Below are 142007 nucleotides of genomic sequence, written 5' to 3' on the forward strand. Positions count from 1 at the left end.
GGGGCAGGCTGGGGACTCAGAGTTAATCTGAAGAGCATCAGGGCAGCTCTCTCCAGAAGGTGACCTTGTGTGCCGGGACAGCTGCCACCCGTGCTGGGCATCTTTGGGGCACAAGGGTGGCCGACTCGCCAAGACTGGCCAGTTTTAGGGAAACCAGCCAAGGCCTTCCCTGTGGCTTACTCTGCTGTTCCCTCCTCCGGGGCGGGGGGCGGGGAGAAAGCTCCCCTCTAATCCCTTCCTTCCCTTTGCATCTCAGGCTCCGGAGAACAGGTGAGTGACAGACGACAGGCTGGGCCATGCAGGATGCTCTGTCGGACCACCGAGAGGCCTTTAGCTGGCCACCTGTGACCTGAAACTTTGCCACTGGTCAGTCTCCCATGGACAAAGGGAAAGGTCCTGAGATGAGGCACCCCTGACCTCCCCCTTTAGAGTCCCTGCCTCCTCCTCCACAAAGAATTCCGAGTTTATGTGAGTAGGAGCCCAATTGCGCAGAGATTAGTTGACCAGGAAAAGGTGATCATTCCTGTGGCTTTGACTGGGGGGTGGGGGGCGCGGGGAAGGGCCCATGAGTACGCCGGGACCCTCACAGTCCCACCTCACAGCTCACCTAATACCTAGACCCCCGCCCCCTGGCCCGGGTGAGCTGAGTGCACCGCCAACCCCCTGCTCCTGATGCATCCTGCAGAGGCAGCAAGCGTTCCTTCCAAGTCACTTCTTCCTTTGCCTGTGCTTTTGACAAGCCTGAGCCAGAAAGGCCACATGGACTTTGGCATCCTCCATGTGTTCTCTCAGCCCTGGGCCTTCTGTAACCCTGAGCGAGGAAGAGCATCATGAGTCACTAGACAAGTTCCGGGGGTGCCAGGGTCTCTCTCTCTCTCGGAACTTACAGAGAACAGAGGTCTTTTTATAACTAAAGTGTTTATTTCCATTCAATTCACTAACCGGTTGGTCCGCTCAGGTGCCTGCCTTTGCTCACAGGAGGGAGGCTGGCCAGACCCCTTGGCCGATGGGTTTTCCCATGGCCAAGACCCTTCAGATCTGGGCAGAGGTCTGGAGGGGGGAAGGGGGAGAAGAGCAACACGCTTTCTCCCAGGGGGGAAAGGAGCATGCCTGCACACGTCTCTGAGGGTGATGCTCTGGGAGCTGGGATATCACAGTGAATGATCCGGGTCCCGGCCTGATGCAGCTTGGTTTGGGCTCCCAGAGGCGAAACTGGGAACTGGCCATGTGAGGGCAACTCAGGAACCTCCAAGGGGCCTATTTGCCTGGAAAGCACTGAATATATTGGGGCAGAAGGAGAGTGGACAAGTGGGCAGAGAATTCTGGCGCTGCAGCCTCGGGCCTACTTCCTGCTCGATCTGTTGCTTTCAAGAACAGTCCTGGGGGAGGGGATGCTCCTTCTCCTTGGCCCCCCAGCTCTTCCCAAATCTCACTCAGTCTGTGAGGGGCCCAGATGACCACGTGGCAGTTGGCTTTGGTGAGGCCTGGCGGCAGGTGGGAGCTCTATTCAGGCGGAGGAGGGAAGGGTATCAGTGAAAACCATATAAAAATCCAGATATGTGCATATAAAATCTCGCCCTTGGTGTATTGCCTAAGTCATTAAGCTGAAAGCACCTTCTTCCTGGAGAAGGATCAAAGTCCTCAAAAGGTAGGAAATGTCAAAGTGTCACTTCATTGTCATTAAAAAAAAACAAAACAACAACCAACAAACAAACCCCTAAACCAAATTCACCCCTGACCAAAATATGCCCCCCCAGTCCACGAATCGCTGTAAACAAACCCAGACGCAGGCACAACCGTCCTCAGTGGCAGTGTAGCTGATGGTGGTCACTGCAGCACCAGTCCTCCATGTGGGGGCTGTCGGGAGTGGGCGCCCAGTGGGCCGGGCGGCCGGCTGTGCACGTGATGATGGACGTGGAGCTGCAGACCTGGGGGGTGGCAGCCTCAGGGCGGCTGACCTTCCCAGGTCCCTGTGTTCTCCCTGACCCAGGAAGACAAGAGTCTCTTTTCAGGCCCTAAGCCAATCGGAGAAACGCGTCTTTTCCATTGGAGTTTCTAAAATATTCTCCAAAGACAGAAGGATTCTTCTGTTTGCCCAGTGGCAGTAGGAATGGATATTCCCGGAGTGGCTCCCAGGTGGCTGCCCGTCTGTCCGCCTGGCACGTGGCTGTTGAGCGAGGCCTGGAAGAGCAGCCTGGGGGCGGGAGAGAAGAGAGTGACCCTGGTCTCTCCCTTTCACATTTGTTTTCCTGAAAGTGTTTCTTGGCTCCGGCCAGGTCGCCTTCCCAGAGGGAGTTGGAGAGAAACTGCTTTTGAGCTCCAATTGGACCGTCGCATGAATCTCCCAAGCCCTTTTTCTTTTCCCCCAAGAACAATGATCGCTTTCCTTATGAGAATCCTCTTTAAAAAATATTCCTTGTATTTCCCGCCCCCTCCCAGGATCTGTTTTCTTTTGTCCCCTTTCCCTTTTTTCCCATCATCTGAGTTGCACGTGCTCTTGGTGACATCTCATGGCTGGCGGGCTGCTTGGTTCTTCCTGTTGCCGTGGCCTCCTGGCAGGTGGCTGACCCTTCGGTAGACAGAGAGCCAGGGCGGCCGGCATGTGGGGTGGAGGGGGCAGGGCCTGGAGGAAGAGGTGAGCCGAGGCAGGTGAACGTCAAACCTCCACAGACTGGATCTGGTTCATCTGTGCCCGCATCACCTGGATACTGTTCAGGATTTTTTTCTGGTGGCCGGCCAAGGTGACCCCAACCCGGAGAATGTCCCTTGGGGAGAAAAGCACGTGTGTTAGGGAAATGTGGGGGTGGAGGGGACTTTGGGTCAGGCAGAGAGCTGCCTGGGCTTCTCCAGGGTTTCCTGCTAAAGAGAGCAGGAGGCCCAGCAGGCGTGGCTCCGTGGTTGAGCGTCGACCTATGAGCCCCGAGGTCATGGTTCGATTCCCAGTCAGAGCACATGTCCGGGATGCAGGCTTGATCCTCAGTGGGGGATGTACAGGAGGCGGCCAGTCACTGATTCTCTCTCATCATTAATGTTTTTCTCTCTCTTTCCCTCTCCCTTCCTCTCTCTGAAGTCAATATAATTATTTAAAAAAAGAAAAAAGAGAGAGCAAGGGAAGGGATGAGGGGTGTGGAGCAGGGGTGGGCATCTGGAGATGAAGTGAGTGCCTACATGAGGGGGCAGGAGCACGTGGCTGGGAGTTGGGGATCTAGGTGTGCCATCGCCTCTGCTTCTGGGAAAGGAACCTGCATTTCCTAGGCACCCCCTCTATGTCTCTGTTGCTCCTCCTACAAACCCCCAGTTCACAGAAGGAAAAACTGGGGCTGAAGGAGCTTCTCTGATTTGCCTAAGGTCACACGGCCAGTGGGTGGCAGGCGGACCTGGGTGGCGATCAGAATGCGACTCCAGAGTTGGCCATCTCACCCTTTGGCCCCCACATTCCTGCTGGGACACTGCCTATCTTCCATTCTCCCGAGCCCCCCGCTTGGGAGGGTGGGTGGAGGCAGCTGGGCACTTACTCCATCATCATCTGTGACACGACATCGAAGGAGGTGAAGCCAGCGCTGGCGAAGCTCTCCTTGTACTGTCCCATCTTGATGGCCTCTAGCCACTCGTCCACTGTGTTAAAGCTGGTGTAGTCGGGGATCGTGCGGTCCAGCAGTGGCAGGTTGATGCTAGGGGTGGGGTGGGCAACAGAGACGGTCAGGGCACATGCTAGCAGAGGGGACAGGGTACGGATGGGCTGCAGGTGTCCCTGCATGTGTGTATCCGTCAGCATGAACACAGGTGAGTGTGCATGTATGTGTGTCTCTCCCTGTGGGTAGTTGTGAGTTTGAACCCGCATACATGTGCACACATATATGTGTGAATATGAGAAAGCAAGTGTGCAGGACTCGCAGCTGGGGCTACCTGGAAAGTCTGGGGAGGCCTCTGCAGGGACTGCTGAGAGGCTGGACCATGTGTGAGGCGGGACACACTTCGGCCATTCTCCATCCTTGTCCACCCTGGTTGTGCTGTAAGAAGCTGAATTGTGGACCGACTCTCCAAAGTCCAGACAAAGCTGGTGCACTAATGGGAATGACTTCCTGGCTGGCTCATTAGGCTAAAAGCTCACAGCATTTGTATCCAGAAAGTCAGGAGCTGTTGACTCAAGGTCAAGGTGAGAAGCAACAGGTAGAGGCCAACACGAAGATCTGTTGGCCACACGAACTTGGTGTGTGAGTCTCTGACCAGCTAGCCCTGGACCCCAAGGACACTGACTGGACCCCTGCCTCTCAGAATCCCTGTGTGACTGAGAGTCCCAGAGAGGGCAGGGTCATGAGTGGGGCCTGTGTCAGCGCCCAGGCAAGGCTGTGGTGGCTACAGGTGTGATGAGCCCACTGTGGAGGCACTTGTGTGTGCTCAGGTGCCTATGGATGTATGTAAGTGTGAGTGTGAGAATGGGTATATTCATGTATGAGATTGTGTGTGTGAGAGCATAAGCATTTGTGCCTATGTTCACACATATGTGTAGGACTATGTTCTTGTGCATGCGTGCACATGTTTGTGTGTGTGTGTGTGTGTGTGTGTGTGTGTGTGTGTGGCTGTGTCAAGGAGGATGCAAACATAAGTTAGAGAGTACAGGTTTGAGCGTGAGGGTAGTTAGGGAGGAAACTTAGTGATGAGTAGATCCATTTACTAACGAAGATTCTGCTAACTTTTCTTAAACACCGTCCTATCTGACCATTCTTTAAAAGTGCTTCCTCTCCCACGCAGCATGCACTATGTCCTGCACTCCTCTGCACCCCAAAGCAGCGCAGATACCCAACAAACTATCCTTCTCCATCCCAATTCAGGCAGAGTATCTGCTTGAGGCAGGGTAGCCAGGGTGGGAGGGTATTTGGAGAGGGTAAGGGCCAGCTGGGGAGGAGCCATAGAGAGGGGCAGGGCCATACCCAGAAGAGAGGGGCGCCATGGCTTTGAGGCTGTTGGGGTTGCGGATCATCTTGTCCAGCGTGTTGACGATCTGCCCAAACTTGGGCCTGTGGTTGCGGTCCTTCTGCCAGCAGTCCAGCATGAGCTGGTGCAGGGCGCTTGGGCAGTCCATGGGCGGTGGCAGCCGGTAGTCCTGCTCTATGGCATTGATTACCTGGGGACAACAGAGGGGCTGAGTGGGTTGGGTGGGTGGGTAAGAGCATCTGCCCTCTGGCCTGGCCTACCTTTCCTCCAGTGCACTTCAGAACACACCTATTTGGTTGCCCTCCACCTCTTCCAGGCAACCTTCCAGGTCCAACCCAGGGATGGACCTCACCTGGGCTCCCACCAGGTATAGCCCCAGCCTAACCTGGCAGCTGGGTGCTTGCCTCCCCCGCCCCAATCTTAGGAAATCCAGAACCCTGAGATAGCCTCTGCCTCAGGACCCACCCTCTCTCCCATCTCGGAGCCCCTCCTGGCTTTGATGGCCTGAGGACTCCTCCTTCTGGCCACACACTTGACTTCAGTGCCATTTACAGCTCCAGGTGAGTGATACCTTCCTTGTCAGGCCTCACAGCACAGACCTGTACCCCTTCCCATGGCTCCCACCTGGCTCCTCTGTCAGGGAATGGAACTCAAACACCTGCCTCCAATCTGTCCTGCCACTGGGGCCAGACTCATCTTCCCCAGCTCGACGGGGTCACCCTCGCTGCGCAGGCAGCTCCTTCAAGTCCTCCCTGTCCGCATTGTTGCAAATAGGAATTCCTTGAGTTGGCTTTCAAGCACCCCATTATTGAACCTCATCAGCCTTTCCAAACAGCTTTCCTCTCCGCTGCTCCCAACACAACCCCTCACCACCCCACCTCTGGGCCTTGGCACAGGCTGTTCTTTCCACTGGAATCCCTCACGTCTGCAAGTCCCACTGCTGTGTGAGTCCCCTGCCCCGTGAAGACTTCCAGGCTGGTCTTGCCCACACTGCTCTTGTCTCAACATTTGCCTTCTCCAGTTTAGCACCTGATACTAAGAGTTCCCAATTACTGCATCTGGTTCCCAGAGTAATTGTGTTGTCCCAAAATTAAACACTTGAGGGGCAGACATAGTCTCATTCAGGGCTGGCCACAAGGTGAATACATCCTCGAGATTTGCTGATTTGTAGATGATGGACCTTCCTACTCCTGAGCCCCTGGAGAGTCCGGGGTCTTGTGCAGACATGTGAATCAGCCATTACAGGCTGGGAGCTGCCCTTGCCCAGGATCTCAGAGACGGTGCTCCCACTCTCTGGGAGATCAGCAAAAGGCCAGGAATGTGGGTCTTCCCCTTCCCCATCTGGCTGGACAGAGACGCTCTCTCCTGGAGACTTACATCCTGGTTGGTCATGTCCCAGTAGGGCCGCTCCCCGTATGACATCACCTCCCACATGACGATGCCATAGCTCCACACGTCGCTGGCTGAGGTGAACTTCCGGTACTGGATGGCTTCTGGGGCTGTCCAGCGGATGGGGATCTTCCCACCCTGTGGAGCACAGTGAGGAGGTGGGTGAATGGGAAGCTGACCGGTCTGGCCTCTGCTCTCAACATGCCCCGCCATATGCCCTGTGCCGTACCAGTCATAGGAAGCATCTTACTGTTCAAACTCACCATACTGCTTCAGAGCTCGGGGCATTTGCACACGCTATTCCTCTGCAGGGAGGAGCTTTCCCCACTCTCCCCTCTGGAAACCTCCTTCTCGTCCTTTAAGTCCCTCTGAAAGTCTTTCCTTAAGTCCCAATTGTTGCTCACTCTGTTGAATCCCACAACTGTGCCTGTATCTCTCCATCAAGGAGGCACTTCCCATACAGAGCAGTACTCCGATCATTTGCTGCTTGCCTGGCTCTGACTGTACTGTCTCCGAGCTCTCTGAGGGCAGGGACTGTGTCCTGTGCCTTTCTGTTAAAACCCTTCACTAACCCAAACTGCTTTCAGGAGAGAGTCGTGAGCATGGGCATTCAGGATCTCCAAGATCTGGCCCTGCCTAACTTCCCAGACTCTTGCTCACCACTTGAACCTCGCAGCCTGCATTCTGGTATCATCTTACCATGAGAACATGGCATTTGACTCACTTTTACTGGCCCTTCAGCCTCCAGCTCCGATAGCACCCCCTCTAGCAAGCCTTCCTCTGCCTCCCCAAGCTGGTGTCCTGGCTCACAGCCCTGTTACTCCATGTTGCTCTGTACATATGTGTCCCTCACCAGCCCGTGAGCTTCAGGAGGGCAGGAACCATGTTTATGTCTCTGCATCTCCAGGGCCCAGCACAGTGCTTGGCATGAGCAGGTGAAAACGTACTGCAGGGAGAGCTGGATGTGTATGCCCTCTTTCCTGGCACCCTGACCCCATTGTTCCCTGCGCATCTTACCAGGGCGCTGGTGTAGGTGGGGTCTGAGGTATCATCCTCCAGAAAGCGTGAGAGGCCGAAGTCGGACACCTTGCAGACCAGGTTGCTGTTGACAAGGATGTTGCGGGCGGCCAGGTCGCGGTGGACGTAGTTCATGTCCGCCAGGTACTTCATGCCGGCCGCGATGCCCCGCAGCATGCCCACCAGCTGGATGACTGTGAACTGCCCATCGTTTTGCTGCAGGAGACGTGGAGAAAACGCAAAGTCAATGGAAGGGTCTGAATCAGACTCTGGATCGTGTTCACAATGGGAAGGCAGGGCCCCATCCCCCGGCCTAGGCTCTGTTTCAGGTGCTCGGGGACCGTAGGCCCAGGAGAGGCCACTTTCTGGGTGGTGGAGAGAACAGACTGTGCAGCAGACACGGTTGGTTTGAATCTGGCTCTATGCCTTGCTGTCTGTGCAACCTCGGACAAATGACCTAACCTCTCCGAGTCCCAGTTTCCTCATGTGTGTGTTAAGTGGGAATGAGTGACAGCCACCTTCCAGTGCTGTCTGAGTTAAACAAGAGGGTACATGGAAGGGGCCTGGCACATACGAGGTGCTTGAAAAACATCTGCTAAATGGCAGCTATGCCAATGGCATACTTCCGACTCCTCGTCAGGGCTGTCTGTCTGTCTGGTTGACTGCACCCTCCTAGGGGGCCTGGGGTTTCCCTCTGTGCTCTGAACTCCTCCCCTGGCCTGTAGTGCTCTGGAGGAATTCAAAATTCAGTGAAAATTCTGGACTAGGGGTTTAAAGACCTGGTTCCAGTCCTGGCTTCCACCTGGACCCTCTGGATGACCCTGGGCAAACTCTACCTCTTGTGCATAATGAGAAGGCTGTCTGTGAGCATGGATGGCAACTGATTTCAGGTTGTTTGCTAACTCTGATCAACTGGTTGTGGTTTCCTGGATTGAGCCTGAGATTTGCTTTTGAGGGTGGCTGGAGAGATTTCTGGGATTGATTAGTGATGTCGGCCGTGGGTAAGGGAATGGAAAGTGGCAAACGTACAGGCCATTCCTGATCTAGAGCTTTTCCAAAACCCTTTGAGGCTCTGAAGGTATGAAGCTATGTCACTCCTTTTCCTGCCCCGCCCATGGTCCCCTACCCGGAGGAAGGAGTCCAGGGAGCCATTCTCCATGAACTCAGTGATGATCATCACGGGCGTGCTCTTGGTGACAACGCCCTCCAGGTGAATGACGTTGGGGTGGTCGAACTGGCCCATGATGGAGGCCTCGCTCAGGAAGTCCCGGCGCTGCTTCTCAGTATAGCCCGACTTGAGCGTCTTGATGGCTACAAAGATCTCTCTCTTGCCTGGCAGTTTCAGGTGGCCACTGCACACCTCCCCAAACTCCCCTGGACAGACACACCAAGAGGGGCAAGATGTCACATGCCAGGAGGAAGTGTCACCTCCCTGCTCCCTGTAACCACCCCCCCCCGGCCCCCCGGCACTCCTGGGGCCTCCTCAATGTTCTACTCATCCTCTTGGACACAGAATCCCTTTGTAGAATATGGGGGCCCACCTTTGAGAGTAAGAGTAAACTCTTCATGGCTGTCCCATGGTGTTTGGATGGCATGGTGTGAGGATGTAGGGGAACCTGGGGAGATGGAGGGTGGGACATGGGATGAGTGGTGGGAGGGACAAAGCACTGGGCTGAGTCCAGAGAACTGGGTTCCAGACTTAGCTCCATCTCTGATGTGATGTACAAATTCCTTCCCGGCCCCGGGCCGCAGTGTCCTGATCTGTTGATGAGGGAGTTTTACTGGATGACCTTTGAGGGACTTTTCCATTGGGCATTCTGAGCCTTCAGGGCTCGGAAGGTTCTCTGAGGGTTCTGCCCCCCATCCTACCCTCTGTCTCAGGAGTACACATTGGGCTGGTTACACATGGTTGAAGTCACAGGGAGGGCACCAGCCACCTACCTGCTCCGATCACCTGCTCAATTTTGACACAGGAGATGTCGATTTCCTTGGCAAACTCCCGCACTGCCTCATTGGGGTCCTCGTAGGTGAACGGGTCGATGTAGATCTTCATGCCTGGGGTCACTGAGGGGGAAGACTAGGCTTGGTCAAATGCACAGATTCAGGATGTGGACAAATGGAAAGGGGAGAGCCAGCCCAGCCATGGATGGACATATACTCCCATGTGGTTCCCCCTAAGAACTTGGCCACCCCCTGCAGGTCACTTGACCTCTCTGGGCCTCAGTGAGCAGATGGGCACTGAGCAAAGGGTGAGGCGGGCAGATTGCTCAGCAGGGATAGCAAATAGGTTCTAGCTCTTGTTCCAACTCTAACTGACTTCCTGGAGCCGCTGAATGACTGTCAGGATTGATTAGCAATGTCTGTTATGCGTGTGGGCATGAAAGGAAGAAAGGATAGTTAGGGTTGTCACTCCTGTGATAGAGAATCAGGAGGAAGGAAGCCAAGAAGGACAGGGGAGAATTGTAACAAAAAAACAGAAAGAGCAGGCCATAGACTGTGTTCTTGGGCTTCTGCTGAGGAGGTCTCCCTATTTTTCAAGGGTCAATTCAAGCCTCCGCTCCCCTCAGGAGACCCTGGCTGCCTCAGCCCTCCCAGGCAGCGCCAGAGCCTGGAGGCTGCCTCACCATGACTCCTGGGACCACCTTTGGGGTCCCCCCCTGGCCAAGTCTAAAAACTTCCTGGATCTCAAATTCCCTGTTGATCAGCATGAGGCAGGATATGGACAAAATTCCTGATCTGATGTGAATTTTTATTTTTTTATGCAGAGGAAGGAAGGAGGTGACTTGGATGTCAAAGACCTAATTCTGACCCCAGCCCTGAGTCCACAAAAGCTTTGAAAAAAAAGGAAAGATGATCCATCCCCCATTGCCCCTCCCAGATGACTGGTCTTCCGCTTCTCTGACCACCTGGCCCTCGCTCAGCCCAGGCTTCCCTCTAGCTTCCCCAGCTCCCTGCCCACATCCTCCCACTGCTCTGGGAGCTGTGACTTTCTGGTAGCAGCTTAGGAGTTGGGAGCTGGAGTCCCTGGGTCATAAGTAAGACTTGGTTGGTTGATGAGTGGGGTCATCAACCCTGCTCAGCTAGTGTGACCTTGGACATGTTGGTTGACCACTCCCAGCCTCTGTTTCAGACATTCCAGGAATCCAGGAGGTGAGACCTCTAAATAGGGATAGGAAAACTGGCCCACTACCTGTTTTGTAATAAGGTTTTATAAATTAAGTTTTATTGGAACACAGCCACACACATTCCTTTTGCCTGTAGTTGCTTTTACGCCACAGTGGTTGAGTTGAGTAGCTAAAATAGAGACTATATGGCTCGAAAGCCTAAAGTATTTACTATCTGGCCCTTTACAGAGAAGTTTGATAACCGCTGCTCTAACACATGAGCTTTACACTGAGTGGCCAGATTATTATGACCACCCCATCAATACTTCGTTGGGCCACCTTTTGCCTTCAGTACTGGGGCGATTCTTCTTGGCATTGACTCCACGAGATGTGGAAAGGTGATGCGAGGAATCTGACACCATGCCTGACGAATAGCACTGTCAAGTTCTTTGAGATTTGATGATGTGGAACCAGCTGCCTGATGGCTCTTTTAACTTCGTCCCACAAATGCTCAATCGGATTGAGATCTGGCGATTGTGGGGCTACCTAAGCAAGGTAAAGTCTCCCTCATGTTTTTTTTTTTTTTTAAAATATATTTTATTGATTTTTTACAGAGAGGAAGGGAGAGAGATAGTTAGAAACATCGATGAGAGAGAAACATCGACCAGCTGCCTCCTGCATTCCTCCTGCTGGGGATGTGCCCGCAACCAAGGTACATGTCCTTGACCGGAATCAAACCTGGTGGGACCTTTCAGTCCTCAGGCCGACGCTCTATCCACTGAGCCAAACCGGTTTGGCTCCCTCATGTTCTTGAAACCACTCCTGCACAATACGAGCACCACTGTGGCATGGTGCATTGTCTTACTGGAAGAAGCCATCTCCATCGGGATACGCCATCAACATGATAGGATGAACTTGATCAGCAACGATACTTAGGTATGTGGTGCTATTCAGACGTTTATAATGATCTGGCCCTCTAGCAACTTCAGTGGGAAATTATAGCTAATTTGCCTATAAACGTCAGGTGGTCATAATAATCTGGCCACTCAGTGTACTTTGGATTATTTGTCCAGCCCTTTAGGTCAGGGTTTCTTAATCTGAGTCTGTGAACCACTTGGCAGTTCCAGGGTGGCTTTTGGGGTGGGACAGGGGGTGGAGTCTAGTAACCTCTTAAAATGCATTTATTATTGCCTTTTTGAATTAGAAAAGTAATGCATGTTCCTTATAGTCTGAAAACTCTGGAAGTAAATATTGTTGAAAGTAAAAGTCCTCCAAAATCCATCCCTGAGTGTAGACGTTTCTGGGTTTTTCCTATCTTGTAATTTTATATACACACATATGCAAACTTCTGTTTCTCTGGCCACAGGATCCAAAACTTTCAGGCTAAAACCCTCCCCACCAAAGAGGTTAAGAACCACCATGCTAGCCTGTGGGAGCCTGGGAGGAGGGCGAGGGCGTGTGCTCTTTTCTCACGCCGCCCTTCCCTGGCGCACTGCACACAGCTCTGCACACCACAGACACTCAGTGTCAGAGCTGAGCAGAATCCAGATGACGGAGATAGAATACTAGCAGTTGCTATTTACTGAGGCCTTTGTCTGTGCCTGACACTGTGCCAAGGCCTTGATTTGCATTCTCTCTCTCCTCTGCCCGACAACTTGAGGAAGGGGTCATTATTCTCATTGCACACATGTGGAAACCGCAGCTCAGAGAGGCAAGTCATCTGCCTAAGGCCACACAGCTAGCCAATGGAACCGCCAGGATTTGAACCCAGGTCTGTCAGGCTTGAGCCAAGGGCCAGTCCTCTTAATTACCATGCTCACTGCCTCCTGGATGAAGTCCAGCCAGATCTGGTCCCTGCATCCTCCTCCTGGAGTATTCAGCCAGGACTCCTTCCCCAAGAGCAGGGACACAAGCTCCCTGGAGATGCTCCCTTTGTTGTTCGAACTCTGATTGGCCTGTGGGTCTTGGGGGCTGGCTTTTAGCCTCCCTCCTAATAGAACTGGGGAAGCCCTTTCTGCTGGGTCAGCTGGGAGGGAGGACAGGAATGGGTCAGTTCAGGGTGCTAAGGAGAAGCACAGAAGGAACTCAAAGCCTACTTGGGTGCTGCTAGCCGATCAGGTGCCATCCCCAAGTCTTGGCCAGAGTGATGATCAGGAGGAGAGAGGCAAGTGCCTTCACCTGGCACCCCACGCCCTCAGTGATGGGCCCCATGGATAGCCTCCTGGTCCTCTACATGCCAGCAAAAAGGAATGATTTACCCAGCGGTCCCAGAAACACCTCACAAGTTCTTGTCTCTGTGCTTCTATTCATGTGGCTCCCTCCACCTGGATCACCCTTCTCTTCCTCTTTTGTCCAGATCAAAATGCCACCTCCTCTGTGAAGCCTGCCTGGATCCCTCCTGTGGAGACCCATGCTTTCTCCTCCGGCTCCCACAGCCCAGTCTCCACACCCACTCCTCTGGCCCTGATGTCTATATGGCTTTTTTACCTTGTATCAGGGCTCCCAGACATGCGTGCTCAAAGCCACGCCCCCTCCTTTCTGGAACACTCTGCCGCCTGGGAGGGCTTGCGTTACCCTTGCTCCTCCAGGGCACAGAGGCTGTGTCTGTTGTTCATGCTACACCCAGGACCTGGCAAGGAGGGTGCTAACTAAATGCTTATTGATGGAAGAATTGCATCACTCGTTGATGTGCCCTCTTTTTCCCTCTCCACCTCTTTGAGGTCATGAATGCCTTTGAGAATTTGGCAAAAGCTATGAATCTCCTCCTTGGAAAAACATCCACATGTGTGTACACCCCCATATTCAGAATATCGTTTTGGAATTATAGGCCCTGAAGCTCTAGGGGTCTGTGAGCCCCAAGTCACGAGCCCTAGAATATTTTCTCCGGAGCACACATGTGAAGGTGGTACGCAGTAGATACTCAATAAACACGTATTGAACGCAGGACTCGGAGTGAAGCCATCCTGCTTCTGTGACCCTCTGTCACCTCACCATTAAGAGCACCATTGGCTCACAGTTCAGTGTGGATTCCCAGGCAGGAGGCCCTGTTCTAGGCACTTGAAAGGTATTGACCCAGTGACTCCTCCTAACAACCCTACCAGGTCAATGCTATTTATTAGGCCGAGCCTTATGAAATTGTCACTATTTGACTGCTTTGGACCTACAAAAATGGCAATTTCATTTGGTCCAACCTAATGTTGTACCTCCTTTTTCTTGGGTGAAGAAACGATGGCATAAGAAATATGAAATGACCTGCCCGAGGGGGCATGGAACAGACAGTAAGTGGCAGGAGTGGGGTTTGAATCCAGGTAGTCTGGCTGAGGCTATGCTGCCAGCGTTTTCTGCTGCTTCCCGGCTTGTCTCCTGGAACCGAAGGGGAGCTCCCCGTGGCCACAGCCTTGCACAGGAGCTGGCTCCCAGGAGGGGCATTTGCTGAACTGAAGTTGCATGAGGACCTCTGCAGGCAAACTCTTCAGAAAAGACTGGGCTGGTATTTAGATGAGGCATGACTGTCAGGGCCATCACCTCTCATTCTGAACCTACGTGGGGATTCAGGACAAGCGAGGAGGGACCAGGCGCTCAGAGACCTGGGCTTGAATTCTGGATCTGCCAGAAATGATGGTCACAAAGAAACAGGACCCACCTCACAAGGGGCTTGCAGGGATTAAATGAGAATCTTTTTAAAGGGCTTAGTAGAGTGGTTGGCAAATAGAAGGCACTGATGGATGGTTAACTATTATAATGAAGAGTTATAATGAACTGTTATAATGGCCATTGTTAAATATTATTATTACAAAGCACTTCAATGTCCATTCATTTATTTACTTCTCACAGCTTTGTGAAAGAAGTATCATTCCTGCTACTTCCCATATAAAGATGCCAGCCCGGCCGGCGTAGCTCAGTGAACCAGGAAGCCATGGTTCGATTCCTGATCAGGGCATATGTCCGGGTTGTGGGCTCGATCACCCGTGTGGGACATGCAGGAGGCAGCCAATCAATGATTCTCTCTCATCATGGTTGTTTCTATCTTGCTCTCCCTCTCCCTTCCTCTCTGAAATAAAAATAAAATAAAATAAAATAAATAAAATAAAGATGCCAAGACTCAGAGAGGTTTGATGACTTCCCCAAGGCAACCTAGCTGGCCGGTGGTGGAGTAAGAATGAGAAATCAGGTCAATCCCTCTGGCTCCACATCCAGGCACCATAGCCCTTGGTATTGGGCTACGGAACACATGAGCCCGAAAAGGGGACTTCAGCCAGTCACACGCCTCTCAGCTTCCTCTAGGGTTCTGACCACACAGGGCTGCTGGTGGACAAGGGATCCCAGGGCTGGCGGTGCTTCGAAACTAACAGTCCTGCTCGGACACAGGGAGTGAGCCTGAGCTTCCGATCGCGTTGATCTATGAATCAATCCAGGGGCCTATTTTTAAAATAGCTCCCTGCGGTCACCTGTCTCCTTGTTACTCACTCATCCTCTAAATAGTGATGGTCCGAAATGGCTCCAGGTGACAACGTGTGTGAGCTCAGCCGGGTGGAGACAGCACCGTGTGGCTAAGAGCCTGCACGCTGCGGCCAGACACCCTCGGTTCGCACCCCAGCCCCTGCCCGAGCAGCTGTTGACTCGGACTCACAGTGGGAAATTATAAGGATTAAATGGATGCGTACACGAACAGCACGAAAACAATTCTTGGCACATAGAACACAGTCAATTTGTTTAGCTACCTCTACGATCATGATTTTATAACTTGGGGACTAGGAGGGCGTGATGTAATTTGTGACTTTTACTTTGACGCACAGGTGACTTTTATTTCTGTGTAGTTAAATTTGTCTGCCCTTTTCTTTGCTTTTACACTTTTGAAAAAGTCCTTTTCTATTCACAGCACAGTTAAATGGTGACCTAAATTGTCTTCTGGGAATTTGAATGGCTTAACCATTTTTACATTTATGTCCACAGTGATTGTTAAGCCCAGGAACTTTTACTTCAAACTGAGTTTTACCCAGAGGCGTAATCTAGAATTCCCAACTCTGCCCTTCTTGCCGACCCCACATCCAGTCCTGCAACAAATTTAGTGGTTCTACCTTCAAAATGTGTCAGAATCCAACCACTTCCCACCATCTCCATCACTGCCCCCTGGTCTGGCCATCATCATACCACCTGGATTATCCTAACAGCCCCCTCACGGGTCTCCCTCCTTCTGTCCTTGCCTGGCCACACCTCACCCTTCCGTGCATTTTCTACATGGCAGCCAGGGAAGTCCTGTCAGAACTGTAACTCAGAGCCCGTCAGTCCTTTGCTCAGATCCTTCTAGAAGCTCCCCATTTCACTCAGAATAAAAACCAAGAGCCTGCGATGATTGACAAGAATCTGCATGTTGTGGCCCCTCACACTCCCCCCCCCCCCACTCTGCTCCAGTCCCACTGGCGGCCCCTTGGCTGTTCCCGAAACCTCCCAGACACAGCGCAGGCTCAGGGCCTTGGCACTGGCTGCTCCGTCGCCTGGGACGCTCTTCCCTGAGGTCTCGCTGCACAGTGCACGCCCCCAGTGCCTTAGTATCTTTGTTCAGATGAAGTCCTCTCAGGGAGGCCAACCCCAAATCCCCTAGTTACAAACAACCCTGAACCACCACCCTCAATCCATGACTCTGCTTCTCTCTTGCCTTTTTCCCACAGCATTTTCATCCTTTAATATATCATATGCTTTACTCATTTATGACATGTATATATATATATTTTTTTATTCTCTGTCCCTGATGCTAGAATATAAGTTCACGGGGGCAGGGATATGTGGTTTGTTGACTTGTATGTCCCAGCACCTATAACAGGGCCTGGCATACATGGAGGCTACAGCAAATAAGTGACAAGTGACTGGACATGCTGATGGCCCCCCTTTATCCAGTGGCCATCTGAGGAGCCCTAGGATACCCCACTGAGTACAGTTTGAGAACCTATGTTAGACCCACTGGGAATTCCTGTTGCCTGAGTGAGGTCTCAGACACACCTTCTCCCCACCGCCCCCCATGTCCCCCCGCCCCAACAGAGAGTCAGTTCTGCCAGGGCCCAAGGGAGAGGAAGCTACACTCTGCTCTTCTCTCCGCTGGACCCCTTGGGAGGGGACAGGGCTCTGGTGTGTGTGGCACATGTGCTCCCAGCCCTGGCCTAAGGTGGGGGGGGGGCAGTGGGGGAATGGAGGCACTGGTGGGAGTGAATGGTCACCAGAGGAGTCACCTGGAAGGAATGACACGAGGCCTCCCTCCTCCCTTCTCTCTGGTCTCCCAGGCCGGAGCCTAGGGTCCTCATCACCTCACTCAGCTCATGTGTTTATTCTATAAATACGTGTGTAGTGACTACTATGTGTGGGAAGCGTGCTGGGCCGGGGAGGCAGTGGTGAGGGTCAGACACGGTTCCAGGTCTCCATGCACGCCCGTGATAATGTTGGAGAGAGAAGGGAGCGGCCATCACAGTGCAGCCAGGTAAGGGGTGCTGTGCAAACACGGACCACAGCCCTAAACCCGGCTGGGGTGGGGTCAGGGAAGGCTTCTCAGAGGGGTCTGCATGAGGCCTGAGGGAGAGTCAGAGATGCTCAGGGAAAGAGGACAGGAGAGTGATCAGGCAGAGGGAACAGCATGTGCAGAGGCCGAGGTGACAGTGAGCACGGCACGTTCAGGGGACAGCTTGTCATTCAGTCTGAGTGCAGCAGAAAGAAGGCTGGGGAAGTTGCCGGGGAACTGACAGTGCAGGGCCCAAGGGTGCCAGCCCCGCTGGGGCATACATACTGTGGCCACTGGTGTAGTGCTGCAGCTTGTCCGTGTACTCCGAGTCAGCACGCTCAAACCCCCGTCTTCTGGAACAAGAGCAAAGGGCTGGAGCCACCTGGAGGCGCCAGGGGAGCTGGGAGCCACAGCAGGTGATAGGGAGAGGGTGGGCAGGCCTTTGGAAGCACATCCCTGTCAGAGGCCTCCCTGCCTGCCCCTCACCTACCCTTCCCGCTCTCCCACTTCAAGTCCAGGCTCGCTGTTTCCCCTGCCCCCTCTCCGGCCAAGCCCCTTTCAAAGAGCAAAGTCATCGCCTCTGGTCATGGCCTCTGGTCATGGCCCCTGGCCCCTGGCCCCAGAAACCCTGGGGGCTTCTGTCCATTTGACCTTATGACCCCGTGTCCTCTAAAGTGGGGAACTCTTGCTCAGCCGGCGTGGCTCAGGGGTTGAGCTTCAATCTATGAACCAGGAGGACACGGTTTGATTCCTGGTCAGGGCATGTGCCCAGCTTGTGGGCTTGATCCCCAGTGTGGGGCATGCAGGAGGCAGCCAATCAATGATTCTCTCTCATCACTGATATTTCTGTCTCTTCCTCCCTTTCCCTTCTTCTCTGAAATCATTAAAATATATAAAAAAAATAAAGTGGGGAACTCTTTAAGGAAGAAGAGTTTCTCTTCGCCTTTCCCCAGAAGTCAGGGAACCAGGCCCCCTTCCTGCACATGCCATCCCAGCCAGTGGGGGTGCTCTTCCCGCACCTCCTCCTGCCTGTGTCCTCTCCCTCTTCCCAGCCACCTCAGCCAGGAGGCCTTCCCTGAGCTCCACAACCTCCCATCTGACACTGCTTACGGCCCTGATCGTGAAGGGGCCTCAACTAGTGCAAAGGCAGGGCGATCTGTATTCCCTCCACCACCCCCTTCGCTCCCAGCACCCTGCGGTCCTCCTGCCCACTGCTCTGAGACGCGCCTCATGCTGAAGTATTGGTGTCTCAGTGTGCCACCCTGAACAGTGGGCTTGTCAAGGGCAATGGGATGGGCTGCTGATGGTGGCTGTTTAGGAGGAGGTGGGAGAGGCCACTTGGGGGTACCCAGGCCGACCTGAGCCTCTCTCGGTCCCTGGTACTGATGGAAATGCCTCCTCCGTTCACAAACACTGTTCAGGAATGGCTGAATGGATGCATGCCAGGCCTGGAGGGGCCGGGGGATACCCACCCACCTGTTACACACGATGGCGATGACAACCACGGCGATGAGGAAGACCAGGGCAGCCGCAGAGGAGCCGACGATGAGTGGCAGCTTCTCCTGGATGCTGGTCTGGTACTCGGCTGGGGAGAAAGCGCATGCAGTGTTCTCAGCCTGGCGCCGGGAGCCCCAACAGCCCAGCGCCCTGCGGGGTCTCCCGGGATCCCAGGCTCTGTTCCTGCTCCTCACGGAGTCCCTGTCACATGCTCAGGTGGAGAACCGGCTGTCACTGGCTCACAAGTTACCTTGGACACGTCCATGAACTGCTCTGACTCCCAATTTCTCAACAATAACATGGGCATAATAGCCACATCTCAATGTTGCTATGAAAATCAACAACAATAAGCTGCCACATAAGGAGAGACAGTGGTACGCACAGACTCTGAGGCCAGACTCCCCGGGTTTGAGTCCCAGTGGTGCCACTTACTATCTGTGTGAACTCTCAAAAAGCAACTTACCTCTCTGTGGCTCAGTTTCCTCCTCTGTAAAGTGGGGAGAATCATACTTCCCACTTCATAGGACTGTTGTGGAAAGCACATAGTAAACACTCAGTAAATATCAACTGTTAATGTTACTGAGTGTTTTAAGGGTTGGTCCCTGTGCTAAGAATGCGATGTATCTTGTTTGATTCTCAGAACAGCCCAGTGATGCACTGGCTATGTTGATCCATTTTACAGATGAGGCAATTGAGGCTTAGGGAGGTCACACAGAAAGTGGCCAACGCCAACACTTGAACCCAGATCTGTTTGACCCAAGGCTGTGGGCTTAACTGAGATAATGCTAAAATGCACTCAGCATTGGCCTTGCTCTTGCAAACCACTCAGTACGTTCTCAATGTCACCAACATCATCATCGTTTTAAATTCTATTATTATTCCCATTTGCTTTCATGACCAGACGGGCTTGTCAAAGTCAGGGACAAGGTCAGTCCTGGGTCTTAGCGCCAGCACACATTTGTTGAATAATAAAGAAAGGATCAGGGACAGCCCTCCAGTACCCATGTCAGTGACGCTCACCCAGCATTCACAAGGGCTGAGAAAGGTGAAAACGTTGGCTGTGAGGAAGGGGGGCTGGGGAGAGGAACTAATGCTGGAAGAGATGGGGGCGCTGTGAGGGAAAATGCTGGAGCCTCGCCACCCATAAAGCTGGCCCGGAGCTTGGCGGGTTGGTGCAAGGGCCCCCAGGCTCACAGGAATGACAACTATAACCTCACATCCTATTCGGTGAGCGCTAACTCTGTGAGGCCTGGCACCAACCCTGTGCTAGGGCCTGTACATCTGTCCCCATCCTTATCCTAGGATGCTAATGAGATAGTTGTTATCATTCCCCTTTACAGAAGAGAAAAACAGGCTCAGAGGGGTAAGGTACGTTGCTTCGGGCCATACACCGAGGGCGGAATCTCCATTGTCATTTCCATCTGTCAGGCACCAGAGTCCACACTCTTTAACGACGCTGCCCTTCAAGGATCATTAGAGCAGGAAGGGTACGTAGAGACCACGTGGTCCCAGACTGGGAGCCACAAAACACAAGGGCTGCAACCTCCCTTTCTCTGGCCCAGGGTAGATATTACTAATCCATCTCAGCGCGTCCCCCTGCTGAACTAGTGCAGGGACGAAGTAGTTTTGCCTTTTCAGACTGAATATGATTGCTTTCATTTTATAGATGCGGGAAATCTGGACCCCAGAATGGGTGTGATTTGCTCAGAGTGACTGCGCGTCGGGGCTGAGCTCCCAGGAGTCGTGGGAGAGGACGTGGCCCGGCTGGCGTGCTGGTAACGGATATCACAAGCCTTTCCCGGCCACGGGCAGTGCCTTTACATAGGGCCGCGCAGTCCGTACAGTGCACAGAGGCTCCCAGCCAGGCGGGAAGGGGGGCTGATGGACATCCAGGAGCAGGGGGGTGCCGTTTCTAATGGGCGGGCACAAAGGCGCTGTGCGGGAAGGTGGCTCTCGAGTTAGTTCTGTTTGTGGAGTCAGTGCCCGCCCCCGCCCCCGCCCCGCCCTCTGGCGCCTCTTACCTTCTGTCATGGTCTGGAAGTACATCTTGCCACTGTGGCGCCCATAGCCCGCCACGGTGCGCGCCCGCACCTGGAAGACATAGATGGCGCCGGCTTTGAGGCCCTGCACAGTGACTGTGTTGGTGGGGCTCTTTATGGCCGTGGCGTTGTACTCACTGAGCTCCTGCCGGGGAACAGAGAAGACAGTTAGCCAGGTTGTTGCGCACAGTGGGCCCACAGCCCACCAACCACTCCTGCCACTTGTGGGGCGGGGCAGGGGGGTGGGGAAGGGTTCTGGCCACCAGGTAAACATCCGTGGTCCTCAATTCTTCACTCCCTCCCAGTAACAGAATCACACACCTGCAGCCTTTGCAAGTGATTTTGCAACCCAAGAGAAGGCAGAGAGTGTATATGTCTCCTCCTCATGGATGCTGAGTTTGTCTCCATGACCTGCTTGGGCCACTGGAATATTCTAGAGGACATGATGCAAGCACGGGCTTTCCATATACTTGTTGATTTGGCTTGGCCTCTTGTGATTCTGAAATCTGCCACGAGGGGGGCTTAGTCTGGGTAACAACTAGTTCCAGAACGAGAGAAAGGGGGAAAAGATCTTGACCTAACTTCTAGAGTGAAACGGAGCCACCTCAGCTGACCGACAGATACAAACCTATGAGTAAGAAAAATAGCTACTTGTGGTAGGTCACTGGATTTGGGGCTGTTTGTTCTGCAGCACCATCTCAACAACAGCTGACTAATACACATATACTGAGTGGTCACTGTGTGCAGATCCTGGGGTCTAGACTGTGAATTCTTGTGGACAGCAGGGAGAAGGCCCACATTGCTCACTTCTGCGTCCCTCTCTCTGCCTCATGCCTTGATGGATTAAGTGGAAGGACCCCTGTTCAGCCTTATCACACTTGAGTCAGACAAGAATTAAGACCCAGAAAGGGAAAATTATGCTCAAGGTCACATGCATCAGTTGATGGCTACTTTGGGACTCAAAACCATGCAGGAGCCACCTCTAATGTTCATGTCTTTGGGTACCTTTGAGAGATGCAGAACACCAATTCTCACCTCCTAAGTACTGCCCAGGGTGACCGGAGGAGCCTGGACAGGACAAAGAGCCAGCTGCTGCAATAGGGGTGGAGATGTGTTTGAATTGGATGCAAATGTTTACCTGCCTAGTTGATGCTCATTCAGGCACCTGTCAGCTGCCCAGATAACCTTCTCCAAATACCCTCTTTGCATTAGGCACCGGGCTGGGCACTGGGCACCCACAGAGGTGAAAGCACAGACTCTGGTCCTGGAAAGCCCAGTTCAGAAAAGCAAACAGGGTGGAGAACTTAACCCTTTGAGGATCTGGAACACTTTTGAGAAGCTGATGAAAAGCTATGACCCCTTATGCAGAAAACCACGCACACGCCAATCATGCACATGTCAGGGAGGCACAGAGCCCCTGAACACTCTCCTGAAACAATTAAATGAGTGCGAGCAATGTTATTACAGATAATAACTGTAACTACAATGTTACTATTTTTAAAAATGCAAATGTAACTCTGATGTCCGATATTTTATTTGGCAGCCCTCTCTCCCTGAGCCTTTGCAAGTCCTGCTGCCCCATCGGAAATACCCTTTCCTCATCTGCCTGCAGTTCCCTTCTCCTTATTCAAGACCCAGCACCCGGACTGCCTCTGCTGGGGAGACTTCCCAGATGCCCCAGCCAGATGGCGCAGGCCCATTGTCTCCCACCCACTGTTCTGATATACATGTCTTTCTTTTAAAAATATTTAAACAATATATTTTTATTGATACACATGTCTTCTCTAAGGAGAGTGTGGTACTCTGAGGGCAGGGATCTTATCTCATTCATCTCTGGGAACGCCCAGGCTCCACACATGGTAGGTGCTCACTAACCTCCGACAGGAATGAATATATAGACTATTCACAAACTATGAACCCAGGATGCACTACCAGGCCTGGCCACTAGGTGCCGCCGTCTAACATGGGATCTGCTCGGGCTAGCCCAAGCCAAGGGATCGGTTGTGCAGACTGGGTGGGTGCCCATGAAGGCTGGAAGTTTTATGTTCCTGGTCATATGAGGGAGATGGGAGGTAACTGGTCTCGGTGCCTCGGGAGAATGGAGAACAACCTGAGTGGATCCCTTCTCTAACGTGGGGCACAGGACCCCGCAGGGGATTGGAAGTCATTTCCAATGCGAGTTCTTCCACTTGCTTGCATTGTGACCTTGGGAAAGACCATTTCCCTGAGCCCTGTTTTCCACTCCAGAAAATGGAACAATACAGTCCAACCGCTCAGGGTTGTGAAGATAAGGTCTGATCAGTTAGTCCCTGGCACAAAGTTGCTGATCTAGAGCCATCAATTCCCTTCCCTCTCCTTCTCTCCCCCTCCCCCCGCCCCCAACCTCAAGAGTACCCTTATCTAAATAAGGATTATTTGGGTTAGGGGAATACATTTAGTATGAAATCCACTAGTCCTGTGTTTGAGTCCTTATCCAGAGACTAAGGGCCAATGAGGCAGAGGGTGCATTGCTTAAGTCCTATGAGCCGCAGTTTTCTCATCTTTAAAATGGGATAATACCACTATATGCCACACACAGTGGCTGTTGAGATGCAATAGGAAATAATGGGTACAGATTTTCAGAGAGTCTCTAACACACATAAGGACTTAAGTGTCATCTATCACCGTTGTTGTTATCATCACCAACGTTCATTAGGTGGATGAATGAATGTGCAAGTGAATGAATGAGCAAACCTCCCCCTGTAGATACTGCTCCACATACACTAGGCAACACCTAGAATACAATCTGGACTTTCATTCACACATACACGCCCCCCCTCACCCCGCCCTCAATCTTTGCTCCCTCTGCCTGGAATGTCCTTTCCCTTCACTTTTGCCAAGTAGAAATTTCGTTGAATTGATACAGAAATCGATGTGGCCTACAAAGGCCCATCCGCCATAGCCGGCTTCACAAATGACTCTTCTCCTTGATCTCTCGAGGAGCCCAAGGGAGCATGAACCCATGTGCTTTGGGGCAGCTGCCAATGGAGGTCACCTCCCCTGGGATGCTGGAACCGATGGACAAGGCCAGCCCTCATCTGACTGACACTATTTGTCAGCGGCCTCTAGAAGACTTCCAGCAAAGTGGTTGTCAGCTCTGGGCTCCAGGCTCCGGGCTCCGGGCAGCATGGGAAATCCCAGTGAAGTTGGGGAGAGGCCAAATGAAGAGCCTGCTCCAAAGGAGCCCTTTCTAAAGAAGGAAAGGAAAAGTAGGAAAGGAGATAGGGGTGGGGGCCGCAGGGCTCGGTACCTAACTTCCCTACCTGGGAAGATCTAGCATTCATTAAAGAAATCCATTGCAGACACCAGGAGGAGTCTGATGTATTAGGAAAGAGCAGGCTGTGGACCTGTTAGAAATACATCTCACTACTTGCAGCCTGGCTGTCCCTCCCCGTGGAGAGGAAGAAGGTGTCTCCGACACTTTCACCAACTGCATTTTCTTTCCATCCTTAAATCTTGCCATTTTCCTCAATCTGTCCTTCCACTCTGTTCTTCCTCTGCACACGCCTGTCTGTTCTGGGTTACACCTCCCCACTCCCGGCAAACTCCACATCTGCATCTGCAAATCCCAAACCCACATCTGCCCCAGGAAAAGGCACCACCATCTACTGGGAGTTGACTGTCACCCTTCCCTAGTCCCCTGAGTTTCAAAATATTGTCTGAATCTGGCAGTTTCTCACCATCTCTGCTGCCAACTCGCCAACTCCATGCCACCGTCATTTCTCACTTGCTGTCCCATGAGATCCCTGTACAGAGTCTACCTGTATTCTCCACATAGCAAGCTACAGGAACCTTTTAAAGTAATGAGCCAGATCACGTCACTCCAAAACCTCCTGAAGGCTTCCCATTGTACCTTAAATTGAATCCAGGCTCCAAAAGCCTGGCAGGCCCACCACAGTCTGCCCTGCCTTCCTCTCCAAACACCACCCCTACACACCTTTCCTTTGTTCATGTTACTCCTGCCACACTCACCTGCTCTATTCTCTGAGTACAGCCAGCACCTTCCTGCCCCAGGGCCTTTGCACATACCATTCTTGCCTCCTGGAATGATCCTGCTCTCGTCACTCGTCCTAGCATCTTTCAAGGTTCAGCTCAAATGTCATCTGAATGAAGACTTCCTCTCACATATACTAGGATTATGGGGTCCTCCTTAGTGACCCCCGGGAACCTTTGCTGGCCCTTCTGTGGTTTGTATCTCATCTTGTCTAATGGCTGTTTGTACCCGAACCCGTCTTTTTCTCTGGACTGTAAAGGGAAGGCCCCCAGGCATGTCTAGTTACTCTTGGTGTTCCCAGCACCCAGTCCGAAGTTGGTGACAGTGAGTCTTGAATGAACCAGTGTCCCATCTCCCCACTGGCAGAGGCCAAGCTGCCTCCCTCTGTACCCCAGGCCCTGGGAAGAGGGGGTGATGGAAGCAGGGCCACGTCTTATCACGGCCACACCTCAGGCTGTTCGTCTCCCACCATTTATGCTAAAAATCCTTCATCAGAGCCTGGTTCTGTCCACCTCTTAAAGGTTATCCCAGAAGCATCCCTGGGAGAAACTGGGAGACAGCAGAGCCAGGTGAAGAGTGAGAGCACAGGTCCACACCCCTGCTCTGCCACTTAGCAGCCGGGTGCTCTTGGACACGTTACACAATTTCTCCTTGCCTCAGTTTCCCCTCCTGCCCAACAGGGTGGATAGCAACGCTGCGAGAAGGAATGGGACAACGGACATGCTGTGCTTAGCACACAGTGAGCCCTCATGAAACGTGAGCAGGTGATTGTGGCTGCTGCAAGGCCTGCTGGCCCAGCCACCTCTGGCATGGGCCTGGGGATGCCCAGGCAGCAGCAGAAAGTAGGGCAGAGCTGCCTCCTGGTTCACACCTCCACTGCCTCCTCAGCCCCTCCTGCGTGGGTAGGAAATGGGTCGTGGGCAGGACCTGTGCCGGGATTCCTCATTTCCGATCCCATCTTTGGGGACAAACACTTTCCGTTTCATTTAATCATCAAGCTTCTTAATTAGCTTTTTTCCTTTTTGAATTCTGAGTTGCTAAGCTGTCCCCACCAGAGGAAGTGGACATGATTGCTCCTGCAGGGCCCAGGCTTCCTGAGCCCAGCAGCAGCTGGTCCCACTGCCTGGGAGGCCCGGCTCCAGCAGGCCCCCCCCCCAAGGGGTGGAGCTGCGTCCCTCCCATCATCCCCTGGGGCACAGCAGAGGAGAGGCCAGGTCTCCACCCTTGAAGAACAGGCCTTGGGAAGGGATTCATCACTTCTTCATCCAGCCACCACTTATCAAGTGTCCTTGGTGCCAGCTAGGTCCAGGCTGCTGGGGAGCGTGTGGTGAAGGGGACAGATGTGGTCCCTGGCCTCTAGGAACGCACTGCCAAGAGGAGGGATGGGCAAGGAAACAATCAGAAACCAGCCGGCTGAGGCTGTAGAGGTGTTTGATGAACCCCCGAGACCCACCAGGGTTTGGGGGACCCAGCAGCTGACAGAGTGAGAAGGTTGGGCCTCCGCAGGGCTGGCTGGAACTGTCTCCACCTCATTTCCTCTCAGCCCTTAGGGAAAGCCTTTCCATCATTTCCGTTTCCAGTGGGCTCGGCCTCAACTAAAGCACGTCCCATAGTCATTCACACCTTAGTCTGAAAGGGAGTCCAGTGGAACCTTTTCCAGGGGCCCCGGCAACCTCTGAGGCTGCCTGTGCCTCCGGGAGCAGGTAAGAAAAGTCACCAGCCACACAGCGTTCCCTAAGCCTCTGATGCTCAGCCGCCTGGGCAGGCCTCACACGCACACATGCTCAGCTCCCCGGCTTTACACCGCGCGGCCCTGGCCCACCGTGTGGTGGGCAGGGCAGGGGAGGGAGGCAGGGAAAGCACACTCCACTCTGCTGAGGGCCAGGCACCTGCTGGGCACTATACCCGCATAGCCCCCAGGTGAGGGAGGTGGTCTCATTCACCATTGACCCCGGAGGAAACTGAGGCTCAGAGAGAGAACGGTGGCTGCCCACGTTCACACACTGGCTGCTGGTGGAGCTGGGATTTGAACCCACGGCTTCTCACTCCTAGTCCAGTGCTCCTTCTACTACACAGTGGCTTCCAACCCCGGGCCCCTGGCTCCTAGAGGTCCCCGAAGGGAGTGACAAGGGTCTGCGTTAAAAGCTCAAAGAGAAAGCACGCTCCCCCCAGACGAAGGGCACGCAGGCGAATGAAAACCAGTGTTTTCGCTGGAAGCCCAGCAGCACAGGAGAAAGCTCCACTCTGGGCGGACGCTCTCGAGCAGTGTCTCGGCTTCGGAGCAGGTGCATGACCCATCCTTGCTTAATAAACGCAGCTTCTGGGAAACCCAGCTCTTCAGAGCTTCAGGACAGCTGAAGTCACGAAGAAGGGATCTTGGTGGGGAAAGGCCTGTGACCACCGCATGTTACTGAGGTTGCCGGCCAGGTCCCCAGACCAGAAAAGTAAGACTCAGAGAGGTCGAGGCACCCCCCTGAGGTCTCACAGCCAGGCAGGAGCGAAGCCACCATTCGAGCCTGAGGCCAGTGCTCTTTCTGCTTCAAGGTGGTATCTTGTCTTGCAGGACAGTGGAACCCCGGGCCCAGCCTGAGTGGGGGGCCATCAGGGAGGTGGGGGTGGGGAGCGCCCCAGGAGCCTAAGTACCTTCTCGTAGTACTGCAGCTCATAGTCCAGGATGACGCCGTTGGGCTGGTCAGGCTGGGACCACGACAGGGTGATGCTGTCCACGGTGCGGCTCACCTGGTGCATGATGGACACAGCCGACGGAGCTGGAAGAGAGGTCAGAGGTCAGGGGTGGGGGTGGGCATGAGACGGTGCAGCGTCTGGCCCAACCGCGGAGGTGCTCAGAAGAGGGGAAGCGTCTCGCCGAGGCCACACCCTGGGGGGCCGGCAGGGAGCCGAGGGACTCAGGCAGGGTCACAGGTGCCCCCACTCGGCCAAGGTCATCCAGCCCCGAGGAGGGACACTGCGCCTCCCTTCACCTCCCTCCCTGCGATTCACCTTCTCGCAGTGACGAAAAGTGGCAGAATGTGTCCCTATAAAACGACTGCACTTTTCAAACCTGAGGGGCATCAGATTTGTGGAAACTCACATTGCTGGGCACCACCGCCCAGATTCTGATGCCACAGGTCTGGGCGGGGCCTGAGAAGCTGCAGCTCTAAGCAGCGCAGGCGTTGCTGACCACTGGAAGGGAGGTAACCTGTCCCAGGCCACCTAGCAGGCAGAGGTGGGGCCAGGGCCAGAGCCCAGACCAGCTGATCTAGTATCTTTTCTACCCACCACGCTGCTTCTCACAGCCTGGCTTCTGCCCACGATTGCCCCTCTCACTGCCCAGCCTAACCTGTTCCTGGGGCCTTAGGGCCCAGGTAGTCTCCAAGCAGAGGTACAAGTAGTTCCAAGAGGCGCAGGCCGAGGCTGCCGAGCAGCTGGGGGCCAGACCTCCAGGCTTGGGTGCTGGTCCTACCCTGAGGCACTGGGGAGCCACGGAGGACTGCAGTGGGGACGGGAACCTGCTCCTCCACTAAAACACAAGCTGCCATCACGCTTGTCATTTTGACAACTCTGTATGTCCAATGATGACCAGAGAAGAAAAAAGGCCCCCACAGCTAACACCTAACACTTCCTTGTTCATTCCTGGCACTTTTCCAAATGCTTTATGTCAGTTAACTCACTTAACTGCTATATCAACCCCATGAGGCTGTTATCATTAATGAGTATACCCATTTTATGGATGAGAAAATGGAGGCACTGAGGTATGAAGTAACTTGTCCCAAATCACCCAGTTAGCAGGTAGTGGAGCTGATCTTAGAATCCAGGCCCACCTGGGTCCCACAGAGCCGCTCCCCTCCAGTGGCCGTGGCTGATGCAGGCTGACCAGGGAGGTCTGGAAAGAAGTGACCCTCACAACACCCTGGTCCAGATCCCACGCTGTTGCTGCGAAGCGCACTTTACTCGGCTTCTGTTGACTCACCTCACTACCACCCACCCGGCCCGCCCCGGCTCCGGGAGCTCAGCTGTTGGTGGAGGCAGGTCTCACACGGCCGTGGGGGTCTGGGCCTGGTAGGCTTAGCTGGCAGATTTGGGTTACAGGCAGCTAACCCGGCTCTGATCCTGTAAGCCCCGTATCCCTGGGTGTGGCAAGGAGGCGGCATTGCTGGGAAGATGATCAAGGCAGGCCAAGGGGGGCCAAGCAGGGCTGGCCTTTCTGCCGGAATCCGGGGGGATTAACAGCGGAGAACAGGGAACAGCTGGATGTGCTCTCATCCCTCCTGCCGCCCGCTGCCCACCCTGGGGTGTCAGGTTTCCCTGTAAGCTGGTCTTCAGGGAATTCTGGTATTTTCAATTACCAGCCGGGCACGCTGGCAGGGCGATGGGGTCAGCGATGTCCTGTGACCCCTGCGAGGAGATGGAGCCCCAGGGAGCAAGCTCAAAAGAGGCTTGTGACCGAGAGGGGAAGCGGGGAGGCCAGCCAGGCGGGGCCTGCGTGGCTGGAGCAGGTGGTCAGGGGCCCTGCTGCCTCCGGCAAGCCCTGGGGGAGGATCCGTCCCTTCATTAGCTGAGACCTGGGGGAGTGGCTTCTGTGTGTGTGCCTCCGTGCCCCCCGCAGGGCATGAAGGGGTTGACCGAGGTGGTCTCCGAGGGCGTTCTGGGACGAGGACCCTTTGATAGGAAGGAAGTCTGAGGGCCTGTGACCTGCCTGCTCAGCGTTGCCTCCATAGCCCCGAGCTCTGAGGAATGAAGGAGAGCCCTACCCTCGGCCTTTACTCTTTACCAGTCAGAGGACCCCATGAGCTTAGAGGGCACGGGGAGTCGCTGGGCATCGGGCAGCCCGAGACGCCAGCCCGGCTCTCGGATCCCGCTGCCTCTCTGACATCTCCACTCCCGTTGACAGTGGCTTCCACTGCACCTGGAATGGAACACAGGTGCGCCACAGGCCCTGCAAGGCCCACCTGCCTGGCGCCTGCCACCTCCTGCCACTCACCGCCTCGCTCCCAGGCGCCAGCCACACCGGCTGCCTTTCTGTTTCCAGTCAGACCAAGGTCATTCCTTTTTTCAGGGTCTTGGCCTCATGTTCTTGCCTGGTCGCCTCTTCCCCCACATCTTCCATGGCCGGCTCCTCCTCTTCATTCCGGTCTCAGCTAAACCGCTGCCTCCTCAGAGAGGCCCTCCCTGACTTCCCCTCCACCTGACTGCCCCGGACACTCACCATCTCACACACTCTTTCCTGTACAGAGCTAACGTGAGCTGAGGGCAGGGACCTTGTCTCTTTTATTCAATCCTTTATGCCTAGTGCCTGGAACAGTGTGTGGCTCAGAGTAGGTGTTTGGTTGATATTTGCTGGAGGAAGGAAGGAAGGAAAAGCCGGCTCTTGCCTTTTCTAGCCCCTTGAGGAACCTGACTGAGTCCACGGACCCTGGGGCCGAAGCTAGGGCTCCAGGGGGAGACAATGTGGCTTGTCTGACAGTCACCGACAATTCTCTCTCCCTCAGACCCTGGTGCCCCCTGCGATTTGACCTGCTGTCATGACATGGGGCTTCTTGCCGACCAGCCAGCCTGCAATACCGCATCAATTGTTTATTGCTGTGCTTGCGTTCACCAGGGTCCGAAGCAGGAATACCTCACCCGAGACAGGACCCCTAGCATTTCTGGTTGATAATAGGATGGCTGTTTTGAGTGTTTGTCTCTTAAACCTGTAGCAATGCAGTTAACTCCCAAAGATCCAACGAATTCTGGGTGACCGGGTCATAATTCACACAACAGAACAAAACTCTCCCGGAGATTGGGCCTGTGTTTCTTTCCGACGGGACTGGAGCGCTTAGGTTGTGTGGGACAGAACAAAGGAAAAGCTGACAACTGGTGCCAGGGTGGCGCTTTTCTATGAAGAAAAGGTGTTCCACGGCCGAGAAGGTTTGAGATACACAGAGATCTAGACTCCGGCCTGTGAGACTCACACGGCACACTCCTTTATTCAAGCCTCCGAGAAGTCCTGCTGGGGAGACACTTAGTTAACCTGGTTTAGCCTGGAAGTCTAAGCCTCTCCTATATAATAAAAGGCTAATATGTAAATCGACCAAATGGCGGAAACAACCGGTCACTATGACGCGCACTGACCACCAGGGGGCAGATGCTCAATGCAGGAGCTGCCCCCTGGTGGTCAGTGTGCTCCCATAGGGGTAGTGCCACTCAGCCAGAAGCTAGGCTCACAGCTGGCAAGTGCAGTGGCAGGGGTGGGAGCCTCTCCCGCCTCCGTGGCAGTGCTAAGAATGTCCGACTGCTGGCTGTCAGTTGGACATCCCCTTGAGGGCTCCCGGACTGCGAGAGAGCACAGGTCGGGCTGAGGGACGCCTGCCCCCCCACCTTGAGTGCATGGATTTCATGCACCAGGCCTCTAGTATATACATATATGTACATATATATGTATATATATATGTACATATATGTATATACATATATATGTTTTTACTGATTTCAGAGAAGAAGGGAGAGGGAGAGAAGATAGAAACATCAATGATGAGAGAGAATCCTGCACACCCCACACCGGGGATTGAGCCCACATGTGCTCTTGACCAGGAATTAAACTGTGACCTCCTGGTTCGTAGATCAACACTCAACCACTGAGCCATGTTGGCTGGGCGGTGGAACATATTTTAGACAAAAAAAACCACAAAAAACAAAAAGTGGGTCCAGGAGATGCTATATATTTTTCCTTGAACCTGAGAAAAGGGTGGCGATTGTCTGTCCATCTGATCATTCATTCTTCTCTTGGCTCAGCATAGATTTAGCAGCACCTACTGGCTGCCACACAAGCAGATGGAGTAGGAGTTAAACACCTCACTTTACAGATGAGGAAAGTGAGTCAGATCAAGTGCCTCGGCTCAGGACTGGGATCAGGACCAGGTTGGGACCAGGTTGGTTTTTCCTCCCCCTGACTACCCAGCCTTGTCTACAAGTGGGCTATGAGCAGGCAGAGGCCAGGCCCCTGGCGTGGTGCTGTGGGAACATCTAATCCCCCACCTTCCAGTGGGCTGCTGACCTGCCTCGATCCCACCTGTTGCTGGCCGGTGGAACCCAGTCCTACCCAGCACCTGGATTAGCAAAATGGTAAGAGCCTGGGCCTCAGATCAGGTAGCCCAAACAACCTACTTCACCCCTCCGTGCCTCAGTTTCTCCTCTGTAGAATGGAGATAATGGCAGGGATGTTGGGAGGTTAAATGAAGACCTGAATATAAAGAACCTGGCCCAGAGTCAGGGGTCAGGGGATGCCAGCCGATGTAGCAGTCCGGGCCAGCCAGGCTCTCAAACAGCAGTGTGAGTAGCTGAATGTCCAGCAAAGGCTCCTGAATGGTGGTGCAGGGGAGAAGAGGCGGCACCCAGGGTTCGGATCCCAGCTCTCTATGGCAGGTGATCGTGTGACCACAGGCAAGTTACTTCTCTCTCTGAGCCCACGCTCCTCAGCTATAAATTGGGATGTGCCTATCCAATACCCATCCTTTCTTTCTCAAATTAACAAAACCCTGGTTCTTAGCTAGGTACCTTGTGCCCAAATGAAGGACTACTTTTCCCCAAAACTCTGGCAGCTAGAAGTGACCACATGACAATATGCTTGCCTGTGATATAAGCGAAAGGTGGGACTTCTAGGAGGTCTCCCACAAAGGGAGGAGTCCCACTCTTATCATTCTCCTCCTTCCATGCTGCCCGGGACATGGAGGTGATAGCTGGGGCTCTTGCAGCCATTTTGGCCCACAAGGACAAGAAGCTGTGTGCTGAGAAGCCTGGATCCCTGATGACTCCATGGAGCTGTTCTAACTCCTGTCTTGTGACATCCTTTACAGATAAGAAAACAAACCTTCATTCTGTCTAAGCCACTAGGATACACAGGTTGTGTTAACTGCCTTCCTATATCTACACCCTTTGCCTTGTAACTTATTAGTCTCCACTCTCTCTGACTCTGGGCTTGGCCATTGACTCGCTTTGGCCAGTGGGATATAAGCAAACATGATATAAGCAGAGGCTTGGGAGAGCCCTTTGCACGTGTCTGACGCTGTCTTGGTTCCTTGTGATTGCCCAAGAAAGAGCATGCCTAGGCTGACCTGGGGGAGGCTGAGACCGGGAGCAGAGCTGTTGTCCAGTTGTCTCAGCCAGGGCCACTCCTAACCAGCTGACAGCAGTCACCCCCAAACGTGCAACAAAGCCCTACAACACCCAAAGAGCTGCTGAGTGAGTCTGAGAAGACAGAATGCAAACATGTATGTGAATGCTCCCCGCCAAGACCCATCCAGCCCACCGGGAGACTCTTGAGCTAAAATAAGTGCTTCTTGTTTTTACGCCATGGGTTTTACGGTGGGTTGTTCCACAGCATGCCTGTGGCAGCGGCGGTCTGTTATTTTTCTTCCTGTTACGTGTAGCCAAACCCAATCTTAACTGATACCCGAGGCCGGCAATGCCTTCCCTGCAGATGCCTGGGAGGATCAAAGAGGACGATGCATTCAGAGGGCTCGGCCCAGGGAGGGAAGTGCCCTCTCCCTCTCTCTTCCTTTCCCCAGGCATGGGCCTCGCCAGGGGCTCTCTTGGCCTGGTTCTCTCTGATCCTCTCTGCCCCCAGGGAGCGAAGTCAGTGAGTACATGCTCATGCCAGTTCTAGAGACGGAGCCACTGTGTGCCCACCCCCCAGGAGGGCAGGAGGATCAGAGGAGAACACAGTGGCGGAAAGGGCCTGAGCAAGTTGAAAGTCTTTTCACGGGAAAGCCATGGGGAGTGGGGTTACCTGGCCGGGCGAACCTGGAGACGGGCTCTGCCAAGGAGCTGCTGGGCCACCACTTAGGAACCTCTCTGGGCGTTCGTTTTCTCCTCTTTAAAAGGAGGAGTTGGCACTGGCTGAACTCCAAGGCCCCTGCCAATGCCGACGGGCTTGCGTTTGACTTGTGTCCCCTTTCGGGATAGGCAGAATAATGGCCCCCAAAGATGGCCACGTCCTGGTCCTGGAACCTGTGGGCCCGTTCCCTGACATGGCACAGGGGACTCTGCAGACGTGATTAAGGCTGTGGCTCCTGGGATGGGGAAAGTGTCCTGATTACCCAGGTGGACCCAATCTAATCACCTGAGTCCTGAAAACAAGGGGACCTTTCCCAGCGGAGGGTCAGAGACCGGAGAGCCGAAGTGTCACTTGGTGCCCTGTCGCTGGTCCTGGGGCAGGGGGCCACGTGCCAGGACCGGAGAGAGGTCAGCTCCCGGTGACAGTCAGCCAGGAAATGGAGACCTCCCTCCTACAACCACACAGCACCGAATTCTGCTGCCACCCAAGTGAGCCAGGAGACGGGTCATCCCTTAGCAGTGGTTCTCAACCTGTGGGTCGCGACCCCTAAAAATACATCCTGCATATCAGATATTTACATGACGATTCATAACAGTAGCAAAATTACAGTGATGAAGTAGCAATGAAAATAATTTTATGGTTGGGGGTCACCACAACATGAGGAACTGTATTAAAGGGTCGCGGCATTAGGAAGGTTGAGAACCACTGCTTAGAGCCTCGGAAAGGAACACAGCCTCCGACACCTTGATTTTAGCCCCACGAGATCCGGACTGGACTCGGCCTACGGAACTGCAAGATGAGAAATGGGTGTCATTCTAAGCTGCTAAGTTTTCAGCATTTTGTTATAGCAGCAATGGGAAATGAACACACCTTCTGATTTCATGTGAAGCCTGTCATGTATTGTTCACCTACTATGTCCTAGGGGCTTTGTCTGCCTTATTGTTAAATGATCGACAAGTGCCCATTTTGAAGGTGTGGACACTGAGGCTCGGAGATGTGAGGGCTCCTATTAGCGTCTGGCCGCACAGCTTGGAAAGGGTCATGCTGGATGAGGGCCGGTTCTGCCAAGCCCAGAACTGGTGCCTCTTCTCCCATATGACCTAGAGCAGTGGTTCTCAACCTTCTGGCCCTTTAAATACAGTTCCTCATGTTGTGACCCAACCATAAAATTATTGTCGTTGCTACTTCATAACTGCAATGTTGCTAATGTTATGAATCATAATATAAATATCTGATATGCAGGATGGTCTTAGGCGACCCCTGTGAAAGGGTCGTTCGACCGCCAAAGGGGTCGCGACCCACAGGTTGAGAACCGCTGACCTAGAGGCACATGATGACAAGGGAGCTTCCTAACCAGTCAACCTACTGTTCAGCACGTGTGGCCCCAAAGGCTGCATTCACCCTGCCAGGTCCATCCGCACAGCCCGCCTGACCTCTGCAGAGGGCTTGGTCCCGCCAATACTGAGCCTAAGAGCGCAGCGACATAATTATTTAGGTTCTGCCGCTGGCTGCCCGGTGAGCACGGGCAAGTCCCTTAACGCTCCATGCCTTGCTTTCCTTACCTAAACGACAGGATAATGAGAGGACGTGCCTCCTAGCGCTGCTGTGAAGTCATCATTAAGGACTTGGGGTGACGTCTGGTGCATAGTAAGCGCTTGGTAGATGTGAGCTATTATGATGATGAGAGGGACTGGAGAATGACCTCTGCTTTTTGAGAGCCTGCCTGTGCCCAGAAGCCTTTGAGGCACCTTGAGAACATGAGCTCGAAGCCTCACAGCGGTCCCGCAAGGAGGGGTGGCAAAACCCACGAGGAAGACGTGGGCTGAGTAACTTGTCCACGGCTACGTGCTGGGGAGCAGCCAGGCTTGATCCAAAGCCAGACTGGTTGGCCTGATGCCAAAGCCCAGACTTTTCCCACCCCTTCCCACCGGCTCTGGAGCCGGGCAGAGGTACGGCTGCTCGGGGCTGGCGAGGGTGAGATCCTGTCCTGTGTGCCCCTGGAGGGCGGCCAAGGACTGGATGCAGCCCTGAGGACGAGCCCCACGTGACTGGCGTGCTGTACACACCCAGGTCTGCAAGGCTGCCTCTGGCTCCTCCGTCAGAGCTCAGCTTCAATGCCACCTCCTCGGCGTTGTCTGAGGCTCGTCCTCCTACCCGTCCTTTCTGGTCTTATTGTTTGTGTCAAAGGCCACAGACCCTGGACAGCCTGGCTGAAACCTGGGTCTGCCTCTTCCCAGCTGAGTGACCTGCTTAGCCTCGCCCAAGCCCCGTTTCCTCGTCCTTCGAGTGGGGACTCCCAGCCCAGCCTCCTCCCTCAGGGGGTCCCTGCGAAGACTCATGCGTGGGGGGCAGGAAGGCTTGCTGGAACGGCGGGGCATGGTCCACAGAGGGCATGCCGGCTTCGTGAAGTCAGAAGACAGCTCTGGCTCCGGCGAATGCCAGGCCCAGTCCCTTGCCCCGAAGAAATACTTTTTTCCTTTTAAGGCAGTGAGCTAGATATTCATATACAGAATTTTAGGGTCTGATGAAAACCGGCCACTGAACGCGTTTGTCTGGAAATCAAGTCCCCAGCCTTGCTTTCCAGCCTTATCAGACTTCTCCACACCCCAACCTCGCTCCATGCTTCTCAGACCCCTGCTGCAAACGCTCACTGAGCATTCACTGTGGCGCACCCCTGTCTAGGTGCCGGGAGAACCACAGTGAGGAAAAGCAGACCCCGAGGTGATGGTGTGTGTGTGTGTGTGTGTGTGTAGTGGGGGTGGTGGTGAGGGGGGAGACAGGAAGGAAATGATCGAAGACATAAAGCAACAACTCGACCGCAGGAACTTGAGGGCCATGGTGCTGGGGCATGTGACCAAGTCAGGAAGGTCAGTGAGGATGGATTAAGGTCTGAAGGAAGGTGGGAGGCGAGAAGCATTCCAGGCAGAGGAAACAGCCTGTGCAAAGACCCTGTGGCAGAGGAGTCTGATGCTTAGGAGAAACGGGAGAACTCTTCCTCCAGCCTGCCTCCTGTACTTCCCTCCCCTGGGGTACCTCCTTCTCTGCATGGCTCCATAGAAGTGTGAGAAGCCTCTCCATTCTTCAAAATCAAGCTCAAATGCCTCCTCTTCCCAGAAGCCTTCCATGCTGTGCCTTTCTTCCACTCCCCAGAAAGCAATTGTCTCTCCTGCCTATGATCTCCCTCACTTCCCTGCCCCTCCATGGGCCCTCACTCATGACATCTTGTATATAGACGCTGCCCAGGTCTCACCTCCCCAACCAGGACATAAAGCCATAAGGGCAGGAACTGACTTCTCCCATCTAGACTTAAAGTCACATGCTCCCAGGTTTAAATCCTAGTGAAGGCCATTTAGGAGTGGGACTTAGCATAAAGGACTCTGCTTCTCTGGGCTTCCATTTCCCCATTTGGCAAAGGGGGATACTGTGGTGAGGGCGTGGGGTGGCGGCACAGTCCCCGGCTAGGCTCTGGGCATCCACGAGAGTGGGGTGTGCCAAGGGGCTTAGAGCAGAGGAGGGGGAGGGGGAGAGGGAGTTATGATCCAGAAAGCCTCAGGGATGGAGGGCTCACAGGGGCTTAGACTCCCTTAGACCCGAGTTTCCCAAATTTGTCTGATAGCAAGAAACATTTGAGCCGCTCGATAGAAATGCAGATTCTCGCTTACTCCTGGGGCTCTGGGACGGAAGTCTGGGGCTGAGTCCAGAACCTGCATTCTGAAAAGCTCTCAGTTCGGTGGGGAAAATGAGGCCCAGAGGGAGGGGTGATCTTCACGAGTGTTTAGGTTGGACCAGTTGCCTTAGCCCTTCCTCTCTGTGACAGGATTATGCACCCACACGCTTTGCCAAGTAACTCGGCAGGACTCATTTACTGTGGGCGACTGCACCGCAAGCAGAGACATGTGTTTGTGTGGCGTGGCTTGGCCCGCCACGCGTGCTCCCACCATTCACCAGGAGAGAAATAAGCTTGGGTGGCTGCTGGTCCAACGAGAATGAGGAGACATATGGAACAGACTGAATCCAGCCCACGTTCTGGAGTCCTGCCCGGCCCAGCTTGTGCAGATTAGCTAAACCCTAGCTGACCCACAGACTAGTGAGTGAGAAAACAAATGTTTATTGTGGTAAATAACTGAGTTGTGGGGCGTTTTTGTTATGCAGCATTATGGCAGCAAGAGCTGACTAATACACTCAGGTCACCCAGCAGATGAATGGCAAAGCTGGGATTCAGACTTAGGTTCCCTGCTTCTAATCCAGTGCTAGTGTCTTACTGCTTCTGTCCCTCAACCCTGAGGGCTCCTTGGGCACCTTCCTCTCTGGGAGCCCCTCACTTCTACTCTGCCCCACCTCTGTTCTCTGGGAGCTTCCAGCTCCAGACAAGGGGACTCCATTCCAGTAGCCCAGATTCCATCCTTGCTGCTAATATGCCGAGGCTTCTTGAGTAGGCAGTCCCACCCTCAGGGCTCCCAAATGGATTCAGGGAAAGCCTCCCTCCCCACCCCACCTCCAACCAGGGAAAGAAATCCAGGGGCTCTGGGGAATTCTAGCTTCTCCCAGTTGAAAAGAGTTCCCTCCCCTCCACTCCCACTGGGAGCCTGGCTTCCCTACCTCGGGGCTTTGTCAAGCTGGAGACCTCGCAGGGGAGGCTTCACAACCTGTTAGGTGTCTCTGCCAACAGCTGCTGGCTTTTGAGGTTCTCTCAGATTGCCCACCTCGAGTCAGCTCCACCCGGACCCCAATCTGAGCGGGACTTAAATGCACCCATGGCCCTTCAAGAACTGCAGGCACACGCTCAAAAACATGCCCGCTCAGCCACAGCGATACCACAAACATTCACAAACAAAACCACACCACTCCTTCTCAGACACAAACACACAGACAGGCAAACCACGGTCAGACATACAAACTCATGTTCAAACACACCCCCTCCACGCCCCTCAGATCCAGACACACCCACGCTCAGGAATGCATGTGTCAGTAAGAAGTCGCATGCCAAGGTCACAGGCAATCACACACACACACAGTCACCCAAACAACAGGACATACCCACACCTTCTCCAAACACACTCCCTCACACGCACACTCAGACCCACAGTCACACTCAAGGCTCCTTGGACATATATACCCTGGACTTAGTCCAAGCACTGGAGTCTGTTAGATCTAGTTAATTCCTATCTCGTATCTTCCTGCTTTGTGACTCTACTTTTCTGAGCACCATCTGTAAAATGGGGACACAGATGCCTCCTACTCAAGGAGATCAGGGGCTGCAGTGAGGTCAAGCTTGGAAAGCACCCCTCAACCAGGTGGAGCTGGTTGCCCTCTCTCTTTCCATGTCCTGTGCATGCCCTCCCCACCCCTTGAATTCCATTTCTTTCAATGGCTCCCTTCAAATTTCTACCGGGCCTTTAAACGACAGGTCAAGTCCTGCCTCCTGTGGCAAGCCTCCCCACGCCTCCACCTCTGGATCCCCTGAACAAGAAGCTGGAGAGCCCACTCATTTTCTTTCCTGGAGCCTGGCCACCCCCGGTTCCTCCTTGGACAGGGCCCAGATCACACTCACAGCAGGGGCTTGGCAAGGACTGTTGAGTGACTAACTGGGGGACACAGTCACAGTGCCAACCACAAAGTTTTCAACCCACAGGAACCGTAAGGTCCTTGAAAGTCTCACATGGCCCTTGGCTGGGGGATGAGGCTGCAAGTGTCTCCCGGACGTGGCCACATGGAGGTCCCCGTGACCCTGAGGACAGTGGTTTTGGTGGAGAGATGGGACCGGGCACCTACGTGAAATGGACTGAAGGGGAAGTAGGGGTTGGGGGGGGGGGGGAGACTGCATCGCTTGGCAACGCTTTTTTGCTGTGAAGGAAGGCAGGGTGGAAGATGGAGCGTGGCATGGCGTCACAGGAAGGATTATTAAAGGTGGGCGTAGGGAGAAGGGTTTGGGCGGAGTGAGATTGGAAAGGGCTGCAGGTTCAAAGAAAGCACCATGGGAACTGCTAGAGGGCCACCTTCCGCTGTGCCGGAGACTGAAGTCGGGCTGGAGAGAACATGCCTCCTTCGTGGCTCGGTGACCCCACATGACCAAGCTCCTTCCAGTGGACGGTGCACAGAAGTGATGGTGCACCTCTGCCCCCCTTGCTTACAGCCCTGTCCCTGCCCGGGTCTCCTCCCTCCCGCCCCTCCTGCAGGCTGGAGCACAGACATGCTGACTCCGAATTGCCCACGGAGGCAGGTGAGACAACAAGCCGGGAGGGGCCCATGTCCCTGGATCTCCAGGGATCGGGGCTTGCCCTGCGAACCTGACTGCTCACTCCTGGACCTCCTAGGTGAGAGAGAAATGCATCGCTGTCCCCACAGCCACCCAGCACTGGGCCATTTTGTCATAGCAGCTTCACTTTCACTAATACACGTTCAACAAGTGACAGCAGTTATTATAAACACCAGGACAATGGTAACGCTCTCCCAGGTGGCAGGCTCACACACACAGCCTTTGAAGAGCGGAAACCGCAGGTGTGAGGGCGTCTTTCACGGAGGCTGGCAGGATACCCAGTTGGCACAGCGTGGCACCCGGCACTGCCCCCGGAGCCTGCCTGGGAAGCGCTTACCTGCTTGGTTGGTGGTGATGTTCACGGAGGCGAACTGAGGGGAGAAGGGGCTCTGGTCGGTGACGCCGTTCACGGCCTGGATCTCGAAGGTGTACTGGGTGTGGGCCAGCAGGTCGCTGATGTAGATGCGGGGCTCCGTCAGGCCCAGCTGGCGGGGCGCGTACTGCACGTTGTCCCCACAGCGGGTGCAGGCACCCCGGCCGGAGCCACAGCTCTTGCAGATGATGTTATAGACGAGATCCTCCCGGCCTCCGGAGTCGCGGGGCGGGGTCCACTCCAGCATGAGTGAGGTCTCGTTGACGCTGGAGATCACGGCCTGGGGTGCAGAGGGGATGGCTGGGGAGGGGGAGGGGTGCCGGTCAATGGGGGCTCTGGGGGTACGTTTCTGCCCTGGCTCCAGCCCACGCCTCCCGAAAGGCTTCCTCCAAGTACTTTCCCCTCTTCACCCACCAGAGAGATGTTTCTAGAATATAACTCTCATCCTGTTGCACACCCTTCTCCCTAGACCAGGGGTGGGCAAACTTTTTGACTCGAGGGCCACAATGGGTTCTTAAACTGGACCGGAGGGCCGGAACAAAAGCATGGATGGAGTGTTTGTGTGAACTAATATAAATTCAAAGTAAACATCATTACATAAAAGGGTACGGTCTTTTTTTTTTTTTTTTTTTAGTTTTATTCATTTCAAACGGGCCGTAGTTTGCCCACGGCTGCCCTAGACACCAGCCTCCTCGGTGTGTGTCACCAGGGACAGTCCTTTTGTGCTGGGGGTTTGGCCCACACAACATCTACTTCCCCTTTTCCCTTATAACAGAACCCGATTTTATTCAGGTGGCAAGACATCCAGCCGAGAGACTGTATTTCCCAGCCTTCTCGGGTGAAGTGCTGGCTACGGACTGTAGCGGAAGTTGTTGGTTAGGACCTTTCCTTAAAAGGAAAGTATCCCTCTATCCCCTTCCTTCTCTCTGCTGCCCAGAACGTGTGTGATGGCTGGCGCTTCGGCAGCAATGTCGGACTACGAAGAGACCTGAGGGATGGAAACCACAGGCTAGGAACGGCAGAGCAGGAGAGCCAGGGTCCGAGAACCCCATGATTTACCATGCTCTCCCGGGACCGCCTATCCCCGGGCTTCTGTGAGGTAGGAGAATACACCCTTATGGTTTCTGCCACGGGGGTCAGCTCTGTGACTCGCAGCTGAGTGCCATTCCTGTGTGATGCAGGGGCTGTAACACTGCCCTCAGAGTCACCCTTCCTTAGAGAACCTCGGCCTGCGACTCGGGCAGCCGCTGCCAGGTTAGCACGCTGGGCAGCCTTTCCTGCCACAGACACCACCTGTGTTAGTTCTTTCTCTGCCAACCCCGCCATTGTCTGTCCTTTTGTAAATCCAGACCTTGACTTTATCCTCCCTGTGACTTCACGGAAGGGGGTGAGGAGCCAGATGCCAGCTCTGTGGCATCTGCACGTTGGCAGCCTGGCCACCCTGGGGACTGCCCCCGATGGTCCTTTTCCAACCAGTGTTCCCCCTGCCCCTCCCCCTCCCCCCTGCAGGTCCTCCTCACTCAGGAAAGGCTGGCTGCAGCCGGACAGCCGCCCGGCCTTTGCTCTGGGCTTTTCTGCAGGAGGCTGTGGACTCGGCGTCCCCCTCAAGGGGCCCCCGACGTACTTGTGCAGGGCATGTCCAGCGGGTCCAGGTCTGCTCGGTAGTAGCCGTTGCGGCAGACACAGTTGGTGGCCCCTTCCGAAGTGGTCCGGCTGTTGATGGGGCAGTGGGTGCAGGCCTCGTCCCCTTGGTTGGCCTTGAAGGTTCCAGATGGGCAACCTGGGAGAGAAGACAGAGAGAGCCGCCGAGTAAACCAGTGGGCTCAGAGAGGACCCCGCGTCTCATGGAGGGGGCACGCGGCATCACGAGGGGCCAGGCGCCTGTGGAAGGGGCCGGGCAGCGTCACTGCTGAGAAACACCATCTCCTGAAGTTCGTGGGGGTCTCCACGGCCCCACGAGGCGGCCCTAGCTGTGCCCAGGAGGTTCCAGGCACCTGCTTTCTTGTCTCTAAAGCTGTCAATGCGTTCAGGTGGGCCCCCGGCAAGCCTTCCTTACCTACTCCAGGTGGGCTGTGCCACAGCTCCGGGGGAAACCCTGACTTCTTAGTCTGAAGACTCTGAAGAGGCCCATGGCACTGCCCGGGGCCCAGTCTCACTTATACCAATGGCTGGTCCTGGGTTCCCGGTGATTGAGATTACATTCCAGTAGGCAGGCCCTAGCACAGTGCAGAGCATGGAGAGCAGCGATGCGGTAGAGCAGGCAAGGCCACTGGCTTTGGACGCAGACAGACCTGGGTCTGAGTCCCAGCGTGGCCTGGTACTCGCTGTGTGGCCCTAGACAAGTGGCTTAACCACTCTGAGGCTCCGTTTCCTTACCTGTGAAATTATGACTCTAAGGCCCATTTCTGCGGGCCATTGTGGGCATGTGGCGTAAGCGTGTAAAGCACATGACATGAGGCTTTGCACCGTCGAGGTGCCCGATGAATAGTAGCGGTTATGATAGGTGTTTGATCAATTTACTAGATTAAAGCTCCGAAGTACCGGGGAGAGCCTGAGGAGGGCAGTGCTTGCACTTGGTGGGCACTGAGCCATGTGGGATCTCACAGGGTCTTAGGCCTTCTCCCCTGCTCTGGGGGATGCTCAGGATTTGGGTTCAGGCCCGACAGCTCAGGGCTCAGGTCCTACAAGGGGTCACCACTCCTGTGTGGGCCTGTGTGCCCTTCCTTCTGGCCCTGGCTTGGGAATCAGGAGGCCTGGGCTCTAGGCCCTGCCCCTTTCCTGGCCTGTTTCTTCTTCCACCCACTGGGGTTCATAATCCCCGCTCTGCTGTGGTGCCGTGGGGGAGATCGTGCCAGGTGTACGTGAGGAGGTGGACAGGGAAGAGCTTTGCAAGGGGCAGGTTCCTCCCTGGGACGAAATGCAGCTAAACTGTCCACAGCCTGCGCTCTCACCTGATCACATTCCATGCTGGAGTACCATGTGACCTCTGGTCAGCAAGCCCACCTCTCTGAGCACCGCTTTCCTCCTACATAAACGGCGAACATACATTTATTTCCCAAATCGTTTTTCCAGCCGCAGACTCCAAGCGTATCTTTCAAGTCCAAGGCTTAGGAAATCACTCATCAAGGGGTCTCCTGGCCCTGCGCTGAGCTCCCCCAGGATCGGAGCGATGTCTGGTTCGCAGCTCCTCCCCGTGCCTAGCACAGAACCGGGCGCTCAGACACTCCCATCTCAATACTTCTAGAAACTGCCTGCTTATGAGGAAAGAGCTTGGGCTTTGGCGGCCATGCACGTAGAAAGGCAGTGAAGAGCGGTGGTCAGCATGCCGGCTGCCTTCAAATGCCAGCGGTGTGACCTTGGGCAAGTCACCTAAGCTGCTCCCTCACCTGTAAAATGGGAACAATAGTATCTACCTCCTAGAGTCGTGGTGAGGAGGACATTTGGTTCATTTAGGCAACAATGCCGAGAACAATTCCTGGCATTATTAAACTAGCTGGTTCAAATACCAATCCGCTGGGTGACCTCAGACAAGTGGTTCAACCTCTCTGAGCTACAGTTTTCTCATTGGTAAGAGCATCTACTCCCTAACGTGGCTGTGAGTATTGCAATCGATAAGCAGTACTGGCCCAGGGTTGGGAGGGGTTGAGGGTTGCAGCTGCAATCTCAGGGCTTGCCGCTAGAAAATGCCCCCCCAACCCCCGCCCCGGCCCCACTTTGCAACCGCCCTAATCAACACCCCCCTGATGATGCTACCCTGACCAGGCCCTGTGGGGGTCTCAGAGAAGAACCCGCTCCAGCCCAGTCTTTAAGGAGCTGCCAGGCGAGGGGGAAGACAGACTGACACACCGACCAGGCAGCGTGACACAGCAGGGATGGCCATGGGGTCTCTGGGGGGTAGTTAGGCTCCCATCGCACAGATGGGAAACAGGGCTCTGGAACACACCGTGCCACGGCCGGCTTTTATCGAGTACCGATGAGATGCTGGCGCTCTTCTAAGGACTTAACTCGTAATAACTCATCCAAGCCTCACCAGCCCATGACGGAGGTGAAGTAACTTCCCAAGGACGTGGGCTTACAGTGGCAGAGCTGGGATTCGATGCCAGGTGGTCTGACTCCAGGGGCCGCTTCCCTAACCACCACACCACACCACCTTGATGTGACTCGCATTGCGTCAACGGTCCATGAGTGCTGAGCAGGGGCTGGCAGCGTCTGCTCCAGGCATCTGTCCAGGACTCTCTCCACTTTGCCGTGCTGGCTCTGGGGCCCCCACGTCCTCTTCCCTCCCTCCCTCCCTCCCTCCCTCCCTGCCTCCCTCCCTCCCTCCCTCCCTCCCTCCCTCCCTTCCTCCCTCCCTCCCTCCCGTCTTCCTCTTAGGCACCAACCTTCCGCTGCTGGCTCTATAAAGGGGCAGCCCTGGCTCTAGTTGAGCAGTTGACCTCTCTGAGCCTCAGTTTTTTCTGCTGTAGAATGGGGGCACAGGGCTCCTCTGAGAGTCTCTAGGACCATTCTCATAGATGCCAAAGGGTTTTGGCTCCAAGACCGAGATCCTCCTGGCTCCATGTTTAGTGTGCCTCTTCCATCTGCTGGCGATTCCCTGGGCCCGGCTGAAGTGGCTGCCCACTCTCCCCTCCGTACTGTGCCAGCCCCTCCATCTGGACCGCCTTCCCGGCTGTCCTCTCCCATCACCAGGTCCTGGTCCCTCTCAATCTCCCCAGGCTGCCTCCTCCAGGAGCCTTCTCTCATTAGGAGTGCTGCCCAGCCACCCCTTGGCCCTCCCACCGGGCATCTGTGGTTTCTGTATCTCTTGGCACTGTGCTTCCTGAAACCCTTTCTCCTGTCATTCCTTCCTGCTCCCCCCTGCAGCCAATCAATTACCACGTCTTCCCTCCCCAGCAGTGCCCGGCCCTGCCTCTTCTTCGCTGCCCTCCCACCCACTCTGTAGCTTCTCCTGGCCATCTGGCTTCCTCCTGCCCACCCTCCAGGACCAGCTTTCCAAAGTGTAAGCCTTTCTGTGCCACTTACTAGTAAAAACCCACCTTGGCTTATCATGGAATATTATTTGGCCCTAAAAATGAATGAAGGACCGATTCATGCTACAACACGGGTGAAGCTCGAAAACACTGCTTAGTGAAAGGAGCCAGTCACAGAAGGCCACACAGTATATGCTTCTACGCCTATGGAAATGTCCAGAACAGGCACACCCATGGAGAGAGAACGTAGATTAGCAGTTGCCAGGGGCTGGGGAGAGCAGAGAATGGGGAATGACGCTATGGGTAACGGGTTTCTTTCTGAGGTGATGAGAACGTTCTAAAATTGATTGTGGCGATGGCTGCACAATTCTGAATACACTAAAAGTCACCGACTTGTACAATTTAAAGAGGGGAACTGCATGGTATATGAGTTCTATCACAATAAAACGGCTATTTAAGAAAAATTCACAATAGCCCCCCAAGCACCTCAGGTCCCCGGTGCCCCCAGGGCTGGCACATGCCCATCTCAGTGCCCACTAGCCCAAGCCTGTGCCTGATGGTCTACACAGTCAACTGCATAGGGTGCCACCCCGAGGCCCCCTCCGCCCCACACCTCTGGCCTTTGGGGACCCTGCCCTCGTTACCTGGAGTGCCTGCCCTTTGCCATAAGGGAAAGTCCTACATTCTTGTAAGACTCAGCGCAGGTATCACCTCTGCAGGGAAGGCTTCCCTAAGATCCTAGGCCGGGTTGAGGTGACCATTCTAATTACTTACTTGTGAACCTGTAAGTACCTGGCTGGACGGTAACCTTCCAATTCGATGCCGGGTACCCAGTGGGCGATGGGTGGATGAAGGGAGGGGCTGGAAGAGCAGCCATCCAGCTCCACCACCTTACTTGACATTTGAGGAAACTGAGGCCCAGAGAGGAGCAGACTCACACGGCTCTTCTCTGGTCTCAGCTATACTGTGCGACTCCGAGGTGTGCTGGGGCCTCAGCTCCCACAGCCACCTCCTCTCCCACGGGAAGAGGCCTGGGGTGGCTGCCATCCACGGAGCCCGGTGCCCTAGGGGCCATGCTGCTCGTAGCTTCTCAGCTGGGAAGGCACCTGTCCCGCCAACATCTGAGTCTCGTACAGAAGTGGGAAGAAAACAACGAGACCCGAAGGCACAGACTCGGGGAGCGGTTCCCCTGCCAGGAGTGTGGGCTCAGGGGCACCTGCTGTCTGAGACTCAGTCTCCTCCAGAGAGGGAGCTGACGATCCCTGCACGGGACAGACGAAGTGAGAGTCTCTCAAAGGGTCTCCCTGCCCATGATCCTCCACGATCTGATGAGAATGAGTCGCACCCACCACACCCTGCCCGCCACCAGGTACTAGAATGAACTACACACCTCGCCCTGGCCCATAAGACCTGCAAAGGTTGGCTCTGCTGTCTTCCTGCCACTCCCTGCCACTCCCCTCACTTACTGTGCTCCAGCCCCTGGTCATCAAGAGTGTTCTCACCCAGGGCCTTGGGCCATGCTGTAACCCCTGCTCTTCCCATGCCTGATCCTTTTCATCCTTCAGTGCCCAGCTTCAGTGTCACCGTCTGGAGAGGCCTGCCCTGGCCATCCTGACTAAGTGATTCTCTCGCTACGATGTCTGTCTCTGTTTCCTTCATCACAATTTGTAATTACAGCTGACCCCTGAACCAGGGCTGACTGTAGAGTCAAAAGTTATAGGCAGATTTTCAACCACACGGCGGGGCGGGGGGGGGGGGGGGGAGGAAGGGGTTGGTGCCTCTAACTCCCTCGTATTTTCAAGGGTCCACTGTATATTAGAAAACAGCGTATAAATGTGTGCGCCATCTTCCCCCTGCATTGGAAAGACCTGGAGAGGACCAGGTTTGTCTGGTCTCATTGGGTCCCTCGCTGGTGGGACAGAGTGGTGGGAACACAGTAGGTGCTCAATATATATTTGTTGAATGAACACATATACCCCTCACAGGAGATTGTGAGGATCAGATAAGAAAGTGGGTGAGGAAATACTTAGTCGAGTCAATACCAGGTCTGGTGCCACCACTATCATCTCAGTGTCCCCCGGCCGCATGGATGCTCAGATCCCTCTCCACTGCTCATTTGTTCTCCCCAAGGGTCTTCCCAGGGGCCTGCCCACGGGGTGACCTACTCATCCTAACGGCAAGCCCCGTATCCTGGAAACAAACACCCTTAGTCGCAGGCAACCGTGCTGTGTACTTCTCCAGCCCCATCTGTCACCTCTCATCTGTTTGCAGTTCCCTCCATGCCCTGGCTGCACACACCTGTCCCTTTGCCTGAATGCCTCCCGCCCCCATCATCCAGTGCCCTGGGATTGGTGAATCGGACCTGTGCACCTCTGGGAGGCCTGCCCTCCCCTCTCCACACCAGATAACACAGACCTCCACTGAGCACGCCCGACACATGCTCTGTAGGCAGTGATGTGCTGGTAAATGGCTGACTGGGGCGGAGGGAGCCAAGATTTGTTGTATTTGCTGATTTCTGTGCTGTAAACGCTCCCACCAGGTCAATTTGAGATACCTGAGCCGGGAAGAAATGCCCACCGTTGGCTCTTGTAAGCCAAGCTGGCACAGACCACCTCCATCCCACCACTGGACCTAACCCATAGGTGACTTCTCTGTGTTCTGCCCACTGGTTGGTGAACCTTGGTTGGGGTAGGGGCTGGGTAATTAATCATTACCCCCATTACCATTAATGGGGGTAATGATTAATCTCCACATGCCCAGCACCTAATGTAGGGCTTGGCACATAGAAGGTGCTCAGTTAATTCAGTTTTCCTAATGAAGGTAGGTCTGTCTCCCCACTGGACAGTGAGCAACTTGAGGGCAGGGACTGTGGGTTTGATAGGCTCAGATACACAAGCATTTAGAACACACAGCAAGTGCTATATACATGTTAGCTGTGCTTCCTCACCCAGCTTGCAAGGACAATAATCATTCCCATTTATCACGTGTTTCCCAGGTGCGGGGCCTACTGCAAGTGATTTACATGGGTTTTCTCACTAAATTCACATGAGCACCCATGGAAGTACCATGAACACCCCCCTTTTTACAGATGAGGAAACTGAGGCTCCGAGGGGGGGAGTGACCACGCCAAAGTCACACAGCTTCCAAAGGGCAGAGCTGAAGGTTGACTGCAAGGCTTGTCATTCCAAAGACCTTGTGCCCAGGTACAACCAGACACAGAAATCACCGTGGCCGAATATAAGGACCGGAGACCATCTTGGGACGGGGCTTGAGGGAGTCATTCAGCAAGGGAGAGGCAAAGCCTGGGCCCCAAACACAGGACTTGGGGCCAAAGCAGCCAGCCAGCACCCGCCTTCTGCTGACGCCCAGAGCCCTTGGCCAGGCTACTGCAGGCGGGGATGGCAGCCGGCCGGGGAGGAGGATTACAAAGAAACAGATTTTCTCCCGCCTGCCCCCTGGGCTCCGGGATAGGTGATAATTGACCGAGTGAGCCCTCAGTCAGGCCAAGGCAGGGCTCCATCTGGGCCTGGCACGGTGGGGCCGCTAATTGGCACTGGGTGATCCTCGAAGCCTCCCTGGTTGGCTTGCTGCTCTGCTCCCCCCTCTCCTCCCAGAGACTCCAGTTTACTCCCCCAAAACCACTGATGCTACAATGAAGTCAAAAGCTCGCGGCCCAGAGTGGTCGGCTCCGGGGCGGGGAGGAGCTGTCTTCTGGGTGTCTGGTGGCTCTACCAGTGGTTCTCAACCTTCCTCACGCCGCGACCCTTTCATACAGTGCCTCATGTTGTGGTGACCCCCAACCATAAAATTATTTTCGTTGCTGCTTCATAACTGTAATGTTGCTATTGTTATGAATCGTCATGTAAATATCTGATATGCAGGATGTATTTTCAGGGGTCGCGACCCACAGGTTGAGAACCGCTGCTGGGCAGAGGCGTGCTCACCGCACTTTAGCTCCTGCTACTGAGAACTGATCAGGAGGTTGCATGACATTGAACCTGGGCATGGACTGTGGAGCCAGCTGCCAGGGCTAAGTCCCGGACCTGCCTCTTGCTAACGGTGGCAAGTTACTTAACTCTGTGCCTCAGTTTCCTTGTCTGTATAATGGGGGTAAGGATAACACCGACGGTGCATTTGTGGCAAAGATTACATGAGCTATATAGAGAAAGCAATGGCAACCGTGCCTGCCTGCCCGGCTCACATGAAGAGCTACACGTGTTTGATGTTGTGGTCCTCAGTTATTCTTGGCCCGCCACCTGCTATGTGCTCAGCTCTGGGGAAGCAGAGACAAAGATACAGCCCCTGCCCTGGGGACAGTGGGTCCAGTTGGGGAGATTTGTTAAGCCCCTATTCGGTGCCAGGCACTGGGACATTGAGACAAAAGGCCCAGGCCCTGCTTATAAAAGGCGGGGCTAGAACACCCTCTTTTAACCAGCCTGAGTGCTGGCCACTGTGGGCAGAGGGGCCAGGGGCTGAGTTCTGGGCTCAGCAGTGCCAGGTGGTATGAAGGCAGAGGGCATACTTTCCTGCCTTGGGTCTGGGTCGGGGAAAGAAATTTGACTGCACAGAGGAAAGTCCTGGCGCAGAGCAGGGAGGCCCGGGCTCAGCTGCCCTTGCAGCCCTTGCTCTGGGCTCGAGGAGGACCATCTCTACGGCCTCTTCCGGCTGCAGGACTCTGGCTGTGGCCAGGCTCAGGCACCCAGCCCTGGGCCCTACGTTCTCCTGAACCACAGAAATACTGATTTGTATATTTTCTGGGGCTTGTGCACTGCACATGCCAGGGCTGAGCCTGTGTTGTTCTTGTGGCTAAGTGGGCGGGGTTTGGGGTCTCCCTCATGCAAAGTGGCTTTTGCGTTTTGCACGCTTCTTGTTTTTGCTGCTGAGGTTGAGCCAAGGGGAGTCAGTCCCTGGGGCTGGCTGGGCAGGGTGCCTGGTCCTCTGTGCCATGGGCAAGGCCACGCTGGAAGCAGGCGGCAAGCTCCGGGGATAGAAGGAGTTTCTATCCCTGTGGCTAACGTGCGCCTGCCCGGTGCTAAGCCAGGAGTTTCCCTCGTCCAAGGTCACTCAGGGAGTTAAGGGCAGAGCCTGTGCTCCCACAGTCCATGCTCTCTCTCACACCTGCCTCCAAAGCCCTCAGGGTTCCTCTTCCCCTCTTCCCTCCCCTGAAAAGGGGGGCCCTGCCTGGCCAGATTATGTCCAGAGAGCGCCTCAGGGTCATTCCCCTGTGGTGGTAGCTTCTACTGGGACCACCCAGGGGATGTCAGTCATCTTGCCCCCCCCCCCCCCGCCCCGATCCTTCCATACCCAGGACCCCCTGCCTGCCCCTGCTGGGACCTGGGCTCTGTGGATCCCCGCCAGCAGCTGGCAGGACTACAGAAGTCAGAAGGCACTGTGTTAACACACCTCCTCTTTGCCTGAGCGGGAAGCCCAGGGCCTCCCCAGGCCAGACTCCACACCGGCCATCTGCCGAGTCCCTCCTCTGCTCAAGACCCTGCAGTGCCCCCTTGTGCCTGGGGTGCATCCAACGCAGCTCCCAGCACCGCCCAGCTGCGCCCTGGGACCTCGTCACAGTAGGCAGCGTCAGCTCCCTGGCAAGCTGTGCTCGGTCACTTCTGGGCCTTTGCTCAGGCAGTTCCCTTGGCTGGAAACACTGCCTCAGCTCCAGCCTGGCCAACTCCTTTTTAGCCTTCAAATCTCAGCTCCAGCCCAAATCACCTCTGGGTCCTTCTCCTAGGACTGGGGTTTGGGGCCGAGCCACTTTGCTTCTGCCCTGCACGATTATACGATCCTAATTCTCTGCCTCTGAGCCAGGCTCTGAGCAGGGCTGACGTGGGAATCCACAATGTCCGGCGCCTCTCTGCTCTGGTGTTGGGCCGAGAGGTGATGGACAGGAGGTCTCTGGAAGTGTCTGCTGACCGACGGAGGCTCAGAAAGGTGGATTCTTGTGCTTAAGGTCGCTCATCTTGTGTGTGGACTGGAGATTTTGTTCTAGCCTCTGGAGCCCCCCAGACCATGTCAGAGCCCCAGAACCCCTCCCTGTGCCCCCAGGGAATGGCTGTCAATGCATCCTACCTTCATCATCCTTCTTGGCATTTCGTTAACGTCTGTCTCCCCATGTCCCACCTTCCCACATGCCCAACTGTGAGCTCCATGGGGACAGCCACCTTGTCTGCCTCTGCCCACTGCCTGGCACAGAGCCTGGCACAGAGCAGCCCTGTAGATCCCTTGGCCCCAAGGCTGGAGTAACCAGAACTTTCATGACCACTGTGTCTCTTGACATCTCCCCTGTTGCATGTGGGTGTGAGGGGGTGGCAGAGCTCAGTCTCCTGGGGAAGTCAGACCCTGCACCCCACAACCTGCAAAGGCAGGTGAGGGTGCTTCACGCCCGGCCCTTCCAGCCCCTGGATCCTCTGTTGGGCCCCGAGTCTGGGCTCTGGCCTGTCTCCCTTCATGCTATCCCCACGTAGGGGCTGGGAGCTCCCACCCAGCAGGCAGCCCCATTCCTCCAATTTCCTCCCAATTAATCAAGCTCTGAACTTTTTAATTATCTGCCTGCAGGGTGACTCCCCACTCTGGTGAAGCAATTAAGGACATTTCCAAGTGCTGTGCCGCTGCCGACCAGGCCTTGATGGAGGAGGTGAGCGGAGGGAGGGGCTGGTGACCGGAGGGGTGGACAGGAATCCCCCTGGGCCATGGGGCTGCTGGGAGGCTGTCCTGGGGGCCTGGCCAGGGCCACTCAAGACATCTGGGGCAAGATGGTCCAGGGCGACCCCCAGTGTTCACTCAACGGCCCTTTCTCTGCAGCTAGACTCTGGCTTCACCCAGGCACTCGTTAGGTGCTTTACACTCTCACTGCATCCCCACCTTGACCCTCAGAGCAGGAAATAGAATTATCTCTATTTTACAGATAAGGAAACAGAGGCTCAGAACCATTAGGCAACTCCAGAGGTGCAGCTGGGACTTGCAGCCAGCTCTGGGTCCACATCCACTCCATTCTATTGTCTCTTAAAGATCGGCAGGGCCTGTCCATGTGCCCAGGAGCACCGAGGAAAGGGGTGGGTCAGGGGGAGCCTCTGGAGGAGAGGCCACGCAGACCTGATGAAGAATCAGGCTCTCCACCTGCAGGGCTGGCGACGGGAGAGGGCGGTGCAGGCAGTGGGGACAGCCCGTGCGAAGGCACAGAGGCGTGGACGGCACGGTGTGTGCCTGGGGAGCTTCATAGCTCAGGATCGCCGAAGCATGAAGTTCGAGGCTGAAAGAGGTGAGAGAGGAGGCTGGAGAGGCAGGTGGGGTCGGGTCATTGGAAGTCAGGAGAATATTCATGATCTTCTGGTTCAAGCTTCTCATTTTATGACTACAGACGACATGAGTCAGACGTGGACAGTGACTTGCCTAAGGTCACACAGCAAGTTCGTGGCTGATGGAGCCAGAGCTGTCACCCAAGAGCTCTGATGCCCAGACGGGCAGGGAAGGCAAAGGGGAAGAGGAGCGGCAGCTGTCAGATCACTGCGGTAGCCTCCTGCCTGGTGTCCTGGCTTTTGCCCCAGCCCTCCCGCCTCCCCTCTGGCTGTGGTCTGCTCTCAACATATCAGCCAGAGGGATCCTACAGAACAGGAGTCGGAGGTGGGTTGCTCCTCTGCTCAAAACCCTTCAATAGTTCCCATCTCACTTGGAGTACAAATAGTCCTCAAAGCTCACTTGACCTCGCTGGTTAAATTTATGGGTAGGTATTGTATTTTTATTATAATTGTATCCCTTTACCTCTCTGAACTTACCTTGGAAATGTCCCTTACTCTCCTTTTTGTCCACTCCACTCCAGCCACACTGGCCCCCTGGCTGTCCTGGAACACATCAGCCACTTCTAGCCCCAGGGCCTTTGCACATGTCATTTCCTTTGCCTGGCACAGGTCCTCGCTCAGCTACTTCTTCACTATGTCCCTCACTGAGCCTCACATCTTTCTTCTATAATTGAGGTTAATGCTGCAGACTCTACCTTCCTCTCTAGGTTAACATGAGGTCCTAGTGAGAAAGTGGGGGACAAATAGAGCCTCACAAAATCTCTCTCTCCAGTTTGAGGTTATCACCGCACAGGGCTTATAAAGGTCCTCACTGGGTGCTTGAGAAAACAGGCCCCCAGACCTTAAGCTGGATCGACACGCCAGGGCCTCCTCCCAGCTTGTAATCCTCGGGCCTCCCAGATGCTGGAAAAGCGAGTGTTAAATAATAATCACAATGTGCCCGAGGGGAAGCCGGATGTGTTGGGAAAGCTTGACACATCTGGCAGGGCCAGGTCCGAGTCCCCCAGCACATCTGGCTGCTGTATTGACAGGTGGTGTAGTGGGTCACTGAGGAAGGGCCTGGAGGGCCCAGTCCTGGTGCTACAAGGGGGTGGTGGCCGGATGGAGCTGGGGAACATCTCCCAAGCTGCCATGGGCCATTACCCCGCTGTGGGTCCCCACTGTGGGTCGCTGCTGCAAGCCATCCACTGTACTTTGATTGGCTGTGTTCTGAGGGGCCCACTTAGGACCCAGAACCTGGGCTGCCAGATTTCCAAATCCCTGCCTTCTTTTGTCAGCGCCAGCCACCCCTGCTGGGGCTTAGGGAGCCTGGGAAAGTCCCTCCCCTCTCCAGCTGGGGGGTGCATTTTCGGGGTCACCTCATGTAGCACTTCCCCTTCTATGGGATCCAGAAATGTGGTCATCAGCTCCACCTGAGGGAGGCCCCGTGCTGAGACTGGCCTCCTCCCTCCGCCCACCTGCCCCAAGAAAGCCATGGTCATTAATAAAGGACACAATTAGCTGTCAGCAGCGAACATGTCTGGAATTTTTTACCTGCTCATGAGCTCGGTTAAGGCAACAAACCCCCGGACCCCCCGGGGAAGCAGCTGCCACACACCTTCCAGGGCCCCTACGCCAGGGCAGGAGGGGGCCTGTGACTTTTTCAGGGTGGGTTCCGCAGGCCCGGGCCTGCGCGGGGCAGTTTTTTCCAGGCCAGTGGAGAAAGTGACAGAGTAAGAGAGATTTCCTGGCAGAAGTTGTTTTTTTCCAACCCAACAGGCAATACACATTCAATACAATTTTGTCCCCCTTCCTGTGCCGACTCAGTCTTTCAGAGCGAGAAGGACTTCAGAGACGAGATGTCCAATGCCTCACTTTGCACCTCATTTTGCAGCCGGGGACACTGAGGGCCAGGGTGGGCACGTGGCCTTGTGGGTGGCAGAGGGAACTAAATATGCTTCTCCGTGGGTCCCTAACACAATTAGAACTTGTAGCCAAAATCCGAAGGAATGTTTCACAGTCCCTGGCGGACGTTCGCGCACACACCACTGAGCCGAATCTGTGCTGGCGCCGGAGGGACAATGGCTGGCGAGGACGTGGTCCCTGCCCTCTTGTGAGAGAGCCAGAGGGAAAGAAGCCATGGACAGACGCAAACACTAAACACAATTTGTGATTGCCTTTAGGGCAGCGGTTGCCGACCGGTGGTTCATGGACCACTGTCGGTCCATGAGGACCGCAAGGTTGGTGACCGCTGCTTCAGGGAGTGTGGTCAGGACAGGCCTTTCCGAAAAGGTGGCATTTAAAACGCAGTCCCTGGAGAGAAGAATGTTGGGCTGAGTGGGAATAATATTTGCAAAGGCGGTACAACCTTGGTTCCTCCTCAGTGTGATGGGGTCATTACCAGGCGCCTGCTACCAGCTTGCTTGGCTCTGGGACAGACACCGCTATGCCCAGGAAGGCACTTTCTGTCTGGGCCCCTTTGTCCTAACAATACCATGCAGTTGGGATTAGTCACCTCTATCCTGCAGATGAGAAACTGAGGCTGACAGCAGTGACGTGCCTTCCCCGGGGGGCACACGGACACCATGCTCAGGAACCCAGGCCTCCGGTGCCTGCCTGTCTCTCCTTGCCCTCCTGGGCGCTTTCCCGAAGCCCTGCCTCCCCCAGGAACCAGAAAGGCTGGCCTGCTTGAGCCCTGGTAGCCTGCGACTCGAATGCTAATGAAAACCCCACTCAAGAGGTCCTGGCATTTGGAGCCTCAAGGAGAAGGACTAGGACACACAGACAGGGAGCAGGGGAGCTTGCCCATATTCACACTGAGGCCTGGGGGGCCTGCAATCACTCTTCCTCCTAGGGGTACAGAACCCGTTGCCCTCCTCCTGTTGGCTTCTGGGGATCAGGCATAGGCCTCAGCTAACCCAGGCCATAAATCAAACGCACAAGATGTGGCTTTGGCAGCCATCCCAGCGAAAAAGATCTGGGGGTTTGAGTTGACCACAAGCCAAAAGCGGCTGAAAAAGCCAATGTGGTCTTAGGCTGTCAGAGTGGAAGTGGAGTGACAGCCCGGCATCCTCCCTGCTGCTCAGGCAAGGTCAGTTTTGAACTCCACATTGAAAGGAGGTCCAACGAGTGAGAGTAGGCAGCACAGCTCAGGCCCCCAGCTTGCTTTCCATCTGTAACCATCTCTGGATGGTGCTGGGGGGTGGGGGCTGGGAGCGGGGTCTCAGGTACTAGCTTTTCCGGGCGGCACTTTCTAGGCACACAGCACAGTTCTGGAGCCCCTCTAACCCTGGAGCATTCTCTTGTCCGGATCCCTGGGAAGTATGAGTTCTCTCCTAAATGGAGCCCAGCTTCTGCCTCCACATCCTAGCCCTTCTGGACACTGGGGATTTGAGATCATGTGAGATCACGTGTGTGGGCCTGCCCTTGATTTGAGAACAGACTTACTAAAAAAAAAAAAAGCCTTTTCTAAGTAATAGCTTTATGCCCAACTCTATGTTGGGCACTAGGCAAAGAGTGGATTAGGATACAATCCTTGGCCTTGAGGCTCACTGCTAGAAGGAGGGGCCATTCGAACTGGGTATTGAAGGGTAAGTAGGAGTCTGTTAAGGCCAGAAGAGATGCTGGACATTTCAGGCAGATGGACAGTATGTGCAAAGGAGGAGTGGAGGGCATGGCAGGGTGGCTGGAGCATGGGATATGTGGGGGAAAGGGTAGGGCACAAATAATGAAAGGAGGTCTGAGGTTATGTCACAATGGGCTTTGTGTGCTCAGTGATGGGGTTAGGGTTTTATTCTCTAATAGGAGGGGAACTAGTGCTGGCCCTCTGCTGGGGCTCCAATGGCCGCCCCGGTACGCTCAGCCCTTTCTTCCAAGCCGCCTGCCCAGGACCTGGCCTCCTCTCCCTGCAGTCCTCCCGCTCTGGCCTCTGCTGGCTCACTCCCAGTCTCAACTCTTTGTCCGTCTCCTGTTTTCCCCAGATATCTTCCTCCTCTAGCTCTCAAGCCCTTCCTCCTCTCTTGTCACCAGTACTGCCGCTTCTACCATTAAAAATGAACTGAGCTATCAGCAACAACAGCCACCATCCACTGTGCACCTACTGTGTACCAGCTGAGGGCTTCACGCAAGTTATCAGAGAGCCATGCAGCACAGGAGTGGTTAGGAGCACAGCCTCTGGAGTCAGGGTCTCTCTAGCCTTGAACCCTGGCTCTCTGCCACTAATCTCGGGCAAGTTACTTAACATCTCGTTGTGCCTCAGTTTCCTCACCTGGAAAATGGGTCGATAGGACTTACTTTCTAGTGAAGATGCAGAGTTAAAACCATAGTGTGCGTTAGCCTTTATCAGCAATTCTTACAGCAATCCTTTAAGGTGGGTACTATTGATAATCCCATTCTGAGAGCAGACAGCTAAGGTTTTGTGAGGGTAAGTAACCCAGCCACAGGCAGTATCAGAGCTGGGAGGGGAGCAGTGGAGCACTACACCTGAGTCCAAAGAGGGGTTTGGTACAAAGTATCTATGACCTCCCCTCTTCCAAGCTGGTAGCTAGGCTGGGCCTAAGGACCCCAAGTTCAATGAGCTTCCAACCTGGGGGGCGGGGGGGAAGATACCCAGGAAACCCAGCAGTTTCCAAACAGTGTGATCAGTGGCAAGGGCTGCATGGGGGTGGCAGTGGGGGGTTGAGGGGGGGTGGGTGTGGGGAGAGAGAGGAGGTGCAGGGTCTGGGAGCCCAGAGAAGGGGGCCTGAACATTGCTCTTTCTAGAGATGATAACACTTGAGCCGACCTGAAAGACATCAGAGGACAAGACAAAGGCATGAGAGGAGGGGCACGCTGCGCAGAGGAACAGCCTGGGTGAAGGTGTGGAGATTTGAGGGTGCACAGCAAGGCTGAGGACCTGCAACTGCAGCCCCGAGTCTGTGCGTGTGGAGGTGCAGGACATGAGGCTGGACAGGCAGACAGGGGGTAGGGCGGACAGCCACGAGCCTCCCGCCCAGCCCTGGACGATGTGTTGATGCCTCTGTGCCTGCTGCCTGCAGATCAGGTAGCCGTGGCTATGGCATGACGGTCTGTGGATCCACAGAGGATTGGGATTCTTGGGTCATACGGCCCCCACGGCAGAGCAGGGACCGGGGGACTCTAGCCTCCTCTGCAGGGCCCCTTTGAGTCCAACTGATCCCGAACTTTCCCAGGGATAGACAGCCTCTTCAAAAATTACTTTAAAAACACCTCGGTCCCCAAGTCTTACAAAAATCCCACAGCTTCTCAGTTGTAAAGGGCCAAAAGTTGAAAACTATGAGCTAACGGCAAGATTTGCAGAACAAGCGATCTTTGGCCAACAGCTGGGATACTTCATGACAAATTGGCCAGACATGGTCCTTTTAGAGCGATCACCTTTAAATGGGGCTTCAACCTGCCCCTAAATGTCTCCTTTATTTGAATAGCCTGTTTATGGGGCCTAGACTGCTGTTCCCAGCTTGTGCTTTGATTTTATAAAACAGGAGGAAAGTGAGTGAGAGAGAGAGACAGACATCAAAACAGAAGACGATGACAAACCTCTAATCTCGTAAACTTCTCTTATCTCAGTCCTTATAAAAATGGGGAGGCCTGGTTGTCGCTGAAAGTGGCTCTGAACGCTCATAAACCTGACAAGCACTTAGCTCCAGCACCCACGGGGAAGGACTCTAATCCTTGAGAAAAATGAAGATAAAGAGGGGAGGCCACTTCTGGTGAAGGGCTGCCTGCCGGGCGAGCCCACGCTGTCAGCAGGTGAGGGCTGGAGAACACGGCTTCCTAGCTGACTTTCTCTGACCTCCTGGCAACCCTGCTTGAGAGAGCCTCCCTGGTTACGAGAGAGGCCAAAACTAATATTTTAACATTTGTAATCTCTCCTGATAAATAACAGCTCACACTTAGAGCTTACTCTGGGCCAGGTATTGTTTTAAGTGCCTTATGTGGATTAATTACTGTAATCTCAAATTATACCGTAATTATCCTGTTTACAGGGGATACAGGCACGGAGAGGTACGTCACTGCCCAGCATCACCCCGTCAGTGAGTGGCAGGGGCAGGGATTTAGGCAGAGACGGAAGCCATGCGCTTTCTGTCACTCACCGCTCACTCATCATGCAAGGGGTGGGCTCCAGGCCGGGTGGGGGCGTCCTCAGCTTCATCATTCCCCTCCTCTTGTTACAACATCCTGATGCACTCCTGGCCCTGCTTTACAGCCGAGGAAACTGAGGCTCAGAGAGGTCAAGTGGCCTGGCCGAGAGCACACAGTGCGGGGGTGGCACAGCTGGGATCCACCCCAGCTGCCTGGCTCCAGGGCCTGGCAGCACCCAGCCTCCAGATCTGACCATCCTGAGACGCCCCCGAGGGGGATCTGTTAGGGCCCCAAGGATGAGAATCCGGTGGCCCTGGGCAGCCGGCTTTGTCTACTCTGCTGGACTCAGAGTCCTTTTCTGAACCTGAGCGCTCTGGAGCCCTTCCTGGCTATGTCTCCTCAGGGAGGCGGTGAAGTGCAGTGGTTAGTGCAGTGGTTCCCAGCGTGGGGCACAGGCCCCACAGGGGGGCAGTTTGATTTGTAAGGGGGGCAGTTTGAGAATGAGTTATTAACAGTGAATTTTTTGCATTCCTTATAGTTCTAGGGGCCTCATATACAGTATGTAAATATGTATTGTGACATATTTAAGCATTTCAGTTCTCTGTTATATGTTTTGAAATGTTATTTGCTGGTTTTTTTTTCATATCACTTCATTATTATTATTTTTTAAAAGAATTTCTTAGTGATTTCTTCCTCAGTACTTCAACTGTCCTTCCGTGCTTTTATCTGTCTCTTTCATGGATGCCATGTTCTTTGGAAGCCTGTTTAGACCAAGTGAATGGCCTGTTAGGCTTCCTCCACGTGAATAGGAGTCCACTTTTTGAATAATAAGAATTGTATGTCACGGGGTGTGGGGGGAGAAATCAGGATTTTAGAGAGGCTCAGGTGGGGCGTGGCCAGAAAAAAGGCTGGGAACCACTGGGTTCGTGCTCGGGCTTAATCCAGCTTCACCACTTCCTGGCTGGCGACCTTGCATAAATCACATACACTCTGTGCCTTTGTTTTGCCATGTGTGAAATGGGGATGACATTGCTTCTCTGCCCAAGGTTGTGGAGCTGATACCTACAACACTGCCAAGGGTGCGGCAATAAATGTGAGATGTTATTATTACTGTGGTCTCCTCTCCTTGGGGGCCTGCCCTGCACCCTGGGCCCACTGCCAAACCGGGCAGCCTCCTGACCAGCTCTCAAGCCCCTCACATCACAGACGGCTGCCTGGGCCGCCGGCCATCTTATACAGAAAGCAGCACTTTGAGTACAAACCCCAGCCAGACCCAGCTCCTCCTGGCTGAGGCCTTCAGGCCCATGAACACACCTCTTCGAGTTTCTGTTCTCTTGTCTCTAAAACAAGGATGACAGCGCCTGTTTTAATAACACAGCAGTAAGAGTCGGGACTTGGGGTCAGACAGACCTGGTCTCTGCTTCTTGCTCTCTGCATGACCTTGGGACCACTGCTTGAACCCCTGGGGCCTAGGTTTCCTCAGCTGTACAATGGGGACACTCCCTTGTAGGGTTTTATATTGTGAGGACAAAATGAAGTTAGAAGTTAGAGCTCAACGATGCCATGTCCTGCCCTGCAGGGGCTGTTAGAATTCCCCATTTCTCCTAATAGAGATCATTCATTCAGCAGACATGAAGCCCTACTATGTGCCAGGCATTGTTCTAGCTGCTGGGCACACAGCAGCAAATAAGGCAAGCAAGTTTCCTAATTGTAGAGCTTTTAATCAAGTGAGGAAGATGAAGAATAAGCATATCAAATAAAAACAGTGATGTGCTAGAGGGGCTGAGGGTCGGGGGTGGGAACGACTCTAACCGGGCTGGTTAGGGAGGGCTTCTCTGAGGAGGTGACACATGAACTGAGACCTGAGGACAAGAAGGAGCTAGTTGTGCAGAGAGCTTGGGGAAGAGGATTCCAGGCAGAGGGAAGAGCTTACGCAAAGGCCCTTCCTCAGCAGGGAATAAATGGGCCCCGGGTGTTTGAGGAGCAGCGAAGGGGAGGCCCGAGTTGCTGGAAAGGAGTGACACGGGCAGGAGAGTGGGAGGTGGGCAGAGCAGGAGGAAGGAGCCCGAGCCAGGCCCCAGCGAGGGCTCAGCGAGGAGGTGCAGACCGACTCTCAGTCAGTGGAAGCACTGGAGGGTTTGAGGCAGGACTGGGAAGCGACCTGTGACTTGAACCGGTCCCTCTGCCTGCTGAACGGTCCAGGCAGAGATGACAGTGGACGGACCAGGTGGTGACAGCGAGGGTGGAGAGAGGTGGTCGGATTTAATGAGGACCCACGAGCAGCTTCTTCTGCCCATAGTAACACCCACTCGAGCATGAGGGGTGAGAGGTGAGGTGCCAAGTGAAGGAATAAAAGTGTTTCCTTCCGAGTAGTTCGCGATTTCAGCGGTGCCTTCTCCCCAAGGACTCTCCATCAGCACTCTGCCTGCCCACGGAGAGCCGGTAATTAGGCTTCTGGGACAGGTGCCCGAGGGGCTGGCAGTCTCCCCTCTGGGCCGCGAGGAGCCTGTGGCCACGCTGCTCCTTGGCAGAAAGTTCAAAGGGAGGAAAGCTGCTCCAGGCAGCTCCCCGCTCCATTTTTAGGGTCCTCCTGTTGCTCCTCACCCAAACCCAGGCATGTGGCCGCCCAGCTGCCCGGGGCCCCACGGGATGCTGCTCGAGGTCTGTTCTTGCCCAGCTCCTGACATCTGCCCTCTGCCCTGAGCCGTGCACCAAGCTGGTGCTGGGAGGGGCCGAGGACACGTCTTTGCCAGGGAATCAAATGTCACACTGTCTGTACCCTGCGTGCATTAAAACAGGATCCTTCCCGAGACACCGGGCCTTCATGCCAGGAGTTAATTAATCAAACAGTGGACACTTCAGGCTTTGTGACAGGTAGGGGAGAAGTGACTTTGGGGCTCACAGGCACAGGGATGCCACTCCTATGTCTATGGCCTCCTACTGTTCCCACCTTTGTGACGGGTGCACCTGCTCCCAAAACCAGCCTGTAAGAACAAGCACACCTCTTGCTTCGGTTTCCCGAGCAGTAAGTTTCCTGGCCATGGGTGCACCTCACAAAGATGATATTATTATTCCCTTGTGCCGATGAGGAAACCGAGGCTCAGGGAGGGGACACATGTATGTTGGTGGCAGGAGTGGGCCAAGGTCTCCACCTCCGGCTTTGGGTTGAACGGGGTCTCCTTGGCACCACGCCCTCTTGCTGCCCAGGTTCCCTCCTGCTCTACAAGGACTGAGATGGTGGCAGGAGGCTCCGGTGAAGGTCGGGGGTGGGGATGACCCACAAGGCCACTTACAAGAATGGACAGCAAAGCATGTGCCCTAAGAGAGCTAAATGGACCATGACAATCACTTAGCTATGCCACAGTCATCTTAGAGGACTCAGGTACTATCCCCTGCCCTTTGTCTATTAAGAGCATCATCAGAGCCTGTCACACTGCTGTAAGGGTGGGTGGTGTGCAGATTCACTCATTCATTCGTTCGTTCGTTCATTCATTCATTCCACAGACATTGATTGAGAACCTGCTGTGTGGCAGGTGCCTTGCTGGGGACAGAAAGACATCAGGTGGAATCCTTGCCCTTGGTAATTGCTACTCAGTAGCACGGCTCTGTCTGTGAGCGCTTCTCAAGTGGTGGCCTTGGGAGGGGACCACATCCTGGCTGTAAGACCAGGGGCAACTTACTTCACCTCTCTGTGCCTCAGTCTCCCCCTGTGAGAAATGGGGATAATAGCAACGCAGACCATGTAAGGTCATTGTGGGGGTTAAATGAGTTACCATATGTAAAGTGCTTAGAACAGTATGTCTGCACAAAGCATGTTCTAAGGACTAATAGGACTTCCCAACCAAGGCCTTATGGTTACTACTGGGCTTTATTTCTAACAATTGTGTCACAAGCTCTCTTTTCTTTAAAGCACCCTAGCAGAGAGTATGCAGAATTCATTTGTCAGAAGCTATCTATCAAGATGTCTTTATACTTTTGCATAAGCAGTCGTTATCCCCACAATAAATATATTTTTGAATGACTGGCACTATTCTAGGGGCTTTAGCCACATCACCTTACTTAACCCTTACAACGCCTGGGAGGTTGGCACTATCTCCCCTATTCTGCAGAAGAGCATGCAGGCTTAAAGAGGCTGCATGACCACCCATCCATCCATCCATCCATCATGTATCCAGGATTTACCAAGTGCCTATTACAAGCCAGAAGGCACTGTGCCAGGACCAGGTTCAAGTCCCAGCTGGTAACAAAGAGATCCAGTACCTGCCCTATCAGGACCTCCAGTCTAGCCAGGAAGACGGGCCCACATTTAACAACAAGCGGGGTGAAGAGGAGCAGGGGACGAGGGGTGAGTTCATTAGGGGCCTGGCAGTGTATGTCACGGGCTTCAGCCCAACTGGGAAAGCCAGCCTAGAAACTTTCCCTTCTGCCCCCAACCCACTCCCCTCAAATCCCATCTTTGCTCCTTGTCAAAACAGCAAACTTCTGTTCACCAGTGTCGGTGGCGCTCCTATGGCATCTCTCGTCATCTCACAGGCTATCGATGTCATTCATCCCCAGAGAAGCCCAGTGCACCGGGACCCTATGCTGGATCTCATGCTTGGCATTTGCTTGTGACTGCGTGCTGACCGCCATGTCCCCCCACCTTGGGAAGTCTTCCTTAACTGCCCCCCAACCCTGTCTGTGAAGTCAGGTTCCCACTTCTCCGAGTTCCCACAGGAACTTGTATATATCTCCAACCAACCTCCACGTCACAATTAATTCCCCTTCGACTTTCTTCCTCACCAGATGTGAGCCCGTAAGCAGGTCTGATTCAATTTTGAACCTAGTACCAAGCTGGACCTGTGGCGGGTACTCAATAAAGGTTGGTTTCAGGAGTAAGTGGAGAGACAGAATGGGTGAGAAAACCTGGATTTGAGACCCATCATGGATAATTCTGGCCAAATGATCTTGAACAAGTCTAAGGTTAGGATTTTGGGTTGGTATGCAAATAGCTTCATTTTACCCTCCAATTTTAGCCAATTTGTTGTGTTGAGAAGGAGCCTGAAGTACCAGTGGGTTTAGTGGGAAGAGTGGTGTGATCGATTAATAATGTCTGCCTTGGATTCAGGAGGGGTAGCAATGGGTGCTCCTCATTTCTGATATCCCGGAAAAGTCACTGTCCTCTTTGCTTTTCCCATCTGCAAAACGAGGAGACGGAACTCGATGTATCTGATACTCCAGGATTCTGAGCCCCACACCCTCCTCTGATATGATTTTTCTTTGGGGACAAGAGCCACATGCCAGCCTAGCCGAGGGCCTGGTGCACAGCAGATGTTCAGTGAGTGCTGATTGGATGAACGATCTTCCTTGGTCATTGTGAGACTCTGTAGAAAACAGGGTTTATCATCCCACTTTAACATGAGGAAAGTGGGGCAAAGAGAAATGAAGAGTCATGCTCAGAGGCACACAGAGCCCACGCCAGTCCCTGGGTCTTTGGACTCCTCGGCCAGTGCTCCTGCCCCTGGTCAGTTGCATGTACCTATCTAAACAGATACCTCCTCTTACGTCAATCAAATAATGGTCCCAATCACCAGCCGCTTGCATTTGACTTCACAAAGCATTTTTACATTCCTGGTTGCACTTGAGCTTCACAAAGGCAAGAGGGGAGTGACCACTGCCCTCAGCCAGCAGACTGGACACTGATGCTCAGAGAGGGCATGTGATTTGCTGGGGTCCCACAGAGCTGGGACTTCTGGCTCCAAACACCATGTTCCACCCACCTGCCCTTACGAACCGTGGCTCCTAGTCCCAGGGCCCTTCCTCTTTCCTTACGGCCGACTCTGCTTTTTTCAGGAAAGATGAAAGACCCGGAGACATAAAGGGGATGTAATAGGAGCCAACCTCCCTCCTCCCAAGAGGTCATGCCCCACCTTGAGCCACCTCTTTCAGGAGGGGCCTCAAAGCAGAGAGAAGGGGTCACAGGACCTGAGCAGTGGGGCGCCAGCTGGACGGCAGGCTTCTCAGGTCTTCCCTGCGACCCCAGCCTCGGCTCACAGCAGCTGGGTAAATAGAAGCCAGCCCCATCCAAGGGCGGTGGGGGGCATTCCTGCCCCTCTCTGACTGCCTGTCTGTTGCTAAGGATTCTGGGAAGGAGGTGGGGACAGCCAAGGTGAGACGCGGACCTGAGCAGCGACGCAGGAGGACTGGTCTGGGACTGTCCTCGGGAATTCAGGGATGACCGGAAACAGATGAGAAATGGCTGGACCCGGTCTGGCATCCACCTGCTCCCCTTTCCCCAGCACTATACATAGGGAATTGCACGTACTTATCTACACAGATACTTCCTCTTACGTTAATCGAATAATGGTCCCACTTGAATGTCTCAACTTTATCACCTATAAGATGAGCATAGGGACAGATACTTCAGGATCAAAGAAACTCTCTTCACCCCTCTGCACCCTCTTTCCAGAGACCTTGACCCTCCACCGGAGCAGCTCTTAAAAACGCGTGACTCTGTAAACGTCACATGGTCCCCACCGCGCACTGCAGGGAGGGAAAGCAGGTGTGTGTGTCAGGAATCACACCAGTGTCTCACCCCTGACTGTGGAAATGGTCCTAGACAGGGATTCGGGGCCCCTCGGAGCCCCCGTGCCTGGGAAACCCACATCCTCTCTTCAGGCCTCGGTTGCTTTCTTTGTAACACCTGCGAGTTGAGGAACATCACCCCTTCTGGCTGGGGCTCTTGTGAATGACTCTGTGCCTTTGCTTACCCAGTGTCCTCCGAATGTTCAAGCCCAGTTCCGAGGCCCCTCCTTGCCATCCTTCCCCTGGTCTTGCCCCAGCCCTCCAGAACTACAAGGCCCCTCCCCCTACCTCCTGCGCCCCCACAGGACTTTGCATCTTTCCGCCTTTCCTATCAGCGCCCCGGTTGTCCACCACCTGGGACCGTTGGTTCTTAAAGGCAGGACCCTGGCTTATTCTTCTCAGTCTCCTGGGTGCCTGGCATAGGCCTCGAGCACAGCAGGTCCCTAATACGGAATTGTCCCTTGGATAGAAGACATGAGCAAGAGAGCCAGTCACAACTCCCACTCCCCACCGGCCCCCCGCCCTGGGTGCAGGCTGCACAAGGCCAAGGAGCTCTACAACTCTGAAACCCACTCCTTTTCTTGACACAGAAAAGGTCTGACAAAATGTGAGCCCAGGCAGAGAGGGCTCAGATTTACAACCACCCGGCAGATCCGACGCTGCAGGGCGCACGAGGGCCCCTGGAAGGCCAAGTTGAATGAGCAGCTGGCTCTAAGACCTTGGCTGGTTGACTCCTGACCCAGCAGCAGCCAACATGCATTCCTTCCTATCTGCAAGGATAAAAACTTCCAGTGCAGAATATTCTATGGATCCATGTACCATGGAGGCATCTCTCGCGAAACCACAATAGCCGGCTTCCTCCATGGGGTTTTCAAATAAGGGGACAAGCAAGGTCCCCTTGTCTGGGTTGTCTTTGCACCCCGAGTGCCTGGTGCAGAGAGGGACTCAGCCGAGCCTGGGGAATGAGCGGCTGACCCCCGCCCCCTGCGCCCCACCCCCCGCCCCCCGCCCCCCATCCCCCGCCAGGGTGCACTAGCTGAGCTCTCCGCACACCTCCCCTCAGACACACAAGCTCTGTGGTGTGTAGACGATCAGAAGGCTTCGGGGAAATCAAAAGCAACTACTCAGGAAAGGCCGGGGCCCTGCTGCAGAGACGGCTCTGCGGGGCTGCTGGGCCCCCGGCCGGTGATTCATGTCTCGCTTGCTCGGGGTGGGAGCGCAGGCCGCGTATGAGCTGAATTCATAAGACCTTCTCTGTTTTATCTCACAGATGTTTCTGGGATGGATGTGTCAAGGAAAAAAAAAAAGGCTGAAGTTGAAAAATTCCAACTCAACACATGTCCTCCAGCCCTAGGAGACGTGACAAGGGATTAAAACGCCTTTTCTCCTCATTTGCCCAGCATCTCGGGAGAAAGCGAAATTGCATCCCCGTCAGGGCTATTCCGGGCACCTGCTGGCTACGAAGATGACCTCCTCATTAGCCCGGCTTTCTTTGGAAACAAGCTTGCAAAAAAAATGGCATTGTGGGTACATGTGTGAACGCGTGTGCTGTCATATCCCCCCTTGCTGTGCCTCCAGACCCTGCTCCCACAAGTAATCAAAGCTAACTTCTGAATGCCTACTATGTGCCAGGCAGTGCAGCCTCATCTCACTTGATCTTCCTAACCCCACGAGGTCCATGTTCTTATTATCCCATTTTCTAGGTGATTTGTCTACATGTATAAACACATGCTCATACATGTGCCCATCTCCTTGTATGCACCACATTTCCTCATTTGTGTACCTCAGTCTTTCTCTATAGACCAGCGGTTCTCAACCTGTGGGTCGCGACCCCTTTGGCGGTCGAACGACCCTTTCACAGGGATCGCCTAAGACCATCGGAAAACACATATATAATTACATATTGTTTTTGTGGTTAATCACTATGCTTTAATTATGTTCAATCTGTAACAATGAAAATACATCCTGCATATCAGATATTTACATGACAACTCATAACAGTAGCAAAATGACAGTTATGAAGTAGCCATGAAAATAATTTTACGGTTCGGGGTCGCAGCATTAGGAAGGTTGAGAACCACTGCTATAGACACATAGCAAAAAGATCTACATGCCTATGTCTTTGTACATACATGTACACATATGTGTGCACATGCCCTCATGCTATGTTCTTATTCACAACAGGAACCGTTTTTCAAGCTAATTCTGTGTAACGTGCTGTATTTATGTTACTATTCTTTATGTTATCACTAACTCTGGCAAGGCAAACAGTATTGCCCACATCAGGGTCAGCAAACTAGGGTCAACGGGCCAAATTCAGCCCAGCACTTGTTTTTGAAAATAAAGTTTTATTGGAACACAGCCATGCCTGTTTGTTTTTGTATTGTCTGTGGATGCTTTTACGCTACAAGACAGATCTGAGTTGTATATTAATCCTCTGGATCTCTACCGTTTGCTGACTGCTAATCCGCATTTTTCACATGTGGGAACTAGGACTCAGGGTAGGTAACTGTCCACGGTCACGAACCAAGGGCTTTTAGTTCACTAACTGATATCCCCATCTTCCTCCCCTAAAATCTTCGCATGTTCTAATTCCAATGTATTCCTCCTGTCTTCCATTTTATGGCTATAATTCTGTTCCACCCATTTCTTTAAAAAATCCCCTAAATTAAAAAAACTCACATGCCAAAGAATGAAATCAGATGGCTACCTTACACCTTACATAAAAATTCATTCACAATGGGCCAAATTTAGCCTGCCACCTGTTTTTATAAGACACTGTCTTACACAAAGACCTGAACTTGAAAGCTCTTAGAAGAAAACATTACCAGTAAGGTCCTTGACATTGATCTTGGCAATGATTTTTTTGGATTTGACACCCAAAGCAAAAATAAACAAGCAGGACTAGATCAGGCTAAAAAGCTTCTGTGCAGCAAAGGGAACCATCAAAATGTAAGGGACACTGACTGAATGTGAGGAAATATTTGCAAACCATAGACTTGATCAGGGCTTAATATCCACTATATACAAAAACCCATACGATTCAATAGCAAAACAACCCCAAACAATCTAATTTTAACAATGGGCAGAAGATGCCCAAAAGGTACATAAAAAGATGCTCAACATCACTCATCATTAAAGAAATGCAAATCAAAACCACAAGGAGAGATCGCCTCACACCTGTTAGAATGGCTCTTGAAAAAGTCAAGAAATAACAACCGTTGATGAGAATGTGAAGAAAGGGGAGCCCTTGTGTGCTGTGGACAGGACTGTGAATTGGGGCCGCCATTATGGAACACAGTACAGAAAAACTAAACCACCACACAATCCAGCAATTCTAACTTCTGGTTATTCATCCAAAAAAAGTGAAAACAGCAACTTGAAAAGATATATGTACCCCTATGTTCAATGAATAAAGAAAATGTTACACACACACACACACACACACACACACACACACACTGGAATATTATCCAATCATTTAAAAAAAATGGAATCTTGCCATTTGTGACAGCATGGATAGACTTCAAGGGCATTATGCTAAGTAAGATAAGTCAGACTAAGAAAGACAAATCCTGTATGATCTCACTTATATGTGGAATCTAAAAAAAAAAAAAGGCCTCCAAAAAAAGGAAAAAAAAAAAGAAAAACCAAGCTCATAGATACAGAGAACAGATTGGTGGTTGCCAGAGGCAGGGGGTGGGGGCTGGAGAAATGGATGAAGGGGGATCAAAGAGTACAAACTTTCATTTATGAAACAACTAAGCCATAAGGATATAAATACAGCATGGTGACTACAGTTAATAACACCGCATTTTTTAAAGTTGCTAAGACAGTAGATCTTAAAAGTTCTCATCACAAGACAAAGAATGTTTTGGGAACTAGGTATGGTGATGGACGTTAACCAGACTTGTTGTGGTGATCATGTCACAATGCATACAGATATCAAATCACTATGTCGTACACCTGAAGCGAATACAATGTGTGTCAAATATGTCACAATTTTACAAAAAGAAGTCACCCAAAGATGTTCCTTTCTCCCAAGCTCTAGTAGTCTTGTGTATCTGTACAGGTGTGGGGAGATGGGGCGTCTATGTCAGCTCAATCTACCATGTTCCAGAAACTACACCCTCTTCCCTGAGTATGTGCACACTCACCAATCCGCATGTGCATAACTGTGTGTATACCTGACTGTGGACTCGGATGTGAGTCTGTGCACACTTGCCTGCCACGCTGTGTGGGAGCCATTCTAACAGTTGGGGCACAAAAACCCCCCACTTATTGTGCCCTTCCCTTCCTCTAGAAAGCACGGGCTGGGCCCTCAGAGTCTTGGGTGGGGATCCCCAATAAGTGTGACAACATCTCATTAGTGCTCTGACAGAAGCAGCTCAGAAGGCTGTGGGAGAACAGAGAAGGAATACTTCACCAGACTGTGTGGTCAAGGAAGGCTTCCCGGAGGAAGGGCACCTGACCTGAACCCTGACGGAGAAACAGACCGAAGAGGAGTGGCCTGCTGGGGTGGCCCACTGTAATAAACATTGGGCCGACATCCCAGCCAGAGTAGAAGCTGTGTGATTCTGAGTAAGCCCCTTAACCTCTCTGATCAGAATCTCACATGCCTGAAGGAAGTATTGCTAGAAAGTGGATGTGAATGTACCTAGCAAGCTGACATGGGGTCCAGATTTTACAATCATGGCGATGGTAACAGCCGCCAGGTCTTGAGCACCTACTGTGTATCTGGCACAGACTGCTAACCTGCCCAGCAACATGAAGAAGCTACCTGGTGTGCCCTTCCTACAGAGGAAGACCCTAAAGATCAGAGGTGATGTGACTTATCCAAGGTCACCCAAGGGTGGGTCAGGCACAGGCTCTGTGTTCTGATGGCTCCCGCTGCTGCCCCTGGCCTAGATTCTCTTGTCCCCACTTTCTGGCTCTCCATCCCTCTCCCCACTCCCTGCTTAAAGAGCCAGGGGCCTCGAAAGGAAACGGAAACCACTGACGGCTCCACTCGGGGCCTGGGGAAGCCCAATTCTTCCCTCCCCAGTCCCCCTCTCTCCCGGGGCTCCCTCTGCAGGTTTATGTGGGGCAGATAATCAGGTTAATGGAATCCTGGCTGCCTCTGGCTAGGGGGGTGGAAGCCCCCTCTGGAATCCACTATGGTCAGCTCTCTGTCCCCAGCCCAGCCTAACACAGCCCCTCTTGCGCCTGTGGGGCGGAGGAAGGGGTGGGGGGGGGTGGGGGGGGTGGGAGGGGATGGAGTGTCAACATTTCACACCTTTCTGAGGGAGCCCAGGTCAGCATCTCCCTACCGGGATTTGATTTCAGCATTCATTTTGGACTTTCCCTTTTAAAGATCTCAGTGAGCAAGTCTCCATATCTATGCCAGCGTGGTGTGGCGGTGGGTTTAGGTTCTGGATTCGGAAAGCCCTGGCTTCCTGCCCTGCTTTATCTGACCTTAGGCAAAATAATTCCTGAGCCTCAGTTTCTTCATCTGTAAAATAGAAATAATAGTGGACTCACTCGGCAAGGTTGTGGGTTTAAGGGAGATGATTCATGAAAGGGCCTAACAGGTTATCTGGCACAATGCTGTCACTTTGTGGGGTGGGTCAGCGGGGAGGCCATTCCCATGGGGTTTGTATCCAGGGCTCACATACCCTGACCATAATCCCTCTCAGGGCCTGAATACCTACTATGTGCAAGATGCTTGACAGAAATCATTTCTCTTAATACTCATTCTCAGCCCTGCAGCCACTCCTCACCCTCAGTGCAACTGTTTCTCTGCCCCTCGACAAAGGGGAGAGGCTGCCGAAGTGGACCTGCCGGTCAGTACCTGCTGACCTTCTGTGGGAGCCCTCGGGTTTATGGCCTGTCTGGTCACCCCAGGATCAGACTTGGGGCTTCGCACTCCAGAGTCAGCACAGAGCTCTACCCCTCTTCCCTCATCCAGCTCCCCACCTGCAGACAACCAGCCGATGGGCCATTACCTCTCTGAGATGCCTGCTGTTGTGTTCAGGCCTGTTTGCCCAGCTCTGAAATGGGTGGTTAGGCAGAGTGTCTCCTGTTCATTCTAGGACTGTTGGCATAAAGGGAACAAACATGACTTGCAAGCCTCTTGGGTCCAGGCATCCACACCCCCATAGAAAGCCTTGAAAGGGAGGTTCTGCCATTAGTCCCATGTTACGGACGGGGAAACTGAGGCTTGGGGAGGTAATGTCACTTGCTCAAACTAACTCAGCAATACGACGCCAGTCTAGGGTTTGAGCGCAGGCCCGCCTGGCTCTTTTTCCGGCGTGCGTGGCCTCCTGCTCTGAGTGCACGGCTGCACAGAACTGGAAGGAATCATGCGGTCCCCAGTGGGCCCCACTCAGCGCCTGAGCCCCACACTTGCCCCTCCCCTCTGAGCTGCTGCCAGCCTCTGGGACAAAGGCTAAGCAGCCAGCACCCCTGAGCCCAGCCCTGGAATTCCCGCTAAAGCCCTTTCTCTGTGTTTTTGGAGCCCAGCCCACGGTTGGCCCACCAGCCCTGGGAAGGAATTTGCAGTTTCTCGTTTCTAAAGGAAGGAGAAGCAAATTGTAAGCTCTAGTCCCCTCTTCCCACCAGTCAAACTCGAGCATTGTCAGGCACTTGCACATAACCATTTGCCATTTACAAACCCAACCTCCTTAGCCTGGCACGCCAACCTACTTCTCCTGCCCCATTTCCATCACTTGGCACCTTGCACGCGGCCCAAGCAGAAGCTCCCTGGTGACTGCTGAACACATCCCACGCACGGCTGTCTCCGGGCCTTCGCTCCTTCTGCTTCCTTTGCCTGGAATGCCCTCACCATCACCCCTGTATCATATACCCAAACTCTGCCTACTTCTAAGACCCATGCCCTTTTCCAGGAAGGCTTCCATGATGCCCTGGGCATTTCTGCCTCCTCCGACCCCATAGCACTTGCTCTAAATCCCCAAATAGCCTCATTGTGTTATTGAGGATAGGTGGCTATCTGGATTCATATCCATCTCCCCAGTGCCCACAATAAGGGCCTGACCCTCAGGAGGTGATCTGAAAATGAAGACCGATGGGACGGATGACTGACCGATGGGGGAAAACCAGTATAGTCATCTGTGCACCAGACAGGCAGGTGAGGGTCAGGGCAGGTTGGGGGAAGGCCTTTGGGAATCACACACCCAGGACTCCTCACACCCTGGCTAGGAATCTGGAATCTGGGCGGGGCCTGCAGGGCCGACCCCATGAGGCTGTAGGTTTCCAGCCCACACATTGGAAGCAGATTCAGCAGCCCCCAAGGCACAAGTTATAACAAAAGGAGAAACACTGGCCAGTGCTTCTCCCCTCTGGGAGAATGTAGGGGGGGTGGTGGTGGTGGTGGTGGGGGGGTGGTGGGGGGGAGGGGCCAAGTACAGGCCCAGACAACTGCTTCCACTTTCCTTGCCAGGACTCCAAGGCCTGGGGGGCTTTTGTGTGGGGCTTATGTGATGAGATAGTCGAGGACATAGGATCTGGCACAATGTTCTTCCAGCTCTCACGCGCTCTAATACTTGAAGGTGACATAACACCTGAGGATTGCAATATCCTACAACTCTTGACGATGACATTCTACTGCTGAAGCATTCTAGAATTCCTGCCTGAGCCCACCAGTGAATATTCTATGTGCTTGTGTGTGTCTCCTGTAACAGGCCCACGGTTCCATGCCGGAATATTCAAAAATGCCTGCTTGAAAAGCTAAACATTTTAATACTATTCCATGGCTGTAAAAGTCTATAATCCCATGATTATGACCTTTTCATGCCTGCGACCTTTGAGAACTCCTGTTTCTTAGTCTTCCGTGCGCTTCGTCTTCTTAGTGTGTCTATGATTACACGATTGCAACATTCTCTAATTCCATGATTATAACCTTTCCGGGCCTGTAGCTTTCTGCAATTCGTGCTTGGCTGCGACTTTAACACTGCCCAATCCCGAGGCTGTAACAGGCGATGACAGTGGTATCTTGCGTTGCCTGACCTCACGACATTGCCTACTGCCAGCCCCTGGCTGCTGGTGGTTGGAGAGGGACTCACAGCTCCCTCAGAAAGCTCTCCTGCTTCCTTCCGGGGTCTGGGCCCTCTCGTCTCTTCCTGCCAGAATAAGGATGGGGTCAACTAAATGTCATCAGTGCAGTTGGAGGAGAGGCCCCAGGAGCTCCCGGGGTGGGGGTGGGGGAGGGGCGAGGGAGTTCTGGAGGCGGCCTGGACACCTCACTGCCCCCTGCCCCTATTGCTAGGAGGATGGCGGGCAGCCCAGGCTGTGCAGCTGCTAGGTCCCACCAGGGTCCAGGCAGCTGCTAAGTCCCACCAGGCCCACAGAGAGAGACGCTCACGCCCTCATGATCCCCACATCAGAAACAGCCAACTCCATGCAGTCGCTCAATCTGTGGAGCTGAGGCTCAGGCGGCATCTCTGTGCCAGGTGTTACACAGACCTACAACAGCCATAACCCCAGGGACCTGGCGCAGCCTAGATGGAACTGAGCAGGGAGCTGGGCTGGGCAGGCAGCAGACTGGAGTTCTCTGTCCTACCCTCACCTGCTCAGAAAAGTCTGCCTCTACCTGAGAGTCACCAAGAGCAGCCTCCTCTCCTTATTCTATGTGTGTGTGCGCGTGTGTGTGCGCGTGCGACAGGCACACGTACTTGCACAAGTATGACAGCGGATGCTGTGTCTGCGGCTCTGTTCTGTCTCTGAGGGCATCTCTGGTCATGTCCCGGGTGTGTAGGTCTCCTGCTAAAGCTCGATGGGACAGGGCCAAGGTCTGGTCACCTTTGGCAGGTTATCTTGCCATTGCCCGAGCCCAGCTATTTCCTGGTGTGCGTGAGAAGGGAAGAGGAGGGTTAGTAGGTCTCACACAGGGCCGGTTCCTAAACTGAGAACGAGGCCTCTTTTAACTCCATGCTGGGTTTGCATGAACCATCCTGCGAGGGCTCTGGCTTGGGGCTCTAGCACCTCATCACCACCATCACTGTCATCAGCTCATTTTATTGAGCACTTACTATGTCCCAGACACTTTACCTGAATTCCTTCAAGTAAGTCCTCACAGAGACCCCACCAGGTAAGTGCTATCATTACCTGTTTTCCAGATGAGAAAACAGACTTCAAGCGATGCAGCCCAAACTTGCCAGCTGACTGGGATGAAGCTACAATGAAAACCCAGGCTTGATGGACAGCAAGGACACTGCCATGACTATAGGCCAGGCTGGCAGCCACTGGCCCCTCTGCTCAGGGAGCATGTCCATCCACCAGCCTGGGGATGGGGTAAGACGCTTCCACCTGCTTTTGCAGCACCTGATGTGAGCCAGAGTTTAGGGGGCAAGGTGGGGACAGTGAGATGCCAGCAATCCAGTTCCTTGTCGTGAACACAGACAACACAAGCCAACTGAGCCCCCAAGCCCAGTGAGGGAATCCAAGGTTTCCAAGATCCGACTGACACATTCACGTGGAGAAACCAGGGAGGGCTCTCTGGAGGTGGCATCGTCTGAACAGATTGCCATGGGGTGGGGGACAGGAAGAGTAAGAGAGGTGTGGTGTGTTTTTTTCATACCAGTTTTGTGTGCGCCAGTGGGGGAGGCAGGAACTCTGAATTCCACACTAATTTACTGCGAATTTCAGGAAAAACTGGTTTGTGTCTGCTGGACTGAAAACAAAGATCACCTGGAGGTCAAAGGCAGGGGGAGGGGGGCCTGGGGGCCATCCAGAGAGAGAGAATCCACCTCAGTTCATAAACCCTCCCCGGGTTCAGACCTGTGTCAGGCTGTGGGGTCACCGAGAGATGGGCCAGAGATGGACTCAGTGTGGGAAGAGCTTGCCGTCCGGGGGGAAGGCAGGTCTGAGAGCGTTTCTCAGAGCTGGACACGCATGGGCCCTTTGGAAAGAGAAAGGTCCCTGGGAGACAGTCTCCCTAGACCTCAGGGGGCAGGCTGGGGAACCAGAAGGCCTTCCCGTTGTGAGAGATCGCTGCGAAATTAGTGTTGCTTTAGAAGCGGTCAAACCAATTTGTTTGTTTGTTTGTTTGTTTTGGATCAGCATTAAATCTAAACACAGAAACGTTACATTCTCTTCGAATTCCTGAGCCTTGAAAATACATCTGCAGAGCCAGTTGGGAAAAGTGGCTCAGAGCCTCAGAGCGGTTGCCACAAAAAAGTTCCAAACATACTCCTTCAGGCCAAGGTGCCTCCCCTTTCCGCTGCTTCTGTAAGTCTCCCTGAGCTGCTCTGGCTCTGCAAGACTTCGCTGCCTTGAGTAAGACAGAGCCCCATGCCAGCCATGCCTGCCTCCTGTCTCCTCACCCTGCTTCACTCCCCCCCTGCCAGTGGCCAATCACCTGACCATGCCATGCTCCCGCTCTGAATGCTGCCATGGCTCCCCAGTGCCCTCAGGTTACAGAGAGGGCCTCCTCTGTCCGGAACCTCAGTCCTCATCCCCCGCTCTTCCCTTCGAGCTCCCAGGTAAGACAAGGTGGGCAACCTGACTCAGCTTCTGGGCTCTCCCTGCTTCTCCCCTTCTCCTGTCACCAGCCAGCTTCCCCTCAGGCAATCCTCATTTGTCTAACTCCCTAGGCAGACGCTTCTCTGGCTCCTGTCACGAGGCAAGCATGTACATTTGCTTGCTACCTGCAGCAGGACCTTGTCACTGAGGCAGCTACATCCTCCCGGGTGGTGCCTGCTTTGCCTTGCAAAATGCAGAGGCCTCACCTGATCCCCAGGATGGGCCCACTTCCCACTTAGACCTTCTGTTCTAGATTTGGGGTTCTCTGAGCCAGCGACACACTCATTCTCTAACTCCCCTGGAGCATGAAGGGGCTTGGACAGCATCCTCCCTTGCCTCTTCCAACTTATGGATGGGAGTGCGCAGAAACCACAGAGCTGGGACCGGGATCTGGGCATCCTGACTCCTAGTCAAGTGCTCTCTTCACTTTGCTATAGGCTCCCTCCCAGTCCTCGCCATTCCTGACTGAAGGGTGACTGTCACAGGGTTTGCTCTGCCTGGACCTTGAGGGAGCTGGGCATGCAGATCACTCCTGAAAAACTGCATCCTTGGTGAGAGCAGGGTACCACACCTAGATTGTCAGCCCCATTTCACAGGGACTCAGAGAAGTCAAGTGCTTTTCCTAAGGACACACAGCTAGAAAGTGCCAGAACTAAGACATGAATCCAGGTCTTTCTGAACCCAGAGCTCATGTCCAGGAAGTGTGGTCAGTTTATAGGGCCTGCTTGAGACCAAGGTGCAGTCATAGGCTGTACTCCCGACTTATGAATGTTCTGGGAGCAATGGGTGACCTGAGGACATTCCCTTGAGACGGAGGAAAGTGTCCAGGGTTTTCTGCCCCCAGGGCCAGGGAGGAGCCAGGCTCTCTGTGACCAGCTCTGCCCAGCCCCCGGATGCCTGGCAATGCCCCCCAGGAATCAGGCTATGGCCAGCCCACCCTGCCCTGGCCACAGGCTCCTGGGACAGAATGCTCAGAGGGCTGCCATCCTGGGCTGGAGCTGAAAATTAAATTAAAACCACGACAGGGACAGTTAATTAAAGCAGATTAGCGCGAGACTAATTAGGGACACTGACACTGGAACCATCGCACTCCAAGATGTTAATTAGCTGTTCATTAATGTCAGCTCCCTGTTCAAGAGAGAAATATGAACGGCCCTTCTCCGGGGCTTCATTCCGGAGCTGAGTACACAGGGGTGGATGCCCAGTGGCAGTCCCAGCCCCTCCTCCCCCATCTTCCCTCTCTCCCTCTGGCCCTAGGATCTGCCCACTCCCTTTGTCTTCCTCCTACATCAGTTTCTGAGTATGGGCACTGCCAGAGACACCCTGGATTCGGGAAGGAAGGGCTCAGCTGGGGCCCAACACATGGAGACTTGGAAAGAAAGGTGGCTTAGCTGCTCTGCAAACCAGCTTTGCACACAGGGAGCCCATTCCTGCGTCGCCGCTCTCTGGCCTGGGTTAGATGGAGGCCATTTTTCTTCCCTCCCTTCCTTCTATTGACCTATCAGATGACAGATCTATGGATCCATCATATCCATCCATCCATCCATCCATCCATCCACCTGTCCATTAGTTTATCCATCCAAACATCTCATAATCCCCTATATGCACACATAAAAATTTGGTGTACAATTTCCATCCACCCATCTATCCACACACCCACCCTTCTTCCATCCATCCATCCATCCATCCATCCACCCATCCACCTAACCATCTATCCATTTACCCATCATTCACAAATCCATCTAGTCATACATTCATCCTTCTTACCCGTCTACTGAATCTTTTATAAAAAACAACACCACCACCAACCTACTTATTCACCCCCTCCCAAATATCTATCCTTCCCTTTGCTGGCCCATTCAGCTAGTCATTCATCCAGACACTTATCCATCTATCTACTCTATTAACCCATCCATCAACTAGTATTCTTATCTACTAATTCATCTATTTATCCAATGAACCTATCAATATGTCTACTGAATATTCATATACAGCAGCCACTCATTCATTTACCCACCATCACTCATTCAACTAAACACTGATTCTTCCTTCCACTTACCTACCAAATCACCCATCCACCCATCCCTCTAATAAATATCTACTGGATATGTACTATGTGTCAGGCTCTCTGCAGGTGCTAGAGTAGAGGAGAAATACAGAAATGATGAAAAGCGTAGACAGTGGGGTCCCTACGCTCACCCCACTCTACAACTGAGAACAGCAAGATCGAAAGGGGTTAAGTTACTTGCCTAAGGTCATTCATCAAATATTCACCCAACATTCATTCAATTAATATTTATTGTATCGCCTGCCTATTACATATCACTTGAGGACACAGTGATAGATACAGTTCCTCCCCCCAGTGCAAACATGCACACACAGAAAACATTTTGTGGATAATTTTAGTGAGTTTACAAACCTCCTTAAAGCCCATCCACGCTCCTCAGGTCCATGGTTCTAGCTGGGGAGACATACAAGTAAGTAGAACACCAAACCCAGTGCTCTACACATAATAATACCGAAGTAGGAAGGGTCAGTGAAGGCTTCCGGGAGGAGGTGATTACCTAAGTTGAGTTGTGAAGGATGGACCAGATTAGCAAACAAAGGTTAGCTAATGTAGTTAACTCTGTTTGCATGTTCTGTTGTTTGCACAAAGCTTAAAGGAATGAGGCAGCTGAGGGTGCTTTCTGGGAATTGTGTGCATGTGTGAGTGGAGGGAAGGTGTTTTGGGGGGCCAGGGGAGGATCTGTCTGGCTGGGGTGTGACTGGATCCTACTTTGTGCAGAGGATGTGGCAGAGTTAGGACTTGGACCCAGGTCCCCTGCCCAGTTCTTCCTAGAAAACAAGGAGGACCTACTTCTGTAAAATTCAGTCTAAACCTCTAAGGGGCAGTTTAGAGTGATGCTAACGGAAGTCACAGATGACTGTCCCAATATCTGGACTCCTCTCATCCTATATAATAAAGAGGTAATATGCAAATTAGCCCCCATGCCCTCATAAGATGGCTGCCTACGACCAGGCCGGCAGCGGGGTTAGCGAGGGTCAACCAAACGACTGAATAAGCAGGCTGCGTGGGGCGACCAGGCCAGCAGGGGGAACAGTTGGGAGTGGCTAGGCCAGTGGGAGGGGGCAGTTGGGGGCAACCAGGCCAGCGGCGGCGCGGGGGTGGGGGGCAGTTGGGGACGACCAGGCCGGCAGGGGGGTGCAGTGAGGGGTGATTAGGCTGGTGGGGGGGCAGTGAGGGGCAACCAGGCCAGCAGGGGGGTGCAGTTTGGGGCGACCTGGCCAACAGAGGGGGGCAGTTGGGGGCTACCTGGCCAGCAGCGGGGGCAGTTAGGGGCGACCAGGTCAGCAGGCAGGTGAGCAATTAGGAGCCAGTGGTCCAGGATTGTGAGAGGGATGTCCGACTGCTGGTTTAGGCCCTAAACCAGCAGTTGAACATCCCCCGAGGGGTCCCAGATTGGAGAGGGCGCAGGCTGGGCTGAGGGGACCCCTCCCTCTCCATACACGAATTTTGTGCACCGGGCCTCCAGTCCCTTAATAATAGCCCCTGATTTTCATCTGGGCATATGGCCTCCTAGAATCGAGTCTACACTTCATGCCTGTCTTGCAGATGGATATCATCATGTCATTTAGATTTGGCCAATGAGATGTTAGCCAAGATGGTAGGTGTAATTTCTGGAAGTGTGCTTAAAATAAGCATGTCTGTCTTCATTCTTTCCTCTTCCTTGCTGGCTGGAATGTGGATGTGACACTGGAGCTCTAGCAGCCAACTGCGATCAGGAGACCTGGAAAGAAGCCTGGGACCTTCAAGCTCATGAAGCACCCACGTCAGCCTTGAACTCCTTGCCTCTGGACTTCATTTAGTTGAGAGAGGAACAGACGTCTATCTTAAGTCACTATTATTTGGTTTTCTGTCACTCACAATTCCCGTGGAAACCGGTAAAAACACACGCCGTGGATTCAAACACAGTTTAAATCCTAGAGGTCCCACTAACAACGTGAATGATCTTATGCCAGCCACCTAACCTCTGAGCCCGTTTCCCGGTCTGCGGAATAGTTACAATAATGCACACCACCCAGCACAGTTCTAAGGAGGAAATAAAATATAGATGAAAAACTATGGGCACAGTCTCAGTAAATAATAGCTGCTATTGTTGCCATTATTATTACCATCTGCTCATCTCCCCCCCTGCACGCGCTCTGGCTTTCAGAGGAATCATCATCGCTTTACACATGGCACTTTGGGGAGGTCCATGTAAGAATGGGAAGACCAAGGCTTTGATGCCAGAACAGGCTGAGTTCAAATCTCAACTTTACCATTTATTAGCTGTGGGATTTTAGCCAAGCCTTGCTGCCCTTTTGAGCTTGTCTCGTGGTTTCTCATCTTTTCCTAGAGATGGCGAAACAAATCACAGTGGGATATTGTAAGGTTTCAACCTGGTAACCTCGAGAAGGGCCTGGGATGGGGTTACTGCCAGAGAAAAGGGAGCTGTGGTTTCAGGAAGTGTCTGAACGGAGGGCACATGAAGGGTGTGGGTGTGACCAGCGCTGGTCTCAGAGCTTCCGGAGAGTAAAGTCATGCTATCACTCATCTTCAGGCCTAACCGTCCCTGAGGGGGTAGTTAGGATGCAAGGAGGAAAACCAAAACTCCATTTTAAAAAAACCCCAATCAATTTGCAGCCATCCAAATAAAAGCCATTAGATGTGGCTTCCTCGCTGGAGACACCCAGGGGCCTCCTCCCCACCAGGATCCCAGGAAATTGATTGGCAATTACTGACACTAATGGGGACCAGAGAGGCCTGGTGATTTACCCATCACTCCCTGGGGACAGTGATGACACGTCAAGATCTGTCAGGCTGGGTTCGTCCTGGGGCAGTCGAGACCCCAGATCTGGCCTGAGACTGGCAGCCAGCTGGGGTCGAGCCCCCTTGGAGCCCTCACCCCTTTACTTATTTATAGCTTCGTTTGACTCATGGTGAGTTAATGGCCCACCGGGGCTGTGCAGATGGCGGGTCCCATGAGGGGAGGGTGGGTAGGGGGACCGGGGAGGCTTGCAGGCCTGCCCTTCGACCTGGACCTGGAGATGCATAAAAGAGGCCTCAGTCCCCACAGGAAGTCTCGGGGCAGAAAGGCAGAGAAAGTGTTGCCAGAGAGGCCCAAATGGAGCTTGTGAGAGGCAGCGGTTGGAGATGAATTTTCGAGACAGAATGAAAAGGCACCAAGACCAGCAGAGAGCGGGGCATCCACTGGGAGACCAAGCTGTGGAACTGGAGAGCCAACAGTCCTCCAATTCAGCCTCATCTTTTTATAGATCTCGGGCAGCTAAGGCACAGAGTGGGGAAGGCACTGGCCTGAAGTCTCACAGCGCGGCCCTGGGGTGGGACTAGAACTGGACTAGCAAGCTGTCCAGTGAGTTGGGAAGAGAGGTTTACCCTGGGCCAGAGGGCCCAGACGGGGTGGGGTCGGGGAATGTACATTCACTCACTTACTGGGGCCATCTCTGAGCCTGGGGATGGGGACCCATTCTAGTGGGCAGGGAGATATGTACAGAATGACAATTCAGAGGGAAAGCTGCTGTGACAGGGGTTGGGGAGGTCAGGAGGGCCCACTATCCCAGTCTTGGGGGGTAGGGGTTAAGGAAGGATTCCGGAAGGAGGTGATGCCAACGCTGCGACCTGAAGGATAAATGGGTGTTAGATGAATGGTGAGGGAGGGGGCAAAAAGAAGGGAATTCCAGGCCAAGAGATCAGCATGTGCAAAGGCTCAGAGGTAGGACCAGCACATCCGAGCTGTACAGTGTGTCTGGAGGCAGAGTGGTGGGAAGAGGTGGCTGGGGCCAGATGGTGACAGGCCTGCCTTGGAGAATGGGATCGAGGTGGAGGTTATTCTGTGTGCAATCAGGATATGTCTTAGGTAGACACATAACATGGCCAGATTTCCATTTTAAAAAGGTGGTTCTGGAATTGCCAGAGGAGAATGGATTGATGGGGAAGGGAGCAGGGGAAGCAGTTAAGAGGCTGCTGCACAAATCCAGAAAAAAGACGACAAGGCCTGAGCCAGGGCAGGGGGGAAGTGGGGCCTGAGGGGGAGGCGACTGCTCAGATCCTTAGGGGGAAAATGGACAGAATTTGGGCTCTAACAGCCGCAAAGGTGAGGGAGGGCTGGAGGATAACCTGGGGGTGGGACTGAGGGAGGAGGTAATGGGGGGGTGGCCAGGTGCATTGACTCAAGGGATAGAAGGAACGGGCACAGCGACCCTGAATGCAAACAGATGACCTGATTCAGGGAAAGGTGAAAGGGAGGTGATAGGCTGAGACTCAGAGAGGTTGGGTGTCTTATCCAAGGTCACACAGCTGGGATGGGCTGAACACCAGCTGAGCCGAACACCAAAGCCCACACATTTCCTAACACCTGAACGGCCCTTTAGGAGGAGATCAAAGGGCGGGGCCCTGGCCAGTCAGCAGCGCCACATCTTGTGCCCTGACCACCTACCCCACCTCCCAGCCCAACCCCAGGAGGCTTGAGGCTGGGTTTCTCCTGCTTCGCCTGTGAGTTTGTGGGGTGGCAAAACCTCAGGCCGGCCCATCTGTGGCTATGGTTATGCCGCGGGTTTGGCAGAAGGGCAGTGAGCCTGAGACCACTCCAGTCCAGGGTTTAGGCCCCTGAATTCATGCCAGCCAGGAGGTGGGGTCAGGCCCACCTCTAACCTGCCCGCTCTGAGCCCTAGCAGCGTGAGGATGAGCAGGGGCACCTGTGTAAGCAGCACCTGGCCAAAGCACATTCTATGCCCTGGAAATGCAGCTCAGGGGCCAAACCACAGAGAGGGCCGGGGATGAGGCCTGAGTGGGCATTCTGGGCAGGAAGGAGCCCGTGGATGTGTGTGTGGGGGGGTGGCCACAGTCTTCTGTGCAACTAAAAAAGTAGCAGAATATTCTAGCCACAGCATGGGCTTTGAGCCGGGCAGGTGAAGGTTCTGATCCCAGCTGGGACACTTTCTGTGTTACCCTGGGTGAGTCACTAAACCTATCCATGTCACGTTTCATCTGTACAACGGGGGATAACATATCAATATCTGTCTCAAAGGGTGGTTGTGAGGATCCAATGAGTTAACCTACATTGAAAACAAATGAACAACCAACTCAGAACAGTGTGTGGCACAGTAACACTGCTTGGTACGATGATGATGGCGGTGATGGCGCCACAGGTGGTCACAGCAAATCCACATCATTCCGGTCTGGCCTGGACTGACCCCGTGGAGAGAGCAGGCCTGCTTGTATTTATTCTTGGCCCATTCTCACCCTTGGGGGCTGGCTGTGGCATCGAGCGAAGCTGCCCGTCCTCCACCGTATCGATCTTCCTGTCTCCCGGGGAAGGCGTGATGCATTTAGCGCATCAGTCAGCTGCTGGTGGGTTGCCCCAGCCGGGAGCCTGCCTGCCTGCTCGCAGCCCCGCAAGTGGGTCAGGGAGTTGTAGAAAAGTAAAACTTCTCAGAAGCTCCCGGAGGAGCTGGGGCTCGATGGGCAGCAGCCCTTCTGAATGCCCTGGGGGAAGCTTTGGATTGAGGTCCCGGGTGACCTTAGGCAAATCACTCAGCCACCATCAGCCTCATCACTTTGGAGTTTATATGCCTTGTTCTTATCCATCATCTCATTTGACCCTCACAACAACCCTGGGAGTTGGGCAGAGCACCACATCATTCCCACTTTATAGAGGAGGAAGCTGAGGCCAAGGAGGGCTTAGCCGCCAGCCTGCCCGAGATCATAGTGCTGGTACGAGGCCTAGCCAGGCCTTGGGTCTGTCTGACTCCACCCCAGCCTCATGCCATCCAGGTGCCCTGGGAGTCACTGGGTAGCAAGGTTTTTACCTCAGGAGACCTGGAGAGTGGACTGTACCATTCAGTCAGCGATTGAGATATGAGTTCCAGAGACTGATGGGGTCCAGGAGGGCCATGGTGTACGTGTGTGTGTGTGTGTGTGTGTGTGTGTGTGTGTACATGTGTATACGTGTGCAAGTGTCAGAGTGGGAGCAGCCATTCCAGGCAGAGGGAATGGCAAATTCGAGGCATAAGGCACCGGTGGGTGTGCACAGGGTAGTTGGGCCAATGATAGGGTTGGAGGGAGGAATACTGGGATGGCAGTGGGGTATGCAGAGGGCCAAAGGCAGGGCTGGGCCTCAGGGTCAGGGAGGTCTAGTTTGAGGAGGGCTGGCAGGCTAAATACTGCAGGTCGGCTTCCACCCTGGATAGAGACCCCCTAATTCACACCCAGGAGCAGTCAGGAACGCGATAACCAGCCCTGCAGGGGGTGTCCTCTGTTCTCTGATGAGTCCCACAGATGCCTGAGATGAGGTGGGAGGGGGACAGTCAGGCCTGCAGAGAAGGCGGTGTCACCCCCATTTTACAGATGGGGGCGGAGGGGACCCAGGGAGGTTAAGTAGTTGGCCTCAGGTCGCCGCACAGCCTGTGAGTGGTAACGCTGAGGTTTAGAGTCTGTCCTCTTTCTGCCAACACCCACACACCTTCTGCTCCTCTGAACAGCAGGTGCCCGGCAGCTTCACAGGCTGGGTCCTGGGGGAGAAAGCGGGGAGCTCACACTGCCAGGAGCTCCGCCTCCAGGGCTGCCCAGGGCTGTCAGCAGGCTCTGGCCCAGACCCCCACACCTCCTCAGGGATCTTCGCCCGGGACCTCAAGCCACTCTGGAAAGCATGAACAACAGCCTTTGCAAATGCAACAGATTCTGGAACATTTAAATCGTTTTTGGAGCCTCCAAACGGCTTCCAGGACTGACAAATTGCTTCCAAAATGTTCCAATGCCTTTGGAATCTCTGAACAGCCCCTGAGACTTGGACCGAAATTGAGAGCCAAGGAGGGCCGGGGGCCAACGCGGGGCTCAGGCCGTCGTCCCAGCCAACCAGCCCCCCTCCAACGTGGGCTGCCCGCGCCCGGCCATGGCCTGGAGCCGGCCAGCCACACCTCGGGTCTGACTGCGCGGCTTCCCTGTGAACGGAACAAGCACTGGACTCAGCCTGGGAGGCAACAGGCCACATCTGGCCTCCACCTTGATGGGTGACCTTCAGCCAATCACTTCTCTCTGAGCCTCGGTTTCCCCATTTATAAAATGGGATTTCTGGGCATGAGTTTTAGGGGGTGGGGGTGTGCAGCCAATGTCCGGGGTTCAAATCCAGTCCCCTGACCGCCTGGCTTTAGCCTGTCCAAATGCAAGGGCGGTGGGCTGGGGAAAGACACCACTTCAGGTGGGTGGGCGGCGGGGGTGGGGGGGTTGAGGGGGTGGAGAGCAGGCACGTGGGGGGATGGGGGGTGGAGAGCAGGCACGTGGGGGGGGGCGGCGAGAGAGAAACCTCAGCCCCCGGGTTCTGCTCCAATGACGAGGACCCCACCTTTTCCCTTTCCATGGAAGCTGGATCTAATCCCTCACCTCCTTGCCCTCAACAAGTGTCTCAGGAAGGGCCTCTATGGGTGCCCCACCCAGCGTGGCGCTGGCCCCAGCACCTGGCAGCCTTCACGCGTGGCCACAGAGGGCGGCGGTTTCAGCCACCCAGAGCCGTCTCCATGGTGACGGGCACGGAGCCGAGCTAGGCTTTTGAAGAACACTCATAAAGGCGCAAACTCACCCCAGATGAGCCAGCGTGCATTTGTGAGGCAAAACATCTCAGGCCAGCCCCGAGCCTTGTTAACCACAGCTGCCAGCGGCCTTGGCTGGCCAGCGAGGACGCGGTTTCTGGGCTGCTAGGCTTGGAGCCTCTGCTTCCTCCCACTCTCCCTGGGCTCTACCTCAGCCCACCCGCCCCACCTTGGTAGCTTTGGAAGTAGATGCACCTCCTGGTGGACTTGGCTTCTTGGCTGTGTGACGCTGAGCAAGTTCATTCACCTCTCTGAGCCTCAGCGTCCACATCTACAAAGTGGGCGTGAGGCTACCATTGCAAGAACAACTGCCTGACTGAAAAATGGAGAGAAAGGATAGCAGGTACAAAAGTAGGGACTGGTTCCCCCCACCTCTTTTATCCCTGCTTTTCGGCATCACCCCTGGAGAGGTGCATGGAGCCACCTCCTCCTGGCAGCATCAGGGGCCCTTTCCTTCTGCTCCCACTGTGCCCTGGATGTCTACCTGCATCAGAGCACTCAGCACATTGAACTGCAATAGTCTACTTACTGGTTTCCCCGATAAGCTTGAGTAATTGACCCCAGGCCCTACTATGTTCACTAAGCCACGCTCGAGGTCAGCACTCAATAGGTCCTCAGTAAATAAACAAGAGCAAACAAATAAACACGGTGACGATTGTTTTTGAGCCTCAGATTTGGGAGTATGGTCTGGGAAGTGCCAGCGGGCGAATTTCAAGGTGGAGGGTGGAGGCAGTGCCAGGGAATAGAGTTCTGGTAACTGACAAGAAGCCCAGCCACGTGCCCCGAGTGCTTCTGTGCAAAGGGCTCTGGAGGGAAGGCTCCCTGACTTGTCCCATTGCTGCCTCCATTTTGCAGAGGAGGAAACCAAGTTTCAGAGAAGTGAAGCCATTTGCGGTGGTCACATGGCTGGTGGACAGCGATGCCAGCACCCATGTACTTCCTCCAGGAAAATCTGGGCATGCCCACGCATCTCCCAAGTCCTGTGGTGCCTACTGCTGACCCTACTTTCCAGCCAGCCCATCCACCTCCAAGGTCAATTTTAAGGCCAACCTCCTGGGGCACAGGCTCCGCATGCTCCCACAGGAGCTAGACCACACCCTTGAATGGGCACTGAGCTGTCCCCATCCTCAGCCTCTGGTCTCTGATGCCCATTTCTCTTGATCCTATGCCCAAGGTCTCCCTCTGTCCCTTTACACCTTCATGTCAGATTCCTAATTGCCTCAAATGTTCTGCCCAGAATGACCCACTGCGTGAGGCAGTGTCCCACAAAGACAAAAGACCCAGAGTCTGAATTCTGGCCCTGCCACTTATGAGCTGTGTGACCCCTGACAAGTTACTGAACCTCCCTGAGCCTGGATTTCCTCACCTGGAAAATCAGAGGATAAGAGGACCTGCCTGACAGGTTGTTGTCAGGATGAGGCAAGCTGGTGGGTGTGGATGTACTTTGAAACAATAAAGAACTATACCATATACAATATCAGGCCATAACTTAAGTACATAACATAATATGCCTAATTATAATAAATTACAAATAATCAATTAAAAGGGTACTGGAGCTCTAGCCGGTTTGCTCAGTGGATAGAGCATCAGGCCACAGACTGAAGGGTCCCGGGCTCCATCTCCGGCCCTGGTCGGGGTACTTGCAGGAGGCAACCAATAGATGTGTTTCTCTCACATCGATGTTTCTCTCTGTGTATCTCCCCTTCCTTCCCATTCCCTCTACAAATCACTGGGCGAGGATTAACAAAAAAACAAATAAGTGTTCTAGATGTCAGCTGCTGGCTTGTGGGTAATATAAGAAAAACATACAATGCAGATTTAAGCTCCTGTGCCCAGGCAGTGTGGTCTGCACTCATTCACCCCATTGTCAGTCCAGTCTGTCCATCCATCGGTGCACCCATCCAACAATCCATTAATCTGGTTATTTTCACCAAACTCCTGCTGGGTGCAGGGTGCTGGCAGAGTCTCAGAAGGGTGAGCAGCAACCCTTCCCTCCGACCCCTGATGAAGAGGCTACTGTTCATGCGAGCCCAGCAATGCCAGGCTTGGTCCCAGGCCTCCTTTAATCCTCACCACTGCTAGCACGCCCATTTCACAGATAGGACACTAAGGCTCAGGGAGGCTCAGGCCAGGATCCAGAGACTTGGAAGCCCCTTCTTTACGCGGTGCCACGTCCCTCTCCTCTGCTGGCTGGCCCTGGGGTCTCCCCTCGCCTTGGCAAAGGCATCTCACTCTCCACAGTCCCACTCCCAACGGCCTTCGTTGTGAAAGATCCCTCCCCCACTCAATCAGGTGGGTCTGGCACCTCTGAGTACCAACCCCACACCCCCTCCCCCTTTGCTTTCCAAGGGCTCATAATTTCCACCTCAATCCGTTCCTTATTAATTTTCTTACAAAATGTGTTCCATGATTTCACTGACATCACTGCTGCCCACTACGAGTGGAAACCTAGCGGAAAATCCCCAGGTGGGTCGAGGACCCCCCGAGACTGGGCACCTCCCCGGCCCGCCCCCCCTACCCCCCCACCCCAGCAGGACTATGGCTTCAAAATCAATCTCTCTAGCCAGGCAGGACATCTGGGCAAGGTGGCACTGATTGGTGGTGCCTAAATTCGCTTTCACACTCCTCCACTGTCTGGAGAGATGGGTGCCCTGCCTACATTTTACAACAAATGTCCAGGGGCACAGAGAAGTGAACTGACTTGCCCGGGCCCACACAGCGAAGCAGGTTGAGGCTGAGGTTTTAGATCCAGCCTACTGCGCAGGCTCATTCCCCTTGGCCTCCTGTACACGGTTTTGCCTTCTACTCCCAGTGCCCAGCCAGGGTTATTTTTAGTCCTCATCTCACCCAGACCACCCACGAGGACAGACAGGCTCAGGGAAAGCCATACTGAGAGTGAAAGTGAAGGGAAAAGATGACATTCTGGCCTGGACATCCCAAGTGTGGCAGACCTGATGAGGCTGATGTTCTGTGTCCCTGCTCATCGGGGCGTGAGGGGTCAAACCTGGGTCACAGGAGAAGCAGAGCTCACAAGTGTTGGAGCTGAACTTGGTCCTCGGGGATCAAGTGCTCAAAGCACAGGATGGCTGAGCTCTTACTCAGACCAACACTATGGGAGGGCCCAAGGATCCTCAGACATTCATCTGTTCAGCCCCCTTCATTGTACAGATGAGAAAATGGAGGCTCAGAGAGGGTAAGGAACTCATCCAGAGTCACACAGCAAGTTGGCTGTCAAGTTGAGACCAGACCCTATTTTTTCTGACAACCCAGTTTAGGCCCTTGTCACCTCACCCCAAAGGTAGGGAATAGGGCATTTTAGTAAGAGGCCACGCTGAGGCTACCAGTGGGCTGGATGGGACTGGGGAAGGGGACTTGGGGTACAGACACCTCTGCACCCTAGCCTGCACAAATACATACCCTCTTTGGTGTGTCAGGATGTCTGAAAGCCCCCCACTTGAGCTTTCCCAGCCTTGGGGTGTGGTGGCAGGGACTATGTGACACCCCAAGGGGGGTTAGGTGACAAGGAATAAGATGGAGCCTGGATGGCGGCGGGACGAGGAGGCAGAGAGGTTGAAAAATAAACTTCCTGCCTTGACAGCTCTGCTGGAGTTGGTTGCCATGGGAAGGCCCCAAACTCCCTGCTCCCACCTCTACACTGGGAAACGCCCAAGAGGCAGAGCTTCCTCACTCATCTTCTCCGAGAACCCTGGGAGGCATAGGTGAGGGGTCGGTGGAGACCTCTGCTTTGGTTCCTTCTTTGACTTTTGGGGAGACTGAGGGGAGAAGTGACTTGTCCCAGGTCAGGGAGTAAGTTAGTAATGGCCCAATTTGGGGGGTGGAGGTGGGAGAAGACAAGTGGATCTGAAGTTCCTGGAAGACAGCAAGGAGGAGGTGACTCAATGGCCAAGCAACCAGCTTGTCCCCCTCCCTTCCTTCCTTCCTACCATGAGGCCCAGGGAACAGGAGAAAGAGCCAGAGGCTAGGGAACCCCTGCTGTGTGACCCTGAGCCGGTGGCTTCCTGCTGAAGGATGGCATTGGTGGCATCCGGCTCTTTCTCCCATCTCCTGTGCCTCTTCTGTTTGGCTAGTGCCCCGAGCTCTAGCACAAGAGCCGCCCAGTCCAACCTGCTTAGCCAGAACTTCAAGGCCCTTTTCCGTCTGTCCCAACTGTCTGCTGTTCTCTCTGCTCCTCCTATCCAACCCCGACGATCTCACCAAACACCACACAATGTTGGCCTGTTCCCTAGCACATAAAGCACTGTAGTCTCCATGCCGAATTTCCCCCCTGGACTGCCCTTTGGCCCATCTTCACCTGGCAGACTCCTATTCAGCCTTCAAAGCCCCAAACAAGGCTTGTTTCCTCAGTGAAAAATATTTCACTGCCCCACCTTCAGAACTGATTCGAGCTGGCCAGATCTTCCTGGGATAAACGGACTGCACAGCACATACCTCTAACGCAGCGCTTCCCAGGGCAGGAAAGGGGTCTCATGCTCTTATTCTTCTCCGCCTGGTGCATAGCACACACTGGGTCTTCTCTTGCTACTGGCTCATCTTTGGTGCCTAGCTCTATACTCTCAAAGACCAGGAAGGAAACCTGTTCTATGGCAAGAAGCAAAAGCTTGGAGTCATACAGACCTGGATTCAAATCCCGCTCTCCTGGGAGATGTCTCCTAACCTTGCTGGGCCTTAGCCTCCTCATTTATAAAATGGAAATAACTATGCCTACCTTTATGGAAAAGCTGAGGATTCAATGAGGTAACCCAGGTAAGGAGCCTGGCACCTAGTAAATGCAAAATAAATGAACAAATATATGTAAAGTGTTGTATTATTAGTATGTCATATACTAATCAGAATGAATAAAGACCACAGCTCCCTGGAAACTTGTTCTCAGGCACTGATCCCTTGGAAAAACATCTTAGGAGGGTTTCCGTCTGATCTGTAGACATCTCTGCACCCTAGCCTAAGCTCCACTTAATTGTCTCGCTCTGAGGGTGCCGGGTAAATAGTCCAGGCCAGCTGGTGCCTGGAAACCGCCAATTGCCAGGGAGCAGCTCGTTAATTTTCCCGTCTCTGCACACAGACCCCGAAGCTTCTGCAACTCATCTTGGGAAATGGAGTGGAGTGGGTCAGACCCGGGCCAGGGGTCGCAGGAAGTGGGGCTGGGAGTGCCAGGGGACTTGAAAGGGCCTGCAGAGGCACCACCGGGAAGCTGTCCAGGCTGAAGGAAGTGGGCTTGGAGCTGCCGAAAGGCAGATGGATCCCAGGCCCAGCCTGGCCCCGCGGCCCTAACTCAGCTTTCAGGTCTCCGCTGGTGGGGAAAAGCTACGGCCTCCAGCAAGGCTGGACGCACACCAGCCCTTAGGGTGGCCGGCTCCGGGGACCAGGGGGTCCCACGCCGATGGAGGAGAGACGCTGTGGCATAGCGGTTGAGAGCAAGGCTCCTTGGGTTTGAACCCAAACCCTGACGCTGCCAGCTAGTGAGGTGTGTGCTTCAGGTTCCCCTTCCATGAAACGAGACTATCCATGTCATAGGGGTGATGGAGGAATTAAATGTACTTAGAAGTGTGCCTGGTACATGGAAATCACTCCATAAATGTTATTTAATATCACTATCCCTTCCTCCCCATTTGGAAGCAGCCTACTTGGACGTTCTCATCTGCAAACTGTGAGCCTGGACTTGACTCTGCAGGGACATACATTTTGCCACACACGCCAGCTCCAAGCAGTCTGTCTGCGGCCCTCATGGACCGGGTGGAGGAGTGTGGTGATGGATTTGTGATGTCTGTCTGGGTCCAGGAAGGGAGAGTGGCAGCTGGCAGGCCTGTCACATGCCTTCACTGGGACCTCTCATTCCCTCAGCAGAGCCTTCTTCAGCTCCTGCTCCAGGCCAGGGCGGGGCGAGGCCCTGGGATACAAAGGTGAGCAAAGCCAGACATGGTTTCCCACAGGCGTCAAGGGCCCCGCGGGAAAGACCCCCGTCAACTGATTGCAAGTGATGTCACTTAGAACCGTGCTGAGGAGGGGAGTGGGTGCAGTACTGCAGTTGGAGGGCGGCCAGGCGCCCCTGCCAGGACCGCCTGCTGTGCGACCTTAGATAGTCAGCTGGGTCCCCTCATCCGCACTGGGCACAGTGACACCTTTCCTGCCCGAACTCCTCACTTTTCTTGGAATCTGCCTTTCTTTCATGCCCCTGGCCTTTGCCTAGAATGCTCCTGGCCCACTGTCATCACTAAACACCAGCTCAAATGTGCCCGCCTGTCCCTGCAAACATCACTCGTGCCTCTGTGCTGCCAGCGCATTCTGCAGAGCCCTCCGCTGATACAGGGCACCGCCCCTGTGCATGGGTCCGTGCCAGAGATTGCCTGGCCGGTGTCACAGCCTCAGTCCACGGGGGCTGGGGCAGGCAGCGCGCTGGAGCAGGTGACCTTTCCACGTCTGAGAGCTTGGGCTCCACGGATGCTCAGATCCAACTGGTGTGCTCAGGTCAGAAGGCCTGGCCTTGCAGGCTGGTTCTGCTACCTCCTCGTCATGCTTGGCCAAGCTGCCGAGCCACGCTGAGCCTCGGCATCTGTCTATAAAATGGGGATACGTCAGAGCGGGGCTGTGCAGAGCCAGGGTCCTAGCACACAGCAGGACAAAAGCCCTTCCTCCCCGTTCCTTCCTGCTTAGGGAGGCACTCAGGGCCAGCACCTGTGCCCTGCACTGCCCGGGTCAGGTAGAAAACACGGGCAGCCTGAATTCTAAACACAGGCCCAAGCCTAGGGGAAGAAAGGAAGGGGGCAGGTCTCTCCAAGCTGCCCCAGCTGGACTGGGTGCCCACAGGCTGTTCAGTGAAGAGGGGGACCCACGGCTCACGTGTGTCAGGCCACCCAGGGTCCCCAGCTCCTGCCACTCCCCTGCCTCGCCGGGAAGCGCTCCATCCTTTCCTTGAGCCGAGGCACCGCCTCTTGGTGCTACAGCCTGAGTTCTGACAATAAAGGCACCTCTGTGTGTCTCTGGGGAAGCGGGGTTGGGGGCGGCGGGGAGAGGGGGGGCCCACAAAGCTCCCGCAGCTGTGTGTTTGCAAACAGGGGAGCTGAGCTGTGCAGAGGGGCTGAAAGCACTAATTGTCTTTAATTAAAGGAGGTTGGAGGCAGCACAGGCTTTGACAAAAGAGATTTCCAGCCTGTTAGCAGCTTCAGCCTGCGCTGGGGCCGGGCTGCCCAGGCGCAGCCCTGGCTTTGTCCCCGTGGGGCCGGGCCCCGAGGAGGGCACGGCCAACACCTGCCTGGTGGGGGTGGGGACGGGGGCCAAGCGCAAGCAGGACCGCGCTGAGAGAGCTGGACTCCGGAGCCTGGGAAGATGTCCTGGCGAAGCCCCTCTCTCGCTCATTCATTCACACGCTCAGCAAGCATCGCTGAGCACTTGCTAAGGCCCGGCCAGTGCTCAGAACCAGGGGACAGAGAGGTAACAGTCCTTGAGTTTGAAGGACTTTGCATTCTAAGCGGCTGCCTGGTAAGGTGGCTGTGAGCACAGACCAGCACCAGCTGGCCTCGGATCGAACCCTGGGCTCTGCCTCTTACGACCGTGAACTTGAGCAAGTTTCTTCATCTCTCTGTGCCTCACTTTTCCCGCCTATAACAGGGGCTTGATAAAAATGGCACAGGCTCTGTAGGAGGCATGAGGATTACGGAGCTATCACAAAATGCCTGCCTAGTACACTTCACAAACATCATCGGTCATTATTCCCTCCTTCATTCACCCGACTCTGCACCTGGTCGCGTCCCCAGAGGCACCCAAGTGACGGGAAGAACCCTGGTGTATGGGACTGGCTGGGTGGCTTCCCAGCCTCAGTTTCCCCACGTGTATAATTAGGGCTGGGCAGGGTGGTGTGAGGGAGGCATGGACATGGACGTGCTCCCTTCAGCGCCCTGGGAATGGAGACTCCTCTGAAGAACTGCTTGCTGGGCTCCTGCTCCTGCTGCATACAAATGGCTCAGCCTCCCACCCGGCAGCTTCTCAGCTCACTCCACTCTTTTGTCTCTCTCACCAGGCTCGCCCTCCCGCATCCTCAGACACATGTGCAGCCCCCTCGCAGGGACATATGCACTGGCGATCTCTCTCTCTCTCCCTCCCTCTCTCTCTCTCTCACACACACACACACACACACACACACACACACACACACACACACCTGCCTGGTTCTCACCCCCACCCCACCCCCACCCAATAGAAACTCCGTCTCTGCCCCCCTCCCACGCTTGAAGGCTTGCTGACCCCTGGGTCCAGGGTGGGCGGGAGGGAGGTTGCTGCTCACAGCTGGCTGGGCTGGGTGGTCGCAGGGCGGGGGAGGGAGGGGGCAGCGGGTGAAAGCATCCTGGGGCCAGACTTCTCAGGCAGTGGGGAGGGAGGTCAGCTCCTGAGAGGGAGGGCCCAAGTCTGGACGCGAGGGGAGGGGCAGGTCTGGAATTTCCACGGTGGGCAGCACTGCGGGGGGTTGGGAGATGTTTACTCGAGGCCCACTCTGGGCTGCAGCTCCTCGTTTAATCCATTCAAAGGCCCTGATGAGGGAACTGAGGCTCAGAGAGGATGGGTGTGGCTCAAGGACACAGAAAGGGGTGATGCCAAACCAGGGTACCACTCTGTTCCTTCAGAAACCATATTCTGAAGTTCCTTCAGAATGAACAGACCAGGCCCCCTGTGGCCAGCATGGGACAGAGATGACAGGTGGGTGATGTGGATTCTGGAAGCTGGGTGGCTCATCCTATACCTGCAGGGGGTGCCAATCTAAACCTGCAGCGTCTAGACCAGGGGTGGGCAAACTTTTTGACTCGAGGGCCACAATGGGTTCTTAAACTGGACCGGAGGGCCGGAACAAAAGCATGGATGGAGTGTTTGTGTGAACTAATATAAATTCAAAGTAAACATCTACACTAATAAAAGAGAAAAATGGTAATTGGCGTACGGCGATACCCTTTTCATTGGCTAATCAGGGCTATATGCAAATTAACTGCCAACTAAGATTGGCAGTTAACTGCCAACAAGATGGCGGTTAATTTGCATATGTAGGCACAATGCAGGGAGGCGAAAGGGAAAGCAGGAAGAAGCCCCCTGCCACTGACAGTGATCAGAAACCCAGGGGGGAGCTAAGAGTTGGGGGGCAGGGCAAAGGCGGCCCTGGGGCCGCCTTTGCCCTGCCCCCCAGCCATGATCGGAGAATCAGGTGCCTTTTCCGCCCTGGCCAGTGATAGCAGGAAGTAGGGGTGGAGCCAGCGATGGGAGCTGGGCACGGTCGAAGCTGGCAGTCCCGGGAGCTAGGGGTCCCTTGCCTGGGCCTAAAGCGAAGCCCACGATCGCGGGGCCGCTGCCACTGCGGGTCCCCGCTGCCCAGGCCGGATGCCTAGGCCAGAGGCGTTAGGCCTGGGCAGGGGTGGAGCCTGCAACCGCGGGGAACTGGGGGTCCCCTGCCCAGGCCTGACACCTCTGCCGGAGGCCTCAGGCCTGGTCAAGGGGCCAATCCGGTGATTGGTGATCGGAGGGTGATGAGGGTCAACTCCTCTGGCCGAGGCATCAGGCCTGGGCGGGGGCCTTGGGGTCCTCTGCCCAGGCCTGATGCCTGGGTCAGAGGCATCAGGCCTGGGTGGGGGCAGAGCTGGGGATTGGGGGGATATGATGGTCCCCTTGCCCAGGCCTGAAGCCTGGGCCAGAGGTGTCAGGCTTGGGCGGGGGCTGGAGCAAGCGATCAGAGGGAGATGGGGGTCCCCTGCCCAGGCATGATTCCTGGGCCAGAGGCCTCAGGCCTGGGCGGGGGCCAGAGCCAGTGATCCGGGGGAGATGGGGGTCCCCTGTCCAAGCCTGACACCTCTGGTGGAGGCGTCAGGCCTGGGCAAGGGGCCGATCAGGCGATCGGAGGGTCATGGGGGTCTACGCCTCTGGTCGAGGCATCAGGCCTGGGCAAGGGGCAGAGCCAGCAATCGGAGGGGTCTGGGGGTCCCCTGCCCAGGCCTGACGCCTCTGTCAGAGGCGTCAGGCCTGGGCAAGGGGCCAATCCTGCGATTGGAGGGTGATGGGGGTCAACGCCTGAGGGCTCCCAGTATGTAAGAGGGAGCAGGCTGGGCTGAGGGACACTCCCCCCCCCCCACACCCAGTGCACGAATTTCGTGCACCGGGCCCCTAGTCATTACATAAAAGGGTATGGTCTTTTTTTTTTTTTTTTTTAGTTTTATTCATTTCAAACGGGCCGGATCCGGCCCGCGGGCCGTAGTTTGCCCACGGCTGGTCTAGACTCTAAACTGACCAGGCCTTAGGCCTAATCCCCAGACATGGGTCCCACTGAGGCCCAGCCCCAGCATCACGGAAAGACCGAGGGCCTCCATGGACCCCCTAGGCCAGTGATGGTGAACCTATGACACGCGTGTCAGAGGTGACACGCGAACTCATTTTTTTGGTTGATTTGTCTTTGTTAAATGGCATTGAAATATATAAAATAAATATCAAAAAATATAAGTCTTTGTTTTACTGTGGTTGCAAATATCAAAAAATTTCTATATGTGACACGGCACCAGAGTTAAGTTAGGGTTTTTCAAAATGCCGACACGCCGAGCTCAAAGGGTTCGCCATCACTGCCCTAGGCTGACCTCTTCCCCATGACCCCTGACCCCAGCCCTTAGTCTGCCCTCACACACTGACCTCAGTGGCAAATGGGCTCTGATCATGACTCTACCAGCTCCCCAGAGCCCAAGGGGGTGAATGCCCCCACTGATCTGTGTGGCAACGGTCTAGGGTCCTCTGAGGGCAGAGCCCATATCTTCTGACTTCCACAGACACCCTGAGCACCTCCTGTGTCCGCCAGAACCCTGTGAGCCTCACTCAGTCCTTCCAGGCCAACGCTCCTGTCCCCATTTTACAGATGAGAAAACGGAGACTCGGGGGGGAGGCACCTGCTCAGGGCACAGCGGGAATCAAACCGGGGCTGTGGGGGGCCGGGCTCACCTGGGCCGGGCGTGGAGACGGGGCTGCTCAGTGAATGTGCGTAAGCAAATAAACGGGACTAAGGAGCGAGCCTCAGCCTGGCTGATGATCCCCCGGTGGACGGGACGGCGAGGAGACTGAGGCAGCGCCCCGTGTGTGCACCCACGCCCCAGCCTGAGGGAGCAGGGGGGCTGGTATCGGATTCCAGCTTGACCCCGAATGTCTAAGTTGAGGAACCACAGCTCCCCCAGGTCCCCTATTGGGTCCAGGCACCAGCCAGTGGTCCCTTGGGGGCCGAGGGAAGAAGGTGGTGGGGAAGGGAGAAGGCAAGGGGCGGGGGCGGGGAGAGAAACAGAGACAGCCAGCGGTGCCGCACCAAGGGCAGTGGATGGAGGATGAGACACCAAGAGTTGCGAAGAGAAAGAGAGCATAGACGGAGGAGGGGAGGGGGGGAGGGACACAGGAAAGGAGGAGGGAAGGAGGCGGGAAGGCGAAGAGGAGTCAAGTGCAGAAGCAGTGGCGGCAGGAAGGGTGTCAGGCAGTGGTGGGAAGAGCGGAGGGCCAGGCGGATCCCAGAGAGGCCTCTACCTACCAGGGCCCCAGCTCGGAGGAGGGGGAGCTGGGTGGGGAGGGGGGAGGAGGGATGGGCTGGGGTGATGAGGGGTCCCTAGAGAGGGCTGTCATGTGAGCTGTCCCAGCCTGAGGCACCAGCTGTGAGGGAGGGTGTGAGAGAGAGAGAGTGTGTGTGTGTGTGTGTGTGTGTGTGTGTGTGTGTGTGTGTCAGGGTGTGAGTGTGTGTTTTCAGGCCCAGGCAGGTATGGGAAGCAAGCTGGGGTATCTTTTTTTTTTTCTCCCTTCCCATTTGTATGCTCGAGAAGTGAACTGAAAGATTAATTCCTACTTAACATGGCCTTCACTGGCAGGCTGGGGGTTGGTGCTACTCTGTTATTATTATTATTTTTTAAAGGCACCAGGTAAGGTTTTCTCCATCCATCCATCCACCCACCCACCACTCATCCATTGAGCACCTACTATGTGCCAGGTACCATGCTGGGGCAGGTGCACCCAAACCACAAACATAATAAACTATTGGGCCCTGGCGGTGGCAGTCCGGAGAGATGGCAGGATCTACAGGGCCCTGAGTCTCAATGCTGGTTCCATAAACGAACATGCTCTGTGGCCTGGGCAAGCCCCTTTGCCTCTCTGAACCATTTCTCCCTGGTCAACTGGGTGGCGGTTCCTGCTCCCCGGGCTTGGTGTGGGATTCGAGGATATCCTGTCTGGGCCAGAGAAGTGCTGGGTCTCTAATATGCATTCTCAGGCACGGTGGCCTCTAACCACCAGTATTGGCCACAGACCACCTTGCAACTCACCCCACCCCTGTGGGGATTCTTACAAAAGATGCTGAGCATCCGAAGGCGGTCAACTCGGCCTGGGATGTGGTCCTAACCCCATCTCCCAGTCCCCTTGTGGGTCCTCACAGCCAGTCCTCAGCTGCCCCCTTCACACCCACACCCTCTGCACAGCAGGGTCTCCTTGTCTCTCTCCAGCGTGAGCTCCTGGTGGCAGAGGCCGCTTCAGGTACCCCTCTGCTCAGGCCCAGCGACAGGCCTGGCTGGCAGGGGGCTCCAGCTGTCTCCGGAGGGGCTGGTCCAGGGGCTGAGAGTCAGACCCTCTTCTGCCTGGTGCTCCTGGGGATGGGAAGAGGCTGCTGCTATTCCCAAGGGCCCCAAACCCACTTCCTCAGATCCTACCCCCTCCTGCGGGAGCTTCGGGGACTCTCCTCACTCAGGAGGTAGGGAGTGGGGTCAGGGGGATCTGGGAGGCAGGGAAAGGGAATGAGCATCCCAGCTGTGCGGAGAACTGGCCTGACATGTTTGAGAGCCTCCGTTTCCTCAGCTGTAAGCCAGGAGGGTGACTTTGTGGTGGTGGATGGGGAAGGGCATGGTCTTCGCCTTAGCCTGATGCCAATTCCAAGGTGTGGCTAGTGGTGGGTGGTTCTTTAGACACTATCTCTTAGGGCCGGCCCCCTCCCCATTCCTTAGAGGCCCCAGTCCATCCTACATAAGCCATTTGGCAAATGAAGTTTCAAGACAATAGCCTGAGCCCATCCTCGGTGGAAATGCTGGTACTCCCCCGCGGCAGGCAGACAAGAGTCTGGCTGCCACCTCTGCTGCAGGCTAGCTTTGGGCCTTGACACTCCAAGCCTGAAATGGGGAACAAAATACCACTACCGGGCCATCATGTCCCAGGCACCCCTATAGGCCGGGGTGGCCCAGTTCTTGCTAAGGCCAGCAAGGCCCCCCCCCCTTCCCTTTTCCCCAAGCTAGATTCTGGGGGATGGAGGGCTCTACTCTCCCCTGGGATGTGACATTCACCAGCATCACTTCTGGTCCCATCTGCAGCGTGCCTCCCCGCCCCCCAACCCAGTCAGCTAATCCCCACAAAGCCCAGTGCAGGGCCCGGCATGACAAGCAGGCCCGCGCGGCCCACACTCCACCAGGCGTGCTCGGAGGGGCTGAGGCGGGATTCGGAGCGGCTGTCATTCTCTCGGTCCGCTCCTCTAATTGGATTCCCAACACGCAGAGGTCAGCAGAAACGCTGGGGAGAGGAGAATCAAAGGGAAGGGGCATCCACAGATAAAGGGAGGCATTCTTTCCCGGCCACAAAGCCTGCAGCGTGAGGGGTGGGAGGGGACCCTGGTGAAGGGCTGCCCATCGGGAGGGGGAAGGGGCAGGGAGAGCCCGAGCAGGCGGCAGAGGCTGACGGGCCTGCTTCCTCCAGCCTGGTGCTTCCCCACCTCTGCTTACATGCCATCCTGCCCCCTGTGGGGCCTGGGCATCCTGCAGGGCCTGGCCTCTGACTCCCCCCTGCTCTGGGAGGCATTCCTGAAACGCGGCGGGAAGGCTCAGGAGTCAGTCGGCCCAGGATCCTGCTCCTGGCTTGCCACCTGCTGCCCCTGTGAGATTCAGACAAGTCCCTGCGGTACCCGGCCTCAATTTCCTCCTCTGGGGGACGAGGATAATACCAGCTGCCACAGAGAGCAGTGACCGGGACGAAATGAGGTGAGGTTGGCCAAGTGCTTAGAGCACAGGTCCAGTGCACAATAGGGACGCACAGCTCATGTGTGTGTGTGTGTGTGTGTGTGTGTGTGTGTGTGTGTGTGTATGTGTGTGATCTGCAGGCCCACACTGCCCACAGCTCCTTCCTTCTAGAAGCATCACAGTGCTCTGCGGGCCTGTCCACGGCCGACCGTGCTCTGGGATTCTGAGTAGACAGAAGCCTCTCTCCCCAGGAAGGAGGCGAAAGCGCTGCATAAATGTAACACCCGGACAGATGTGCGAGGAATGCCAATCCCCGGCCTGGGCGGGGCTTCGCCATCACATCTTCACCACCCTGTCCTCTTGGGCAGACCAGAAACCACAGGCTTGAGGAGTGAAGGGCAATGCCCAAGGCCACAGGAATAGAAAACAGCGGAGCAACCCGACCACAGTCCAATGCCCCCCCGCACCCCTCCAGGGCCCCCTGCACTTTCTGGTGAATAATGAGCAGACCTGTGTGTGCGTGCTGTGCACACAGCCGGCAGGGGAGGTGGGCGGGGCGGGGCCTCGCTGTAAACCGGACCGGTTTGCCCGAAGAACGTTGGAATCGCTGACTTTGGTTCATGAAAGAGACGTAGAGAGGAGCTCAAAGGGAATTTCTAAGAAACAGAAAATCAATGGCCTGACATCCTGCCCCCCAGAGAGTGTGTGTGTGCGTACGTGTGTATCACACACAAACACACACTCCACTAGTTGATCCAGTGCACGCGTGCGCATACACGCATGCTCATAAATACCCATTTGCAAGTGCATGTCCATATGGCTCGATACAATATACATGCATACCACGAATATATATACTCTTACACTCTGGCTGATCTCCTTGTGGGGCGGGAATACACACACAGGCACACACACCCCTATGTGACCCAGGACATGTGTACCCAAGGACATAGACTGACCCCGCCCCCCCCAAGGATGGATGTACTTGTTTGTTGCGAAACATGTGCTCCTTTATAGGTACTGGTCCAACTGATCCACTACATGCATGAGTATGCTTCTCCCTGCACACATGTGTGCTGGGACACGTCAGACAAACACAGGAGCACACAAATACAGGACAGTAATGACTAGCAGCAGGCTCCATGGTGACCTGCATGGGCGAGGGCAGGTGCACGCCCTACCCTGAAATGTATGGGCAGGCTCATATATCCAGAGATACCTCAACCGCACTCACGATGCTGGGTCAGTGGGCACACCTGTGCACATACAGGCACACAAACACACTCCCAGCAGGCCCAGCTCGCACTCTCAGTCCTAATGGGGCCAGCGCACATACACACGCATGCGTGCGGGGGATGCTCTGCACTGACCGAGCACACGTGTGCATGCACATCCCTCCGGGCCTCCAGGGAGCTCCCACAGACAGACAGCTCTGACAGCAGGGTGTGGGGGGAGGGCAGCCCAGGGCCCGGGTTGCCAGGGATACGGATGTGGGGCTCCCAAAGCTGCGCAGCCTGCCCAGGCAGCGCAAAAAGGCCAGCGACCACTCTTAGGTCTTGAAAATGTTGTTAATCAGATGGTGACGTCTTTAAGAGAGGAAACTCGAGTCTGATTTCCTGGAAGAAGCCAGGGTAACATGAAGCCCTGGGCCCAGATTTTGCTGGGGACACAGAGTCAGAAGTGGGAAATAGCTCTGACTGGCCCCAAACGCCATCCAGCCCCCTGCTCAGGTTCTACCAGACAATGGGGGTTATGGGGCCTGGAGCAAGCCACTTGCTCTCTCTGAACTTTTTCTTCATCTGCAAAAGGGGAGGGTAACTACACTGAATATTTAGGTAGCAATTTCCAGGCTACAAATAGCACTGACACACACCACAGCTGGGTGCTGTGCCAACTCTTTACTTTCATTATCTCATTGAGTCCTCACATTCCATTTACACCCATTTTACAGATGAGGAAGATCAAGGCTTCGGGAAGTGAGGCACCTATTCAGCATCATGTAGGTAGTAAAGGTCAGAACCAATATTTGAACGTAAGTGGCCGGTTCTTACTTATCTCACTAAACCTTCCTGCCTTGGGGCGAATGGGGTGTGGCAGGCAACATGGGGTCCTTACTCTCATGCCAGATGGTCATACCTGCCTACTGGCCTCACAAGAGGGCCTGTGAGGACGAGTCAGAATAGCAATAGAGGATGTTAGTGCATAACGGTCAATAAAGATAGTGACACTGAATTCCAGCTGTGGGAGTGGCGGGGAGGTCCTCTGCCAGGGTCCCAGGGCAAAGGGGTGCAGAGCCCAAATTTGGACCCAGGCACCCTGACTCTGAGTGGCTCCTGTGCTGCTCAATAAAAGCACCCTGTCTGGTTAAAACAGTGCCATTCCACAAGCACATATTAGGTACCTGCTGTGTGCCCAGGCCACACGGGCCAGCTCTCCAGCTCTGCAGGGCACTGGGCTGGTGCCCCCATCCTGGAGAAACAGTCCTTCCTGGATCAGGAGCACCCCTCCCCTCCCATCGTCTCCTCCTGCTTCTGAGCTCTCTGAACTCCCCTGAGCCTCCCCCAAACCCTCTGAAGCAGGGACTGCCGGCCCCATTTAACAATGAGGAAACGGAGGCTCAGAGAAAGGACCCAACAGAGTAAGTCATTCAGTGAGCCGGGCTCTGAACCTGAGACCAAGAGACTCAGCACGCGGCTGCCTCCTTCCCTCTCCTCCAGCTCTGCACAGACCCGGGCACACAGCGGGCTCCCACAAGCTCCTGGGGAGAGAAATGGCCTAGACTGCGGCTCGCGAGCCACACGTGGCTCTTCCACAAAATACCAACTTCTGCGCATGGGCCACGAAGTTTCAATCGCACTGTACATGCGCGCCCGCACGTGGTATTTTGTGGAAGAGCCACACTCAAGGGGCCGAAGAGCCGCATGCGGCTTGTGAGCCGCAGTTTGCCGACCACTGGCCTAGACCACTGTGCAGGGAGGGCACACACTGTCAGGCCAGCACAGGCAAGGGAGCCGGGGCTGAAACTACGTTTGGTAAAACATGGGTAAGACTGAAAGATGCTTTCTGAGCCCCAGCTCCAAGGAGGATTTGAGATCTTCCAGGAGACACTGAGTATCAACAATAAGGACCCTCCTTCTATGCCAGCGGTTCTCAACCTGTGGGTCGCGACCCCTTTGGGGGTCAAATGGCCCTTTCACAGGGGTCGCCTAAGACCATCGGAAAACACATATATAATTACTTATTGTTTTTGTGATTAATCACTATGCTTTAATTATGTTCAATTTGTAACAATGAAATTGGGGGTCACCACAACATGAGGAAATGTATTAAAGGGTCGCGTGAAGGTTGAGAACCACTGTTTTAGAGGGACCGCTGGCTGCAGGGTAGAGACCAGACTGTCGGGGGCAGGAGGGAAGCAGGGCAGACATGTCCAGTAGGAGGCGGGTTATGTGAGTCTGGACTTCAGAGAAGAGGCCTGGTCTGGAGATAAGCCCAGAGTGGGCGCGTGAAGCCATGGGCCTGCACTGAACTGTCCAGAGAGAGAGAGGAGGCCAAGGACTCAGCGCCAGGTCCGCCGAGGTGGAGAAGAGGGAGATGAGCAGGAACCCCGAGAGGCCGCAGAGCACCCCGAGAGGCCGCAGGGACACCAGGGAGTACTATCCCGGAAGATGCAGTGGTCACTTTGTCAGATGCCTGGGAAGTGACCAGTGGGTTGGCGACGTGCCATCACTGTGGCCTTGATTATAAGCAGTTTTAGTGGCGTGATGGGCAGAGGCCTGTTAGGAATGATTTAAGAAATCATGGAATAGGAATCAGCAGCAAGGGGACCAGGAGGGTCAGGGCTGGGGTGTCAGGATCAAACCAACCTAGTGACCCAGTTCTAATCCCAGCTCTGATCTCCTGGTGGTGAGCCTGGAGCAGCTCACTTCATCTCGCTGAGCCTCAACTTCCACATCTGAGGAATGCGGGTAATACTCCAGGTATGTCCTAGGCCAGTGGTCAGCAAACTCATTAGTCAACAGAGCCAAATATCAACAGTACAACGACTGAAATTTCTTTTGAGAGCCAAATTTTTAAACTTAAACTATATAGGTAGGTACATTGTTATTAACTTAATTAGGGTACTCCTAAGGCTTAGGAAGAGCCACACTCAAGGGGCCAAAGAGCTGCATGTGGCTCGCGAGGCGCAGTTTGCCGACCACTGTCCTAGGTTGTTGAGGAGTGAGATAAGGATTGTGAAAGACACATTTTTTAAAATATGTTTTTATTGATTTTAGAGAGAGAGGAAAGGAGAGGGAGAGAGAGAAACTGTGATTGGCTGCCTCCTGCACACTCCCTACTGAGGATCAAGCCTGCAACCCGGCGTGTGCCCTGACCGGAATCGAACCAGTGACCTTTTGTTGCATGGGACTATGTTCAATCAACTGAGCTACTTCAGCTGGGCTGAAAAAAAGTTTTACTAATGATGAAACACTGCACAAATATTCCAGAGGGAAGAGGGTAGGTCTGGGCTTTCATTTCTGGCTCTACCATCCCTTAGCTGTGTGATCTTGGGCTGGTTACTTAACCTCTCTGAGCCTCTACTTTCCCTTTTATAACATGAGAATAACAGCCATAACCAACTTCTGGGGATTGTAAGGATTCAGGAAACTATTACACACCAAGTCTAGGGCATAAAACCAGGTGCCCAGTGAGCACGCAGCTCATCTGCCCCTTCCTCCCTGGCTGGCTCTGCTATTCACAAGTGAAGTCCAGAGGAAGATGCAGGGGGGTGGGGCAGGACCCTGACCCAGGGCTGGGTCCCCAGATAAGCCACTTCATCTATCGCCTTTGGGCGTCAGTTTCCCTAACTGTGACGTTGGCGATCAGCAGCCTCAGGCCCCGTTGCTGGGAATGTGGGGTTGGGGGTACAGAGAGGATAAGAGACTAAACTCACGTGCTATGTCTGGGAGCCAGTGAAATAGGAGTGACTGTGCACTCGGGCTCTCACTTTGGCCTGTGGGTTGGTTGGGTTGCCATGATCAGGAAACAAATCCCTGTGATTAAAACAACAGTCATCCAACCTCCACGGGGCTCCGTGGAGAGACTGGGAAGTCCTGGAGAAAGAGCCAAGGGCCCGAGACACCAAACAGGGTGGGGTCCCAAAGCCAGCTCACTCCTCAGGGGGCCCCCTGCCCTCCCCCTCCTCCCCCAGCCACTTCATCTATATGGTTGTCAGGGGCTGGTTCACCTCCTGCCAAACCCACCCACACACCACTCCTCTGCACACAAACCCTGCACTCTCTGCTGTGAGGACCTCCGTCCCGGGGCAGCCCATCCCTTCCCACCCAGGATGGACTCTCAAGGGGACGCCGAGCTTCACCCCTGCGGAGGTGGAGGCAGAGGGGGGAGAGCGGTCATCTCAGAGATGACCAGGGGCCCCACCGAGAGCCCAGGCCTCAGAGCCCGGCGCACCGGGTTCCAGTCCCGGCTCTGCCCTGACGTCCACGGGGGCCCTGGGAAATCAGGTCCTCTCTCAGCGTCACTCTCCTTGTCTCTGAAATGTCGATAACAATCTTCGCTTGTGTGGGCATCCTTCAGATCAAAGTACCTCACAGGGTGAGCCCAAAGCTATACACATGCAGCCCCTGAGCGTTTCTGGAACGAGGCAGGGTGTGAGTAAATAAACACTGTACATATGTAAGACATTATCATTACAAATGGCATTTCCACCCCGAGCTATGCAAACAAAACAAAAACAGTATGGTATCTGTAACGTGCAGAATTCTCATTAGGGCTTCAGGAGGCCCGAGGTCTGATGTCAGCTCTGTACCTGACAAGGTGAATGAACCCGGGGAAGTCACCCCGCCCTTCCCTGCCCCAAAGCAGGGATCAGGGGTTGTTTTTAGAGGGGCTTTGTCAATGCTGCCAGTGAAGAATTAACCATAGAACATCCTTCCTCCCTCCTCCCCAAGGAAGGCAGTGTGGTGGGGGAACTCAGGCTTTGCCAGGCAGGTCTCGGTTCAATCCTCTTGCCCGCTGTGTGGCCATGGGCAGCTCCCTCTCCCTCTCTGGGCCTCAGTTCCTCCTCTGAGGTGAAAGTTCATACCTGGAGGCTGGAGGAGGGGGAACGGAGAGAAGCAGCAGGAGAGGGGGCTGAAGACAAAAGACCCCAGGAAAGGGGTGCCCCAGCAGGGTGGGTGGAGCCCAGAGTGGGGCCTGTGGGGACTGAGCCAGCTGCCGCAGAGCAATGAAAATCTCTTAACCACACAGAATTGTTAACGGCTCCCAAATCCTGTTGTACCACGGGCTTAGAAAGGCTTAAACTGTTAAATGCATAAACTTCCTCATTAAATGGGCCTCTCTGCCAGATCCCGAGGCCCAGCCAGATGAAAAGGCAGCAGCTGGAGGGAGGGGGAACCTCCCCAGCTGTTTATAGTCCTGCCAGAGGGCTCCGGAGCCAACCTGCGGCCCCCGGCCTGCCCCGGCCTGCTGCGCTCGTGGTCTGAGGCCAGGCTGGGGCTGAGAGAGGACAGTGCAGGGGCTGCAAAGTCAGTGGGCCTGAGTTCAAATCCCACCCCTTCCTGTGTCACGTGGGACAAGCTGCTTACCCTCTCTGAGCTTCGGCTTCCTCTTTTATAAAATGGGAGTGATGATACCTAACCCCGGGGGTGACTGAGAGCCACTGAGACCTGGAGTACTGAGTCCATGAGTACTGAGTTCCTGCCACAGAGCCTTTCCGACCCCTCCAAGGAGCAGAAGAAATCAGAAGTGGGGGCGTGAGAGCACACAGCTGCCTGGGACACCTACGAGGGGTGTCGCCATGGCCCCCAGTCTGTTTCCTAATCTGACAAGGTTACATGCAAAGGGAGCACGAGCTGAGCACAGGTAAATGCTGTGTGGGGGTGGGGGGCCCTTCTCTCTGGCCAGAGGTCAGCCAGGGATGGGTGGGCCTCCTTCCCGGGGGCCTGTGTCCCCTGAGCACAAGGAGGGACTTCCCCACTGCTGAGCCTTTGCTCTGGGACCCTCGCCATCCTGCCGAACATCCCCCGCTATGAAAGCAATTCATCCTTCAAGGCTCAGCCGCAGGCCTCTCTTCTCTCCTAGGCCATCCCTGTGGTTGCCCCTGGGTGGCCCCCCTTCCTTTGAAGTCCCACCGTCCTGCTGGTGAGCCCCTCGCTGGTTATCGGCCAGACTCTTCCTGTCCACCCTCTCAGGGGCGCCTCGGTAATCCAGGCGGCGGGCAGGGCAGAGTCCACTCAGGCTCCGGCCCGCTCCTGGTCAGTCAGCTGTCCCAGTGAGTTGGAGGAAGCCAGGGGCACCTTCTGCCTCTGCTACTTACCGGCTGTGTGGCTTTGGGCAGCTTGCTGACCCTCTCTGGACCTCACTCTCGTCGTTTGTGAAATGCAGCTAATCATAACAGCAGAAGGTTCAATGAGGTCATGGAGCAGAGCACCTAGCACGGGGCTGGACACAGGAGGTCCCTGTCGCCCCAGCCCTGGCCTTCCACAAGCATCTAGACTTCCTTTCAGCCTCTGCCTCACTCGGCCCTTCGACAGCCTGGAAGCAGAGCCTTGTGGCCCCTCCACTCTCCTGCCTCCGCCCAGAACACGTCTCCTCCACCCCTGCCCCCAGGTGGCTGTATTTTGTCTGGGGGTCAGCCACAGGCCAGGGTTTAAAGGAAATCAGTTGTGCCCCAGCCTGTACGGCTCAGTTGGTTGGGTGTCGTCCTGTACCCAGAAAGGTTGTGGGTTTGACTGCCGGTTAGGGCACATGCCCAGTTGTGGGCTCTGGGTAGGGGGCGTGCAGGAGGCGGCCAATCAATGATTCTCTCTCACATCGATGTTTTTCTCTCTCTGTCTACCTCTCCCTTCCTCTCTCTCTAAAAATCAATGAAAATATTTTTTAAAAATCTGTTTCATTTGTGACCATCTTTTTTTCTAAACTAATTCCTGCTTTCAGTTCCTCCCATCCTCCAACGCCCTGGGGAAATGGCTCCTCCTCCAGAAGTCTCAGCTCTCCCTCATCTCCCTCCTAAGGGCCCAAGGCTATGGATAGAGCTGTCTCTCCCTCCCCAGACTGGGAGCTCCAAGAAGGCAAGAAGGCTTTCCCTCATCTCTGCAGCTCCCACATCGGGCCCAGGGACGGGTGGTGCACAGTAGATGCCTGGGAGTGTTGCTTGAGTGAAAAATGAAGGAGCTATGATGAGGATCTAGAGCCAAAATTATCTCCTGCTGAGACTCCTGAGGGAATATGAAGACCAGAGAGGAAGAATCACCCCGTGTCTTCAGAGCCCTCAATTAGCTGACTCCAAGAGAGAGGGCTGCAGTTACCCTTCCATCCTTCCCAGGAGCACCCACCCTGGCTGCCCCAGGGCCTTTGCACCTCCTCCTCTCCTGCCTAACTCCCGCTTCTCACTCAGCTTCCACTCGAACAGCCCCCTTTCCCGGAAGCCTACAAGTGACCACTGCGGTCCTGGCTGACACGCCCCTGGATGGGTTGGGTGCCTTTGTCCACCTTCACTGTCAACATCTGTCAACACCTCTAGACTGGTGGTCCTTCAGGGCAGAGGCCATGACTGATCTCTCCAAGGACCCGATTCCCTGGCACAGCGCCTGGCACAGGACGGGCACTCAATGTGTGTTAGCTTCCTGGTCCTCTACGAGCCATCACCAGCCACTCCAAGGAGCAAAAAGCCAGAAGCTGCTGCTCAGTGAATGTCGGCTGGCCAGGTGGACAGACAGGAGGACCAATGGAAGGACAGATGGATGGATAACTGTGAACAAGATTCTTTGAGAGAATCTAGGAAAGGGGAAAGGAGGGGGGGTACTTCCAATTTTTAAGAGCAATAGCTGAGTGCACTGGCCAGGGTCCCCGCCCAATCCCCTTCCCCAAAGGCTAGCCTGTGTGGTCTCAGCCCTGGCCCGAGCCTGGGGGCCTGGAGGGAGCGTCATCACCCCTTCTCCTCCCCCAGCTGGGCCTCTCCACTCTGCCCTGGAAGACAAGCTGCAGAACTTTCTGTGGGAGGGGTCTGGGCCTCTCCTCCCACCCAGCATTCCACCCTTCACACCCTTTCCCCAGCCAGTGCAGGCCCTGCCAGCTGGCGGCTCCCTCCTCCTCACCCCGAGGCTGGCCGCACCCCACCCCCACAGACTCGCCAGACACATCTGGGCCACCGGTCCAGCCTCTAGGTGGGAAGGGCTGAAGCTGAGAACAGGGTGGGAAGGAGGGCCCAGAGAGGACCCCTGGTTCCCCCCTATCCTTTGGCTGAGGAAGCACAGGATTCTGGGAGAAAACGAGAAAATAAAGCCATAGGCATACTGTCCCTTGCTGGTGAGCAGGCAGGGGAACAGGCCCGCTGGAAGCCCGCTGCCAGGAGGGTGATGCAGCCCAGGCTTTCTGCAGCTAAGCTGGCAATGTGTGTCAAGAGCGCTAAAAGAGTACGTATCCCTTAACCCCACAATTCCACACCCGGAGACACATCCTACGCAAATACCAGCAGCAGTGCAAAAAGACAGGGACAAGGACGCCCAGACCAGCTAGCCATCCCAGATAGTTAAGATGGAAAAAACTGCAAGCGAGGTTCATGTCGACCAGAGAGGCCTGGTAAGTTACGGCGCACTACACTGTGGAATTCTAAGAGCCTCCCCAAACGATACTGTAGATCTAACATGACATGAACAATGTCCATAAAATATTAATAAGTTGAAAAATCCTTATGTATTTTTAGCAGGAATCCATTTTTCCTCTTACAAAAAGGTCAATATGTATAAATGCACATAAATGCGCCTAGAAGGGTCTATCCCAGTCCGTTAACAGTGGTTTTTATCAGACTTTAACGTGATTTAGACTTTCTCCTTTTTGGTGATCAGTAATTTCTAAAGATTCTACCAATAGCCCGCATTGTGATAAGGGAAAGTTATTTTTTCCTCAAAACGAAAAGCTCTTCAGGGAAAAAGAAACATTTGCAGGCAAAAGACAATGTTGATCAAGGTCCTTTTTCTTGTTTTTACAACACTTCTCTGGGTATTTTCTCATTTACTCTGCACCGCAGCCCTTCTGTCCATCCTGTCTCACAGATGAGAAAACAAAGGCAGCGGGAGGGCCAGTGCTTGCCCACGGTCACACAGCTAGCCAAAGGCAGAGCTGGGGGGGGGGGGGTGCTGGCCCACGGTCACACAGCTAGCCAAAGGCAGAGCTGGGGGGGGGGTGCTTGCCCACGGTCACACAGCTAGCCAAAGGCAGAGCTGGGGGGGGGGTGCTGGCCCACGGTCACACAGCTAGCCAAAGGCAGAGCTGGGGGGGGGGGTGCTGGCCGACGGTCACACAGCTAGCCAAAGGCAGAGCTGGGGGGGGGTGCTGGCCCACGGTCACACAGCTAGCCAAAGGCAGAGCTGGGGGGGGGGCGGTGCTTGCCCACGGTCACACAGCTAGCCAAAGGCAGAGCTGGCCGGGGGGGGGGGGGGGGTGCTGGCCCACGGTCACACAGCTAGCCAAAGGCAGAGCTGGGGGGGGGGGTGCTGGCCCACGGTCACACAGCTAGCCAAAGGCAGAGCTGGGGGGGGGGTGCTTGCCCACGGTCACACAGCTAGCCAAAGGCAGAGCTGAGGGAGGGGCGGTGCTTGCCCACAGTCACACAGCTAGCCAAAGGCAGAGCTGGGGGGGGGGGGTGCTGGCCCACGGTCACACAGCTAGCCAAAGGCAGAGCTGGGGGGGTGTGCTGGCCCACGGTCACACAGCTAGCCAAAGGCAGAGCTGGGGGGGGGGGTGCTTGCCCACAGTCACACAGCTAGCCAAAGGCAGAGCTGGGGGGGGGGTGCTTGCCCACAGTCACACAGCTAGCCAAAGGCAGAGCTGGGGGGGGGGTGCTGGCCCACGGTCACACAGCTAGCCAAAGGCAGAGCTGGGGGGGGGGGGGCGAGTGCTTGTCCACGGTCACACAGATAGCCAAAGGCAGAGCTGGGGGGGGGGGGGTGGTGGCCCACGGTCACACAGCTAGCCAAAGGCAGAGCTGGGGGGGGGGTGCTTGCCCATGGTCACACAGCTAGCCAAAGGCAGAGCTGTGGGGGGGGGTGCTTGCCCACGGTCACACAGCTAGCCAAAGGCAGAGCTGGCGGGGGGTGCTTGCCCACGGTCACACAGCTAGCCAAAGGCAGAGCTGGGGGGGGGGGGTGCTTCCCCAAGGTCACACAGCTAGCCAAAGGCAGAGCTGGGCGGGGGGGTGCTTGCCCACAGTCACACAGCTAGCCAAAGGCAGAGCTGGGGGGGGGGGTGCTTGCCCACGGTCACACAGCTAGCCAAAGGCAGAGCTGGGGGGGGGGTGCTTGCCCACGGTCACACAGCTAGCCAAAGGCAGAGCTGGGGGGGGGGGTGGTGGCCCACAGTCACACAGCTAGCCAAAGGCAGAGCTGGGGGGGGGGGTGCTGGCCCACGGTCACACAGCTAGCCAAAGGCAGAGCTGGGGGGGGGGGTGCTGGCCCACGGTCACACAGCTAGCCAAAGGCAGAGCTGGGGGGGGGGTGCTTGCCCACGGTCACACAGCTAGCCAAAGGCAGAGCTGGGGGGGTGGTGCTTGCCCACGGTCACACAGCTAGCCAAAGGCAGAGCTGAGGGGGGGGGTGCTTGCCCAAGGTCACACAGCTAGCCAAAGGCAGAGCTGAGGGGGGGGGTGCTTGCCCAAGGTCACACAGCTAGCCAAAGGCAGAGCTGAGGGGGGGGGGGGTGCTTGCCCAAGGTCACACAGCTAGCCAAAGGCAGAGCTGGGGGGGGGGGGTGCTTGCCCAAGGTCACACAGCTAGCCAAAGGCAGAGCTGAGGGGGGGGGGTGCTTGCCCAAGGTCACACAGCTAGCCAAAGGCAGAGCTGGGGGGGGGGTGCTTGCCCAAGGTCACACAGCTAGCCAAAGGCAGAGCTGAGGGGGGGGGGGTGCTTGCCCAAGGTCACACAGCTAGCCAAAGGCAGAGCTGGGGGGGGGGTGCTTGCCCAAGGTCACACAGCTAGCCAAAGGCAGAGCTGGGGGGGGGGTGCTTGCCCAAGGTCACACAGCTAGCCAAAGGCAGAGCTGGGGGGGGGGGGTTTGAAACCAGGTTCGAAAGGCCCAGGTCAAGGAGAGGCCATGGGTAGGGGAGAGAGTAAGGCTGGGGCTGCCAAGCAGGGCAGGGAGGAGGAGAGGGAGAGGCTGGGAGAAGCCCAGCAGCTGGGAGCTGGGAAGTCTGAGCTGGAGCCAGAAGATCAATATGTGTGTGCACCTTCCCTCACCCCTGCCCACCCCCCTCCACTGGCTCAGTGCCCCCCTCCCAGGCCAAACTCTTAAAAACCCCATTACGGCCCATGGTATCACAGCCGTGAATCATGCTCACAGTGGAACTGCCTCTAGCTTATTATAGATGCGGGGCTGCCAGTGGGAGAGAGGAGGCAGGGCTCCCAACAGAGTGGCCAGGCCGGGGCTCCCGATGGGCAGGGGCAAGTAGGGGCGCAGGGAGGAAAGGAGAGACCAAGGGATATAAGGATGCGAAGACAAACTTGGGGAAACTGAGGCAGGGACACATTCACAATCAAACCCGTAAATATCTGGAAAGAGGGAGAAAAACAGGTTTGGGTGGGAACAGCTGCTGCGAGAAGGAACTCCAGGGCCACCCTCCTGCCACCCCCGGCAGAACTGCTGGTGGCAAGGCCCTTTGGGGACTGATTCTGAGGAGGTCGGGGACTGGAGCAGGGGAAGGGGCAGAGTTCTTTTGAAGGAAGGCCCAGGAACCCCTCCCCGGCAGCTGTATGCCCAGTGCCGGCCCAGGCTGAACACTCAACAGACAGTGAATAGATGGATGAATAGGGGAAAGTGGTGGCCTAGCCCCTGCACCCAGGAAGTCACACAGCACCCACCAAACATGCTCTATCTTGTCACACCTCAGGGCCTTTATCCATTCGGTTCCTCGACCAACAATTCTCCTTTCACCCATCCAACTCCTACTTACTCTTCAAGGCCCAATCCAAATACCACCTCCTCCTTGAAGCCACCTTAGATCCCCCCATCAGAAAAGATGCCTTCTTCCTCACGTCCTCAAAGCACTTTGCCTGGATGGAGCTCATTTCTGGGAGGGTTGTGCTCTGCCCTTTTCCCCTGCGTCTGGGTCCTCTGCTCGTCCAGCAGTCCCTTGAGGCCAAACCCTGAGTCCCAGGCACTCTCCTCCAGCTTTCCCAGGTGCCCCGTCAGCTCAAATGACATGGCCTCCAAGAAGTCTTCCTGAGTCACCTGACTGAAGCGGATCTTCCTTTTGATCTCTACTGTTGCACCCTATTTTTTCTCCCATTCACGCATTACAGTCTTTATTCAGTTTGTTCATTAACGTTTCCCCTCACCATCTTCCCATTTTTGCCCACCCAGCCTAAAAACTCTGGGAGGGCAACGAATGTCTGGGTCTTGTCCACATCTGTATTTCGCAGCACGGGCATGGGCCTAGCTCCTGGGAGGTGCTCGGTAAGTATCTGTTAGAGGGCTAACTGGTACTCAGAGGGTACACACTGCATGCTTGTTGAATGGTGATTGGCTTCTCCAGGCCCCTCTCCTTCTCACTGTGCCCTGCACACAGTAGGCACCCAGGACGCTGGGCCGATTGACTCAATTAGTTCTGTAAACCACTCCGTCCACTGGGAGCTCCCACCAATCCTACCAGCCACCTTCACCAGCCACCAATGCCTACCTCTGGCCCCTCCCCACAAGGACTCCTATCCCCATCTGCCAATAAGACTTTATCCAGCCTTCTTTCCTCTATTTCGTACTAACAAAGCAATGGATTTTTCCTATCAAATTATGTTTCAATATTAAATGGATTTTTCCCATCAAATTATGCTTCAATATTAAACATTAAATCACCCTCCCAGAGATTCGGCTAATGTCCCCCTCATCCCTTGGGGTGGACGCTCCCTGGGGTGGTGGGGGGGCACTGGAACTGTGGTCATCACCTGGCAAAGATGCATTATCACCTCGAGTGTCTGAGCTCATGGTCCTGTTACAGAAGCATCAGAGCTGCTTGTTTTAAAATTCTGATTCCTGGCCCCACCTCAGAGCCACAGAACCAGACCTGGGGGAGAGGTCTATACCAGACCCAGGAATGTGCATTTTAACAAACTTCCTAATGAATTCTGAGGCATAGCAAAGGCTGAGACTCCCTAAGCCAGAGGATGAGAAAGCACTTGGCCAACATCTCAGATGTGAGCTGTAATCACCATTCCTACCCATCCCGGGCCAGCGGGGCCCGTGCCTGCGGGACTTGGGAGGGAGCAGCCCCACATCTGGGTGGCTACAGCACAGGCCACCGCAGCAGCTGGTGTCCTTCTGGGTCCCTGAGCTCATTAATCACACCCTGACTGGCCTCTGCTCACACCCGGAGGCCGGCTGGGCCTGGGCCCTGGGCGGGCTGTAGGTCCAGGAGGAAGCGGGGAGTAGGAAGGAGCCAGGTCTGGGTGCACACCCAGCCCCCAGCATTACCTTGAATCCTCACTACTTGCAAGAAGTCCAGATTCAGAGGAGCTGCCTGTGACAGGCAACCTCTGTGATGGCCCCCAATAACCCCACCTCCTGGCATTCACATCCAGTGAACTCAGTCCCCTGGAGTGTGAGCTGAATTTGGTGACTCGCTTCTAATGAAGTGACTATGGCAGAAGTAGTGCCACTTTTAAGATGAGGTTTATGAAAAGACTGTGGCTTCTCTCCTAGGTACTCTCTCAGACTCTCTTGGATCCCTCGTTCTGGGGTAAGTCACGGCACATGTGCAAGGACCATGTGGTGACGAACTGAAGCTGACAAACAATCACGTGAGTGAAATGGAAGCAGACCCCTCCCCAGTCCAGCTTTCAGATAAACCTGCAGCCCCAAGCCCACAGCCTGATTGCAACCTCAGGAGCAACTGAGCCACAGGCCCCCAACTAAGTCACAACTGGATTCCTGACCTTTAGAAACTGTGAGGTAGTAAATACTTACTGTTTTAAGCTGCTAAATTTGGGGGTAACTTGTTATGCAGCAATAGATAACTAGTACACCTCCTCTCTAGGCACCCTTCTAGTGACAGTTCTTCCTACATCCTTCCTGGAGTCCTTAGCCTCAGCCACAGCAAACATTTTACTTGTCCCCCTAATGGGCCATGCTGAGTCATGTCCCCAGGTCTTTTGTCATGCAAATCCATCCTCTAGATGGCCTGGGCCACCCAGTCAGCATATCTCTCTCCCAAGATTCCCAGTGTCAATGTCACCTCCCCTGTGAAGCCTTCCCTCATTATTTTATGCCCATCGCAGCCTGAGCAGTTCCTATTAAAGCAAGTCTAATGCACTGCCTCCCTTATTCACTTACTAGAGGCCCGGTGCATGGATTTGCGCAACGGTGGGGGGGGGGGGGCGGTCCCTCAGCCTGGCCTGCACCTTCTCACAACTTGGGACCCCTCGGGGGATGTCAGAGAGCCGGTTTTGGCCCGATCCCCACAGGCCAGGCCGAGGGACCCTGCCAATGCACGGATCCTCTCATATGCATATAAGATCTTTGGTTAATCTCTTCCTGCCCTCCCTCCTCCCCTCTTCCCCCTGAGATTCATCAGTCTGTTCCATGTTTCCATGCCTGTGGTTTCCGCTCCTGCACTAAGTGTCTGCCACCTGGTGGTAAGTGTGTGTCATAGCTACTGGCCGGTCAGCTGGTCGGCTGGTTGCTTAGGCTTTTTATATATATAGATAGTCTGTCTCACTTGTGAGCTCCTGGAGGACAGGGCCCAGCCGGATTCTTCTCTGTCTTACCTGATGCTTAGCACAAGCCCTGACACAGAGCAGGTGCAAGGAAGGTTTGGTGAGTGAATAAACAACAAGCAGTGTGTGACTGATTCTATCCCCCCAGGTCCTGCCATCTCCTAAGGCTGCACAATTTCACATTCAGGAATAGACACCCAGGTCTGTTATCTGCCCCCAAGAAACTGGCCTTTCTCCCAACTTCCCCATTTCTGTTCCAGGACCATCACCTCCCTGCAAGCTGGAATTCCCTGCTCCCTTTGATTCCTCTCCCTCCTCCCTTTCCTGCCTGTGTCTGCATCTCATCCAATTCACTGTCAAACATCTCCTGACTCCACTGCTCCTCTTTCCAGCACCGTGGACGCCTTCGCGGCAACAGCTTCCTCTCAGGCCGCTGTTCCTGTCTCCTGTACCTCCATTTACCCTCCCAGGGACCTTTAAAATGCCCAGAAGGCGGGAGTGGCGGGACTGTGGAGATGGTGGATGTGACAGCATTTTATGGAGGTAAAAATCATGGCAACCACCCCAGGCTAAACATTCACTGGCTCTCCGTGGCCTCTGGAATAGGGTTCAAACTCTTAGTCTGGCATTTGGAGCACCGCAGGGTCCGATTCCAATGGGAAGTCAAGAGGACAAGGCACAAATAGACTTCACATCTCCGATACCCGCACCATCACCATCACAGCTCACCTGGCCGAGTACCTGCACCAGATTCTTCTCTGTCTCACCTGATGCTTAGCACAAGGTCCGACACAGAGCGGGTGCAAGGAAGGTTTGGTGAAGGCTGGGCTTTGTATACATCATCTCAGTTAGTTAGCATTTATTAAGCTCTGACTGTGTACTAGAAGCCGTAATAAATGCTTTATAGGTCTTACGTGGTTGAATCCTCACACCCCCCATATGAAAGAGGGTTTCACACTCGGCCCAGGACAAACAGCTAATAGCTTTGAACCCAAGTCCGTCCACCTTCACAGCCTCTTACCACCATGTGGGACTCTCACAAACTTCCTGTGTTTACAGCCCAGGAAGGTTGTACACTGTGCCACAGGCGAACACCACCTGTACTACTGTTTGTCAATGTTTTCCCTTAAATTAACTTAAGCGGAATAGTATAGACACTCAGAGTATGGGCACCCAGATCTATTTGGAGGGGCAGTTTGGAATCCCACTACCTGGATGTCAGACTCCTGGCTCCTCCACTCTCTATGTGAGAGTAAGGCTCTCTGCCTCAATTTCTTAAAATAAAAAGGCACTTCCCCTCACAGGGTTCTTATGAGGATTAAGTGAGTTAGACATATCCGGTGGCCAGCACACAGTCAAAGTGGTGACCAGGAGGCCGGGTCCACAGTGGGACTGTACTTCCCATCTCTCTGCACTGGAAGTAACCACGTGACTTGCGTTGTGGCTGGAGTGCACGGAGTGATGCGGGGGTCACTTTGGGCTGAAGCCGGAGAACCAGTCTACCATTTGCCACACTTGCTCCTCTTGCCCTGGTGATCGTGACACCCCAAACGGAGGCTCCTCCATCTGGTTGGTTCCCAGAGGGAGGAATCCCAAGCTGAACCCCGATGGACATGGAATGTGAGTGAGAAATAAACTTCTATTGTTTTGTCACTTCAGCATCGCCTGGCCTATACTGGCTGATACAAAAGAAGCTCAATAAATGTTCACTTATAAATGTGATGACCTACACATTTTCTTAAGAAGGAAACTATATCACTTTTGTATATGAAGAAATAGAGCACTGCTTAGTATCAGATAAGATCTGTATAATTATTAAAACGAGAAACATCCTCATGCGACTAAAATCATCTTGCAACACCTCCTCCCGCCCGAACCCTCCGTAGTACCTACAAGTACCACCATCAAGAAATGCTGTTTAGCCCCATCAGCGTGGCTCAGTGGTTGGGCATCAACCTATGAACCAGGAGGTCATGGTTTGATTCTTGGTCAGGGCGCATGCCCAGGTCGCAGGCTCAGTCCCCAGTGTGCAGCATGCAGGAGGCAGCCGATCAATGATTCTCTCTCATCATTGATGTATCTATCTCTCTTTCCCTCTCTCCTCTCTGAAAACAATAAAAATATATTTAAAAAATGCTGTTCAAATTCCTCTAAGAAGCTACACCATGGATACAGATTGGGAAAGCCTCGCCAGAGTGCCTCCCGGTCAGCTCCAGGTCCCCGCCCTTGCCAGCCTGACTCTCCAGCTGCCAGGCCCGGTACCCACTCCGCGCGTTTGCAGGGGCACCTGTCCCGCGGCGGCCCTTACCTCGGCAGACGGTGCCATTCTCCACGGCCTCGAAGCCCGCTTTGCACATGCAGCGCCCGATGGGCACCAGCCACTCGCCGTCCCCGTTACAGTAGAGTTTGATGGGCACGTCCACCTCCTCAGCATTGGCGATGCAGCTGCCCCGGGCGGCCACCAGCGAAGTGCTCTCGGCCCCTGACAGCGTCTCCTGGAAGATGGCGCCGTTCTGGATGATGCGGGGGCACTTGCGGTAGAAGACGCGCACGGCGATGAGGGACATGCAGCCGCCATAGTCCTGGAAGGCCAGGTAGAAGCCGCTGCGGGACACGGGCCCGAAGCTCCTCACCTCGGTGTTGATCTTCATGACGCGGCCACCCAGGTCCACCTGGGAGAAGCTCTCGTCCGCCGCGATGGTGTCCACCTTCACCCACGGATTCTCCATCCAGTTGGGGAAGGTCTTGGTGGCCGAGTCAAAGTCGGCCTCGTAGTAGTAGAGGTTGAAGGTCTCCTTGCAGGAGCCGGGCACACTGGGGATGCTGCTGCAGTCCCGCACCGAGAACTTCATCTCCACGTGGATGCGGTGGGCGCCGCGGCGCCGGATGAACTTGGTCCGTAGCCAGTTGTTCTGGCTCGATTCAAATACATTGCATACCTGGTAGGTGCGGATCGTGTTCATGTTCTCATCGTAGCCACTCACCTCTTCCCACTGTGGGGGAAATGCTGGTCAGGTGGGGGAGGTAGGGGCTGAGCCCAAGGGAGCACCCAAAGAGGCAAGACACAGACCCCACCTGAGGGAATCCCCCAGTCTGAAGGGGGATAGACACGACTCCTAGTATATGGGGTCTCCTAGTCTGATGGGGGAGGCACAGACTCTACCTTAGGGATCTTCTACTTTGGTGATGGAGAGCTGATCCCTCCCATCACAGAACTCCCTAACTGAGCGGAGACATGGCCTTGGCCTTAGGAGTTCTTCAGTCTGTGAGGGAGGCATGCCTCTCTGATGGGAAGGGCACATACTCTGCTCTTGGTATTCCCCAGGGATTCACTGAGAGCAGACAGAGCTTTGTGCTTGGGGAGCTACCAGTCTGATGGGGAGACAATTCTGCCTGTTGGAAATTCCCTGCCTGACCAGGGAGACACAGCCTGTGCCCCTGGGGGCTCCCCGTCCGATGGAAGAAGAGCCCTTACCTCTGTGACTGGGAAGACAGGAGCCTACCCTGTTCAGGGTCCATAAGAGGCTCAGATGGTGCCTGGAGGGAGACCTCCCACCCGTGCTGCCTGGGGCAGGTGTGTCCGCATCCTCACTGGGCCAGGCCTGGGCTCCCCCAGCCAGCGGAGCGTTCCCAGGCCTCCTCCTGGAGGGGCCGAGTTGGGCCATGGAGAGTTGGAACTGGGAGGGCACGGGACCCGTACTCTCTCCTCACAGACCCTCAAAGGCCAAGCCCCTGGCATGGCTGAGCCTGGGCGCTCACGTTTTGCCCTCCTCATGCACCCTCTCGTCTCCTCTCCATCCTTCTGGAACCTCTCACAGCAGGCTCTCCGTCTGGCTGCAGTGTCTGCGTTCACGGGGGACCACCTGCCTGGCAAGGGCTGGGCACCCTCAGCCCTCTTGGTCTGGTCTCCCTACCCCATGGACCTGAGAGCTTGCTGAGGGTAGCTACTGTTCCCCCCCTTCTCTTGTGTCCCCTTGGTGGTGGGCTGGCTTTACCCGGCATAGGCCCACAAGGGTAAACCCCAAGGAACCCCACACGCAGAATACCCTCACCCACCCCATCGGCCCAGGAGCTGGGAGCTGATAGGGTTTCATTTCTTTGTCATGTTTCTTACCCGTGGTGCGTGTGGTCATCCCATTTTACAGATGAGGGAGTAGAGACCAGAGCAGTGAGGTCCCTGACCCAGGTCACACGGACCCAGAACCATTCACCTGCTTGCCCAGACTGCCTCGAAACACGAGGACCCTGGGTTTTGTCCCAGCTCTGCTAACTTGATGGGTGGCCTTGGGCAAGTCACTTCCCCTCTCTGGGCCTGTTTCCCCAACTGCCAAATATGACTACGACGGGCGTGGGAGAATGGTCGCATTCCAGTGGGCGTCCTTTGTCCGGTCTCCCTGTGACTGTCTGGGCCAGGTCTGCACAGGGCGGAGCGGTAGCAGCTGGCCTGGGGAGGGACGATGCCGTGCAGGGCGCGCATGTGTGGGGAAGGCCGAGCTGAAGCCTGCTGGCCCAGCCTCTACTTCAGTGGCGGCTCTGAAGCTCCTTATATTGTGTTTAAATTTTTTTTTCTTCCCTTTTTGGTGGCACCATGTGACAAAGTCAGCCCCTTGTTACAACCACTGCTCTTCTTCAGAACTTAATTAGAGCACTTAATTAGAGCACTCTGCCTTTCTCCCCTCTCTCTAATTAACATGCGGAGGCCCTGCAGCCTAAACACCCCAAATAATTGCGTCCGGGGGCCCTGCAGCCCAGCCTGGCCTCATTACTGGCAGGGTGGGGCTGTGGGCCCCGCCGCTTTCGCAGATGGAAAACTGGTGACAAGAAAGAGCCACAGAAAGAAGCCTGACCCGGGGCCCTGCCTATTGAGAGCGCAGGCCTTTCGGGGGGCGGGGCGGGCAGGGATGGGATCTGCAGCTCCATGGGCAGCAGCTGAGCCCCAGCATAGAAGCTGGGGTGGGGGGAGGGAAGGGATGGGCTGTGGGAGCCCAGAACCTTCCCCAGAGACCAGAGGGATGAGGAGGGAACGGTATTAGAACTGATGACGGTGACAGTGACGATGGTGACATTTATTCTAGCTCCTTGCTATCGGGAGCCCACTCTGGGCCAAGCCCTGTGCCAGCGACTCTGCAGGGAAAGCTCGCGGAGTCCTGTGAAGAAGGCATTGTTATCCCCACGTTAGAGATGCGGAAGCATAAGTTCAGAGAGGTTGCGGCACTGGCCCCACATCACCCCGTGCGAGTGGCAGAGCTGGGAGAGAATTGCAGGAGTCTCACCCCACAGCCTGTATGCGAGGGCTAGGCTGGCTGGTGCGGGGAGAAAGAGGAATCTGAGCTTGTGCCTGGCCTTGCCCCTGGGGAGCCTGCAGACTACATGGGCTCAGATCACCGAATGCAAGGTGTGAAGCGCTCAGGGAGGGGGAGCCTTGTGTTATAGGGACCCAGAAAGGGGGCCCAGAGGATTCGATATAAACCTGAGCCCCGCCCCTTCTAGCTGTAGGGCCCCTGTCAAGTGGCTACACCTCTCTGAGCCTCGATTTCCTCACGCGTAAAATGGAGGTGGTTCCTTCCCTTGGGAGTGGAGATGTGTGAAAAGGTGCTTGACACAGTACCTGACACACACTGGGTGCTGACGTAATGACAGTTCACTCTCCTCATCTGCAAAAGGGGGTAGTGCAAGCCCCTACTTCTGAGGATTCCATGGGACAGCTTAATGCATCCAGTATGTTGTCATGGTAACCGGGGCTCCACCAATGGTAGAGGTCCCGGTGGGTGGGGCCATGAGAGGCTTGGCCCTGGGTTCTGAAGGAGGGGAAAGGGGCTGGACTGTGAGGGGGCATCCAGGTCCTACAGCAAAACCCAAGGTGTCCTGGGGGACCAGGCAGGGTTTGGGGACCACTGACTCACCCCTGATGGAGGATGCACGATCCAGCCGAGCTCCGCCGTCGCTGTGGTTGAATCCATCAGCGTTTCTGTGGGGAGAGCGAGGAGTCACCACCCAATGCACCGAACAGACTTACATTGGCCCCTTTCAAGCATCCATTCAACAGAGACATCCTGATGCCTATTCTGCACCAGGCCCTGTGCGGGTGCCCCGAAGAGAGAACAAGGAACGGGAAGACCCTACTGTGGAACAGGTCACAGTCTGGTCGTGGAAACGAGGCATGAGTACAACTAGCTATGAGGGAGCAGCTGGAGAGACGGAGAGTCACAGCTGGATCTTTCATGCCACCGCGCTCAGTGCGAGTGGTGAGAGGCCTGTTAGCGGCCATGCTCCCCGAGGTGCCCAAGGCAGACATCACCAATCAATCCCCACGCGCCGTGCCTGCACGATGCGTCTCACCACAGCGCCACCAGGAAACTCACACCCACCATTTCAGATCCTATCCCTGGTGCAGCCCAACCACCTCGTTCTATACATAGGGCAACTGAGGCACAAAGAAGCGGGGAGACTTCGTAAGGATCACACAGGGACCTGCCTCCTCCCCGGTTTGAGGGTCTGGGGGATTTAGAGTGAGGAGAGTGGGGGCAGGGTGCCCAGTGTCCAGGCTGCTCTGAAGGTCGAAATGGGAGTGACAAGGTCTTGAACTAAGGCTGGGACACTGAGGATGGAAGGTGGGAAACGGGGGAAGCATTTAGCCAGAGGTGACCCCAGTCAGACCAGCAAACTGACAAGGGAGGGTGCAGCAGTGTCCCGTGACCACCAGTGGCTTGTGTTTTTGGTCATTGTGTCCCTTTGCACTGGGGGCTGGCGATGGGGGGCGGGGGGGGGGGGTGCCAGGGATGGTGGAGTCCAGTGCCAAGGGCGCCTTTTGATGGCAAATTAGAGGGAAGTTCTATTGTGCTGCTTTGGAGCTGAAAAGGGGGTTCCTTTTCACACTCCGAATGCTACAGATTTTTCTTCCTGGAGAGAACAAGGGCTGAACTTTTAACCTGTTTTCTCTCGTCGGCCTCAGCCAGGGACGCGCCAAGCCGGGCTCCCCGCCTGGGCCCGAGGAACAGCTGCTAGGAGCCGTGTCAAACAAGGGAGAGGAGAGGCTGCTTGGGATGAGAAAGGGGTCGGGGTGCAAGCCCGCCCAGCAGGTGGCCCCACCCCTTGGCTGCATTCCTGGGCTGGCCCGGAGGCCAAGCCCTAGAAGATTCCACAGCCCAGAGGAGGGACTGTGGACCGACATCCTCACTGTACGACATCCTCACTGTGGAAACTCAGGCCCAGGGCGGGCAAATGACTTACCAAAGTCATACACTAAAGGCTGGTGCTCAGCCCCTGGACTCCCACTACCCGCTCTGCCTCCCACATCTGGACCAGCTTGGGGAAGAGCTCAGAGGGACTGGAAGTCAAGGGCCGCCCGGGTCACAGTCAGGAATGGCCTAAGAGGGAGTGGGAAGTTCGCAGATCCCCTCAGAGGATGCGAAAGGCAGGTGCCTGCTGTTCTCCCTTCTCCCCAGGCCGGTTCTGGGCTTGGCCTGGCAGCCCATCTCTGTGAAAGGTGCTCCCCTCGGGGCTGTGGCAGGAGGGTCATGGGTGAGACCCCCCCACCACCCCGACTTCGCTTGGCCTTTTGCTTTTCAATGTTGACACGTCCCTCCACCCTCTGAAAAAACGGGATGGGAGGTCGAGACTTCGATCCTAATTAACCCGCTCTGCCACCTACTTGCTTTGTAACCTTGGACCCGTACCCTTTCTAAGCCTCGGTCTCCTCACCTGGAGAACAGCCATGATGTTCTCTGAGTGAGGACAGGAGGGCTGAATCTAAGGGGAGTGTATTAGCTCGAAGCCCTGCACAAAGCAGGTCCTCTGAGTGGCAGCTACTCCTTCGTAGGTGGAGTGTGGTGCTTCTGGGTGACCTTGTGCCTGCACACACACCGTTTTGTGGGGTTCATTAGGTGGCCCCTGAAAGTAAAGGCGAGTATAAAAGGCTCCAGCTTAGACTACCCCTCCCCCCTCTACCCCCTGAGACTGTGCTTGCCAACATCTGACAAACATCAGCCTTTCGCTGATGGGCACAGCCTCTGGGGAGCCCTCCCCGGTCTGCCCGATGCTGCTTTCCTGGGACGGCAGGAGTTTCCTTTGTTCCTCTCAAACCAAGCACAGAAGTCAAACTCAGTTCCCCAGGGAACGGAATTAGGCGTTCTGGCCCCAGGAACCTGGGCGGGTTCAGGAAGCCAAGCCCTATTTTCATTGCCAGCACTTCTTTCCTTTCCCCCCAAACATCTCCCCTCTAATCCCAAAAATCTACAAAGGGAGACAACTCCTGCCTGAAGATTTTGAGGAGCCGGAGGCCCTCACCAACATTCTCACTAGCATGCCGAGAGAGTGTCGATACGGTCCCATTTCACAGATGGAAAAACGGAGGCTTCCAAAGGCTCAGGACTCACCCATGGTCACATATCTATTCCATTCATGAGCTATGCTCCAGCTGCACAGAATGGGTCGTGCACTCTCTCACCCCGGTACCTCACGCCTCACACATACTGTTTCTTCTGATCTTCTCCCCACTCCACACCTTCTGTGCCCACTCTAATTATCCTCATCCCTGAAGTCTCACTTCAGGGAACCTCCTCTGGGAAGTCCTCCTGAATCCACCCCACCCCATATCTCTGTCCCAGCACTTGCAGGTATCCGGAGTGGGAACCACCCCTGTTTGCCAGGTTCTTCTAATGGTGGGTGCTAAGGTTCTGGTTCTGGGGTCCCCAGCACAGGGCCTAGCACACAGTAGGTCTTCCTCTATTATGTAGGAAATCCGCCCTCCCCACTCCTCCCAAACTGTAGGATCTGAACACATGCTAGTGTTCTGCTCCATCAGGACAACATTCATGACTTCAGCCATTTCCACCTACAACCTGTATTTATTTAGTTGCTATTTTCCTTCCAGTTGACTGTTTTCTTAAATGCATTTTAAAGAGGAAAAAGTAATCATTATTATAAAGGGAAAGTCAGCAACATTTGCCATAAAAAGAAGGAAAGTAAACACAAGATTATTATAATTAAAAATGCCTGTAAACTACCTAACGCCATTTCACTTCCCAAACTGCCTCTCAAGTGCTGGAAATGTCCCCAACCCATCCCCACGGCGACAATGACAACCCCTCATGCAAGGGAAGCTGCTTTCACTGCACACAGATGATGAATCGCCACACGATGTGACAAAGACCGCAATGTGGATGTGCCCAGTGCATTGTGGGTGACAGGAACCGGGCGTGGAAAGCGAGGAAAAAAATGCCCCGTTTAGGGACAGCTTCCGGGAGGAAGTGACGGAATGGAGGCTTGAAGATTGAGTGAAAAGGAAGTCAGGCCCTGGCAGGGTAGCTCAGATGATTGCAGTATCCATCCATACACCAAAGGCTGCAGGTGCAATTCCCAGTCAGGGCTCAGGGCACGTACCTAGGCTGTGGGTTTGATCCCTGGTTGGGGCGCATATGGGAGGCCACCAATCAATGTTTCTCTCTCTCTCTCTCCCTCCCTCTCTCTCTAAAATTCAATAAAAGCACATCCTCAGGTGAGGATTAAAAGAAAGAAGTCAGGAAAGGCTGAGTGGGAAAGGTAAGGTGAGCAGTAGCCTGGTTTGTGGGAAGGCGGGGCAGAGCCTGGTGAGAGCTGAGGGGAAAGCCTGGAGAGGTGGAGCTGGGCTGCCCAGTGAAGGCCAGCAGCTCTCCAAGGCCTCCTGTGGGACTAAGTCCTCCGGCCCACATCCTGGCCAGCCTCTCTAGCCCCCCTCACTCCTCCCTCCCCTCTCCCCCCCACACTGCCCTTTCACTTGCCTCCGGACACGCCCGCCTTGGCTAGCCCGAGGGAAATGTCCAGTTTCCAAGCCCTGGCTGCTCTAATGGACACACGAGAAAACGGGAGGCTGTGTGCGCAGATGCTTAGCATCCAAGCCAAAGCCTGCAGCCACCAGCCCAGAATGCCTTCCCCCGTGGGAAGCAGGGTTCAGGCCACGGGAGCAGCTTCGGCCCGAGCGCAATGCGCCCGCACCCCCTCTCCTTCCTGGAGACTGCACAGAAGAAAGCAATCAGGAGACCCTGATTGCACAAGCTGGGGAGGCCCCTCGGCCCCTCCGGCTATGTGTGAATGAGCAGTGTGCATTTCAGAAATATCTGAGCTAAAAGGGGAGACACACTGAAGTCGTTAGCGTTGGGCCCAACAGGAGGGTGTCTGTGCGGGGCCCCGGAGGGCAGCACCACCACCACCCCGTTCAGGCTGGGGTGGCTGGTTGCCCTCTGCTCCCTGGTCCACCCCTGATCAGCTCTGTCTGACGCCCTCTTGGGACACACTTCCCTAGGGCCGCAGACACTCTCTGTCTGCACTAAAGACAGTATGTGAGAGTTATAAAGAGGCAAGTAAGCACTTTCATTAAGCACCTAGTGTGTGCTCGGCTTTGAGCTGAGCACTCTAAATACCATTTCAGGTTTATGGCAACGTGGGTGGAGGTATATATTATTAACCCCACTTGACAGATGAGGAAACTGAGGTCAGAGAGGTGAAGAACCTGTACAAGGGCACACAGGCAGGGCTAGGATTGGAACCCACATCTGTCTCATTCCATATCTGTGTTATTTTTAAGATGCCACAGCTATAGCCTTAGAAAAACGAACACAAGATACACAATCACCAGGGCCTTTTGTATGTGTTTATTCTCTGCCTGTGTGAGGACAGGAAGGGAAATAGGGAAGGACAGGTGGAGAGTAGAGCACAGACTGCCTAGTGTAGAATCTTGGCTCTGACACTCTCTAGTGTGTGAATGCAGGCAAATCTGTGCTCCTCTCGGGGCCTCAGCTTTCCCATCTGTAAAATGGGTCATGTGAGAATTCAATGACATTCTGCTGATGTGATGTCTCCCAGGGCCCTCGCTGAGGGGTACGGGGGGGCTCTGTGTCGGACTCGTTCACCACTATACCTGTCCCCACACTGAGGACTGGCTCTGGCACACAACACAGCAGCTGGCGATGTTTCTAAAGCCCATGTCTGATCATGTCTTAAATGAGCTCAATGCCTTTAGAGCTCCCCTGTCATCAGGATAAAGTCCTAGCACCTCAACAATGCATTCGAGGCTGCCGCTGCCTGGCCGGCTAATTACCTTGCAGCTGCGCTTTCCTGCGTCCCGAGGGTCCAGGCAGCCTGAATTTCCTTCTGCTCGCAGAAAGCTCTCTGTCTCCTTGGGCTTTGGTGGCTTGACCATTCCAGACTTTTCTCCCTGGAATGCCTGGCCCTTCCAGCTTTGTTAACCTGGCTAACTTCTCTTCCAAAACTGAGCTCACAGGCGCCTTCTCCCTGGCAGCTGTCCCTGAATTCTACCGGGTGAAGTAACAAGATCATGGTCCTTCAGTGAATGTCTACTGTACCTAATGCGTGCCAGGTCCTGTGTTGGGCTCTGGGGAGGTAGAAACAGATCAGCAGGCCTCTCCCTCAAGGAGCTTCCAAACTAGTGCCCAACGCGTGAACTTCCTACCGGGAGAGGCAGGGTGCAGAGGCGGGCCCAGTCCGGAGCTGGGAAACCTTGAGGGAGAAGGGATTGGCTTTGACCAGGGAATTAGCAAAGGCACTCAGAGGAGGTGGCGCTGGAGCTGGGAGGAGAGGGGAAGGGCACACCGCACAGAGGAACAGCAGCATCCGGGGCACAGAGGGATGAAGCTTTAGGGGCAGTGTGGGTAACAGTAAACACCTGGTGACTGGCGCCCAGTGGGGGCTCTGGGCAAGGGTTTAGCAGCCATTATCTCATGCCATTGAAACTATTTGTAGATGAGGTGCTTTATGATCTCCCTGTACGGGTGGAAAACTGAGATTGGGAGAGGCTGTTAAGGTTTCCATGGCCAGAAAGTGATGGAGTCGCGCCGGCCTTGCCCCCAAGCCCGTGTTCATGCCCGCCGCACCACGCTGCAATTTCTGTCCCAGGCGGTGGGAGCGGAGCGCTTCCTGGAAGGAGGTGGTAGCTCAGGGTGGAGCCAGAATATGTAGGGCCCCGGATGTGGGGCTTAAGAGTCGGGCCTTGTCCCAAGGCAATGGGGAGCTATGGAGGGTTCCTGAAGAGTGCAGTGCTGTGGTCTTTCCTGAGAACGTGGACATGACAACATAGTCTGTCCCAAAGATGGAGAGACACCTGGTAGATGTTCCCAGGGGTCTTTGCTCAAGACTGGCCAGCAACCCAAGCCCAGGCAGCAATCAGCCTGGTGTGTAACCCAGGCAACAGATGCCACTCTGGACCCTTCCCAGCAGCTCCAGTTGCTCCCTGTCTGGGGCTAAAGGGGCTGAGGTGACTCAAACACAGGCCTGTCTACAGTACCATAGCCTGGTGAGATGCCAGCCACAGCCTGGAGGCCAGACCAGGCTATGCATGGCTGGGAGTTGGAGCATTCTTTCCAAGGTTCAAATGAGTACTTCTAAGAGGACACAACAGCCAGGAATCAGGAAAGTTCAAGACCTTCAATAAGCTGGGTGACTTGGAAAAGTCACTTCACCTCTCTGAGCCTCAGTTTCCTCATCTGTAAAATGGGGATCACAACCCTATGTACCTCACAGGGTTGCTTGAGGATCCACAGAGGCGTTGGATATAAAGGGTTTTTACAACAGGCCAAGGCTGAAGATCACAGTGAAAATCGCTAACACTCGTGGGGGCCAATGGTGGGTAGGAGATTCATCAACACTGTCTCCTTTACATCTCAGAACAGCTTCATGGGGAAACCAAGGCTCAGAGAGATCTAGGTCTCCCCCAAGGCCGCAAGGCCAGCAAGGGGCAGGGCAGGATCTGACCTCTTTGGTCTGACCTCAGAAGCCACCAGGCTATGCTGCCTCACAAAAGGGGGAAATAGCCCTGGCTGGCATGGCTCAGTGGTTAGAGCGTTGGCCTGTGGGCCAATTAGAGCGTTGGCCTGTGGGCCAAAGGGTCATGGGTTCGATTCCCAGTCAAGGCATTTACCTAGGTTGGGAGTTAGTTCCCGAGCCCTGGTCATGGTGTGTGCGGGAGTCAACCAATCAATGTGGCTATCTCTCTCTCACATCAATGTTTCTATCTCCCCTTCTTCCTCCCTCCCACTCTCTCTCAAAAAAAAAAAAAAATCAATGGAAAAAATATACTCAGGTGAAGATTAACAAAAGCAAAACAAAACAAAACAAAAGGGGGCACATCACAGCTTTCACGTACCATGCTCTCGGTGCCAGGCCCTGGGCTAATCACTCCATACACTCCGCGAGGCTGGCACTGCCATCCCCATTGTACAGATGCGGAAACTGAGACCAGAAAGGCTAACGGGCGGCCCAAAGTCCCACAGCCATGAAGAAGCAGAGCTGATATTTGAACCCCGCCCAGTCTGACTGGGTTCAGGGTGGCCTCTGTCTGAAAGAGAGGAGAATCGGTGCCTGACAGGGTTTCAGGGTCCCTGGCCCACGCAAGGGGGGTGTGGCGCTGCCAGAGAAGCCCTGGGCCGCTCTGGGAAGGCGGCGAACCTCCTCGGTGAAACCAGCCAACAGGCAGCGCGTTGTTTCTCCGGCTCGGCCCCCTGCGCCGTCCTCGGGCTCAGGGAGAGGGGACCCGGCTAATGTGAAATCCTTCTGCCCGCAGATTCTCGCTCACATACCCCTCCTTGTCCTCCTGCCGCTCGGAGGCCCTTTTCGGCCCCGGTTGCCTGCCTGGAGCCTGCTCTTGTTTTCTCAGGCCGGGGCGGAGGAGTCCCTGTGACGCCGGCTCCTCCACTTGGTCCCCCGCCTGCCCGCCGCTGGCCTGGGCATCCGCCAGCGCCAGCCGCCGGCTGAAACCCAATCCTCGGGGCCAGCCGGGCTGCGCGCTAACAGCGGGCCGCATTGTGAGGCCGGGGCTTCGGGAGAGTTTGGATTCGCTGCTTGGGGACCCACTTAACCTCCGCAAAGGACAGGATGATGGATGGGGGTCTGGGAAGGGGTTGCTGGGGGTGGGGTGGGCGGTAAATGAACACCAGGGCTTCCTGGGGAAGGAAAGGAAGGAGGCAGGGCCGGGAACAGCCCTCTACACACAAGATCTCCGTCAGTCCGCACGGCCACCCTGAGGGATGCCTGTTGCGGGTCCTGTTTTCTACAGAAGGAAACCGAAGCTCTGAGAGGTCAGGTGACTTGGCCCAGGTCACACAGCCCGTCAGAAACGGAACCCAGGACCATTGGTCTTGAGCCTTCCTGACACCCCAGGCTGCCTCTTGCATTTGCCTGGTGGTTTTGAATCGTTAAAGTCCCTTTACTTCAATGAATCCACAGACCCTTCCCACCTATGGAGAAGGTAATAAAAATATAATGAGGACAGCCAGCATTACTGAACCCCTACTGTGTGCCAGGCGCTGTGCTGAGCACTTTTCGACTTCATCTTGTGAGATCCTAATAGTGGCTCAGTGAGGTGGGAACAATGGTCACGGCCGTTTCACAGAAGATGAGAGGAAACTCAGAGAGACGGTCACCAAGACATGGCAAAGCCGGGACCCGCCCCAGACCGGCCAATGGAGGCGGGAGCCTGGCACCCCGGTTGTTTACAGCGAGCGCCCCTTCTGAACGGTTGCTAAACAGTGAGCACACCACCCCTGGGCCCAGGGGACGGAGCGCCCACCCTGCAGGCCCACACCCGAGGTGCTTCTTCCCCCTGCAACGCTGCTTGTCCGCCTGACCTGCCTGAGCCCCTCAAACACATCCTTCAAGACCCAGCTCAAATGTCGCCTCCCCTGAGAAGCCTTTCCTGATGGCCCCGGCACCGGAGCTCCCACAGCCCCATGGCACCTCCCATCATCACTCTTGTCACCCTGCCTGCGACATCCTTTTATTCCTCAGTCCCTCCCCTGGACTGTGAGCGCCTGGCCGGCGGGGCTGGGTCTGGTTCACTGTGGCAGCCTTCGGCCTCCGTTAAAACCACCGTACTTCCCGCCGTGCCCTCACCCCCAGCTTACCCAGATAGTAAATGCTCTTTCCCGCGTACACCATCAGTCTCAGTGTCTGGGTTTTCCCTCCAGGAAATACGGTCACATCGAGATGGCCCCGTACACTATATAATTCAAAGCACTTACTTAGTGCCAACTGTGCTGAGCTGTCCCATATTGTCTCCTCTGACGCTCACAATATCCTATGAGCTAGACTGATGATTATTCTCCACACTTACCCACCCACCCATCATCCATCCACCCCCTCTCTCACTTACTTTATCCATCTATCATTCCACGCGCCCAATAACCCACCACCCATTCATCCACCCACCCCTACACCTAACATGTATCCATTCCTCACGCATACATTTTCCCTGTCAACCAACTCTCTTCCTTCATCTCTTCCTCCCTTTCTTTCTATAGATGGGGGGAAATGAGCTTCAGAGAGGCGAAGCAACCTGCCCCATGTCACACAGCTAGTAAGCAGCCGACCCAGTTGAGCAAGGTATGCTTTTAACCACTCTGCTATGTAGCCTCTCGCTTTCTCCCTTTATTTTAACTGTCCTGTTGCATGCGGGTTTAATATGTTAGGCCACCTCAAATCCTCTTGGATGTGTGTGGGTGTAAATTACACACCAATGAGACACAGGCCCCTGTAAGTCCGAGCCAGGGTCTGCCAGGTTGGAGTCAATTAGCCAGCCTGCTGCAGGACCTGCTGGGATGGGATTATTTGCCTAATTGGCATTGGTTTCTCCCAGTGAAGGACAATTAACTCAAATCCCGGAATCCAGACCACCCCTCTGCTTCTGGGCAAGATGTCAGGCATTTAGCCGCATGAGACTTTACTGTTCATTCATTCACCATTGACCCACAGACCCACTTATCCATTTATCTTTCTAATTATCCAATCCTTGCTATCATCCATAAACTATCTTGCCATCTACTCATGCAACCACCTACCTCTTTCCCCATCTGGATACCTATCTACTCACTTATCCTTCCACCAACCCATCTGTTCACTTACCCAACAACCCACCCACCCATCTATCTATCTTCCCATTCATCCACTGACCTACCCAACCCAAGAAACTATTCATGAAATTGTTCTGCCTTCTTGTCATACACTCACCCATTTGCCCACCCACCCAACCATCTATCTATCTACCTACCCTATCATTTACCCACTCCAGCAGTCATTCCACTCACCCAATAATGCACCACCCATTTGCCATCTTATACATCTAGCATCCCACTTGGGTACCCATCCATCCATCCACTCACCCTCGGAAACAACCTCCCACTCCTTCCTTTCTTTCTTTTCATTTTTCCATCCATGTGACCATTCATTTACGTCACTCACTTATACATCTAAAAACGTGTTACCTATTTTTCACTCCTCGCATCTAGTTAGTCTGCGTTTATTGAACACCTACTATGTGCCAGGTCCACGCTAGGTACCAGAGAATCAAAAATAGACATTGTCACTGGCCTAAAAAAAAAAAAAAGTGCTGTTTTGGGGTCAAACTCTAAACCCTTAATGGTTCCCACCCCCACTTCCCACGGACTTTCCAGGTTCACATGCTACCCTTGGATTTGGCCCCCTGATCGGGCTGGCATCCTGGGGCTCCCTGCTGTCTCTGGGTCTGGTTTCTCTCTGCCTCCAGATAACTTGCTTCACGGGGTCCCTCTGGCCTGTACACCTGGCTTCCGCATCATATCAGACATGGATATGGCTGAGGCCTGTTACACCCCAAATAGGACCCAGTGAGTGAGAACATGAGCCCAGATTCAGCCTCACTGCCACTGTGGTCCCCTGTTGCACAGCCTGGACGAGGGGTCCCAGGCATAAACAGACACAACTCCACAGCCAAGGAGGGACCCAAACCCTGCCTGGGAGTCAGAGGAGGCTTTCCAAATGAGTGACACCTCGCCTGCACCCCAAAGATTGAGTAGGAGACAGGCAGGATGGAAGGAGGGAAAGGGACAGAACGTTGAGAAAGCAAAAATGTGTTCCAGACAGGAGGAAAAGCTTGTGCAAAGGCTGAGAGGAGAGAATACAGCCCCTGCGGGAGCTGCACCAGGGAGAAGGGAGGTCTAGGATAGTGGTTCTCAATCTTCTAGCCCTTTAAATACAGTTCCTCATGTTGTGACCCACCCATAAAATTATTTTCGTTGCTACTTCATAACTGTAATGTTGCTACTGTTATGAATTGTAATGTAAATATCTGATATGCAGGATGGTCTTAGGTGACCCCTGTGAAAGGATTGTTCGACCGCCAAAGGGGTCGCGACCCACAGGTTGAGAACCGCTGGTCTAGGAGAAAGCAAGCTCCAGGCTCCACAAAGAACCTTGAATGTCAGGCCAAAGGGCTCAGACCATCCCGAGGGCAGCAGAGGAGCCGTCGAAGGGGCCTGATTCAGCCGTCTTTGTGTTCTTGTGTGAAACTGACCCATTTTACAGATGAGAAAACTGCAGCCAAGGGATCAGAGAGGTGCCGAGGGCTGCCCCAGGCCACACTGCCAGGCAGGAGCAGAGGGAAGATCCCACCCCAGGTCTGATGGCTCCAAAGCCCTCGCTCATTCTGAGAGCAGCCGCTGCCTCGGAGTAGAGCCGTTTTCAAATTGCCTGCATCCCTCCAATGTGCATGCCCCCTCCAGCTCTGCCTCTGTGACAGAGCTACCAGGGCACATCTCTACCCAGCGTGCCTCTGCCGCGCCCTCCTCTCCGAGGGCTCACTTGCCAAGCACGCCTAGCATCTCAGGGGGTTACGCACACACAGCTCTGCTGGGGCGTTTTCTCGTGTGCGAATGTTTCACAGGAGAGGGGCCCAGCAACTTCCCATCACTGCCTTTATGATCAGAGCCTCCATGTCGTCATCATTCGTGACTGTTCACTCTCCACCGCACCTGGTACCCGGAGAGGCGACCCCAGACAAAGAGCCTGAGCTTCTGACATGAGCTGCTGGGGCTCGGGACATGGTCGGGTACAGAAGGGTTAGTGATAGCAGGAAGGAACAGGACTCAGATGAGGGGGCCCTTAGGGAGGAGAAGACACTGGGGGAGGGGCCCCCGGAGCCAGATGCAGGGAGGAGACTGGCCAGGAGGTAAGGGAATACCACCTACTACCCCTGGCATCTCCATCATCATGGTGGGCACCTCCTCTATGCCAGGCCCTGTGACAAGCAATGGACATCCAGTATCACATCTGAGTTCATCTAAGCCTCCCCAAACCCTTCAAGGGATGCACTAGGATACCTGTTCCCGTTTTGCAGGTAAGTAAATCGAGGCTCAGTGAGGACAAGTTAGTGGGCCAAGATCCCCTGCAAGTTGGTGGGGAAGACAGGCTTTGATTTCTGGGCTGTGTAACCAAATCCCCTCATAACCTCAAGGAGCTTTTTTGGAGTCTACAGTCTCAGGTGAGGGCTGCAGCAGGTGGTGGAGCCAGGAAGGGGGGAGGGGCTTCCAGGCCCGAGGGTGGCAGCATGGAGCCAGGGAGTAGGCGTGACCTGATCCGGAGGTGGGAGGCTGTTGCCAGGGAGGGGAAACAGGCAGGGAATAAGGCCACCTGGCACCCAGTCTGGCTCTCCCACCAAATGGGTGGTGCCCCTGCAGCTGAGAAGTGTCAGGACAGTCGCTTCACCTGCAATGGGCTTTCCTGGGCTTTAGTGCAGGTGGTGGCAGAAGAGACATCTTGCAAGAGACGGTTCCAGGAAATCCTCGGAGACTTTTGAGGGGAGGTCAGCCACCATGCTCTGGGGGCAGGACCCCTCCGCCTCACCTGTGACTTTACAGGGCCAGGCCGTGCTGCCCTGGGAAACAGCAGGTGTGGATGGGCCAGGTGGGGATGCCTCCATCACCGTCAGACCGGTCTGACGTTCAAGGCCTGCCGTGGGCTGGCCCTGGTCTCCGACCCGGACTGCACTCCCTCCACCCCATGGGGCCAGTCTGCTCACTGTCAGCCCACACTTTCTCGTCCCCCACTGCCGTGCCTTTGCTCTTGGCCACCCCCCTGCTTGGAGCATGGCGGGCAGGCAGAGCAGGCTATGTATGGCAAGCCGCTTCCTCTGCTCAGGATGCCCACCTTCTTCACCTAGAAAATTCCTCTTTACCTTTTAAGACCTAGCTCAGGCATCTCTTCTTCCAGGAAGCCTTCCCTGACTACCACCCCCACTTCCCAGCTTGTTTTGGATGCCCCTTGCCTGGGTCGCTCCTCTCCAGAGCATGTCCGAAGCCCTTTCCTAGACTGGTATTTGAACAGGGGCAGGAGTCCTGCAATGCTGGCTTCCCGAGCGCAAGGAGAGGCCATGTCAGACAATAAGCAAGTGGCCTGTGCCAAGCCCACAAACACTCCGGACCGGGCCTGCCTTAGAGCTGAGCCCAGAGCAGCCTTCCCAAGCTGCTGGCTGGCTGAGCCATGAGGCTGGTTCACCAGTGGTCGGCAAACTCACTAGTCAACAGAGCCAAATATCAACAGTACAACAACTGAAATTTCTTTTGAGAGCCAAGTTTTTTAAACTTAAACTATATAGGTAGGTACATTGTTATTAACTTAATTAGGGTACTCCTAAGGCTTAGGAAGAGCCACACTCAAGGGGCCAAAGAGCCGCATGTGGCTCGCTAGCCGCAGTTTGCCGACCACGGACCTAGGAGACCACAGGACCACTGGCCACAGCTCCCGGCCCTGATCAGCCCACACTGGAGCGCCTCCTTACCAGGAATTCTGTGGGAGTGGCGGCGGTGGCCCCAGCAGACCCACTGATGCTGGAAATTGGCTCAGGAATTCCTGCTCTGATGGAGAGATTGGGTCTGGAACCTCAAGCATCTCACCATGCTGGCGTGCACCCCGCCGGGATGGGCTGCTCCGTGATGGGGTTAAGGTATTTAGTGGGTGGTCCTGTCCCCTCATGCTAACACTGGTACTCCTGACCTCTTTCCTGCTGGCCCTCTTCTCCCACACCTACCCCAGGGCTGCAGCCTCAGTGACCTCACCTGGGAAATGGGAACACTAACAGGCTTTATTCCCAGGTATGGATGCAAAGCGCAGCTCAAGGCCTGGCACAGTCAGCTCAGGGAGCTTAGTACAGTGGGGCCTTGACTTACGAGCGTCCCGACTAACGAGTTTTTCAAGATACGAGCCTTCTCTCGGCCGATTTTTTGCTTTGAGTTGCGAGCTAAAATTCGGGTTACGAGCCAGCTTCAGATACCCCACCGCTAGTTGGCGCAGTGAACGTCACAGTGACCACCACAACATCAGCCCAGCATCACGTGTCTCACTCGTTCACTTTTTTATTTGACATACAAGTAATTTGAGTTACGAGCTCTGTCACGGAACGAATTAAACTCGTAAGTCAAGGCCCCACTGAACCACAATTTTTATCAAACCTCACTACCCGAGAGCAATGGTCCTGAGAACAGAGCAAGCCCCTGCGATGGGATGGGATGGGCAGCTGCATACGAACAGGGATGAGGTCATAATCCTGACTTCCAGCTACTGAGGACCTACTATGTGCTAGGAACTGTACCAGCTACTTTTCACAGGTGATGCCGTCTGGTCCCCTTTTAACAGATCCAAACATCGAGGCTCAGAGACGGGCAGGGCTTGCCTGGGGTCACCAGGGAGTTGGCAGCACTGGGATTCTGAGCACCGCACCGTGTGGGGCCTCCCGCTGCCTCCAACTGACGCTCAGAAAGTCCCCGGGGCTGGGCCTGGCGGGGAGCATTAACTTGGCCTTATTTAAAGTTGCAATTATCTGTCCCATTTCCCGCTGGTTACATCTGAGCTCTCCGGGGAGGCGGGAAGACCCTGACGGAGGCTGCCAGGAACAGGGAGTTTCTAAGGAACCGTCTCTGAGCCCGTCATGAATGAGCACGGAGGACGTGGGCTCTCTTCCGGTACCTGGGCCTCTCACCCCTCTGCCCTGCCCCAGGGAGCTGACACGGCGGCTGGGAGGGGCTTCCCCAGGGCGGGCAGGCTCCTTGTCAGTCCTGCAGAAGCTGCGAAGGGGTCAGACCAGGAGTTGAGGCATACAAATGGCACCCAATGTAGAGACGGGAAGACTGAGGCAGCCTGGGGGTTGGTCCACGATCCCATGGTGAGGCAGCCTAAAACTCAGTGACCCACACTTAGAGAAGGGCCCCAGGAAGCTCTCCGAGGCGGGAAGATGGAACTGGGAAGGGCTCTGGAGATGGAGGAGGGAGTAACTGCCCGCAGGCTTCAGTTCGGGGTTTTCAATTGGCTGGTGCCTCCTGAGGCCTTGAGAGGGGACAGAGTGCAACAGGAGCCTCAGACAGGAAGGTCTGGACCAAGGCTGTGTGTCGGCTACTCAGTGGCCGGATTGTCTGGCTCCCAGTCCCATACTTCCCCCTGGGACAGAGAATTCTTCAGGCATACCTCCCTCCACTCTCCCCACAAAGTCCTCAACACCCTACCCATCTCCTCTTCTCCGATTCAACCCATCCCCTCCCTGAGCACCTACTGTGTGCCCACCATGGCCTCAGCCCCTGCCTGGAGGAACCCAGAGACTGGCGAGAGTAACACGGAAGAAGCAGTTCTGGTTCTTGCTGTCAGAATGAGGGGCATAGGCTGGACAGTGGGACTGGAGGGGCAGGAGAGCAGGAACCTGGCGGTGGAACCCAGGTGTCGGGTCCAAACGGGAAGCCGTGGATCCGTGGTGTACCCCGGGGAGCTGGGAGTGTGGGCTCAGCGGTCAGATCTACATTTGAACCCCACTTCCTAACCTGGTGACCTCAGGTAAGCCGCTTCCTTCCCGCCTAAGCTGTGGAATGGGAATAACATCAGTACCGCCTTGCAGGTGGGCGTGACAATGAGGTCATGCACGGAAAGCGCTGAGCCCGTGCCTGGCTACAGTAACCGCTCGGTAAGATATTGGCAGCCATTACTGTAACTCAAGTTTCTACACAGCTTGGCACCAACCAGTCCCTCAGTGAGTGGAAGTTATGGTATTGTTATTACCATCAACATTAGCCAGGCCCCTCTGGTCAAGGAGAAGGCAGACTCTAGCTTTCTTGCCTGTCTCGGAAGGCAGAACAGTGCCCTCCGCCCCCACAGATATCTACGTCCTAATCCCCAGCCTGTGATGATTACCCTACACGGCAAAAAGGGACTTTGCAAATGAGATTAAATTAAGGATTCAGAGATGGGGAGCTTATCCAGTGTAATCACAAGGTTCTTTATGAGAGAGAGGCAGGAGGGGACTTAGGAGAAGCGAGGATGGGATCAGAGTGCAAGGAGGTGCTCTGACGATGGAGGTGGGGCCACAAGCCAAAGTATGTAGGCAGCCCTTAAAAGCTGGAACAGGCAAGGAAATGGATCCCAGCAACACCTTGATTTCAGCCCAGTGAAACGAATTTCAGACTTCCGACTGTAAGAGAATACATTTGCATTGTTTTACGCCACTAAGATGTGGTAATCTGTTACGTTGGCAATAAGAAACTAACATATCATTCTTAATGTACACCAGCAACTGCTCCATCCTCAAGAACCCCACACACTCACTTCCGCCACTGAGAAAAAGCCACCCCCACTGCTGCCGGAGGGCAGTGGTTGGGGTACGGGGTTGGGGGCTCACGGCTGCGGGTTGAGGAGCGTTCTCCCAGCATTCCCAGTCCTGCTTGCCCTTGTATGTCCCTGAGAGGCAGTGGCTGTGGCAGGGCGGCTGCTGATCCCGTGGAACTGGGCACTGGTGGGCCCAGCAGCCGTCTCTGTTCTGGACGGATGGGAGAGCAGGGTGAGGTGGGCTATTCCTGGGGCTACTGTCTACCTAGTGTTTATCATGTGCCAAGCCCTGCCCAGGACCCAATCTTCCCAAAGCCTGGGAACTATTACCAGCCCCATTTTACAGATGAAGAAACTGAGGCTCAGAGAAGTAACGTAACTTGCCCAAGGCCATCCAGCAGGATGTGGACTGGCTGCCACTTGACAGGCCCAACCATGGGGCCCCCCTGCCTTCCCTGGGTGCTCTGTCCACTCCCAGGCCACTCAGATCTGAGACCCATCGGGCAGGGGACCTCTGCTGTCGGCCAGGCAGTGGGACCTGGGACCACTCCCTGCCCCCGCACTCTCTGGGCCTCGGGGCTACGAATCATGTCCCCTTGTCTGCCTCCCAGAGGTCTGCACAGTAGCTGAAGTCACAGGTGCAGGTGCAGGAGGACCCTGCAGAGGGCTGGACCCCGGGGGGAGGAAGAGACGCTCTGAGAATCACAGCACCAGCACCCCTAGACGGACCGATGCCAGCCCTCCTCATGGTGAGCAGCTGTAGCCTGCGCAAAGCCGTCCCCAGCCTGACCTCCCTCAGGCTTCCTCCAGCTCGCCATCACATTCCCATTCCACAGAAAATAATCATAATGAGGACAATCGCGATCATGGCCATCAGTGGAGCCCCTATCTGTGCCAGGCAGCGAGCTAAGAGCTTGCTGATGTCCTCTCATTCTACCGTCTCACACATCCTCCAGGAGGAAACGCCTAACTCGGCCTCCTTTCCAACCAGCACCCGGGGGCTCAGAGCCACTCCTGCGGCCTCTGTCAAGATCCTCGCTGTCCAGAGGAGGACATGGGCCCAGAGAGGGTCCTGGCCTGCGCAAGGCCCAGCGAGAGCAGGGGTGGCTGAGAACCCAGGTCTCCAGGCCCCCAGAGGAGCCTGCCTTCCTCTGGGCACAGGGCATCGCTTGTGGGACGTCCTTGGGAGGTGGGAGCTCTAGCTGAAGGCCCTGAGGACCAGGGGCAGGTGGGTCTAGAGCAGCCGTGGGCAAACTTTTTGACTCGAGGGCCACAATGGGTTCTTAAACTGGACCGGAGGGCCGGAACAAAAGCATGGATGGAGTGTTTGTGTGAACTAATATAAATTCAAAGTAAACATCATTACATAAAAGGGTACGGTCTTTTTTTTTTTTTTAGTTTTATTCATTTCAAACGGGCCGGATCCGGCCCACGGGCCGTAGTTTGCCCACGGCTGGTCTAGAGTCTGCCCAATGGGGTGGCATATGGCTCTAAATCCATCTTCTTGTGCCTCTCATGGACCCAATTCCCTGGATGCCAGCATCTGGGAGCTGGGAAGCCAGAATTAGGGCTCCCCAATACCCCCCAGTTGGTGTTATCGGGGACACTGCCTGTACCCTGGCCCCTCCCAGGAGACGTTTGCCTCAGATGACTTCCCTGGTGGTGTTGGTGCCAGGCTGGGAGAAGGGAGGAGGCAGGCTGGGCGTCTCTGTCACAGCAGGCTACAGAGCCCTGCGCGGAATCCCAATTGAGCTATTTTTAATGTGCTTCAATTTTCATTTTCTTTTATTGGAAAACACAGATGGTGACTTGCTGCCCCTCACACACACCGAGCAAGGCGCCGACAGGGAGAGCGATGTGCGGCAAACACATGTCCGCCCCTCCCGTGCCCGGGGAACCGTAGCCAGCCACCCAGCCTTGCGGTTGCTCTGGGCCTCAGTTTACCCAGCTGTGAAATGGAGTTGGCTGAGGTGGCCCCCAAGCCCCCACCGCTCCACAGTCTATGAGCGTCTGGGCTAGAGCAGGGGAGGAGGCTCCACCGGCCACTGGCCGCAAAGGGCACCACTGCCAGGGAAGAGAGGTGCGCGGGAGGGAAGGGCAATGCTGGCCATGGGGCATTATCTTCGTGCCACCTCCAGCCACGCTTGGAGGCTTTCCCATTTTACAAATGAGGAAACTGAGGCTCAGGAGATCAAGCACCCTGCCCAGAGCCCAGTGGCTGGGGCAGGGCAGAGCTGGGCGCTGACCCCGGGCTGTGCGAGCACACCTCCCATTCTCATTCTCACCCTCTCCGCAGCGCTCCCAGCCAGATCCTCTGTTATTTATTTTTCTCATTACAAGAGCCATACATGCTCATTAAAGACCATTTGAAAAATGTAGAAAAGTCAGAAGGAAATATAAAGTACAAAATAATAATCATCTCCCCCAGTTGGCCCTCCACCCCTACAGGACCACTGCCAGCATCTTGGCGTCTTCTTTCCACTCCCCCCCCCCCGCCCCCCACACACACATAGTGTGTGATGCTTTTAACATCGTTTGGTGGGGGCGCTAGATAGCATCTGGCTGTGCACACAATGGACTTGGGTGCCTTTTAAAAACACCAGTCCAGCCCTAGCCAGTTAGGCTCAATGGATAAAGCATCGGCCTGCGGACCAAAGGGTCCTGGGTTCGATTCCCGTCAAGGGCATGTACCTTGGTTGCAGGCTCCTCCATGGCCTGGGCCCTGGCCGGGTCTCGTGCAGGAGGCAACCAATTGATGTGTTGCTCTCACATCGATGTTTCTCTCTCTCTTTCCCTTTCTCCCTAAAAATCAATGGGGGGGAAAAATATCCTCAGGTGAGGATGAACAACAACAACAACAAAAAGTAAGAACACCAGTCCTGGCTGTCCCTTCCCCCAGAAGATGGGAAGACTTCGGAGCAAGCCGGCGACTGCCGTTCGGAATCTGTATTTCCCAGGTGATGCTCAGGCAGGCACAGCCTGGATCAGCTCACAGCCTGCACTGGGCAAGACCACGGGCTCCAGAGACAGCTGAAGCCACCGGCTTGCCTGTGCTCTGAGCTGTGTGCCTTGGGTGAGTGAATGCACCTCTCTGAGCTGCAGTTTCCTCCTCTGGAAAACTGGGACCTGCCTGTGCAGGGTTGTGAAGAAGGTGAGAGGAAAAGATCTTACACCCACCCAACATACTGCTCCCCTGCCAAGGCTGTCATCCTAACTGTCCCAAAGCCACTTCTTAAGGGCCCTTTCCCAGCGTGTGGCTGGTATGGTGGGAAGGCCCAGGAGTAGAGAAACGTGGAATGTAACGGAGAAGCAACCACCGTGGGCCCTGGGGGTGCTCAGCTGGCCTGGTCTCCATCCGTCTCATCTCCCCAGTTATGCCAGCCCTCTCGGACATGGGGACAGGCGTGAACCACAGGCACGTGTGGTGCACCTGTGGCCACGGAGACAGGAGGCAGACTTTTGGGAGCTCAGGCCTTGGGAAAGGTGGGAAGCTGCGACCTGAGGAGGGGGGTGGAGCCATCTGGAGCCAGAGAAAGGGGCCCAGGGAGGGCAGGAGGAGTTGTGCGAAGCAAAAGCATAATCGATGATGATGAAGACCCTGCCTCTGCCTCCCAGGGGTCCCTTTCCACATCACAACTCAGACCCCGTCACTCACGGATTGTTGGTGGCTCCCCAATACCCACAGGTGGAGGTCCAAATGAGACTGGCGAATAATTACTGAGAACCTACTATGTGCCAGGCTTCCGGAATGAATCTCCTGCCATTCCCATCCCTTCTCCTGCCTGCCCCTCCTACTCCATATGCCAGCCATTTCTGTCCTTAAAAAAAGCCGGCGCCCCACTGCTAAGCCTGGAATTGATCTTAGCCAAAAATCTCCTCCAGCCCACCCCAGCCGCCCAAATCCTGCTCAGCCCCCAGTGCCTGGCTCATTCCTTTCTGGGTGCCCCCATCCCTTCCCCCACACCGGGATATAATAGTTCCTGAGTATCCCACCTCCCCCAAACCGTGGGGGCCAAGAGGGCAGAGCTGGGTCAGATTACACTCTATCTGAAAGAATCAAACGTGAACTTCTCTATATCTCAGTTTTCCTAGCTGTGAAACGGGTGGGCTGTGTTACCTGCCTCACCTGCCTCAGTGGGTTGGCATCTATAACGAATTAGAGGACGTGGTCGTGTTTTGAAAACTGTAAAGTGCGTAGGCCTTAGGTACATGGGTGGGATCTGGGGCCAGCCCTTGAGGGCCCTCCTGTCCCCCAACACCCAGCCTGCTGTCAGCTGGGCCCACAGGCTAGCTTTGCAGACTCTGCTGTGAGCTGCAGGAACCACAAGGTACACGTGGGTGTGGAGAGCAGGCCTCCACCAAAGGTGCCATTACCGTCACGGAAGGTACCGCGTACTGCCCCTGTGCGAACACCGCCGGCATCTCCTCTAACGTGTGTCATAAGACACGACAGGGGCGGGGGTGGACACTGCTTTGAATTCTTGCCCAAAGGCTCAGAGACACTTACAGGCAGGGCACAGGGTGTGAGGGGCGTGGCCGTGGGCCAGCACTCCTTAAAGAGGATGGCCCAGTGCTTCCTGGTTTGGGAGGCACTTTCCCCTTCACCGTCTCAAGCTTTCCTTACAATAGTCCCACCACATGGACACTCATTCACGCATCAGACCTTCCCCGAGCATGTCTATGCCGGCCTCAGGCTGGAGGAATAAGTGCCAGCCCCAGGGCCATGCAGATAACGGGGTGGGGGTGGGGGTGTGGGGGTGGGGGAGGAAGGGCATGGGGCAGACAGACCACCATTAAAGTGCAATAAAAGGGTAATAGGTCCCACAAGCAGGGTGCATGGGACACACAAGGAGCATAGAGGAAACAGGCAAGCCTCGGGTCCTCATCGTACAGGTGGCACATCTGTGGCTCAGG

At 54.8% G+C, this 142007-nt stretch overlaps 1 protein-coding gene across 2 annotated transcripts; it reads right to left on the reverse strand.

Annotated features, from left to right (window-relative positions):
• Positions 1-906: 906 nt before the first annotated feature.
• Positions 907-117700, reverse strand: EPHB2 (EPH receptor B2). 2 transcript variants are annotated; one of them, XM_081085507.1, is made up of 14 exons: positions 117022-117700; positions 41567-41722; positions 39907-40242; positions 27145-27269; positions 20451-20520; positions 18409-18517; positions 17218-17282; positions 9283-9405; positions 8468-8715; positions 7342-7557; positions 6313-6462; positions 4932-5125; positions 3516-3671; positions 907-2765 (listed from the first exon to the last, which is right to left on the reverse strand). In XM_081085507.1, exons 1-14 carry the CDS (start codon positions 117674-117676, stop codon positions 2657-2659), a joined length of 2712 nt encoding a protein of 903 aa, XP_080941633.1. In that variant the 5' UTR covers positions 117677-117700; the 3' UTR covers positions 907-2656. The 2 variants fall into 2 exon arrangements, with proteins under 2 accessions (XP_080941633.1, XP_080941632.1); XM_081085506.1 differs by having other exon boundaries at positions 20451-20613.
• Between the last annotated feature and the right edge of the window lie 24307 nt (positions 117701-142007).

Source organism: Myotis nattereri (genome assembly GCF_964212035.1).
Source record: "Myotis nattereri genome assembly, chromosome: 3".
Classification (NCBI taxonomy): Eukaryota; Metazoa; Chordata; class Mammalia; order Chiroptera; family Vespertilionidae; genus Myotis; species Myotis nattereri.

Bases quoted from the DNA above. Each gene is read 5' to 3' on its own strand.
- EPHB2 (XM_081085506.1), bottom strand. From the start codon at position 117,676: ATGAACACGATCCGCACCTACCAGGTATGCAATGTATTTGAATCGAGC. The intron at 6,463-7,341 runs GTAAGATGCGCA...TGTGCTCCACAG, and splicing joins CCACCTACACCAGCGCCCTG to GGTGGGAAGATCCCCATCCG. The intron at 3,672-4,931 runs GTATGGCCCTGC...CCCCACCCCTAG, and splicing joins ATGGCGCCCCTCTCTTCTGG to CATCAACCTGCCACTGCTGG.